The 143,029-nt window shown below is 33.1% G+C and overlaps 16 protein-coding genes, 1 long non-coding RNA gene and 1 other non-coding gene across 21 annotated transcripts; 14 read left to right on the forward strand and 4 right to left on the reverse strand.

Moving 5' to 3' along the window:
• The first annotated feature begins 723 nt into the window (after positions 1–723).
• LOC133671344 (uncharacterized) lies at positions 724–1,560 on the forward strand. Its single transcript, XM_062092114.1, has one exon. The coding sequence runs from the start codon at positions 724–726 to the stop codon at positions 1,558–1,560; it is 837 nt and encodes a 278-aa protein (XP_061948098.1).
• Positions 1,561–3,563: 2,003 nt separating this feature from the next.
• On the forward strand, positions 3,564–8,767 carry LOC133680784 (V-type proton ATPase subunit C-like). Its single transcript, XM_062103774.1, has 11 exons — positions 3,564–3,867; positions 3,948–4,016; positions 4,396–4,523; positions 4,625–4,724; positions 5,165–5,232; positions 5,307–5,448; positions 5,652–5,768; positions 5,927–6,052; positions 7,196–7,279; positions 7,362–7,441; positions 8,211–8,767. The coding sequence occupies exons 1-11, from the start codon at positions 3,754–3,756 to the stop codon at positions 8,311–8,313; spliced, it is 1,131 nt and encodes a 376-aa protein (XP_061959758.1). The 5' UTR covers positions 3,564–3,753; the 3' UTR covers positions 8,314–8,767.
• Positions 8,768–8,859: 92 nt separating this feature from the next.
• LOC133680786 (uncharacterized) lies at positions 8,860–10,123 on the forward strand. 2 transcript variants are annotated; one of them, XM_062103776.1, is made up of 3 exons: positions 8,860–8,971; positions 9,081–9,204; positions 9,299–10,123. In XM_062103776.1, the coding sequence occupies exons 2-3, from the start codon at positions 9,123–9,125 to the stop codon at positions 10,069–10,071; spliced, it is 855 nt and encodes a 284-aa protein (XP_061959760.1). In that variant the 5' UTR covers positions 8,860–8,971; positions 9,081–9,122; the 3' UTR covers positions 10,072–10,123. The 2 variants fall into 2 exon arrangements, with proteins under 2 accessions (XP_061959760.1, XP_061959761.1); XM_062103777.1 differs by lacking the exon at positions 8,860–8,971 and having other exon boundaries at positions 8,978–9,204.
• A 705-nt stretch (positions 10,124–10,828) lies between these two features.
• On the reverse strand, positions 10,829–14,181 carry LOC133680785 (mitochondrial phosphate carrier protein 3, mitochondrial-like). Its single transcript, XM_062103775.1, has 6 exons — positions 13,725–14,181; positions 12,763–13,124; positions 12,638–12,681; positions 11,572–11,786; positions 11,355–11,479; positions 10,829–11,268 (listed from the first exon to the last, which is right to left on the reverse strand). Exons 1-6 carry the CDS (start codon positions 14,028–14,030, stop codon positions 11,220–11,222), a joined length of 1,101 nt encoding a protein of 366 aa, XP_061959759.1. The 5' UTR covers positions 14,031–14,181; the 3' UTR covers positions 10,829–11,219.
• Positions 14,182–19,560: 5,379 nt separating this feature from the next.
• Positions 19,561–21,222, forward strand: LOC133697438 (protein NETWORKED 3C-like). The gene is made up of 2 exons (XM_062119985.1): positions 19,561–19,696; positions 20,118–21,222. The coding sequence occupies exons 1-2, from the start codon at positions 19,606–19,608 to the stop codon at positions 20,918–20,920; spliced, it is 894 nt and encodes a 297-aa protein (XP_061975969.1). The 5' UTR covers positions 19,561–19,605; the 3' UTR covers positions 20,921–21,222.
• A 185-nt stretch (positions 21,223–21,407) lies between these two features.
• LOC133697430 (pentatricopeptide repeat-containing protein At3g26782, mitochondrial) lies at positions 21,408–23,981 on the reverse strand. Its single transcript, XM_062119972.1, has 2 exons — positions 22,874–23,981; positions 21,408–22,642 (listed from the first exon to the last, which is right to left on the reverse strand). The coding sequence occupies exons 1-2, from the start codon at positions 23,828–23,830 to the stop codon at positions 21,599–21,601; spliced, it is 2,001 nt and encodes a 666-aa protein (XP_061975956.1). The 5' UTR covers positions 23,831–23,981; the 3' UTR covers positions 21,408–21,598.
• Positions 23,982–42,423: 18,442 nt separating this feature from the next.
• On the forward strand, positions 42,424–44,182 carry LOC133692127 (probable glucan endo-1,3-beta-glucosidase A6). Its single transcript, XM_062112839.1, has 2 exons — positions 42,424–43,651; positions 44,145–44,182. The coding sequence occupies exons 1-2, from the start codon at positions 42,439–42,441 to the stop codon at positions 44,180–44,182; spliced, it is 1,251 nt and encodes a 416-aa protein (XP_061968823.1). The 5' UTR covers positions 42,424–42,438.
• A 7,508-nt stretch (positions 44,183–51,690) lies between these two features.
• LOC133691650 (probable acyl-activating enzyme 16, chloroplastic) lies at positions 51,691–65,794 on the forward strand. Its single transcript, XM_062112249.1, has 18 exons — positions 51,691–52,056; positions 53,241–53,432; positions 53,951–54,065; positions 54,909–54,996; positions 55,719–55,930; positions 56,899–57,017; positions 58,088–58,237; positions 58,380–58,447; positions 59,561–59,666; positions 60,464–60,622; positions 60,988–61,041; positions 61,116–61,196; positions 61,604–61,741; positions 63,692–63,851; positions 64,380–64,459; positions 64,564–64,709; positions 65,336–65,393; positions 65,476–65,794. The coding sequence occupies exons 1-18, from the start codon at positions 51,817–51,819 to the stop codon at positions 65,566–65,568; spliced, it is 2,259 nt and encodes a 752-aa protein (XP_061968233.1). The 5' UTR covers positions 51,691–51,816; the 3' UTR covers positions 65,569–65,794.
• A 14,515-nt stretch (positions 65,795–80,309) lies between these two features.
• On the forward strand, positions 80,310–82,469 carry LOC133703104 (pentatricopeptide repeat-containing protein At4g14050, mitochondrial). Its single transcript, XM_062127531.1, has one exon. The coding sequence runs from the start codon at positions 80,386–80,388 to the stop codon at positions 82,369–82,371; it is 1,986 nt and encodes a 661-aa protein (XP_061983515.1). The 5' UTR covers positions 80,310–80,385; the 3' UTR covers positions 82,372–82,469.
• Positions 82,470–89,478: 7,009 nt separating this feature from the next.
• LOC133681065 (uncharacterized) lies at positions 89,479–90,667 on the forward strand. The gene is made up of 2 exons (XR_009836416.1): positions 89,479–89,797; positions 90,255–90,667. It is a non-coding gene; the product is annotated as an uncharacterized LOC133681065 (long non-coding RNA).
• A 5,566-nt stretch (positions 90,668–96,233) lies between these two features.
• Positions 96,234–101,570, forward strand: LOC133673997 (selenium-binding protein 1-like). 3 transcript variants are annotated; one of them, XM_062094969.1, is made up of 8 exons: positions 96,234–96,333; positions 96,447–96,595; positions 97,587–97,782; positions 98,301–98,528; positions 98,788–99,019; positions 99,192–99,299; positions 99,422–99,694; positions 100,333–100,797. In XM_062094969.1, exons 2-8 carry the CDS (start codon positions 96,463–96,465, stop codon positions 100,612–100,614), a joined length of 1,452 nt encoding a protein of 483 aa, XP_061950953.1. In that variant the 5' UTR covers positions 96,234–96,333; positions 96,447–96,462; the 3' UTR covers positions 100,615–100,797. The 3 variants fall into 3 exon arrangements, 2 of the variants coding, with proteins under 2 accessions (XP_061950953.1, XP_061950947.1); XR_009835103.1 differs by adding an exon at positions 101,476–101,570 and having other exon boundaries at positions 96,299–96,595; positions 100,333–100,666; XM_062094963.1 differs by having other exon boundaries at positions 96,299–96,595.
• LOC133671420 (protein RALF-like 32) lies at positions 101,397–101,771 on the forward strand. Its single transcript, XM_062092218.1, has one exon. The coding sequence runs from the start codon at positions 101,397–101,399 to the stop codon at positions 101,769–101,771; it is 375 nt and encodes a 124-aa protein (XP_061948202.1).
• Positions 101,772–104,382: 2,611 nt separating this feature from the next.
• Positions 104,383–104,885, forward strand: LOC133681139 (protein RALF-like 32). The gene has a single exon (XM_062104317.1). The coding sequence runs from the start codon at positions 104,451–104,453 to the stop codon at positions 104,787–104,789; it is 339 nt and encodes a 112-aa protein (XP_061960301.1). The 5' UTR covers positions 104,383–104,450; the 3' UTR covers positions 104,790–104,885.
• An 11,999-nt stretch (positions 104,886–116,884) lies between these two features.
• TRNAP-UGG (transfer RNA proline (anticodon UGG)) lies at positions 116,885–116,956 on the forward strand. The gene has a single exon. It is a non-coding gene; the product is annotated as a tRNA-Pro (tRNA).
• A 499-nt stretch (positions 116,957–117,455) lies between these two features.
• Positions 117,456–120,165, reverse strand: LOC133698166 (uncharacterized). Its single transcript, XM_062121015.1, has 8 exons — positions 119,919–120,165; positions 119,769–119,834; positions 119,553–119,619; positions 119,349–119,449; positions 118,769–118,813; positions 118,353–118,673; positions 118,166–118,268; positions 117,456–117,853 (listed from the first exon to the last, which is right to left on the reverse strand). Exons 1-8 carry the CDS (start codon positions 120,039–120,041, stop codon positions 117,774–117,776), a joined length of 906 nt encoding a protein of 301 aa, XP_061976999.1. The 5' UTR covers positions 120,042–120,165; the 3' UTR covers positions 117,456–117,773.
• Positions 120,166–124,240: 4,075 nt separating this feature from the next.
• Positions 124,241–126,502, reverse strand: LOC133688778 (probable xyloglucan galactosyltransferase GT14). Its single transcript, XM_062108391.1, has one exon. It carries the CDS (start codon positions 126,018–126,020, stop codon positions 124,416–124,418), a length of 1,605 nt encoding a protein of 534 aa, XP_061964375.1. The 5' UTR covers positions 126,021–126,502; the 3' UTR covers positions 124,241–124,415.
• Positions 126,503–132,860: 6,358 nt separating this feature from the next.
• On the forward strand, positions 132,861–135,893 carry LOC133669135 (heat stress transcription factor A-5). The gene is made up of 2 exons (XM_062089166.1): positions 132,861–133,189; positions 134,476–135,893. Exons 1-2 carry the CDS (start codon positions 132,950–132,952, stop codon positions 135,703–135,705), a joined length of 1,470 nt encoding a protein of 489 aa, XP_061945150.1. The 5' UTR covers positions 132,861–132,949; the 3' UTR covers positions 135,706–135,893.
• Positions 135,894–136,618: 725 nt separating this feature from the next.
• Positions 136,619–137,623, forward strand: LOC133669142 (fasciclin-like arabinogalactan protein 12). Its single transcript, XM_062089180.1, has one exon. The coding sequence runs from the start codon at positions 136,703–136,705 to the stop codon at positions 137,432–137,434; it is 732 nt and encodes a 243-aa protein (XP_061945164.1). The 5' UTR covers positions 136,619–136,702; the 3' UTR covers positions 137,435–137,623.
• Positions 137,624–143,029: the final 5,406 nt, after the last annotated feature.

Genomic DNA, 143,029 nt, shown 5'->3' on the forward strand with positions numbered 1-143,029 from the left:
TGTTTGTCTAGGGCAGAATAATCATTTCCATGCTCATGTGTCTTGAGTTATTGTGAATGACTCATGTTTTTTAGTTTTTTAATTTGGAGAAATTTGATGACTGCTCATACTTGCTTCTAAATAATAATAGATAAATATAAGGAGAATAGAGGAATAAAAAAGAAAAAAAAAATCAACTTAGATGAAATTATTCTTTATTATTTTTTATGGGTTAAATTTTTTTTTGATTCTTTAAGCTAACCAAGCACGGATTTATAACTATAAAGGGTATTTGTTTTTTACTATATTCATTAAAATCAAGGATTTTTTAAAGTTGTTTTAAGAATATATTCATTATATATATTGATCCAGTGGATTTATAAGACTAGTAATAATGTTTTTATAATTAAATAGTTAATACGTACGTGAATAAATACTTACGATAATTATCAAATCATTAAGGAAACAATAAAATAAAAATCCTACACCAGAAGGGAGAAAAGACTAAACAAGAAAGGGCGTTAATTAGCAAGTAATTATACAAGGAAAACATTCCATAAAAAATAGAGCAGAGAGGTAAAACTAATTCGACTGCGTAAAGTTGCCGCTAAGCAATCCGCTCTGGTTACGGGTAGTTCAGCCACAAGCAGCGGCAGGGTCTTTCTATAAATTAATAATTGAAGAGAGACTAGGAATAGTCATAAAACAAGATTCTTATTGTTTTCTTGTATAGCACAGATCGTCATGTCGATTCCTACTCGCTACCAATTCTGTCTAAGAGGGGAATTTGTTGATGATAGTAGAAGTAAGTTTCATCCAGAACTGCTGCAAGTTTGCAGACGCATCGTTTCTCTGTCTTATCAGAGAACGACGACCGAATTTGGCTACAACAATAACCTGCCGTCAGCAATAGTTGAGTTCAATCTTGTGAATGTTCTCCGCCGTTACATGCTAGCGCCCGGTGTTGGATCGGATTCGCATTACAAGATATATCTTCCAGAAGTCCGAAAGATGGGCACGAGGAGGACTGTTGAAGCTCCTTGTTCTGATGAAGCAAATAGTCTTCTTTGTAAGAAATCGGTGGAGGCTTTGGCGTACATGGGGATCCCAAAAACCAAACATAAAGAGATACTAGCGGCGATTGTATCAGAAAAGCGTCGCTTGATTACAAGGGGAAGTAGAGATGGGAGTGCTGTTTATGTTGTGGTTGACGTTGAGGCTATTGTAGATCGAGAAGACGTCTACGATGAACGTATTGCGTGCGAAGAGAATTTAAAGGCGATGGAGGAAGCAGTGCAACGTCTGAAACATCGGAATCATTATGGCGGAGCTTGTACTGAAGGATTGGAGATGAAAGCAGTAAAAGAAGGGAACATTACGTCTAAATCATATGGAGAATGTGTGGTGTGCAAGGAAGAGTTGAAGTTTGGCAAAGCTGCTCAGATGCCTTGTTCTCATGTTTACCACAGAGATTGCATTAGCCGGTGGTTCAAAACGAGGGATATCTGCCCCCTTTGCCGCTATAGGATACCTACTGTCACTGCTGATGCACACAGTGGAGGGGGGATGTTACACCATTAATGTTACTGCTGTTATACAGAGTAGAGGAGGGATGTTACACACTGTTACTGCTGATGGAGTAGAGGGAAACAGCTCGAGCTTCGGGGAGGGCTAACCTTCTTGTTCAGTAGCCCAAAAGAAAATTCGAATTCAATTTGTGCTTTGTTCTTTAATTCTGATTTTGAAAAAAGAAAGAAAGAAAGAATGATTAATGTTCGGAAATCAGTGAGAAATCTTGGTTTATTTTTTCTCCCTAATTCTGTTTTTTGTTTTGTTTTCTCTCTTAAGTTCTTTAATTTTTTTCACCAGGCTAGCAAGTTATCTGTCGTTTAGGCTATGTTTATTATATAAGTTTGAAATATATATATTGCTAAGAACAAAGAAACATTACTGATCAATGTAAATTACCCCTCAACCCTTGCTAGATCCTTAATCAACCAATTGTTTTTTGCTGACTGTTTTCTAATTCGAATCTGGCTTCATTTATTATAATCTGTTTTCCCACTTCACTTAAATTTCTATAATATTTTTCATCAATAATCAAATCATCTCACACACTATATTATATATTTTTAATTCCCACCTCAAATGTAAAATCGATAATTTATTCCTATTTTATTCATATTCCGGCTAGTTAAAGAGTCAGAAAGATATATTTTTTTTTATTAATTTCATTACTTTTTTTAGTTTTATTTTCATATTTGTTTTACAGGTTGATCAAGTCCACTTTGAACTGATCAAGTCGACGAGGTCATGTCAAGAAAACTTTCACGTAATTTATTTTTAAACTTGAGTTAAGTAAGAAGTTGGGCAAAAAGCTATTTTTATATTAATTTCATTATTTTTTCTCAATTTCTTCCTTTATCTTTTTATCAGCTAGAAAGAATATTCTTGGACCGGCCAAATCAGCAGGGGTCATACTAAATCAACTCTTACATAATTTAGTTTTAAATTTAAATTAGATAAAAAAATTATACCACGAGATTTTAAAGTTGATATAATTAGTTAAATTTAATAAAAATACTAAATAATTCTTAATAATTTAATTTTGTTTGTTATATTAAAAAACATGTGGAGTAGTGTGCGTATAACTAGTTACTGTTACTAAACATTAAGTCTACTTTTTTTTCTTTTAATTTTGTTATTGTTTTTTTTAATCTTATCTTTAAACAATTAATTAATTTTGAATTAATTTTTATAATTTATTTTTTATAAGGTTATTATAGTTTCAAACAAATATTATGATATTTTGTTGGCACTCGATTTTATAAATATTTTTTTTATTATATAATTAAGTAAAAAATAGCTTAAAAACAAAGTTATTAAACCTACTAGAGTCCATGACCCGAGTTATTGATTTGACAGTTTAATCAGAGAGTCTGGGTTAATACAATATATTGTTATTTTAATATTAAAAAAAATATTATCATAATTTTTTTAAAGTCAAATTATGTTTTTACCTGTTATTGAGATTGTCTTTAGATCCATAAAATCAACTAAATCATGTTAAAATGATTTTTATATAGTGTAATTTAAAACTTAAGCTAAAAATAAAAAATCGAGAGATTTAAAGGTTTACTCATGGGTTATATTTAATAATAATATTAAAAAATTCTTTGCAACTTTGTTACATTAATTTTTTTTTAATCCAACACACAGCTTAGTGTGATCCAATAGGCTAAAAATATAATTCAACAATCTTCATGGACAAATTACATGACATTGCTGGTTAAATAAATAATAGAAGAATCTTGTTCTAATTTGACGGATTAATAAAAAAAAAACAAGGTTAAATTCGGGTGATTTGGCATATTGATTTGTAATCCATTTGACCCAATAAAAACCCATCCAAGTAAAAAAAAAAAACTAAAATAATATTATTTTAATTAAAAATAATGAATACAGGTTTACCCAATAATTTTTTTTAATTAACACGGGCGAAGATCGAAATGGTAACAAATAACAATGCTTGATAGTAGAAATTATTTAATCTTTTATGTATTATTTTATCAAGTAAAACATGTCCTAGTTTTACTGGTCAGCAATCATCCTTGCACCGCCAGGAAGGCTCCACCGAAATTAGAACAGAAGAAGAAGAGAAGAAAATCAATGCAACTCTGATCTCTCCCTCTGTTCTCTCTCTAGCTACGAACCAAACTCCTCTTTCTCTCTCTAATCAAAACCGAAAACATCTGATTAAAAAACAAAAAGGAAATGACGAGTAGATACTGGGTAGTTTCTCTTCCGGTTGAAAACTCAGCTTCTTCTGTGTGGAACCGTTTGCAAGAACAAATCTCAAAGCACTCTTTTGATACACCTCTCTACAGGGTTTCTTTCTTTCTCTTTCTTCTTAATCTGATCTGTTTACTTTAACCTTAATTTTCTGTTATTTCCTTTCCGTTTCGCAGTTTAATATCCCTAATCTTCGTGTTGGAACCCTCGATTTACTCCTTTCCCTTAGTGATGATCTCGTCAAGGTAATTTTTTCTTTCTTTTTAATTCTCTATATTTCTGATTTATGATGTCTGTTTGTGTCTCAATTTAATGATAATCATTGTGGAAATGTGAAATTTAACTCTCTGGTAGTTTAAATGTTGGGATTTTTGGCAATTTATGGAAATTTGAAATCAAGATTTCTGTAATTTAGCAGTTTGACTTGATGATGAAATCGTAATTTTACACGTTTTGATAATTTAAATGCTTGAATTTTTAATGTTACTTTTATTTTTTGATCGAGGGGTTGTTATGAATGATTTGATTTTTCCTTTTCTTTTTCATTTTCTTTTACTGCTGAATGTTTTAATAGTGCATGCATTGGTTTTTTGGAATTTTTGGTTGATTGAATTGAATTTGCAGTCGAGTAACTTTATAGAAGGAGTGTCACACAAGACCAGGAGACAGATTGAGGAATTTGAGAGGGTATCAGGTCTGGAGAGCAATGCTTTGACAGTTGATGGTGTGCCAGTTGACTCTTACCTAACCAGGTTAGTTTTGCAGTCCATTGAAATTTTGATGTGAATTTGGGATTTGGGTTTTGGGGTTAGTAGTGATTTTCTCAGATTGTGTTTTGGATTTGTGATTTTAGGTTTGTTTGGGATGAAGCAAAATACCCAACAATGTCTCCTCTAAAAGAGATTGTGGATAGTATCCATAGTCAAGTGGCGAAGATTGAGGATGACCTCAAGGTGATTATTGTTTTTTGGATAATGGAACAGTTGATTGTCAATTGATTTGTTTTTTATGTAAGCATAGGAGAAATACCAGGAGTAACACACCACATTTCTTATGGTAGATAACATTTAGCAAATCACCATGTCATGAGCTGAATTTCAATATCTAACCTAGTTGAAAAGACCTCAAAGGCTTTTAAGTTCATTCATTCGTGTGTTTTATGCTCTTGCATTTTTTATGCTACTATTATATGCCACTGTTAGATGCATTTATTGACTTGTACAAAAGTATGACACACTGCCAGCCTAGTTGCAATTTTTAGCGTTCCTTAATATTAATTGATGAAAAACTTGGGTATTTCGTAACCCAGGCCTAAATATTTAAAACCTGACTATAGCTCTAGTAGCATATTCAGTTGGGAATTTGAACTTTTAAGCCCTGTCCTTTCTGTTAGGTTCGTGTTGCTGAGTATAATAATGTACGTAGTCAGCTCAATGCTATCAATCGGAAGCAGAGTGGAAGGTATTCATATCCTGAGTTTTGATCTATCATTTACATCTCTTATTTCTGGCATGACCCTCCTTTATTTGTTTCAGCTTAGCTGTTCGTGATCTTTCGGATTTGGTGAAAACAGAGGACATTATTATCTCTGAACACCTCATAACCCTCCCCGCAATTGTTCCCAAGTATTCACAGAAGGACTGGTTGGCAAGCTATGAAACATTGACTAACTATGTGGTAAGATGTGTTTCTTTATATATAAATGCTTCAATCAGTGGCTCCAGCTTCGATGGCTATCGTCTCTAACAGTGATATGGATTGTTGCCTGGGAGACCTGTTCACTTAGGCTCACATGAACTGATGGATTTAAGCATGCCATGCTTATATTTTTGTTGCCACTTCTCAATTCCAGCTTGATTTATCCATCTTGTGTCTTTCAGGTTCCCAGGTCCTCCAAGAAGTTATATGAAGATAATGAATATGCTCTTTACACAGTAACACTATTTAAGCGTGTGGCAGACAATTTTAGAACAAATGCACGTGAAAAAGGGTTCCAAGTGAGTAGTACCCAGTTTGACTTACTCTAGCTTTTACTCAAATGATTCTAGGAGTAACTCAATCTTGTGCTTTATAGATATAGAAAATATTCGAGTTTTTAATATTTGACTTGGTCTAGAATCTCTAATGCATTATGTTTCTGTCTCGTGTGATTTAGATTCGCGATTTTGAATACAGTCCAGAAGCACAAGAGAGCAGGAAGCAAGAGTTAGAAAGACTGGTGCGGGACCAAGAAAGTTTGAGAAGTTCTCTTTTGCAGTGGTGCTATACTAGTTATGGAGAGGTAATTTTCTTCCCTTCCTTTACTTTTTCCTACTTTTGGGGCAATATAATGCAGGTCAGATTTGGATAAATCAGCCTTTATGTTTTTTTCGTTGAGTGGGGTTTGACAAGATTTCTAATTATAGGATTAGATAACCAGAACTTAAAGTTTTTGGATTTGTAGTTTGACATCGAGGTCGGTTGTGTTGATGATTGAGAGACAGGATGACTGCTTGATAGCTGGAATTGCATGTTCAATTTCTGGAAAACCTTGACTTGCAACTTAAAGAACCGTAGTTTGGAAGTAGGACTTTGTGGAATTAATTGGGCAGGAATTAATTAGGTTTTTGAAGTTACAGGAATTGACGAGTCTGATGTTGCAAATAAAGCCAAAAGCTGAGAAGTTTGGTGGCGGTCTCTAAATGTACATGAGATACTGTCATGTAGAATTTTAGGGAGGAAGAGAGGAAGTAGGTGGTGGAGGTGAAGGAGGAAAGGAGAAAGCATAAGAGGGCCTAGAAAAAGAGAGAGAACCGAGTGCTCAAATTAGCCTTTCTTGTATTTCAAACTGGAACGAAATACTCATCAACTCTTTGTCAGGGCCTAGGATACTCATCTGCACAATGTATTTTACATTCCATAGGGTTACTTAGCTAAGCATAAAAATTACCCTGGAAAATATACTGGTCTGTCTCTAAAGCGCCCGCCTGGCTTCTGTGATGGAAGCAGATGATCACATGCTAACATTCAACTAGTTGAGATGTGTATCTGCTGGTCTGGTGATTTGCTTGTTGATTGACGGACAATTTCATGTCTTGATTGCTTTGGAATTCGATTCCATGATTTTTTTTCCCCTGCACAGAGCAGTTTCTTTTATTTTGACATGGTTGGAGTCTACTGACTCTAAAACCCTTCTTCCCACCCAACTGAATTAACCTATGTGCCTCAGGGTCTAAATGATTTTCAGAAATGCTGAAGTCTTTGTTAATACTTTTCAGACATACGCTTCCTAAGTACTCTTGTATTTTTTGTTGTTTGTATCTATATTGAATAGTTTCTTGCTAAAAAAAATGTTGAACTGTTCCTTTTTTTTTCTTTTTTTTTTTCTCTGGCTTTGGCTGCGCTGCTAGTTCCCTTGTTAACTAAACAAGTTTATGACCTGCAGGTATTCAGCTCTTGGATGCATTTTTGTGCTGTTCGTGTCTTTGCAGAGAGCATTCTCAGATATGGATTGCCCCCATCATTTTTGGTGAATATTCATCTTATGTTTTTCCATGTCTTTCCCATAAATCATTTTTTTCACCAAGAATTGGCTTTTGGGACCATTTCAGGCTTGTGTTTTATCTCCTACTACAAAAAGCGAGAAGAAAGTACGTTCAATCCTTGAAGGATTTTGTGACAATTCAAACAGGCAAGTTTGTATACCCTTTAGATATAATTACATAACTGGATGAACCACTTTGAAGAATGCCAAAAGCTACTGCTTGATGTTTTAGTGTCTGTTTGAGAGTATGATAAGGGTTGCATTTCAAAGTGTTTTTCACTTGGAAATGCATCAAAATAATGTTTTTTTTTTAAAAAAATATTTTTGATATCAACATATCAAAACGATAAAAAAAACACAAAAAATGGTGAAACAGTGGCTCAACCTCAACGCCAAATTAATCGATTGCAAGCTTGGACAGCATCACCTTGTTTGCACAAAAGATATCGAGGCTGTTTTCACCTCTCTTTTCTTTTTTCCTTTTTCAAGAGGCTTTTTATGCACACAGCTTTATGGTTCTGGTGGGAATAAATCGTATTTCTCTGGATGGTCATGAAAAATTTGGAGGGCTTATGTGTGTCCATAATATCTTGAGCAGTGGTAAGAAATAGTTCAGAAATTGTCTGTAGTGCTTTCTTCTAGAGAGCTCTGGATTTTGTGCTCTTTTATCTTTGAGAAGTAGATGAAATTCTCCAATGTTGTGGCAACCTTGTTTTAAAATCTGAACAGATTTTAAGCTTTTCATAATTCTTTAAAAGAAAAGGAAAAAAAATTGTCGACGATCTAGTGAATCAAAACTTGTAAATTATGTTTTCTTTGACTTTTTTATTGCTTGTATCATGGAATTTTGCACACATTTGTATTGTTGTCTTCTAAAATTCTCTCCCAGCATGGTACTTTGATTGTTCTAATGCAGCATGCACTGGAAATCTGAAGATGAAATGGGAGGAGGGATCTTCGGTTTGGGAGGCGAAGCTGATACTTATCCTTACCCGTCCTTCACAATCAATCTTGTTTGACCTCACAGGTTCCAATTTCTTGTGTGTGGCAAGCTCCAAGTCCTAGGATTCCTTTTGATATCAATAAATGGACGGGAATGATGACACTGTATATTAGCGTTGATATCTCAATTCTTTGGTTTATTTATAATCTGAGCATGCGGATTCCTGTGGAGTTCTCATGGATTACGAGGGTACAATGCTTGAAGGGAAATGTAATGACTACAAATCTGTATTTTAACACCTATATTTTGAGGTTGGTACTAGAGTTCATTGTGTATGTGGTAATTGGAAGATGCTCCTTGTCTACGTATTATGATGACACGATGAAGATCACATGTGTTTCATGTATTGGTTTATTTAGCCAAGTATGGTCTGAGCCTGGCTTAGCCTGACAGGCTTGTGCCTTATTTTGGCCTGCTGAAAAAGCCGGCTAGTCGACCTTAATTTAAAGAACAGTTAATTTCTTTTCCTACTTTCACGGTTTAGCATATTTCTTATCTCGAGCTTCTCCTGTTTATTTCTTATTTGGAGCTTTCCTGTTCTTAACAGTAAGTCCTAAATTCCTTTTCAGCACGGAATGTTATAACATATATATATCTCTAGATTTCTGGTTACTGACTAACCCTGTCAAAGAGGCATAGAGATCCAGGAGAGAATAAATTTGTCCAAAAACAAGGTACATTCTTATTGAGCTAATGAGCTGATTAACGTGGGGATTTAGTTCTTTTCATCAAGAGATTTAATAGTAATCTACATGGTTATGATCTGACACTAAATGTTTATAGAATACCCAATTCCTGCCATCCTCCTTTGGAAGTCTTACGACGATGATGACGTTGAAGTTGAGTGGATTCTGCGACTGTGAAGGATGCTGGCGTAAGGTGAATGATGCTCTCTCCGGTATCAAAGGTACATCATCATCCTAAAGTGAATATGGTACATTGCCTCTTCTTTTGATTCTTAACAACTCTCTTGTGTGGGTTCTTATCAATAAACTTGGCAGGGATTAAAGGGAGATTAATAGACAAAAAGAAGTTCCTTGTCACTGTCAATGTCACTGGCACTGTGGACACTGAAGCCTTGGAAGCAAGATTGGCTAAGATAAGAAAGGGTGTCAAGGTTGAGGTTATATTCCAAGGTGACGGGGAAAAGAAGGAAGAAGAAAAGAAGCCGAAAGAGGAAGCTAATTTTAATGGGCCCTATAATGATCCCCAACCCTATGCTTATTTTAATGGGCCCTATAATGATCCCCAACCGTATGCTTATTTTAATGGGCAGTATAATGATCCCCAACCCCAAGGTCTTGCTGATGGTAGTGGGCTCTATAATGATCCCCAACCCTATGCTTATTTTAATGGGCTCTATAATGATCCCCAACCCTATGCTTATTTTAATGGGTCCTCTAACGATCCCCAACTCTTAGGTCTTGCTAATGGTAGTGGACCCTATAATGACGCCGAAGCTGGTCCATCTAATATAGGGGGATATAGTACTGAGCCCATGGGTGAACAGAACTTAGAACACGAGCTTGCAAGATATCTGTGTGATTATGGGCTTGACTATGGCCCACACTTTCCTTTTGGCGAAGATGTCGTCCCACCCTATGTTTATTTTAATGGGTCCTATAATGATCCCCCACCCCAAGGTCTTGCTGATGGTAGTGGGCCCTATAGTTATCCCCCGGCCCAAGACCTTGCTCATGGTAACGGGCCCTATAATTATCACCCATCGCAAGACCTTGCTGATGAAATTTCCAATGCATGTTCTATTATGTGAGCTATTCATTCAAAAAGAAATAAAAATCGACTACAGTAAGTAGTGGATGGTATCAGAGTTTTTTTTTTTTTTTTTTTTTGACTTGAGAAAAAAGATGATTTAAGTTTTTATATTGAGGTTATTACAAGCTTCATTAAAATTTATTTTGATTTTTTTTGGGTGCTCAATAATTTCAACAAAATTTACTGTGTTTTTTTTACTTTTCAGTGTTCAGGCAAGATATACAGTTTAATCTTTACAATTATTATAAAGTTTAATTTAGTTTCACAATAAAAATTAATTTCATATTAACTCTTGAATTCCATTAAGAGTTTGACGATAACACATAGTTCTTTATATTTACTATAGAAACTTTTCAACTCTCCTAATTAGAGAAATGAAGTACTACAAATCCTTATTATGTATCACATTTAAATACTCTCTCTTGTGTAGCATTACTAGAAGAAATTTACAAGTTAATACAGTAACTCACTCTTTTTTACCACACGTCACAAAGATATATGCTAGCACCATGCATTGAAATAGAATTATAATATATAAAACTTAGATAAACACCAAAACAAATAAAAGGTATTTCTTCACATATTCTCTAATGTTTTTATCATATTGGCGCCTCTCAATATGATAAAAGCTCTGTTCTCTAATCGCATTTCACGAACTCAAACACTAAATACCATGCATACGAGTTTATTTAATTAAGATAAATAAAAAATGTAGAAGGAAAGCTGAAAAAACATATGTGCAATAACAACGAAGATTGCCGTAAAAAGGGGACTACGAATCCCATGCATTCACATGGCCAATAACATGCATGTTCCCACATAAGCACTCAAGAAATTCGGACAGGACAAAACACATCATCTCCCTATCTGTCCATTATTTTGGTTGTCCCGGCGAGGGGATGATGAGATCCTTATATCAAACTGAAATTCCATAAATGATCTAACTAGCAAAAGTTTTCATGATCTGAGAAGGATGGGAACAAAACTATCCCCCGGAAAACCATAATTAGTCAAGATGACAAAAATCGACAATGAGTCTTGAATGTAAAAGAATAATCTCCGTTGGGCTTGGGATTACTCAAGCAGCTCCGATCCTATATTTATTATCCCTATATGATCTCACCAATGCATCAATAGATCGAAACTTTATACCTTTGCAGGGGCAGCAGCAGGGGCAGCACCACCAGTAGTAGGCCTGAAAATTCACATCAAATCCTTTTTAGCAATTCAACACCAGATCAAGTCACAATGAAGCTTTTACCACTCATAGGAAATACTTACAATCCCACAAAAACTTTGAATGCATCATAGATACCCCACTGAGCTCCGGTGAGTGTTCCAATCATGACAATACGGAGAGGCAGCCCGCGAGTGAACAGACCCCACACACCTAGCTTCTTCACAGCCTGCAAAACCAAACATAAATAAAGTTTCAAAAAGGTTAACAAGGGGCGGAAAATAATGTTTTTCAGGGAATTCACTGTGAGAATGTACTCACATCACCAACAGTTGCCCCTTTAGCATTGTTCAGGAAAGAGACAAGATTATCCGCGGGATGTGACACAACAGCACAAAACACACCAGCAACATAACCACCAGCAAAGCTAACACCAAGCTGCAGAGACTTGCTGCACTCGTCCTTTGGCACGGGGATGGAATACTTGTAGATCATCTCTACAATAGTCTCAAAAGATGCAAACTTCATCATTGTATCTGCAAGAAACCAATAAAAAACATGTAGCATTGTCAGCAACAGGTACCACTGATATGACCAATAATGACTCAAACTATGGTATAAACAGCAACTCAATGACACGCCAAAATTAACATTCAATACAGCAAAAGCTCCGTGTAGCTGTTGCCATCCACCAGAAGCTCAGACCAGGCATTTTTTGCAAGAAAAACCATGAACCACAAACTTAAATTGCAGCATGAAAAAAAAAGAGAAACCTCAATGAATAAAACCATAGTTCTTGTGAGCTGTACACTTGAACAAAAGATGAAAAATAGAATGCACACTGTCAAATATTATACAAGTTCTTTTGACCAGCATTTTGGTTCAAGGCTACAGCAATTGTTGAGACGGTCAACTTGGATGCAGACTTCAGCATGCTTCACAATATCAGTTCGAAATTCCAAACTTTTGCACACAAACAAAGCTAATTTTTTACTCTCTTTTAAAACATACAGGATGAAACAGTTCCAAATAAAATGTTGCCAACATAGAATAACTTGGACAAGCATGTATCATGCTTCTACATGCACATGATAACTTAACATGAAATGCTCATTTCAAACAAGAAAGAAGATGAATCATTATATAACCTTGACGTAAACACGTCCTTTAAAGGCTAAAAAGAACATAGTGTCTTAAAAAGCTGTAAAGCTCCAACACTTACAAAATGGCATGCTTGCGTAGTAAGAGTTCAAAAAAAATTAAAATAGAATACAAAATTGAAAATATCAAATGTACTGAACAGATGAAATCATGCAAAATAATACCTGAATTTCTTAGCCCTACTGAGCATCAAATAACTATTAAAAAGTGAAGATGTCAAACTTACATGGTATCTGGCGACCCCAGAGAGGAACGATACCTTTGTACAACCTAAAATAAACAACAAAGTTAGTTACATATAAAACGTAACATAAATCATCAAAACAAATCATGGACATCTTAAAAGCATACCCAAGAGCACCTTCAGCTTTCACAAACTTAGGCATTCCATCAGACAAGCCTCTAGCAAACCCAGGCTGAGTTTGAACTCGAACCTTCACCGCCTCAAAGGGGCAAAGAGCAATATCTGCAATCACCTCAGCAGACGCAGAACCAGCAAGGTAAATCAAGGTCTTGTACTTGGCTGCATACTCAGGCCCAGCAAGATCAGAGTAGTACTTCTTAAAGAACTCATAGAATCCAAATTTGCAGGCCCCCTGAGCACTGTAACCAAGAAGGGTAGGCACCCAACCCCTGAAGAAGCCTCTCACTCCTTGCTCCTTGAGTAGAACTCCAAAACCAGATGAGATGCTCTTGTACTTGGCAGGGTCAATCTAAAAAATCAATCATATAAACATTAATCGATATCCTCAATATTTTAACAAAACATTGCTAACCAATTCATCTCATATTTAATGGCTGTGACAACATGTGGTCTAAGAAAACATCAACCACGGGCAAAGATAAAACCCTAAATTTTCATTGCTTCCTTATTCTCTTAATACATAACACTATATAATGCATTACAAGGAAAGTATGGGCCAACATATGACAGTCTACAACAGATAGAGCACAATAACAACAACGAAACCCTAAAAACATAAAAATCTGTGAAATGCTCAACCAAAATGAATCAAGCAAACACTCTATTTATACCTCAGCTAGCAAAAACAGATCAAATCTAACACTAAAAAAAATAAATTGAAACTGCACATTTGGAAATGTCAAACAGATCTGATCTCTTATAAACCAATTAAAAACACAAAAATCTTTTAAAACGAACACGATCTAACACTAAAAACTACTAAAAGCAAGCAGAAAAAACCTCTAAATCGCTACATCAACAGAAACAGCGACATAGATCTGAACTAAAAACAACAGAGAACAGAGCAAAAACGACGCAAGAGAAGCACAGATCTAGTAAAAAAGGACACCTGCATATTACACTTGACAAGGTCAAGAGGAGTAACAGTCGTATGAGTAAGTCCACAGCTAAGAATACCACCAACAGTACAAGCAGCATAGAAAGCAGGTGAGTACATCTCGATCCTTTTCCCAGGCTCACTCGGTGCCGGGATCACAAATCCGCCACTGCTCTTCCTACCCATAGCCGGGGATAACGACGGAGAAAGAGAAGGTTGATCGGAGTGGAGGAGTGTAGAGAGGGTGAGTGTATTAGCGGAGGAAGAAGAGGAGTAGAGGAAGCTAGGGATCAGTGACTGTTGTCTATGAGAATCCATTTTTGCAAGGGAGCGAGAGAAAATGAAGAGAGCAGCAGAGAGTCGTTTTTGAGGGGTTCTCTTCTCTGCCTGCCTGCGTGCCAAAACTCTCGCTTCCAATTGCGCTGTAAGAAAAGCTGTGGGGATCGGTTCCAATTTTATTGGCTGTTGTCCAACAACTCGCGTGTTTCTCACGAGCCCTGATTTTTTTTTTTTGTTTCAAAAAAAATAGGAGGCGTTTCTTTTTCGTTATTTACATTGGAAAAGGCTAGGGCTGATGCAAAATATATATATATATATATATATATATATATATATATATATTGTTTATGCTAAATTATATGATTTATCTCCTAAATACTGCAAATTGTTTATTCGCTTGATACAATGAATATAGTTTGGTCTGGCTGCGTAAGTTCTGTTCAAGTGCTCCTTTTAAGGCTGGCTGTGATTGTAGTAAATTTTAAAAAACAATTAAAATTAATTTTTTTATATTTTTAAATAATTTTAATATGTTGGTATTAAAAATATTTTTTTAAAAAATAAAAAAATAATAATATTTTAATATATTTTCAAATAAAAAATCATTTTAGTTATTTATAATGTGAAGGGCAAACATGTAATTTTCGAGGTAGGGCGGTGGCATATATTACAGAGGGTTGAAGAAAAGAAGACCAGACAGCGGTGCTGGTGAGGGGCGGCATATTCCTCACAGATGTTGGGGAGCACCAAGACTGGGTCAACTATTTTCTCAACTTGTACCATTTTCCATCAACTCCTTTTACTCTGCGGTTAGGAAACAAGGAATGTAATTTCTAAGTTTGTAGAATATATCGAGGATTGATATGCTCTGCTTTTAAATTAAAGCTATTTTTTTTATTTTTAATTCAAAAACATTGTTTTATTAATATTTGTTTTACTTTAAAATTAAAATAGGTGTCATTTTAAAGAAAAGTGTTTTGTTTTTTAAACGAAATGGAAATGGAAAGTAATTTCAACTTAAAGTATAATTGATTAGTGATGACAACTTTCTCCATTATTTTTTTCAATATTGTGTCTACCATAATTTTATTTCAAGATCTTTTTAGTATTATTGATTTTATTGAAATGATATATATATATATATAAAGACAAACTTGATATTTAGATTTTTTATGATGTTTCAAAATCCAATATACTTGAAAATAAGGTTATTTGATGTTTAGATAGTGGTTAATCATACATTCAAGTTAATATTCTCTTCTCCAGAGTTTAAAAAATATATGATTGGTTGTAGAAGTTCTAGCACTTCAAAAAAAATCATCATCCCATTTGATGGGTTTTAAGGACCCTTTGATAATAGATTCAATGACATTAAACAAGAGAATTAAATAAATAAATAAAAAGACTTTAAATTCTAAGAACAAAAATGTTTGTTTTTGAGCTTGACATTATAAATGTTTTGAAAATTAAAGTGTGAATACTTGAAGAAAAAAAATTATTTAATAAGGGTAACGTTTAATAAAGTAGTATGCATTTTAGGGTAGCTTTTGCATTCCCTAATCAGTCTTTGCTGACTTTTTCTAGGGTTGTTGTCCATAGAAGAATAATCTCATTTGAAATACCTCTCAAATAATTTTCTTTAGAGAAACAAGGAGGATCATGAAACAGGACACTTATCTCTTCCACCCAAATATGGTTCTCAATGGCTTACTTCATTTTTATTAAGCTTTTTTTTGGTGGAGCATATAACTCTTTCCATAAACTATCCCTTTTACTCTACTTATCAAGGCTTTTGAAGCCATATACTCGATTAATTCATTGACCTTGAGTATTTCCTCATTAAATCTCTTTCAGTATACTTACGTGGACTTATCATATGCTTAGATGATCCCAAAAATTCTATGGAACTTCTTTTAGCTAGGATGTTTATGCTGAACCGCGTGTACAAAGATCGTCAAAGCTTGTAATAGATCCCGACACCAAATTATTATACCATTCATATACTGGCCCTTTAAAGGTTGTAGGGAGGGTCTTGCACATGACATAATTGTCCTAGATGACAAATCACAAGTTGCTCTATACATTATGTATATGTTCCCTTAAATATGCAAGATCATCATAATTATCCAATGTCAGCTTAGTAGAGATGTAATCTTTGGGTATATAAGTATACAACACTCGTCTTGATAAGGGAGAGTCTTGAATTTGATAGAGGGTGTAGACATTTTCATGCATATACTCCCTTCCAGGCTGTTTTCCACTCCTATGTTTATAAGGTTCCAAGAGATTAAGATTTCTGGCATGGAATGGTGAGATTGATGGCTAGCCTCCATTCCATGATGGCTAGATGGGTATCTAGAATACTCGTTATGTGCACGAGTACCATGACAATGCGAACCTTCTTTGGAAAGGCTCGGTGACCACTAAGATTGAAAATACCTTATTTCATTCTACCCAAACTCCTTGGGGGTACTATAATTGTCTGTGAATATTGGGTGTAACTTATTATTGTAGGGCTATAAAAAAGGTGCTTCTATGGGTGCCAAGATCTACTAAGGTGGAGAAGTTTGATTTGGCCCTTGAGCTACCAATATAGTCTAGGGGAGGAGTTGCACATAGTTTATGAGCTGTTGAAAATCTGGTTAGGTAGAAATATATGTTGTGGTAAGGTTGTCTATCACATGTCTTATTATTTATCATTGATGGTGATTAGGGATATCAATAAACCAATTATGGAAGGATAATTAATGGCTTTTTGATATAAAAAAACTTTCTCATATATAACGCTAATTGATGATGTTTCAAATATAATATACTAAAAAATAAGGTTATTTGATGTTTTAATAGTGATTAATCACACATTCGGGTTAATATTTCCTTCTCTAAAGCTTAGAAAATGTATGATTGGTGGTAGAAGTTTTAGCATTTGTAAAATAGTTCCTTTTGATGAATTTTAGGGATTATCTAATGATAAAGTCAGTGATTTTAAATAAAAAATTGTAATAAATAAAAGAAAAAACTTTAAATTCTAAAAACAAAAGGATTTATTCTTGTTTTGGTAAGATAAATGTTCTAAAAATTAAAATATAAATGCTTGGAGAAAAGAAATTATGAACCATCTTACCTAAGTGGTTCAACGGGTATTTGTAAACCCTGTACTTTGTCTTTTTGATGGAGTAAAGGGGTTAAAGAGTCATTTTTTCGTGATAGCATTAATGAGGAATAAAAATCTCGTACATATAAGTAATGAGAGACAAATATCCCATATATATCATTAATGAGATAAAAATATGGTATGTCCTTGAGAGACCTTTTATACATATAGATGTAGGGAAACAATTATTCCTAATATGAATAGTTCATGTTATAGGTCTTATGAATAAATAAACGAAGTCTTATAACTTTAACATGAGTCTTTAACAACCCTCAAACCAATTGAGCTTGACGCGTAGCCAGGCCTAGTAGAGATAAGTCTGACAACTTGCTAAACTCATGTTCATTTAGATTCAGCACATGGTTGAAACCAATGATGCTGGGTATGACAGCTTGTCAAACTCATGTTTGCTTGAGCTTATCAAGTGGTTGAATCGAAGAATGTTAGGTCTGTTAGCTTGTGAGACCTACGCTTGGGCTCAGCACGTGATCAAACTCAAGCATATTAGATCTGATAACTCGCCATACTTATTTTTACTTGGGATCAACGCATGGACAAACCTAAGCATGATGAGTCTAACAGCTCGCTAAACCCACATTTACTTAGGCTTATCTCGCGGTTGAAACTAATAATGTTAGCTCAGAATATGGACGAGCCCAAGCATAAGCATGTTGGGTCTAGCAGATTGCTAGACCAACATTTACTTGGGCTCAACTCTGTTATTAAACCCTTTTATATATGGTTTTAGGTTTTTTCATAAAGCATAAAAAATAAAAAATAAACGCATATTGGATTTAGAAGCTCATCAGACTCAGTTGTTACCACATAGATATTAGACCTTTTTATACAAGGTTGCCTTTTCACATAGCATCAAAAGCACTCATCAATATCATTATTAGTTTTTGAGTAAAATGAAAGGATAAATATTCATCGAATTTACTCATATTTGGTACAAGTTTAGGACGAGGAAGTTTTTTCAAGAAGGTTAACGTCTAATGTCGTGTAAAATATGAGTAGAGAAAATGTTAGGGGCAGGGATAGGAAGAAGAATTTTTGGTTGTGTATTTTTCTCTTTTAAAATTTGATACCAAGGAAATCATTTTTTCCCTTTCAAAATTTAAACTATATATATATATATATATATATATATATAGATTGGAATGGAAGTGGTCTAGCAACATTTTTAAAAGTAAAAAGTTGAGATGATACGACTCGTTAAGGTAGATAGGAGCCTTTTGTAATTGTAAAAAAAATAAAATATAGGAGGGTAGAAGATCAATAAGAAATATGGTGCAGTTGAAAGATCATAATTTAAAAAATGTTTGATAAATTAATATATATCTAGGTTTTATACGAGTTTCACTAAAAAAATAAAATTTTAATTAGAAAAAAACTATAATGTATGATTTTTTTTTTTTAAATTACAGTTATAAAAACTATAACAATGTGAAGCACACACCGAAACATGAAGATTGTAAAATGGCTTGATTACAGAGAAATAGATCCTGGGAAACAACCCCTCAATGAAGGAATGACCCTTGCTTTTGGGTCTTTCTCAAAAGTTACAGCTCCTCCCTGGATGAAAAAGCCTCTCCCTCGCTTCCCCATTTTGCAATAAAGCGAAGCTTGGACTCTTCCCATCTCCAGTTCCAATTCAACTCGATAATTGTATTTTTTAACTGAATTTTTTTAAGGATTAGACCAAGCCATGGCTAATGGGAAGAACCCGTCAAAGAGACTCGACGAAAATGGTTCAAAACAAAGAAAGCAGAGGCATTATTTATTTATTTCTAATTATATCATTTTAATCTTATATTAAATTTCATTATCATCTACATTTTTTCGATTTCTATCAAACATTTTAATATTTTATCTCTTAAAACTTCTTCCACCACTCACCACTGTACTTCTATTAGGACTTTCCATGTTAGAATCCACAAATTGTGTTTTCTCATAGTATTTCCTTAATTTTCAAGAACAAATATTAAATGTCCATGGATTATTAACCAATCATGTTTTCATCAAGGCAATTAACATGATACAAGACAACATAAATACAAGGAATCCCATTAATCATTAACAATTGTTCATGTGGCAGAATACCATGATGGTCGGCCAGCATAAAATATAAATTGAACGAGGACTTGTACATGGATGCCTACCCAGAGGAGAACACCAGCAAGCCTCCCAGTGCTAAGTTTCAAACGTTGAAATTAAAGTACTTTTTCAAAACTAGGGCATGAAGAGAGGAGCAAATCAAGCCCGCATTATTGGAATATTATTATTACCTTATTAAAGATGGATTTATATCGGGTGCAAAGAAGATGCGTTTCGTAAGTGAGAATAAATTTACATACAAGGCAAGATTATGTATTTTTCAAGATTCTTAACGTCCATCCTTTGTTTTTTTGCCTGCTCTTAAAGCCCAGAGAGAGAGTAGCTTGAGAACACATCTGTGCAATGGAAATCATCGAGGCTTCTTCATGTTCTGTGGCTCCAGGTGATCGTGATAGCCCCCGACATTCTCAATGGCTTCAGAAAACTCTATCAGGTTTGCCCTCACTTGGCTCAATTTTCACCAGTTATGCTATCTTTGAATTCATTTCTTGTTCTAAACATTGGTAGAAAGCTCAAGTAGGGAACGAGTGGCACATGACAAGTTCAAAACTATAGATATTAACGCAGGAAACCTGAAAGCTTATATGCAAATATATAATGATGTTCATGCCACATTTTTTTTTAATGCTCAAATGAATGCTTCAAATGCTCTGTAACATTTCCTGGCCATGTGGTTTGGAGTTGTAACTAACCACTCAATCAATGTTCTTGCTTTGGTAACACAAATGCACAGCAAAAATGTTACTTCTTGACATTCACTGCTATTTACTTTCCATTAAAAAAAGAAGAAGAAGACGTTTCCTGCTATGGAAAGGTTTTCTGAGCCTCTTGGTATGCTTTTCTCGTTATTGCAGACATGAACGAGAGAATGAAAGCCATGATGACCCTTTTGGAAGAAGATGGCGATTCTTTAGATAGAGTTGTCAGTCATTACAAAAGAAGGCTGGAGCTTGTTCAAATGCTAGAAGAGTTCAACAGATCTTATCGCTATTTAGCTGAAACATGTGACAGGTTGAGGTCTAAATTCCTTGTCAAAGATTCAGGGCCTGCACCTTTGTATTCCACAATTGACAGTAACAAGGATACACCGATAGAAAGCTCTGATAATTCTAACTCGGAGATTTTAGATTCCCATCCTCAATATGTTGTTGAAGATCCTGAGATCAAATGTGACAGCACTAACTTCGACGTTGAATACCTGGACAAACTAGTGGATGACCTGATGTTGACTGAAGAATGCAAGATGAAATTAAAAGCGAAATGTGAAATTGGAGAAAATCAAATGGATAAGAAAGGCAGAGATTTTTTCCGAGTAGAAAGTATCAGTACGAATATGAATGATTATGGCGAAGTTCAAGCTACTGCAAGAGACTTCTCAGAGGGTAGTGGTTACGAGTGGGACAATACATGGTGTGAACTCAAGTTTCAAATCACAAACCTTATGGAGGAAAATCTGCGGCAGCAGGCCGAGTTAGCAAGGAGAAACATTGAAAAGAAACTGGTAATTGATAAGCTCCGGCTACAGCTAGAACATTTGAAGGCTGAGAACAGGTCCCTCCAGGGCTGCATCAGCTGTTCAAAAGATGGAGAGAAGCGCAACTCATTGCAGAGAAGAGGATTACTCTCGGGTAAGTTTTTTGGAGGAGGTTGTACATGAATTGTCATTTGACTCATTTCCCTGCTTAAGCAAATGCTTTAGCATGAAGTTCATGCAAATCCAATCCTCAACATCAAAGCTATAATTACACATCTTGTAGAGCTTAAAGGAGCAAAATTTTCCCAATTACTTGTCATGCTCTTATGTAATTCATAATATGTTCTTGTTCAAAGGGTAATCTTTGTGCTGTAACAGACTGCTTTCTTGTCTCGTAATTCTGTGCCTCAAGGTCCTAGACTGTATCTCTATAAATAAAACATCCTTTCAGCAATAACCACATAAAAGAAATACATTTGGCTTCACCCACCTGGAACCATTTTTTTCTTGGAACTGCTCTCAGATTCGTAGTTAGGAATCAGCTACCTGCTTGGATGCTTGAGTGCCTTTTGATTGAACAATTAGAGGTTATTGCATATCTGACTTACAGAGTCGAATTATCAAAGACTGTTGTCAGAGAAGTTGCGGCACCATGGTAACTACAATCTCCTAATGGCAATAAATTTTTTAAATAAATTTTGTGCCTCAAGGTCCTAGACTGTATCTATATAAATAAAACATCCTTTCAGCTATTATGGAGGAAAATCTCCTAATAGCAATAACCTCATTGTTCAGGTCAAAAGCAACGGTTAGCTTTCCCTTAGCAGTGCCACAGCCTTGTTCGTCTCATGTATGGATCTGTTACCAATAATCTCCACATGAACACAAACCATCCTTGAAGTGATGAAATCTCTTTGCGTCTCTCACTATAATTTCTCTACTAACAATCTTGGAAATCAGCTTTATAACAGTATGGCAGTCACCACAAACCCGAAGATTCTTAATAACATGAATAGTTGAACCAGGAACTGAGTTCATGACTCCAAAAGCAACAGCCAATTTCTCACTATGAACTCGCACAATCATTTCTTTCTCCTCTTCATCAACATCATGAAGAACCGATGCCATATTAGGAACATAGCCAGCTTCTTGCAGCTTCACAGAGAGTTCCTCCAAATACTTGTAGATCTTCTCATGTTGAGGATGCTCTTTATCTCCAACCAAGAATACATGCACCCTACCTTTGAGTTCAACCAAACTGTATCCCGGTGGTTTAACTAGTCCACGATCTTTCACAAGTATTCTCATCCTTTCAACATCTTTCCATCTTCCAGCATCTGCATATATGTTTGCAAGTAAGACATAATACCCACAATTACTTGGGTCTAGTTTAAACAGTTCCCTCGCAGAAATCTCTGCAAGCTCCACATCCTTGTGAATTCTACAAGCTGCAAGAAGAGAGCCCCATAGTACAAAATCACGCCTCACCTTCATACTCTTTATCAAGTTGTACGCCTCTTTGATATAACCAGCACGCCCAAGAAGATCAACCATGCAACCATAGTGCTCAACCCCTGGTTCTAAATTATATTCATGACTCATGGCATTAAACCAACGCCAGCCCTCATCTAAAAAACCAGCATGGCTACAAGCAGCCAGAACTGAAATAAAAGTTATATAATTTGGTTTGACCCCAGCCCATATCATCTGATAAAAAACATCCAAAGCTTCTCTTGCAAAACCATGCATTCCATATCCAGCAATCATAGCAGTCCATGACCTCACATTCTTCTCCTTCATGCCATCAAATGCATTTCTTGCCATTTCAGCTTGCCCACATTTGCAATACATATCTATAATTGAGGTGGCCATAATCACATTATTCACATAACCCATCTTTATAACCTGTTACAAAAGATAAATAAATGATAAATTATGCATTTGAACCAAACAAAGCATCCTTCAAGACAGCCAGACATATCATAAGCAGATGGGATAACTATAATTCGATGCAGAATGCTGACATCACCAGGCATTTACCTCAACTATAATACACCAAGTTGGCTAACGTTAGTCTCACAGCAAAGACCTGATACATGGAACGAACTATTCTAGTAGGAAAAGAAAACCAAGTACCTGATCATGTAAACACATCCCCACACGCAGAGCGCCCTCATGTGCACAAGCTAGCAACAAAGTGGACAAAGTCACCTCATTGTATTTACCACCACCAGCCTTTAACATCCCATGAAAAACTTCAAAAGCATCCGTCGATAACCCATTTTGGGCATACACAGCAATCATAGAATTCCAAGAAACAACATCCTTCTCAGCCATGTCATCGAACACCTTTCTAGACAAATTCACTTCACCACACTTTGCATACGCATCCAACAAAGTATTCTCAACTCCCATCACTTTATCCAACCCGACCTTTATAGCAACCCCATGAACTCCCTCACTGACTGCTTTATTAGAAACACGAGAACAAGCCGATAAAACAGAAATCATAGCAACAGAATCAACAGAAGTTCCAACCTCTTCACCATTTCGTTCACTCTTTTCAAACAAAAACTCCTTAAAAACCATTAACGCTTCATGGGCATCATCATTTTGAACATACCCGGTGATTAAAGAAGTCCAAGTAACAATATTTCTCCGAGGAATTTCATCGAACAGTACTCTTGCATTACTTAACTTCCCACATTTTGAGTACATATCAATCAAAGCTGATGATACAAAAAGGTCCGATTCAAACCCAAAAACAAGAGCTTGTTGGTGAGCTTGTTTTCCGGAGTTAAGATCCAACAAAGCCGAACATGATTTGATTGCGCAAGGGAAAGTTGAACGGTTTGGTTTTATATCGAGCTTTCGCATCCAAGAGAAAGCACGGAGAGACTCGCACGAGTCACCTCCACGAGCCAACTCGGCAATAAGTGAGTTCCAGGAGTAGACATCGGTCCTGTCGAAGTATTTGTTGAACAAGGTAGTTAGGTTAGTGTTGGTTGCTGCTGCTGTTGTTGAAAAGTGTTTTTTATGGATTTTGAATGAGATTGTAAGTAACTGAAGTGAAATGGGATATGGAATCTTCATTCCTTCATTTCTCTGCTTAATCTTTGAGTTCCTTTGCTCTGTTTGCTTTTGCTTCTTGTCTGTTTAAAGCTTCAAGGATTTTGGAGGGAAATGCTTGGCTTGTAGGTTGGAAATGCTAGAGTAGGACCGTTCATATCGAATTAGGTTTGGAGTCAATCTGAATGTAATCATAATGAGAGTTCTTAGATTTTGATACCCGTTTATTTACTTAGAAAATAATTTTTTAAAAAAATAAATTTTAGAACAGCTGAATTATTTTTTTTTTATGTTTGATAATATAATAAAAAATAAATTAAAAAATAATTTTCGGTGTTTGATTATGTTATGAAAACTAAGTTGGAAAATAACTTATTAATGTTTAATTTTTTTCAAGTTTATTAAAATAATAAAAAATAAATCTTACAAATTAAAAATTTGAATGAAAATGAGAATGAAATTAAAAAAAATATAATTTCATAAATTACCTCAAATAAAATAAATAATAATCAAAATAATAGAGATCAAATCTAAAAATTAAAAAAAATTGAAAGATAAAGAAATTAAAATAGTAATAATTAACATTTCATAAATTATTTCAAATAAAATAAGTAATAATCAAAAGAATGAGGATCAAATTTGATAGATAAAAAATTTTAATTAAAAAATGATAAGGGAAAAGCAAATAACAATTGTAAAACTGAGGGCCAAAATTAATATAAAAATTAAATTTTAAGAGATGAAATTAAATTAATATATATATATATATATATTAATTTAATTTCATCTCTTAAAATTTAATATATATATATATATATATATATATATATATATATATATAGCAATCAAAAGTTTGAAGACCAAATTTGATATAATCAGCAAATAATATGACATTTTTAAATTTTTCACCACTTCTAGAAAGTGTTTTCCGCCCAAAATAAAAGGAAAACACTTTCCTAAAAACCAAACCAAATTTTTCTTTGTCTGGAAAGTGTTTTCTGTTGACCAACTTTTCTTATGACAAATAAACATAGGAAAGTCTAGAAAGTAGTTTCCCGAAAACGACTTTTCAGGAAACAAACACACCCTGAATGTAATTATACTAGACTTGAATGTTGTTTAATGAATCATGTATTTTTTTCTTGTCTCAATACTGAAATCATCTTGTTCTCTTTTTTTTTTCTTTTTCTTTTTCTATCTTTTCAAAATAAAAAACAAAGATTTGTCACCTGTTCATTAATCTCTAAAATCAACAACAATAATTTATTACATATTTGGGTTTTCTTACATTTATATGTATACTATTTGTTTTGTGTTTTTTTCTTATTAACTCTCATTCTTTGTGATATCAGAAATAAAAACAGCTTTATATTGTTTTTTATGGCACAATAAGAAGAACAACCTAAAAATTGCTTAGAAATAACATAGAAAGTATTGCCTAGCAGGTAATCTATTTTTTTTTTTTTTATCTTCACAAATCCTTAACTCATAGTTATAATTATACTAAATTGAAACTTGAGGCATTTCTGATTAATTAATTTACTTTATATTTTAGGTTTTCTGAGCTATTTCTTTAACATACCATTCCTACAACAAACTAATAGTCAAAGTGATGTAAAACTGTCTTTTAAATTGCTAATTTGAGGTTTGAAGAAAAGTTTGCAACTTAACTCAACAAAAATCTTGTATTGGAGAACAAAAAATATATGCAATTGATTACCTCCACCCTATGTCTATAATGAGACATGAACGAGAAGTATAAATCACAATAAAGTTGATCCATCTTTCGAAGAGTTTGCAAGTTCAATCAAGAACTTAGTATGAGAACCACTCAACCACACAAAGAGAAACAAATCACACAATATACGACAAGTTTAGAGAAAATTTCATAAGCTAAGAAATAATGTTAACAATTGGTTTATATAGTAGAAAGTTAATCCTAATTTGACTTAATGAACTCAAACTTGATAAATAGACCTTGACACATTAAAAACCCCAAATAACTAAAATAATAAAATAAAACCTAATTCAGATAACCCTTAAATATCACATGCCCTAAAATAAACTAAAAGATAAATAAATAATATCCTAACTAATTAAAACAAGACCAAAGTTGAATTTCATAATCGATTCCAATATCGATATCATTAGTCATCACCACATGAATGACTAATCAGAAGTTTGTTGATACCATTCATCTAGGTATCATTAGCTTCCACTACCTCGGACGACTAATCAAAGTCAAGTGAATGTAAATGCCAATATAATCATATTGGCATCATAAGCCCTCATTACCTGAGATGGCTAATTAAGTTCTAGTTTATGTAGACACCAATGTAACTTCATTGGTATCATTAGCTTCAATACCCGGAGTGTCTAATCAAGTTATCTTTAACATTTCTCTTTTCAAAGTATTGTTGATATCAACATAACCACATTGATGTCATTAACTTTTCAACTTTGAAACAGCTAATCAAATTCAAGTGAATGTCGATGCCAATGTAATCATATTGATATCATTAGCCCGTATTACTTGGAATAGTTAATCATATCCATATATCTTCCTTTTTTTTTCTCCCATTAAATTTTCATATAATTTACACATTTAATGAGATGCGGTTTAAAACAATACAAGTTACTTATAAATAGAGTCAATAAGGTGTTGAATACCTACTTGTTGATCATGACATCCCTGTTCTTATTCCATGCTAGGGCCTAGCTGTAGTGATATCCATTGTTAACACAAGACTAATATATTACTAACATTCTTAATAACTTAGGAACCTTGACTAAGTTCTCACATTATCAATACTTAACACAATAAATTCATTCTAGTTACACAAGTATTTTCCTTTAGTTATCCATAATTTTCCATTTAGTAAAAAAATCTATCTTCATTTAATCATTAATGTCATTATTCACTTCTATTTAATCTCACTTTCCTAGTACCAATTTCCCGTTATCTTATTAAATTCCTCAATTACCCTTTTTTTCTACCAGTTTTTTTTTCTATATCTTCCATATAGGAAGTAAGAATTTCATCCCCAAACCACGTCTAAAGTTTCTCTATCTCCCCCTCCCTAAAAAAAGTTTGGCCGAATTGGCTAATGTCATTACCCATGGCATGTTTTTGTTTTCCTTTCACAAGAATTAATTAAGTTTATCATAGATAAGCTCATTTACTCCAATTTAACACAATCTTATACAAGATTAAAACTAATTTCATCATCCTTTACCAATGACTATTTGGTCGAATCCTCCCTCCAATAAGGGTCGTGAGTTTTCTTTAAATTTTCAAGAAATTTAATCCCTTACTTATAGTTAAACACTTTTATTAATATAAATTAGCATAATTTCCTAGTAAATTTAATTCAAAAATTCCAATCCCCCCTACACTAATAATGGTTGAACTTTATGCTTAAGGCGAGGTATAAAATTTCTTCTAACCTCTATAAATGATAACTTACCCACTAATTTTTTATGTAAATAAACACCATTAAACACTAAGAATATCACTTTAATCCATCCAAGGTGCAAAACCCTAAATCCAATAATATATACTACATCAATGACAAAACCACGATCGATCATGATAAAAATAACTCTTACCTTTAAATCCCAAGAAATTTAAAGGAATTAAGAGAAGGAATTCAAGTTTTTTTTATCTCTTCTTCTTAGTCTCCGGGAACTTTTCCAAACTCTAAAACCCTTTTAATTAACTCAAACTTTATGTTAGATCACTCAAAACCTCCTTTTAACACTTTAATTTATCATTCTCCAAGTGTTTTAATGGGATTCTTCAAGCAAAAAATGGAAAAAAAATCATCCTCCCTTCTCTTCTTACTATGATCGACTGCCTATTTATACTAACCCAATATCCCTTAAATTACCATAATGTCATTGTTATTTATTTTGGGTGTTTTTCGTTTAACCGAGTGTCCTATTTTGATCAACCTTTAAAATTAATCGTACTAAAAAAAAATTTAACTAGGGGTTTACATTTTTATTCATGGGAGGCTATAGTTTTGTAATTTTTGTTTATTAACTCATACTTTTTATATTGTAGTTTCATTGTATGCTAGTGATTGAAACTTTTGGAACAAATACTTTTACAGTAACAGTAGTTGTTATTGTTTTTTCTCTATTCTTATATCTTTTTTCTCCGTTTGTTTTTATCAAGTTAACATGACAATTTCACAATTTGCAAATTGTCGCACATGTTTACTCTTTTAGTTAATGCTTCAGTTACTCTTTCAACATCGTGTCCTTGATTGTTTGTTTTGAAATAGGTTATCAAACAAAGCAGTGAAAGGTTTTAAAAGTCTAGATAAAACTATTTGGATTAAGGAAATGGTGCATACTTTCTATGATATTTGCATCGAAGTTATCGATAAAAGAATAAGATCAAATACTCATTTTGATAAAGTTGGTTGAAAATTTTTGTTGACCATCTTCAAAGAATAAATTGGTAATGCATTCACTAAGGCACAACTAAAGAATAAATAGTATAGCTGCAAAAAAAAAGGAGGATAGAAAGAAGTTGATTTCTAAAACTAGTGTTGGTAGAGTAATGAATTAGCAACTATTTCTTCCAGTGATGAGTGGTGAAAAAGTAAAAATCTAGGTTATTTGTCATAAACCTTATCCTTTCACTTTTATTTGTCTTATTTTAGTAATTGATAAATTTATTAAGTTTCACTAATCACATTCAATTTGTTTTATGTAGGAAATTAGAGAAGTAAGAAAGTTTAGATATGTTGGTATCAAACGACCTTTATGTTTTAAATTTGAAAAAATATTTAGCAACATAATGGCTACTAGACAATATGTTGGGCTCTTTTTTAGAAGTGTTATTTAATGATAATGGTGGGGATGATGGCATTCAAATTGCCAATGATGATGATGAGCCTAATTTGGAGGAAGAAAGTGGTGATTCAGAGGACGATGACATTTCTAATTTTGGAGATGATATTTGTAACATACTTACTGGAATCAATATGTTAAGCAACAATACTACATTATTAGTGGGGGAGGTGGAGGAACATTCTGAAGTTCAAGGTGGAAAAAAAAAGCATATGTTTTGGAATTAAAGCTCAATTTCTTTCATGTTGGGATTAACTAGTAATGGTTTATCTACCAAGAGTGACTCCTCCTCTATTAGTAGGTATAAGAAAAGATGTAGTATTAACAAAGTAATGGCAGAGCTTCATTCCATTGATTGAATTACTGTCAAAGATGACTTTTATTCTTTTATAACCTAATACTTTTATTTAAGAAGCAAGAGAAAGATGTGGGCATCAATGGGAGACCTTGATAAGAATCTTAAATGGCCATAAAGAATGTTTAAGCGAAGTAAAAAGCTTTAGATAGAGAGGTGTGTTTTGTGTTCTTTTTTCATGGTGTTACATCTGTAAAAAAAAAAAAACAATATAACAAGGATAAATTTGATATCTTATTTAATATGTTTTGTTTTTCTCTTGACATTTACTTGTGTTTGCAGCTTGATATAGTGACTGTGTTGAGGAGGTGGTAGCTTGTATTATTTGTCTCTCATGTGGTTGCCATTGTTCGCGGTGGAAGAGGTAATAACTTAAAGATTAGTATGGTTGAGAATGATTGTACAACATTAATTATTCTTTATGTTTCTCTAGATTTCTATAACTGGTCATTTAAATTATGTCTAATATTGGCAGTTGCCTTTAGATCTTATGTTGATTTAGTTTTAGGAATTATTATGTGAACTTATAGCATAAAGGTCACTTTCTAAAAGCCTTAGTGTGTTTTTCATATATTATTAAGGATAATTTGGTTTAGTTGCATATTTAACATGTTTTTCAAATTTAATCTCAATCTTATTAAATTCATCTATGCAAGGCAGGAATTGTTAGTTTATTATGAATTTTGTGTTGTCTATGTGACTTCTTATAATATTTATGTGAGGAAATTTTTATTTGTTAGGAAATTTGTGTGAATAAGTGTTACTAGTTTTTTAAAAGATTATGTTGGTTTCTACCTTTAAATATTATTGAGTGTTGAGGAAATTTGCTCGTGTATATTAGCACAATATATTATAAGTACTACAAGTTACCCTCTTCAATAGGTGCTAGCTTACTTAAGCTTTAGGTATTTATCATATTAGCTGATGATGAAAATGAATGTGGTATTCCTAAAAAATAACTTTAGCTTAGAACAACCTTTTTATTCTATAATGCTTTTGAGTTTTGATTCAACCAATAATACATGTAAATTTATGGAAAAAAAAGTGCATATGATTTCCCTTAACATATTTTTAAAGCAAATATAAGCAAGAAGATTGATTTTATGCTTCTAATGATGGGTTTATAAGCTGTTGTTCTTATCCCTCCATAGTAGTTGGTAAATAAACCCAACATTCATTACTTAAATTAAATTGTGAATACATATGTAATTACACAAAAATATTCATAACTGCTATAAAGTATATGTTAGTGTATGAATATGACAAGAGCTGCATAACAAAAAGAGATATAAAAATTGATATGATTACACTAGTTATCCCATGTGTACCAAAAAGTGAAAGGATATATGTATCGTGAATTCATATAGAGGGAATGACAATGATAAACACAAAGGGATCTACGTGAAAAATAGTTGAAGAGAAACCAAGCTGAAAAAACTTATATAGAAACAACAAAAATAACAGCTTATAAATGGTTCACAATCTTTGAACAAAGAGAAGTGGGAACTTTAAAAACTAAAAAAGAAAGAAAGTGATATTTATAAATCAATGGTTCTTGATCAGATGAAATTATTTCAACAACAAATATGTACTTGGCTAAGGAACACAATACGGTGAAAAACAATAATTTCTTTATTTGTACACAATTATTAACTGAACTTTACACCTAACATTTTATTATCCAAGTCTTAATATTTATCTTTTTATCTATCTTATATAAGGCAAGGACAATTTCAGTATGACATTCAAAATTGTAAACTCTTGATAAACTACTGCAAATATTAGAAATATTTATACTTAAAAGCTTATATAAAAAAACACAAGTAAGTTAAACTTTTCTTGTAACTAATTGTTTAATACTTTTTCATATATGTGTGGTTATTGTTATGGTATTTTATTCAGAATATGGTAATATATTACTTTCTTGTTTATTCATTTATTCTTGTAGATATGTAAACCACATGGTTTGATGTTATATTCGAAGAAAATTTTAATGATGATTATAAAGATTTAATGAATTGTGTTGTTAATCACATTAATTATAATGGTGGTGATGATAATGGTGGCTTAGACGATGTTGGTGATGATGGAGATGACGACGACAACGACGACAATAATAATGATGAGGATGGTAAATTATTTTGAAGGTGACAATTTAATCCTAAAAACTACTTTAATGCACAACCGGAGCTATAAATATGTATTATGTTAATTATATGCATAAGAGATCATGTATGGTTTCATACAACACATACATGATATGGTTGACTAAACTTTTTAAAAGACATTGGAAACAATATGTCCACATGTTTAGGATGAATACAATAACATTGATGAGCATGTGCTAAGATTTAAAAGCACAATATGGGTTAAAACCTTTAAGAATGATAAATGTTATTGAAAAGGTGGTTATGTTCTTCTATATAATAACATTAAGTGCTTCAAAAAAGAAAGTTCAGGAAAGATCTCAAAATTTAGGTAAAACTATTAGTAGATATTCTAATAAAGTTTTAAAGATGATATTTTGTTCATAGTAGATGTTATAAAACCAAAAGATCCTAAATTTAGAAAAATTTCACAGGAAATTATGATAAATCCTAGATATACACCTTGTTTCAATGTAACACAAATGTCATTCTTAATCATTAATGCCTAATATAAATTGTATTCAAAATGTTGGTAATTATTTACAATTTGATTTTTATTGTTTTTCATGTAGAATTGTGTTGGAGCGATTGATGGCACACATGTTCATGCTTATATATCTCAAGAAAATCAAATTTTATTTATCGATAGAAAAAATGTACTGACACATAACATAATGGTTGCATGTGTCTTTGATATACGATTTATATTTGTTTGGACATGAAGAAAAGGTAGTGCACATGATATGTGCATTTTTCTAGATGTTATTGACAATTCCAATATAAAATTTCTCAAACCACCAAAAGGTAGTTACATGAGAGAAATTAAATGTTATCTTAACTATTATTATGGTTAATTTTTATTTATGAAATTAATTAAAAATTAATAACTTGTTATTGTAAGGAAATATTATTTAGTTAATGTTGGATATCCAAATGAATATGGATATTTAGGTCCATATAAAGGTGAGATATATTATTTGCAAGATTTTTGGTGTCGAGGACAACTAAGAAGTTGGAAAAAAGTGTTTAATCCTTCACACTCATCACTACACAATGCAATAGAATATATTTTTGAAGTGTTGAAAAAAACATGAAAATTTTTGCAAAACATGCTCGCTTATTCATACAAAATACAAGTTCATATTATAGTGGCATTAATGGCACCATATGACTATATTAGAAGAAAGTCGTAAGAGGATATGGCCTTTATAGAATTTAATCACCATCCCAATTTTATTCTAGATGATTTTTTAGCCGATGTCATTCCACATTCAGAAAGTCATGGATACTAGAGGCCTTCTCAAATGGATTGTGTGTGTGATGAGATTGCAAATAGTTTAATGAAAAACTAAAAGTAAAACCTTAATGTTGCATTGTTGTTTTTATGATGTATTAATAATTAAATGCATGATAATGTAATTCAAACCATAAAATTACTACATATCTTTTTTAGTCATTTTATTATCAACATCACTTTCAAAAGCATTTTTAACCAACCATCTTTGAACTATTTTTTATTCAAAAACAATTTCAACTATAATTTTAACCAAACAAATATTTTATCCAATCAACTACAACTAAAAATGATTTACCAAAACTAACTTTTTTCAAACCACAACTGCAAAAACTATCATTGAATGTTAAATAAGTGCACATGTCGTACATGGAGAAACAAGGGGCTGAGATGAAGCATATTATGGTGAAAGCCTTTTTTTGGCCATTATAATCAATCGCACGTGCTGCTTAAAGGCGACAAAGCAACTGGCCCACTGACACGTGTTCAACAACTGTTTTTTCCTACTGAAAATACAACATTAACCCTAAAACCAAAACATTATCGTGAAAAAACTATTATGCAATGACCAATTAACCCTTAAAACCAAGCTATTGAAAACTTAAGTTGAAGGGAAAATGAGTAATTGAACTGTGGCTTAGATTGTGAAATATCAAATGAGCCTTTAGACCATAACTTAATGTTTTTTTGCTTATAAGGGCAATCAAGTAATTACACTGTACTAAAAAAATGAAAGACCAAGATGCCCCCTAACAAATATATAATGGCAGGTTAGTTATGTCACAAATATCAAATTTCAATGTGAAATTGTTCTCTATTTTCATTGATTTTAGAAGGAAGAATTCAGTTCTCTAAATACATGTAATAATCCCTAATTTACTGTCTCTAATCCCTGGTTTACAGTCCATAATAAATACAAGATTTTCTGTTATAATTTGGTTGCCATATATTATTGATATTCTTGCCATAATATACATTGTTGCCATATATTGTTGATATTCTTGCCATAATATACACTGACATCCCCCCTCAAATTGATGCTGGTCATTCAAGAAACATCAATTTGTTAATCATGAGTTGATGTTGAGGCCGAGATAAGGCCTTCGTAAAGACATCAGCTGTCTGATGCTCGGTGGAAATATGAGGTAGTGTAAGAATATTATGATCAAGAGCTTCACAAATGTAGTGACAATCAACTTCAATATGTTTGGTGTGTTCATAAAACACATGATTAGTAGCAATCTGAATAGCACTTGTGTTATCAGCATGAAGAGGTGTAGGAGCGTGCTGAGAAAAACCAAGTTCACGTAGCTAACCCTGGAGCCACACAATTTCAAAACATGCGGAGGACATAGCTCCATACTTAGATTCTGTGGAAGATTTTGAGATTCGGTCATGCTTTTGCTTTTCCATGAAATTAAAGCATTTCCAAGAAACATACACCACCCAGTAACATATCGATGTGTATCCATACACCCTGCCCAATCTGCATCATTATAACCTGTTGATTGTAATGAATTATCAACAGGAAAAAATAATCCTCACCTAGATGTGCCTTTAAGATAGAAAAGAATTCTTCGGACAGCAGCTAAATGAGGTTGACGAGGAGCCTGTAAAAACTGACTAACTTGTTGTACTGCAAAAAAAATATATGGCCGAGTAATGGTTAGATAATTCAAACTGCCTACTAATTGCCTATATATGAAGGGATCAGGTAATAGGTCACCATCATTTTGACAAAGTTTTAAATTAATCTCGAGAGGTGTAAGAATGTTATTCCCTAATTCAAGACCACCCAAGAGAAGAATCTCTTGGGTGTATTTGTGTTAATGTAGAGAAATCCCATTGGACATAGAGTGCACATGTAGACCAAGGAAATATTGAAGGTGTCCCAGATCCTTCATATGAAATTCATTGTTAAGAGAACGCTGTAAATCCTCAATGAGTGGAATGTCAGATCCTGTAATGATAATATCATCCACATATACTAGAAGAGCAACAATACCAGTAGTAGTTTATTGAAAAAACATAAAGGAATCATATTGGCTCTGAATAAATTTAAGTTTCAAAAGAGTAGTGTGAAATTTTTCAAACCATGCCCGGGGTGCCTGTTTTAGACCATACAGGGGTCGTTTCAACCAATAGACTTTATCAAATCGGTTAGTAAACATACCAGGAGGAGGAGTCATATAAATATTCTCTTTCAGGTCTCCATGTAAAAATGCATTTTTTACATCCATTTGACGAAGTGGCCATCTCTTGGAAGCAGCAATTGCCATAATGGTTCGTATGGTAGTCATTTTAGCCACAAGTGCAAATGTCTCATAATAATTAATACCATATGCTTGACAATTTCCAAAAGCCACCAACCGTGCTTTATATCGTTCCACAGATCCATCAGGTTGGAATTTAATAATGTATACCCATTTGTAGCCAATAGGTTTAATTCCGGCAGGACAAGAAACAATATCCCATGTGTGATTATCCTGAAGAGCCTGAAGTTCCTCTTTCATGGCCTGTTGCCAACAGTCTTGGGTAGAAGCCTAGGCATAAGTCTTAGGCATAAAAGTACTATCAATAGTAGTTGCTCAGTATCCATACATGTTTGGGGCACGTGAAGCTCGAGTTGGTCGTCTTAGTTGAGGGGAATGATCAGATTTCGGTTCCGTGTCCGGAAAGGGCAAAGTGGATGGTGGATGGTGGATGGTGGATGATGTCTTTGATATACATATCCTGGCTTAAAACGTTCAAAGATATAAGATGGACTATCATCATCAAATGTGGTAAGCTGGATAGGAGTGGATTCTGTAGAGGGACAAAAAGGGAAAAAAATTCTGATTTTCAAAGAAAATCACATTTCGAGAGATACAAATTTTATTAGCATTTGCATCATAACACATAAACCCTTTATGAGAATTACTATATCCTAGAAAAGCACAACGAGCAGTTTGGGCTAAAAGTTTATTACGTTCAGTAAATGGTAAGTGAACAAAACAAACACACCCAAAAACATGGAGAGAATCATACTCAGGAATAACACCAAATAAAATAGAGTATGGAGATGCAAAGTTTAGAACTTGAGAAGGCAAATGATTAATTAAATAATGGTTGTTGACAGAGTTTTTACCCAAAATCAAGTAGGTACTGAAGAATCAATTAATAAGATGCGAACAACATCTAAAAGATGACGATTCTTACGCTCGGCAACTCTATTTTGTTAAGGAGTGTAAGGACAAGATCTTTGAGAGAGAATCCCTTTGTTTTTTAGATAATCCTGAAATTCTTTGGACATATATTCCCCCCGAAGTCCGAACAAAGTTTTTTAATATGAGCAGAAAATTGATTTTCAACAAATACAACGAAAGCCTGAAATGTTGAGAATACATCAGCCTTAGATCGAAGAAAATATATCCAAGTGAAACGACTGAAATCATCAATAAACGTGACAAAATATTTATACTGAGCATAGGAGATAACAGGGCTTATGCCCCATTCATCAGTATGAATAATTTCAAAACATTTAGAAGCACAACTACCATGTGAAGGAAATGATAATTCTTTGCTTTTACCCAATTTGCAAGAACTATAATCCAAAAATTTTGTTGACATTTTTTTTATTCCCTAAATATCCATGTTTCATAAGATGAGTCAATACATTAGAATTGGGATGCCTCAATTTCTTATGCCAAAAATAAGGATTATTAATGACAGTAGAATAAGCACAAGAATTAATACTAGGAATAGAAAATTGTATTGGAAATAAACGTCCCACTTTAGGCCCCTTCACGATCACCTTCCCTGACACTTGATCTTGCACACAACAACCATGATGATCGAAGTGAATTTCACAGTTATTTTCTACCATTTGACCAACAGAGAGTAAACTTGTGGATAATTTTGGTGACATAAAAATATTTTTGAAATAAGACCCCAAATTACCAATAGACAAAATTGACAGATTATCACCATTTGCTACCTGTATATGCTGATTACTCATGTATTTTCGCACATTATACGACCCATTTTCACTGCTGGTCGTGTGATTCGACGCTGCCGAATCCATTATCCATTGTTTATTATGTGCCGAATTCAAGGGAAAGTTAAGTTTATTTTTCTTACCAGAAATCTCGAGTGTAGAGAAGGCAGATATTATCATCTGCTGCACCATCTCGGGAGTGAGAGTGCTCGATGAAGAGCTCACCAACAATAAAGATTCTAGTGTCGACGGTGAGGACACGACTACGGCAGCCATAAAAGCAGCCCCTAATTTTGACTGCACAGTAAACCCTTGTCGATTCTGTGGTTGCAGACGACATTCCTTGATTACATGCCCCTCTTTCTTACAATAATTACATAATTTCTTGCTGTAATTTCTGGTAACGTGCCCTAATTCTTTGGAATTAAAACACTGCACACTCATACCCCTCTGTTGTCCCCTTCCTTGAGCCATGTAAGCCACATTCATCTCTATGATAGTGTCCTGAGTCAACTCATGTTGAGTGGTGAGTCGTTGTTCTTCCCGTAACAGTTCCCCTAAACATTCATCCAAAGTGGGTACTGAACTTCGGTTGATCAAGCTAGCTCTCACGGCCTCAAATTCTGGCCGAAGATTCATCAAAAACTGGTCCCTCTAGCTCTCGGCATGAACAAGGTATAATGCTTCTAAACTCTCCTTTGGTATTTTAGAGTAAATTATGCCAGTATATTCACTCCATAAGTTTAGAAATCCAGCATAGAATTGGTCAATTGAGAGATCACCTTGTTTGTAATTGGCAATACCCATATCGACTTGAAATTTTTTAGCCAAATTGTTCTGGGAATAGATGCGTCTAAAGTAGTCCCAAATCTCCTTCCCTGTTCCAAACGATCAAAGATTGTTGATCATATGGGGTTCAACAGACCCCAGTATCCGAGGGATAATTTTCGCATCCTTTGTAATCCATATACTCAGCTCCTGTGGATCGGTTGGTGCTGGTGAAAATCCATAGAGATGCCCCCATAATTCCTTCCCTTTAACAAACATACGAAACTGAAACTCCCAACTAGCATAGTTTTTGCCATTGAATCGAGTAAGAAAAGCCTCTCCAGACATCTTAGGAACCCAAAAAAATCACCAAATACTGACGAATTCAGTCTGTAGACTGAAGAGAAGAAAAAAGGTCTAGATCAGAATAATTGGCTCTGATACCGTGTCATAAATATCAAATTTCAATGTAAAATTGTTCTTTGTTTTCATTGATTTCAGAAGGAAGAATTCAGTCCTCTAAATACATGTAATAATCCCTAATTTATTGTCTCTAATCCCTGATTTGTAGTCCATAATAAATACAAGATTTTTGTTACAATTTGGTTGCCATATATTGTTGATATTCTTGCTATAATATACATTGTTGCCATATATTGTTGATATTCTTGCCATAATATACACTGACAAGTTAAGTGAAAAAGACTATTATACCCTTAAAAGATAGTTCTATGTGATTTTTTTAAGGGCAATCTTGTTCATTCATTATTGTAATCTATAGTAAAACAAGACTAATATACATTGTGTTTGCCACACTGTTTAGGTTTTGTAACTAGTTTTTTGGTCGAATGGTGACACATTGCATGATATTAAAAAAAAAACAGAAATATTGAGATGGCAACACACTGAATTGACTCGGACCAACTATGGTTATCATTCAAAACTCGTGATATAGGGTATGAGAATGTGATAAAACAATGGAACCCGTCAAAACAAAATAGAAAGCCCAATTATAATTAACCAAATATAGAGGGCTGAAAGTTGGGGGGGTTAAATTTAAAAACAAGACAAAAACAATTGACTCGAGTAACCATTGGTGGGGACAAATTTTCTCGGAAATAAAAAGGAAAAAGTTAAGGTGATGCTAGGATTCCAAAAAAGTAAATGAAATCCAAAACTCTGGTCATTAAGTTAATTTGGTTTAATAAGTTCAGTTAATATATATATATATATATAAAGACAACCCTATTTTAATAACATGAAAAACTAAGAAGCCTGGGTGAATCCTCTAAATCTAGGTTAATATTTCAAAATCATAACCCGTGAAGTCTTAGGCTTGAGCCCAGACAAGAAGCTCAAATCCTGACTAATTTAATTTTGAATGATCAAATAAAAGAAATAAGAATCAAATCTAAAAAAAATAAGGATGAAATCACAAAAAACAAATAAATTTTATAAATTATCTCAAATAAAAAAATAACAATTAAAAAAACTTGGATCAAATTTGAGAGATGAAAATTGAAGGATGATAATTTTTTTTTTAAAAAAAATCTCATTTGAAATGATTTTTTCAAATAAAACAATTGCAATTCAAAGAATATGGACTAAATATAAAGGTAAAAGAAATTAAAAGGATGTTATGAGTTTATTTATGGACAACATGCAAACCAAGGTAGATGAGACAAAAATGATAAGAAAAAAATAAAATCAAAGCAGTATCAAACTGGGCAGATTTGTCATACATGTGATGCCAAGACAGTAAAAGAACATTGAAATGCATCAAATGATATGGCAAAACAAATTTCTTCACCACTAGAGTTAGCCACACACGCCTCCTGAAGGTGGCGGAGTGATTACACATGCATCAACAACTTTTTGGTTTTTATTTTTATTTTATATATCAAAAGACAACATTACCCTCATGATCAAATAGTTATTGCAAAAAAAAACCATTATGAAATGATGAATTAGCTTTTGTAACCATGCTTTGAGATTTTTTTTATGTTAATGGCAATAGAGTCATTACATTGTGTTTTAGAAAGTTGAAAACCAAGAATGCCCCTAACCATAGTTTAGTTTTTTTTTCTTCTAAGAGTAATTAAGTAAATTGACTATGCAAAAAAATTAAGAAATGATTGAGATGTCCCTTAACAATTTTAGAATAACAAATGAATCTCGTGAAAAGACATTTCCACCTTTGTAAGCCAATTTAATGTGATTTTCTTAAAGAAAAAAAATTATAAATCCGCTACTATAATCCACGATAATTGATGGCTTATATACAATGATTTTTCAACACGAAATATGTTCTATTAATAATCTAAAGTAATGATTAACAAGTGCAGACAAGCTCTTTTATGCTTTTACATAAGAGAAATTGATTTCATCTCAGATAAGAATATACTTTTAAGAAACAAAATGTGACCATTGAACTTTACTGGTGATGAATCAAGATTTATCAGTATTTTTCATAACAAAATTTTTGTTAAGCCTGAGCTTAAATTTAACAGGTTCAAAACCCCCGAAGGCCTAAAAACATTGGCTCAGAAAACATGCCTGGGCCCAACCACCTATAGGCTTAGTCCCTAGGATTAAGCCCACAGGATAGGGCCAGGCAATGCCTAAACCTAGTGATGGGCACATGCTCAGCAAAAATCTTGTTGGGAGTGCCCAGCACCTGGCTGGGCATACGCCAAGCTAAGGTGCTAGAAGTGCATCCTAATGCCCTTAGCGCTAGACACTAGCCCCGTGCCCCTTAGGCTCAACCTTCACGCTCGAGACCAACATCCATGGGTCCAGGCAGCACGCTTAGGCCTATTTTGGCCCATAACAGGATCAAGACGTTTGCACGAGCCCAACACTCTGAGTCTGATTTTTTCAAGACCCCACATATTCCTCAAGATTTTTTATTAAACAAATACATATTGGATTCTACTCTTCGTGCACCATTAGGTGTATAAAAAATTTCTCATGGTCTACAACTTCTCCATCTCATTAATGTTTGTGTAAGTAATATTTACTCCTTATTAATGCTATTAGAGCAAAATTACTTTTCAACCACTCCACTCAAACAAAAAGACAAGATTCATAAACTATAAATACTTCATGAATTCCTGAGGTAAATAATTTATAATCTTTTCATTCTCTACATATTTGTATATTTATTTTTAGAGCTTTTCTCTTTAAAATGTTATTGTGCTCTCTGTATAGATATTTATTTAAGTATTTTTAGAATTTTTATATCTATCAAATAACATTTTTTACAAGTAATTGAATTTCCACGTCAAGCTACCACGCCCTTTAGCTTTCTATTTCAAGCTATCATCCACCTTAATTAAAGAAAAAGAATTATACTGCAAGAAGTAAATGATTAATCTATTATTTAACTACATAAGCTTTTTTTCCTGATTACTTTATATTTTGTAACAGTGTTGACGTGAGGAACTCTTCCCTACAAACTCACCTCGGGACTGGAGCCAAATATCCCTCCAGTCTTGGAGGAGCTGCTGGACCTAGATCCGGTTGGTCTCCTTGAGGAGGGAAAAAAATGAAGACATGTTTGGAGGAGTTGCGTGTGGCAAAACAGCTGGAGAAGCTCCTATAGCGGGTTCACTAGATAGGGAAAGTACATTAGCAAAGATCATGATCATTGGTAAGACAACAGACAACTTTGTTATGGCAGCCATGATGTTAGAATTGTATGGTAGCCTTATCTAAAGCAAGATATAGTGAAGGGAATGCAGGCAGTAAAATGTTGAAAACTTGAAAGGTAACTAGATAAAGATGGCTATGACTGCTAGTTCAACATCATGGGATAGACAGTGACTGATTTAATCCTGCCGGCTTGGTTTTGTTGCCCTTATTTATAAGAACCTTTTGTTTTTCTTGACTGTCCTTTTGTGTCCTAGGTGTTCTGCATCATTTATTGATTCTGTAGTCTGCGCTTGGGAAAGCAATGTCTGTGAAGACGGACACAGTGGTAGCAGTGGAGCCATATAATTCTGTAAGGGGAAATAGGCCTTTGCTTGTTAGTTTGTGCTTTCAATGCTGTTTCAACAAGATTTGCGTATTCTTAACACAAAAAAAAAAAAAAAAACCTATATTTCCTGGGCCTTGGTTTTGTCTCCCCATTAAAAAAAAATGTGGGAGGTGGTAGCCTGTTTTTAAGATTGAAGTATCCATCTTTCTATCATCATAAAAAAAAAATCATATGAATCATATATTCTTTTCTTCTATCATTAGGTTACAAATATAGAATTCAAATGGAAGAGATTTTCATGAAACTTCCTCAATTATCATACAACTATAATAAAATATATGATTAACACGTTTATTGAACTTGAAACGGAATAAAAGAGATGGTTCCATCCTCCTATTTTTCTTTTTTGAATAGAGAGATTTATGAACTGGGATTTTAATTCATGTAAATACAGATGGTATAATATAAGCAAGAATTTCCAGGAAGATTTCATTTCTACGCGCTCATGTTTGCACCACAAGCACCCATTGTGTGTCTAATTCTTATAATTTAAGCAGACGTGCGAAAGGCATGTTGTTTCAAAGAAATCCTCTCCATGCCCACACAAGGGCTATGAGTTTTATAAATCATCTCACTCAATAGGAAATTCCCTCACCTTTGCACCTTTGAATTGGCACAAAAACAAGAGAAAACATACAGAATCTAACAGGTCCTGCACCTACTTGCTTTCACTACATTAAAAGATACTATCTTCAACAGTCATGTCTGTTTTTGTTCCTTGTTTATTTGGCTTTCTGAAGACACTAGAATCTTGAAGTTTTCCATACAAAGATTGCTGGTGAGGAAAAGAAAACTTCTTGTAATGGGGATTGAACTAACATCTACCTACACACTTCTTCAGAACCTTTAAAATCATAGCCAGCACTAGCACAATCCATTCAGTTCGAACTTCAAGAGTTCTTATAGAAGTTCCAAAAGGAGCTCTGTAATGGGAAAGCACACTTCAGGAAACAAAATGACAACAAAAATGTGTGGTGTTTCTCTCCTTTTCTTCTCTCTTCTTGTTCTCTCAGGTAAGTTTTCTACCACCAATATGTTACTATCAGTTTTGTAGTTTTTTTTTTTTCCGACTAATTTCACAATCTTTCACTTTGACAGATGCGATTACTTTAAGGAAGATTGGGGTGAACTACGGCCGCTTTGGGAACAACTTGCCATCTGCATATGAATCCATAGAAATTCTTAGATCCATGAAAGCTGGCAGCGTAAAGCTCTATGATGCCAACCCTGAAATCCTGAGACTCTTGGCAAGAACCAATATCCATGTCTCCATTATGGTTAGAAATGATGAGATCATCAACATTGCTGCCAATCAGACCACAGCAAACAAATGGGTTGAAGACAATGTCCTCCGCTACTACCCTGACACCATAATCCGAACCATTCTCGTTGGCAATGAAGTTCTCAGCTATTCTTCAGATGCAGGAAAACAGATTTGGAATCATCTTGTGCCTGCAATGCGCAGAATTAAGATCTCTCTCAGAGCTCAGGATATTCGTAACATCAAAGTAGGTACTCCACTGGCCATGGACGTTCTGCAAACATCATTTCCGCCATCAAATGGGACTTTCCGGTCTGATATCTCAACGTCAGTGATGGTGCCACTGCTAAACTTCTTAAATAGTACCAAGTCATTTTTCTTCATTGATGCCTACCCTTATTTCCCGTGGTCTGCAAATCCCATCAACATAAGCCTCAATTTTGCACTGTTTCAATCAAATATCAAATACACAGACCCTGGTACCGGCTTAGTATACACCAACCTCCTAGACCAAATGCTTGACTCACTTGTTTTTGCCATGACCAAACTTGGATATCCCGATGTCCGGCTCTCAATAGCTGAAACCGGCTGGCCCAATGCAGGCGATATTGATGAAGCTGGAGCTAACATTAAAAATGCAGCTACTTACAATCGGAAACTTGTTAGAAAGATGACTGCTAGTAACCCAACCGGCACCCCAGCTAGACCAGGTGCACTCATACCAACATTTATCTTTGCATTGTACGATGAGAACCGAAAGACCGGCCCTGGGACAGAGCGGCACTGGGGCTTGTTGCATCCGAATGGGACATCAATATATCAAATTGATTTGACAGGGAAGAGAGCATCATCAGACTATGAAACCCTACCTCCAGCACAAAATAACGTGCCTTATAAAGGCAGACTATGGTGCATAGCAGCACCAGAGGTCAATCTGACAGAGTTGGAAAGCGCATTAACTTTTGCATGCAATCAAGGAAATGGGACCTGTGACTCCTTGACCCCAGGGAAGGAATGTTATGAGCCACTGTCTGTAACTTGGCATGCCAGTTACGCATTTAGCTCGTACTGGGCTAAGTTCAGGAGCCAGGGTGCCAATTGCTACTTCAACGGACTTGCTCAGCAGACCACCAGCAATCCAAGTGAGTTGCATGATTTTAAGTGATGGGTTTGAGGACCACGAACAATTCTCAAACACATTAATACCAACATAAATATTAACTGTCCTGTGATTTTGTTTTCATGTGCTATTGATTTATTTACAAAGTAATTTAGTTATTTAAACCAGAGAAAACTAAAGAAAATTTGTTTATTTTTTCGTGACAAAAATTAAATTTTATTTTATTATTTTCTATGCTTCATTTTTTTTTATTTTCATATATATCAGTGCTATGTTAAAAATAAATTTTAAAAAGTAAATCAAAAATATATTATTTTGATATATTTCTAAATAAAAAATATTTAAAAAAACAATCAATACCACAAATTTAAAACAATATCAATTGCAAAATCATGATTCGGATGAACTTGATATCTGTTCTACATTTCTTATTTGCAAAAGCACGATGCAAATTTGCGATATGAAAGGTCCACCTTGTTAATTTCTTCTTTTCTTTCTGATGATTTTTTGAGCAGGTCGAGGATCGTGCCAGTTCCCCAGTGTGACTATTTGAAGACAATTTAAGCTTCTGTAAGCAGTATAAGAACATGAAGCTGATTTAATCAAGTTTTATTTCAGAACTCTCAGTTTTAGCTGATATTTATGACAAAAAAAAGCAAGTAACGCAGAAGAACATGTTTCTGACCTCAAAAGAAAACAGTGAGCTCTATAACATCATTTAAGGAATGGTTTACAGCATGTTTTCTCGTCTCTATCTACTTTATCATGGGAGGGATGATTAGTCATCTACAAAGTGGGTGACTTTTGGACATCAGCTTTAAAATGATTACTTCCAGTGCATTACATCACAATTTTCTCAAGGTACTAAACTGCATGATTGGAGAATATATTGGGACCCTATGAATTCATCCTGTCCATTTGATGAGAACTAGAAAAAAAAAAAAACAAAAAAAATTCAAGAATGAAATAATGCAGGTAACTATATGTTAATTTCAAAACAAAATTTCGATTCATCTAAAGCACAAAACTCAAAAACTAGTAGCCGGCCCTGCATCATAACTATTCATCCATATAACCTCAATTACAAAGTTAGGCAACGTCTTATAAAGAAAAAAAAAATCATGGGTTAGCAGCGGCAATAGCAGAACTGAGAGAGGGCATGGAGCCAAACCGGAAGAAATAAACCTCCCTGCAAAACTAAGAAACCAAAGCCGCCAGCCTAGCACTGGGGATTGGGTGGGCAGCAGCAAAATAACATTCTGAACAACTTTCTAGAGCACTAAACAAGATATACTTCTGGATTGCATTCCAGATAAGAAAAATCCTCGTCTAACACAGACACAGAGACAGTAGCTTTGCCAAAAAGCAGCTACTCCCTCCACCAGCTTTAGAACCACGAAACCAAACTAATGGTGGATAAAAGCTCCTGAAAAGAAAAAAGAAAAAGAAACATAAACTCAACAAAATCTCCACTCTAGCAGCAGCGAAATTATATGTAAAGACAACCACCAACAAGCACTGACCCTACTAGCAGAGAAGTGTAATGAAAAATAGTATCTTCTTCATTTTATTTTTTGAGAGTTATTTTTCTTTTGAATTTCATCTTTCAATAAAAAAAATATATCCTTTTCCTTTTAATTTCTTTGTCTTTTTCTTAATTCTTTTATAAAAGTTTTATTTCTTTTTGATTTAGTTCTTCAATTATAATTTATCATGTATTCTTTTTTTTTTAATTTAATCCTTATTTTTTTAATTTCTATTTTCTTTTTCTTGGACCTTTTATAAAAGTTTTATTAGTTTCAAATATCATCCTTCAATCCAAGTTTATGGTGTGTTATTTTTATTTTAATTTGATCCTCATTCTTTTATTCTTTTTTTGATGGATTTATTTTTCTTTTAAATTGCCCTCTAATTTATTTTTTTATTTTGAATTTCACCCTTATTTTTTTAATTACCATTTTTTTAATCTTTGATCCTTCTGTGTTGTTAATTTTTTTAATATCGTTTCATTCTTCAGCGTTTAATTTGCTAGGGATTGTGCTTTACCATTTTTCCATGTACAATGCTTCTAGTTTAATAACCCGGGTCACGAGTTTGAAAAGTTGGCACGGGTCTATTTCCTCTCTTTCTTACTTTTCTTTCTTTCTTCATTTCATCGTTCAATATTGTTTTTTATTAAAAAAAATTGACTCTATAGTTTTCTTTGATTTTTTTTATCGGGTTATCCTGATCTCATGATCTAGACCATGAGTTTTGCAGGTTATCACAAGTTAACTCGCTTTTTATTACCTATATTATATGTCTATCACACTACTTCAGGTTAACTCAGACCTGTTTTATCATTTCCTTTTTTATCTAATTATGTGCCTCTATGAATTTTTCCTATCGTATTGTTTTTTTATAAAAAATAATTATTTGTTTGCTATTATTGCCTCCATGAACATTATTTTTTACAGGGAAAAATGCAAACCCACGGCGTAGCGTGGGCCTATGCCTTGTATAAACTAAATGAGAAGGGGGTTTTACTGTATTACTTCTTCCATAACACTATTATTCATTGTAATATTGTTTTTCTCATTCTTTTTTTTTCTCATTTGTTTTTTTTTTCAATTTAAATTAAATAATTTAATGTTAAGTTTATTGGAGATTGAATTTCATAATTTTTTTCAATTAACTTTTTATAAGATTATCTCAAATTCATGACCCGGACTGCAAGTTTGACTGGTTGACTCGAGTTTTTTTTCCGTTTTTTCTATTGATTTTGTTTTCAACTTTATCCTTCAACATTAGATTAATCGAGAATTGAGCTTCGTCATTTGTTTCAGTTTACTTTTTATGAGCTTATCCTCATCTTATAACTCGGGTCACGGGTTTAACTAATTAACCCTGGTTCATTCGAGTAGTTTATTTGTGTCCTTTTTAATTGATTTTTTTATTTTTATTTTTCCATACTGGTTTGATTAATAATTGAGCTTCATAATTGTTTTTCAATTTGCTTTCTATTGGGTTATCCCGGTTTCATGATTTGGATCGCGAGTTTAAAAAGTTAACTTGGGTTAAATTGGATTATTTTTTAGGTCATTTCCTAATTGTTTTTGTTTTTTTAGAAATTAAGTTTTATAATTTATTTTGATTTGCTTTTGGGGTTAAATTAATCCAATATATTATTGTCTTAATATTTATTAAAAAACATCTCATTTTAAATACTTAATTAAAGCAAAACTTTATTTTTACTGGTCATTCTATTTGTCTTTGAACCTGTTAAAATAATCATAATAGATTAATTACGATAATTTAATTTTTTTTTACTATAAAAAAAAGTAGCATCTGACCTAGTGGAGCACAGGTAATAATGTAATATTCAACATAAATTGAATCTTTTTATTAAGTGATCCAGGGTGTCGCTTGCCAAGCATTCGATTTTGTTTTACCCAAATTGGATAGAAACCTAATCTTAATTTAAAAAAAAACTCCTCTTAATGTTATCTTCAATTTTACGGAAAAGACAAGGTTATTATAGGATAAAAAAAACGTCATTTCACTATTCATAAATTAAATTAAAAAAAAAACTAAAGGTGAAGAAAAATATATTGTAATCTACTAGATATGTCACTATTAATTAGAATACTAAAATGATATTATTGTTATTGATATGAAAAAATTTTGAACCGGAAATTACAGGCAAGGTCATCTTTTTATTATGATATAATTGTCCTTTACAAATTATATGAGGTTAGATTGATTTTTTTTATATAGTAAAAATACTAATTTAATCCTGTAATAAAAAAAATTTAATGCATGTTACCCAGGGGTGTTTTGATCTTTTTAATTTTTCAAAATTATATCATTACTTTGATATCCTTAAAGACAAAATCAACATAGCTCTCTCATAAGAGTTTTCTTTGTTATTTTACATTGGTTTGGATTTGAAGGTTACTTGCGGGTTTTATTTATTAACATATATTAAATATTATTTAAAAAATAACCTTTTAGTGTGTGTGGACAACCTCCTCGACGTTTATGCAGGGTTATTTGACCACCAAATGTTGTCAGGGCGGTGTTTGAAGGTTTTAATGTCGCCTATGGGATGAGACAATGTGTGTACCAGACACGTCTTTGGTTTGGCGTTGGCGACCATTTCTTTTTTCCTTTTCCTTCTTTGTCTCCTCTTCTAATTTTTTTTCCTTTCTTATTCTTTCTCTTCTCTTCTAATTCAGTGTCAGCCCCTTTAAAATTCCAGACTAGCGCCATCAATTTCTTTTTTATTCACATTTGGTCCATTTCCTTTTGATTATAATTTTTTTTAATAAGCTATAAAATTACAAATATTTTTTAATTTCACCCCTTTGAATTTTTTAACCTCTCAAATTTAATCTTTATTCTTTTGATTATAAATTTTCTTAATTTTTAATAAGATATAAAATTACAATTGTTTTTTAATTTCACCTCCTTTCATTTTTTTAATGTTTTAAATTTGGTTCATATTCTTTTGATTGCTATATGTTTTGTTTGAGATAATTTTTTATATTTTTTTTACAATTTCATCCTCCATGAGTTTTTTTTCTATCAAATTTGATCTCAATTTTTTTTATTGCTATCTTTTTTTCCCTTAACAAGTTTTTTTTTGTATTTTTTTTAGGATTTCATCCTTTAAAAATAAATCGGTTAGAAATTAAGCTTCTTCCTTCTTTTTTTTAGAGTTTTTCTTTACTATTTTTCATGATTCGCCTTCTATGTGATTAATCTCAGGTTTATGACCAAAATTATCACTTTCAAATGTTAACGTGAGTTGACTTTTTTAGGTCCTTTTTTTAAATTGATTTATCTAAATTGGTCTTTCTACTCTTGTTTTTTTACAGGGTTATCTCGATCATATGTTCATGGTCGCAGGGTTTGCATATTAACCGGAGTTGACTTAAAAAGATTTCATGGTATGGGGTTAATCTTGGGTTCGTGACCTAAGTCATCGGTTTCAAAGGTTAATGCGAATTGATTTTTTTGGGTCTTTTTAAAAAAAATATTTATTTATTTCAATTTAATCCTTCAAGATTTGATTTATTGAAAATTAGTTTTTGTAATTTTTTTTCTTTATATTGGGTTATCCCGATGATGTGACCATGGTCACTGGGTTTGTGAGTTAACTCGGGTTAACCCATGTTTTTTTCCGTTGTTTTTTTAAATTAATTTTTTTTTTGTCCTTTAATATTGACTTGTTCGATAATTGAGTTTTATGATTTTATTCAATTTGCTTTCTAATGCAGGTACCCTTATATCTTGATGGGGTAGAGATTTTGCATTTTGATATGGAAGGGCTCATATCGAGTCTTTTTTTATTTTTTTTAATTATATATTTTTAAAATATCCTTGAATATTTTATTTACTAGAAATCGAGCTTTATTTTTTTTTTAATATGAAGCTATCATATTCTCATTTAATTTATTAAGAATTGTTCTTCAAACTTATTTTTTTATATTTTTTTATATGAGATTATTTCAGTCTTTTGTCAATGATCGTAAAGTTTACGAGTTGACATAGTTTAACTGATATTTTTTTTTTCAGTTTGCCTTTTAATATTAAATTATTTGATAATCTGAGTAGAGTCAAGTAATGTTTTTCTTATCTATTTTATTGTTATTATATATTTTTAATTATACTATTTAAATTACCAATAAAAGGAATAACTCATATATTTTTTTATAGTATTTCTCCACCACGCAGGTATCGTGAGCCACAAATCTAAGTTATTAGTTATTTGTTTTTTTATTACAAAGACCGGACCGTGACGAATCTTCTAATCATATCTCGTGTTTATCTAGTAGAAGACCGTGAGGGGCTCTCCATCATCGGGCATGGGGCAGTGCCACCAAGTAAAGCAACTGATTATTTTACTCATTTCTAGAAATCTGACCCTGACCTTTCCACGTCCACGTCATCAGGCTACTAAAGACACAGCATGTAACGCTAATTTGTTTATGGCTTACATTATACTATAAGATAATAGATTCACACATTTTGATTTTGATTTTGATTTCGATTTCTTGTCTCTTCTTGGCTAAACTATATTTTAGTTGTCATCCATTTATCAGCCTTCCACTTCGATCCTTTTTGTTTAATGTTCTCTCTAATACTTATGTTAAATTATAGTTGTTGGACACCTGTTTATTTTATTTGAAACCAATCACATGAATTTGAATTATATTTTTCAGAATACATGTTAAAATAAATTAAACTAGTTATCTTGATTTTTTTTAATTTAAAAATTGTTTTTAATACGAGATTAATTAAATTGGTATATTGGTCCGCGCTTCGCAGTGGTATAATAACAATTTTTATTTCAAATGTAAACAAATATAAAGAGTGTAGAGAATATTTTAAATGTCTTGGAGCCAGACTCAACAGTAATTTTTGACTAAACACAGAAAAAAGACAATGCCTCTCATGACGCTATAGTGTTATTCACAGTGTAATCACTCTATGTCTACAGTTTGGTTCACAGTGCAATGAGTCTATACACACAGTGAAGTAAAAAAAAATTAAATTTTTTTAAAATCATTTTTGAAACGCAAAAACAAACATGTTTTAATAAGAAAATTCAACTCAACCTCAAATGAAAAAAATATCATCACCCAACTTTTGTACAATATAAAAAAGTTACATCAATTTATTTCTTCTTTACAGTATGAAAAAAACTTTCAATAAAAGAAAAAAAAAGAATTTAAAGAGGAAAAAAAATAAAATTAGAAATATCTTAAAAGGAAAAAAAATTAGTTGCCGGTGTATTGAGCGCTGCTCTGCTATGCGCTATTCTTGGTGCTACTGTAGAAAATATTTTTATTTGAAGTTGGTGATGATGCAAATACATTCCGTGCTTTTAACCTAACTCAAACATTTTTACATGTGAAAAAAATTGTTATTGATCCGCTGCGAAGTGCAGGCCAATATGCTAGCTGTTATATTATTACATAATGTTTATTTTTTAAAATATTTTTTTTAAAAAATATTTAGATAACATTTTTTATTTTTTAAAATTGATTTTTTTATATCATCACAACAAAAAAAATACAAAAACATAAAAAAAATATTAATTTAAATTAAAGAAAAAATATTAATTGAATTTTTTTATTGACCTAATTTTCTTGGGTCTGGCTGCCCAGCTAGACCCAACAATAATTTTTAATTAAACATAGAAAAGACAACGCTTCTATGGTACTACAATGTCGCCCATATTGTAAATACTCTATATCTATAATGTGGTCCACAATGCAATGGGTTTATGTTTACAGTAAATACATAGTGTTTATTGTTTTTTTTTTGTTTTTTTATTAACCTAATCTTCTTGGGTTTGGTTGATAGCTAGACTCAGCAGTAATTTTTGACTAAAAATAGAAAAGATAATGCTCCCATAACGCTACAGTTACGTCTACAAGTACAAACACTCTATACCTAGGGTATGATCTATAATACAATAAATCTCCTTACATAATAAATAAGCAATAATTGTTTTCTACATGTATAGCATAATGTGCCGTGGCATCAAGTATCCAGTTGAGTCTCCATTTATGACAATAAAAGTAGGAAACGGAAAAAAGAAGCAAACGAGTTTTAACTACTCAGATACATATGAAATGCATGATCCTTGAACAGTTGAACTGCAACATATCTTCCTGTATTGTGTTGGATTCGAGTTACGCTTGAGCATACCACAACATATCTACGCAAATCCTAAGCCAACGGGGTAAGATTTCTGTCCTGGAAAGACATTTGCTTTCTATACCAAATCAGTTGATTTTAGTACTTTTTTTAAAAAATTCAATTACTTTTTTTCTTTTAATTTTGTTTTTAATATTAAATTAATTAAAAAGTAGTTTTTATAAAGTTATCATTTATATGTATATGAGTGGGTAGACAATTATGATAGAAAGACTTTTTGGAATTAAAATCGAAAAATTCAATAAGGGGCCTAAGTTAAATGTCGATAAATATATAGGGACCACAAATCTTGTATACTCTACCCGTATATTTTCCCTTGGTGGCGTAGAAATATCCCACCTTGCTTGAATATAAAAAGAAGAAGCTATCTCCCTATCTTTCCTCGTGTATTTGTAGTTCTTACAGTGATATAAAACGCTGACCAGACCAACATTTGTCTGTGTCAGTCCAGTGACGGTTTTTGCTTCATTGATTCCGATGACTACTGCTACACCACTTTCTGCTTCTTCTTTTTCATCAAATCGAATGGCAATGGTTTCTTCAACTTTTAGCTCTGATTATTATGGTACTGGCGCCGCTGATATTACTAAAAGGCATGCTGCTTTTCAGTTCTTGGTCTCTCGCTATCATTTCAACAACTCTAAAATGTTCCTTCAGAAACAACGAAATTATGGGTTCTCTGCACGTCGAGGATTTCGAGTTTCTTGCGAAACCAAGGTAATATATGTACCCTTTTGAATTTAGCTTGTGTGGATAGAGATGCAAGCATATCTTGCGATTTTTATATGTTTTTTGGGTTCTTTACGTACTGTTTGATATATGCAAACTCTTTTCTTTTGCTTAAAAATTCTGCTATTATTAGTTGTAGTCATCATGCCTGTTCCTTCTTTAGCTTTTGTTTTTAGCTGTTATAACAGCTGATAATTTTATATCTTTTATCAGTTATGTTCTTTGTGTTTTTGGTATGATTGAGTGTTTGGAAATAACTTTTCTTTTATATCTTTGATTATGGTATTGAATTTGTCTTTCGACGTTTACAATTTGTCAAATTTTGATTTGGACAAGTTTTTGATACCAAATTGAGTAAATGTTCTCTCTCTGACTGGATAAGCTGTCAAGCCGGTTAGAAATTATGAAAAAAAGAGGTCACTGAATGCCTTTTCCGTACAATGATTTTATTTTGAAGACTAATTTAGCATGGTAATAACTGTTCTGGCAAGAAATTCAAAGTAATTGAGACTTTAGGACAGTTGGGATTTGTTGAAGTTGTGGATTAACTTTTGTGGTCCAGGCTCTTGGCTGTTTTCTTGAATTGGGAGGCTTCAGTGTTCATATGCCATTCCATGATTAAATGTATGTTATTACATAACTGTGTAACAAGCACCACCTTCTCATTAATATCATTTTGATTTCTGCGGTTACCTGGCGGAAGTTCAAGTCTGGTGGCTTCGTTGTTGGATCATTTCTTTAATCTCTAAACGTTTGCAGAATAGTATTTGGATATTTATTTTTCAAATGATTAGACACCTACTTTGTTGTTGACAAACTTCTACTTGTGAATGAATTTCCACTTCTTCTAGTTACTGTGACAACAACATAGCATGTTTTCCATGGGTTTACACCTTTTTGTTCATGTGGGCATGGCAGCATTATCTCTTGGCTGGACAATGCAAGTTCTGTAATGGAAAAGTGGGCCTGTGAGTTGTGAAATTAAACAAAGAGAAACATGCTTCGTTAATGCTCTCCCTTAATATCAAGACATGAACATGCTGGTTTATTGACTGAATGAAAAAGCATTAAAAGTTTGCTCTCGTAGATTTTTCAAGTTTAAAATTTGATGAATACATACAGGAAATACGACTAGGATCTCTAAGGTTTATTTTTTATTATTTCTTCTTTAGACAGAGGAGATTAAGATAAGAAGGTGTTCACCTAACCTAGAAAGTGCACTAGTTTCCAGAAATGGTGCCTTGACCTCTGATGACTGGAGAGCAGTTCCTGACATTTGGAGGTCTTCAGCAGAGAAATATGGCGATCAGGTTGCAGTGGTGGATCCGCATCATGATCCACCTACAAGTATGACTTATAAACAGGTAACCTTCCAACACAAATTTAGTTATTTATTTATTTATTATTATGTATCTCCTCGAGAAGCATGTGAAGAGACGATTTGTGCCCTGAGTTTAACTTAGGTTCTGTCCACACACAGAGCTCAGGTGATTAAATGTAGCCAATGATAAATTTTCATCATAGTGCTTGCAGCTATAAGATTATTAACTTAATTGAATTGGTGGCAATAGTTGTCATGTTAGCTATATGATCCATATTATTAGTTCTTTGACTGCATTTATATGCTTCTCTGTATGCTGCTTGATCTATGTGCTCAATATCAATGTTATCTGAAAAAAAGAGTAACTGTTGATTCCATTTGTTGTAATAAATTGTGAATGTTTCTTCCCATTGAAGCTGATTGGTCTTTACCATATTATAGGATCTTTTTTCTATCCATAGACATGGAATGCAAGTTCTTTCAAGTTCTTGGTAAATAAGTTAATTTGTTCTAATTAGCTGCTTTCACATCAAATATTACCTTTTCTCTTCAAAATTGCAGCTGGAGCAGGAAATTTTAGATTTTTCTGAAGGCCTGAGGGTTATTGGAGTTAAGCCAGATGAGAAACTTGCACTTTTTGCTGATAATTCATACCGGTGGCTTGTTGCAGATCAAGGTGCCTGGCAATTTCATTTATGTTTACCTACTTGCTAATTTCTATATATTTTTTCTTTATCTTATAGTTCTCTCCCTTGTGGTTTATGTGTGTGTATCTATGTTATCTAGCATACACGCGTTTCTGCGTTAGCATCTTCACAATGTGCAAGCCTTTCAGTTTAGCCATAGAGGGTTATTGCCTCTAGCAGGATGTTTTTGGCTGGTGTTTGTCCTTGTTCATAATGCTGGAGTGAAGAACTCAAAATGAAATAATTTGACCCTTTTCTTTATTACCACTACAAATCTTTGGCAAGGGAATGGATGATTGTAATTTGCAATTATTGAATACCTAAAACTTTTGGATATCCTCCTTTTGTTATATAATATCTCAATAGCCACTTTGAGCCTTGCCGAAAGGCTTAACCATTCTTGATTTAAACTCTTAGAATGCCATAGTGCTCCTAAACGGTAATGTGACAGATTTAAAACTTTTTTAACATTTTTTTTTATCGAGCTTGTTAACCTGTCTATTCCAGATTTCTTTTTGCCTTGAACAAACCCTGGAATCACTGATGTTTTAGGGCCTAGAGAAACTGGGAAATTTTATTTTAAATGCTCCTTGCCTTCAATTACATATTGACTATCATTCCCCTGTCCACATGGTTGTCAAAGACTCAAAAGGTTTCAGATGCTAGAAGAAAAAAGGATGTTTAGGGTGTTTAATCATGGAAAGGAAGAAGGTGTTCCGTTTTGCAGTGTCCATGTGCTCCTCTTGGAAGAATCATTGTTGACTTTTTATTTCATTTGATGCATGGTAACTGTACCTTTCTTTTGCAATATATCTTATTGATATTTTTCCTAGGTATGATGGCCATGGGAGCAGTTGATGTGGTGAGGGGATCAAGATCATCTGTTGAAGAGCTATTACAAATATACAATCACTCTGAAAGGTTTGCAAAAGAACTTTCCTTTAAATGTATATTATTTCTATATTTTATCTTTACATATGGATAATAATAGAGGATGGTTAATTGTAACCCAGTTTATTTTTAATTAGATGATAAGCAAATATGTATGCAGGATTTTAATACTCTTCCTGACATTTCCTTAATTCTGGGATAAAGCATGTAAGTTAGGGACTTTAGGATTGACAATTATGGGGGAAGACTCGGGCTTATGGGAATGGGAATGAAGGATGTAGAAGATAAAGAAACAAGTGACACATTGATAGGAAAAATAGAGAAAGCGGTGCTAGAAATAGTGCAGAGAATAAAGAAAAGAATAATTTTGTATTTTGGTGAGTACTTGGCTTATGGTACAACTGTTAAGTACTAAGCTGAGAATAAAATAGTGTCGTCATAGCATTATTTTGTTAGTCCCCACCAAGCTACTCAGTTTGTGCTTTTCTACAACTAGCCAGACTCGTCACACCCTGAAAAAAAATTGATGATTTGGGTTTGGTCAGATAAGATTGACTTTGCCTGGCAGTTCTAAATACCCCAACAGACACACTTGTCTAATATGTGTTGAAAGTGTTTGAATCAATGATATTTGGATTGCTGTGATAATGGTATTACAATTGTTTTTGAAGAGTTTCAGGAAGTGGATTCCTTTTGTTTTCAATCTGTAATGGCACTAGTGTTATTGCTGATTTTTTTTATTATTACTACAGTGTTGCAATTGCAGTGGACAATCCTGAACTGTTCAATCGAATTGCAGAAACATTTTCTTCCAAGGCAGCTCCCAGATTTGTCATTCTACTCTGGGGAGAGAAGTCAAGCCTTACTATCAACGTAATGGAGGGGAAACCTATTTTTAATTACAAGGAGATAGTAGATTTGGGGCGAGAGAGCCGTAAGGCTTTCTTTGATTCTGGTGATGCTAGTAAGTTGATCAGTTTGCAAATTAATATAGGAAGTTTATGTATGTATTATGTCATGAATTACCAGCACGCTTCTTTCTATGAGATCTTTGGGTTTATATTTTAAATCCCTGTTTCATATTACACGAAGAGTTTGTCTTGTTGGCTGCTTTTAAAGCTTGAATACATAAAGCAGCCTTTAAGAGGCTAACTTGAAGCTCGGTATTAAAATTTTTGTAACCATGTTGTGGATTATATGCTCTAGGGAGAATGCCAGAGTATTTGAGAAACTCTTCTGAAACAGTTTCCTCTTTATGCCTGGATCAGGATGCAACCCTTAGGAGTTAGGTACACCACTGGTATTAGTTAAATCTTCATATATTTTCCATGGATCCAAGTTTGGTGCAGTTGATGTATTTGTTAGGATGGAACAGAAATCTAATAATTAATTTCAATTGTTGTTACTTAAATTGGCTGCTTAGTGTAGCATGGTCATATTTGAAACATTAGTGATGATTTTTATGCTCAAAGTGGCTTTAATTGCTATTCAGCCAATCATGCGTGTGCAATACATCTGCAGCTTTTGTGTGTGTGCTTGCGCACGCTTGTCTGTGGATCAACTAGGCTAAGACAATTATCGCAGTCATTATTGTTCATCATATTACTTAGTTACAAGGAAGAGATAAACTTTTATATCACTTGTCAAGCAGTGTGATTGTACAGATGTGCTGCTTTTAGTGGAAGGTGCTGTGTTCAATTTATATATATGTAACAGGATTTCCAGTCAGTGCATGTTACCATCAAATGTATACAAAATACAAACTGAAAGTATCAGAATATGTTCCATCAATAATGCTCTATGGTTATATTAATTCTTCTGTGAAATAAAATATTTCTATGCTAGTTGAAAGAAAAGAAGAAAAAAAAAGAACAGCACCTCGCTTTCCTTTTCCGGATTATCTTAAGAATTTTCTATTGATAATGATTGCAGGGCAGCACTACAAATATGAAACAATAAGCTCTGATGATATTGCTACACTTGTTTATACTAGTGGAACCACTGGAAATCCAAAGGGTGTGATGCTTACACATAAGAATCTGCTGCACCAGGTTTGTAGTTATTCCCTATCTTTTTGCCTATTTCCTTTCATTTAACTTTTTGTTGATGTTCCCTGCTCCAATCTTTTTTCTTGCATATCTCTTCCTAATAATAAAAATATCTTTTAATCTGACGAAAAACAAAATTCTCAAGTGTCTAATCTTGTGTGTGCACTAAATATCTGTGATCAATCAGAAAATAGAGCTATTCTTTTTCTTGGATCATGACCTGCTCAGCTTGCCATTTGTAATAACCTTACACTGTATAACTAGCCTCATCAAGCACATTACCATATTTGCTGACACTCAATTGTTTGAAGGCAAATTAATCTAGGAACCCAAAAGGAGTTCCCTATTTTAATCTTATTTTGCTTGTCTTCAAGAGAAATCCTTGTTAATCTTCAATGCTTACTCATTTCTCATAATTCAAAATCAAAATCATTTCTTTAAAAGTCCACCTTCTTCACCAAACCACTTGAAGGAAATCAATGGTTAGATATTCAATCCGGATCTAAATCCAGTTGAACCATTACACTGTTACAATACTATCATTGTGCATATGTTGCTATTTAGTTTTGAAGTTGTACAAGCTCTGTATGAGCTGTCCTGTCCTTTCTGTATAAATCTTTCATGGTATCCAATGAGCAAAGCTCTCTCAATTTCAGTTAAAACAAATGCACACAATTTTCCTTTATTGTCCGCCCTCTCTTTTACTTGGAACATGTACTCCTCCTCCGTTGAATTTGGAAGAATGAGGCAGAAAAAAAAAGCTTTGAGATTCTCATCTGAGGAGAAAAATCATTCCGGGTGAGAATGTTGTATCAACATATAAAAGAAGAATGAGGCAACAACCATAATGTTGATGATCAAGCATGGAAGAATCTGCACAGCTAAAGTGGAACCCTTTATATAAAAAAAATAAAGCAGTGAGGAGACCATCCTTTTGTTGTGGCATGCTCTTCAGATTATGAATTTATAGGGGTCCTCAGGCCTACTAATTGAACTGACTCTTTGGTTACAGTTGAAAGCAAAACTTGGTTAACTTAATGAGGAGGCCATTTACAGTGTCAATTGTTTTCCAGATAAATAATTTTTGGGAAATTGTGCCTGCCCAACCTGCAGACAGATTTCTGAGTATGCTTCCACCTTGGCATGCATATGAGCGAGCTTGTGAGTATTTCATATTTGCAAATGGAGCTGAGCAAGTATACACAACTGTCAGAAATTTTAAGGTATTGGTTTTTTATTGTGGCTTTTGAAATGATCCTTTATAATTTTAATGATGAATCATTTTATCAGTTTCCATCACCCACTGTATAGTCTGTTCACCTGGCACTGTTTATATGGTTTAACTGCAATTACTTTCATTCATAGGTTGATCTGCAGCAATATCAGCCGCATTACGTGATCTCCGTTCCTTTAGTATTTGAGACACTTTACAGGTGGTCCAGTGTATTGCTACTTGGAAGTTTGTGGTTATTTTTTATTTTTATTTTTTTGGCTTGATACTTCACATGGAAATTATCTTATTCATATTAAGGAGCTTGCAAAAAAACAAAAAAAAAAACTAATCCAGTGACTGTAAAAATATCATCTAATCCACTGGTTTGAAAAGTATTAAAAGATTGGTCCAAGTAAGAAAATGGATTTCAGCGACTATTCAATATATTTTGTGGATCTAACTTCCAATCTTATACAATAATCAGAAGGGAGAAGGCAGATCCATCCAAATTAGTTTGGGATTAACACTTAATTTGAGTCGAGTATTCATTTGAACTTGATACAATACGATGCATTGCAAAGCATCATATTTCTATGAACTCAAAAAACTTGTGTTTATATATATGTACTACAAGCATATTGATTTGCTTGTGTTTGTACATGTATTAAAGTATCTGCATATTAAACTCTCTACATGAAGAATTCTTGAGCATTTTAAAAGAGACTCCGTGTTATTAGGGCCTTTGAATAATGCAGCAACACCTGGTCTTTCTTTAGGATCTTGTTTTCGTTTGGTTTGTCATTTTAATTTTTCACTGGAGCTATTATCATTGAATGGTTACTTTGCAATATCTAAGCAGATTTGCTTTTAAATGTTGAAATAATTGCTGACTAGGGATAAAACTGAAATATGACTCACCATCTCCTTTAATTAGCCATGGGTTTAATTGATGATAAGTCCTAAGCCATTCTTGTACTTTGAAAGGCAAGGTTAGGTGGGTGTGGGGGAGGCTAATATACAAAAACTATTTATTTGGAAGTTTTCCTGCCTAGTCCCAAGTAGCCTTTTCAGTAAGTGTTCATGTCTCAGCAAGAAACCCAAATTCTTATTTAACGACCGAGGATGGGTTGTACTAAAGGGCAATCCTTCTAATAAATTTTCACCCTCATGTTTCTTCTGTTTTACCAATAGATTTGCAGTTAGCAGATTATAATTTAATATAACAGTTAATGAATCATGAATTGTCTGTTTAATTTTGTTCTACTATGTGCTCCACTTTGGTCAGTTGATTATTTGTTATCCATGCATTCCTCAAGACTGTTTTTATGTACAGTGGGATACAAAAACAGATTTCTACAAGCTCAACTCTTCGTAAACTTCTTGCATTTACCTTCATAAAGATCAGCTTGGCATACATGGAGATGAAGAAAATTTATGAGGTTTGATGGTTTGAAATTGTATGCAGCATTTATTCTTCACTTTATTTTGCTAATTTTCTTATCATGTAAATAAAAATTTGCTGGGCTCGAATTTATTATGTTTCCATGTGTTTTTGAAGGATGATTATGTCACCTTTTGATTTTGTTATATGCTTTTTGAACATTTTTTTTAATCTTATTATAAGTAGATTTATTTTTTGATAAAAAAAATATATGTTTAGTCACCAACACTCACTGTTTAATCTGTTCACTTATCTTAATTTGTTGTACACTCGCGCCAGTGGAACATATTCAGATATTTCATTGCTGCTACCTGCTTCCAAGTTAGTACCGCTCCTGTGACTCTTAGATCACAAAACTGCTCCTCTTGTTACCTTAGAACTGCTCAAGTACTTTGGCATGCAATGCTTCGTACAGTGAGCATCAGTGAATTTCATGAAACTCAGTAGGAGCCTGCCATTTATTTTTGAACCTGCTCTACACCTATATGCTTCCTAGGATGTGATCTTAAAACATGCTTTGTTTTCGGTACAAAAACTAATCTAGATGTCAATTTCCGGACCTTGTGATGAAAGAGGTTGGCCACCAACCGTTCATGGATCCATGCTGTATACATATTGCATGTTGGAAGTTCTTTTGGCTCTTCTTAATAACATTTCTTTTTCCCCTGCTTCAAATTGATTAACACCTAGTTTCATGCTCAATATATACTTCGCTTCAATTTCAATCAAGCTTGATATTGAAACCTTCCTTCCCTGTCAATTTGCTGATTAATTTAGGTTTATTTTCATTGACAGGGAACTTATCTTACAAGGTCTCAGAATGAACAGTCATATTTTGTTTCAATACTGGGCTGGTTACGGGCAAGAATCTTTGCTGCAATCTTGTTGCCAGTACATATGTTGGCTGAGAAGCTTGTATACAGTAAAATTCAGTCAGCAATTGGAATAAGAAAGGTGTATTTTTTTCTCTCCATAAGTTACCGTTTGACTTAATGCTTCATCATTAGCTCTCCCTTATCTGATAGATCAATTTTTCTGAGACATCTCAGCTTGGTACTTGAAAAAGTGGTTTTGAATCCTTGATGCCAATTCTGAAACAATTTATTCGATAGTTGAAGATTCATTCAACGGCTTTAAACTGATTTCCCTGCTCCCAATAATAAATGATGCCAGCTAGACAATTGATATTTCTTTTGAGGTTGTGATAATGTATTTTTTCTGTCACTGTTCAACAAGAAATATCCATTATCTCGTTGAACCTTCTTTTTGATTAACTACATACATACATCTTTTACTCTGAAATATCTGCTACCTTGCAGGCTGGTGTTAGTGGAGGTGGTAGTTTACCTGCACATGTTGACAAGTTTTTTGAGGTTCGATGCTCTCTTGGCTGGCTAAACAAGATATTTCTGATAGTGTCTCTTATAGAACTGCTATATGTGAACAGGCAATTGGTGTTGTGTTGCTGAATGGATACGGTATGACGGAGTCATCTCCAGTTCTAGCTGCTCGACGACTTAGCAATAATGTAAGATATACATCGATAAGTTTAGATTGTTGAAAATCTTGCATGTTTTCAACAATCCCAGAACTTACCCTATACACTGTCCTAGAAAGGACATCTTTTTCTTCCTTGTCACATCAGTTTGGAGTGGTTATGTACTCCTAGCTGTTCACTCGTGTTAATTTGTTTTCTAACTCCTTGAACATGGTACTGATGGTTAGAGAAGGATTTCTTTCTTTCTTTTTTTCTCTTGTATCGCCGCCAGTCTCTCTGACCTTAAATTTCAAACTCTCAAATGCATTTGCATGTATCTTCTTTTGCAGTTTCCTGAAAGGCTACTTTCTGTCAATTTCCTTAGTTTTGTATCATATAAATTTAATCTACCTTTAGCTTGCATGGCTGTAATGCTGTAGCAAATTTGACTTTTGAAGGTTCTTGGTTCAGTTGGGCATCCAATTCGGCATACAGAATTTAAAATTGTAGATGCTGAAACTGGAAAATCTCTTCCACATGGTTCAAAAGGGATTGTAAGAGTCAGGGGGCCCCAAGTGATGAAAGGTTACTACAAGGTAATAGTTTCTTCAAGAGAATGAATTTTTTTTTCTTGAGCTGTTGGAAGGAACACTTTGATGTTCATTGAAATAGTTCAGTAATAGAGTGTGTGTGTGTGTTTTTTTTTTCTTTCTATCTGTGAGACATAAAATATAAAGCTGACTCATGATAGCATATTGCTCGCAGAATGTTCTCTGAGTTTATAGAATCTATTCTGCTTGATATACGACAGCCTTGACATTGAAATTTTAGGGTTATTGATCAATTCGGTTGCCTTTTACTCAGAAATTTTGGTTGGTGTTTTGATTTTGGATACCAGTAGAGTAATAAGGGGTTCATTTGGGACTGAATTAGGATTTTTCAAAGCTGTCTGATCCATATCCACAATTCCAACTTTTCCATCAACACTATTAAGCTGGCTGATTTGATGCTTCTTTAATTTCAATTCTTAAGTCTCTTAAGGCCTTTTATGATTCTTGTGCATGAGGGTTTCCAATGGAGTATTAACACAAAATATTGCAAACTTGTTAGGAAACATTATCTAACATTGTCTTTTAAATATTAAAGCTCATTTTTTTGTGCGGATATTCTAGACTCTTATCTCTTTATACATGTGCAAGATTTGTAGTAAACTATATCCTAACCTAACCTAATAAGAGATAAGGGATTTTGATATTAAGCAAGAAAAGTGTTGCTAGATTCTTGTAAACAAGACTGTACTTGGTTCAACTAAAGTTAGACAAAGCTCCATCCATCTCTGAAAAATTGCAAAATTGTTCCTAGACACTGACTGTCCTTTTTTTTTTTTTGAAACATTGCACTAAAACATAAATAATTAGCCGAATACTATAAAAGTACTCTTTTGGCATATAGAACCTTTGAAGTGACCTGACTGGCTGACCATGATCGTTTTTGTTTCACCATTAGTAAGAGGCTAAGAGCTGCCTTTGCGTCCTGTCTTTTTTGGCTGGCTTAAAGAATAGGCATGGTTAGTCCATGAAAACACAGTGTATTTCCTAGTACACTCAGCTTGTAAATGTATCTTCCTTGAAAGTGGGTGGGGCTGGAATCGCTTGCCTTAGAACAGTGTCAGTGTGCAAAGAGAAGGAAGAAGTGGTCGTGCACCATGTTGATGAATTAAAAGGGAACTTCAAACACATGTATATGCTTTGCATTTTACCAGGAGCAGCTAAAAATCCTAAAAGAAAAAGGACCCTTGGGGTTTGGGAGTACTTATGTTTCTGATACTCTTCCTGCATGTTTTGTTTTTCATCTAATAATTCTTCCACCACACCTTCCCTGTATGGCATTGTTATTGCCTGTAAGGCATTAGAAGGCTTTTTCTAGAACCTGCGCCTACCGTTTCCTTTTATTGTTTCCAAAGTCATTTTTCTACCATTCACAATCACTCATGAATAAAAATGAGTCTTGTGGGTGTTCAAGGGCAGAGACCAACTATTCTGCTGTCAAAGGCCTTAGATTTGATAATTAATCCGTTTACAACTTGACATGCTATCCATCCTACTTGAGTCCTTTACCTAGTTTTGGTAATAAAGAATCTGTTACTCTTTTCTTCCAGGGTAGTAATAGTTCTTTCTGTTCTTCAGTAAAAATATATTGGATGTTTTCATGTAGTTGCAATCATTAAAAATGTTTCAGTAGCCTATTATGATGGATCCAAAATTTTCTGCGAGTTTAGTTTACTTCACAGTGAAGAAACTGCACAGTATACATCTGAAATGCAGTGGCGATCATCATCATGGTCTGAAGATAAATAGTATAATTTAGGATTGTGAAACTAACAATGCCATTACAGAACACCAAAAAGCACTTTTATTTAAGTCATAAAATTTTGTTTCTTATTCTTTCTACGTGTAGTTTGCATTTAAATTATTGCATCAAGATACTATTTCTTTATCACAATGTTAATTATTGCAAGTGACACATTTGTAATAATCTTTGACTAGAATCCATTGGCCACAAAGCAAGCTGTAGATGAGGATGGTTGGCTAAACACTGGTGATTTAGGTTGGATAGCTCCTTACCATTCAAGAGGGAAAAGCCGTCGCTGTGGAGGGGTTATTGTTCTTGAAGGTCGTGCTAAGGATACTATAGTTCTTACGACAGGTATTATTGGAAAGCATGTGGTTTTCCTTCTATACCACTGCAGTTACTACCACTCCCTTGCTCTCTCTGAAGTAATAAGTTAGACGCACAAAAAAAACATATGAAAATAATTTATGATGCCTTGATAATTGCACGAGATCTGACCCTGTTGTCTACCTTTCTCAGTTTATCTTCTATAAATGTGTCTACAGATGTAAGTAGCGTTAGCAGCATCAAAAAGTTTCAATTTTTCACTAGCATTGCTTATTTCAATCTTCTATTTAAATGCTTTGTTTGTTTTGTTTTTTTTTTTTTTTTTGTGGTGTATCTTTTCCCAATCATTATTGCATAATAATTATTATGCTCATGTCTGTGGTACTGAGTTGCATTTTCTTCTGAATAGAAGTATATTATTGCATGGACAATTTGCCTTTTCCCAAGAACAAAAATGCTCTATCTTCATCAAGTGTAAGTTTTCTTTTCCAGTGCATCATTCTGCCTATCAAGAGTATCATATATTCTACTTTTGAAATTGTTTGGAGCAAATAGGTGAAAATGTTGAGCCCTTGGAGCTTGAGGAAGCTGCAATGAAGAGTAGTCTTATTCAACAGATTGTTGTTATTGGCCAGGTTTGTTTCAATGATCATTTTCCTCAAGTCTTGAGCACCTTCATCTATGGTTTTCCATTTGTAAGTTGGTACTTTATATATTTACTATCATAAATCATGTGTAGGACCAACGTCGTCTTGGAGCTATAGTTGTTCCAAACAAAGAGGAGGTTCTAGAGGTTGCAAAAAAGTTGTCCATTGTAGATGCAGATGCCACTGAGCTGAGTAAGAAACAGATCGCCAGCCTGCTAGACAAAGAATTGAGGAAATGGTAAAACTCTTTTAACTTGAATTAATCTGAAGAATGTGAATTATAAAGACATGTTGTATAGCTTTTACGGTAGTTTAGAACAAATTAAAAGGATACAGTGGATGCAATGGAAAGCCGTGGGAGTTTTGTTCTCAGGGAGGTGGTGGTGCAAAGTGTTGGTAGATGAAATATTTACATGTTGAATATTTTTCTGCACTTGCCAATCTGTGTTGGGTGATCTTGAAGCTAGAGTGGGATCTCCAAAGTACAGGGAGTGGCAAAAGAAAACTTACAGAAATCGACGTCACAGCTAGAGCTTTTTAAAGACTTCGCTTTCCTTCATATTATTCTTTTATCATTCTCCTGCCCTTCTTCACAACAATTAACAACTTAACTAACAAGTCGAAGAAATGTAGTCTACAATCAAACTAGTCTCCTCAAACATTGCTGCAATTTTTGGATTACCCTTTCGTTTTTCTTTTATTTTTTTGCTTCTTTGTTTGTGCATAGCTATGCATTTGTGCTTATTAACAGGCAGTTCTCTGTTCATTTTCATTTGCTGCAATTGTGGTGGCGTATTTGGAAAAAAATTGAATTTCTTTCCATCTTGTACTAATCATTGTTCGATCCAATGCTCTTAAATGCAGGACATCAGAGGCTTCTTTTCAAATTGGACCAGTCCTTGTTATCGATGAGTCTTTTACAGTAAGTTTCACACAAGCAGTCTCTTGGCACTCCATTCAGGCAACACCTGCCATGTGGCTCAGTTACATTCTTTGTATTGCAGATCGACAGTGGCTTGATGACCCCAACAATGAAAATCCGAAGAGACAAAGTTGTAGCGCTATACGAAGAACAGATAGCCAATCTCTACAAGTAGTTGATGTGATCAAATGCATATACGAAGGACAGATAGCAATCTGTACAAGCAGTTGATATGACCAAATGCATATACGAAGATGATAAAATACAGAAAATTATTACAGCCCAGATAGTGAGCATAGAGTTAAAAGGCAAGGCCCCAATTAAGTCCACACAATTTGTATCTGTACATGTCTTGCAATAATTTATGTTAAATGGAGCAATAAAAGTTTAATTTATGATCAGTATACTGTCCACTTCAGTGATGATTGTCACTAAGATCAATTGGAATGAAACATTTACCAGTAATTTACATCAACTTTCTACATCTACTTGTCTATGTTTCATATCCGGTCAAAAATGGTGTTGAAATGAGATAAAAAAAAAAACATAAAAAATTAATCATGACAAACCTGTAACCATGCTAATTAAGGTTGTGTTAAGTTAGGATATCCTATTAAACATGTGATCCAGATCATGTGATTGAAATAACCCGATAAAAAAAATAAAAAAAATCATAAAGTTTTTTTTTTTAAAATAATAATCCGTGTTAACTTTTTAAACCCATGATCTGAGTTATTAGACCTGAAACACCTAATATGAAAAAATCATGAAGTTCAATTCTCAATCAATTAAGTATTGAATGATGAATTTGAAAAAATATATTCAATTATACAAAAAGATTTTAAAAATTGAAAGAATGAGGATCAAAATTAAAATACAAAATAATTTTTTATTTAATTGAAGGGTAAAAATGAAAAAAAAATCAATTTAGTAAAAGAAAAAAAAAGGATCAAAATTAATATGAAAAATAAAAACAATGTTGTAATTAAAGGGTGAAATTGAAAATAATAATTTGTACAAAAAATAAAATAAAATAAAATAAAAATCAAAACAATGAGGATCAAATTGAAAAACATAATACTATCAATTTGAATTGAATGATGAAATTTAAAACCACTAAAACTTTTACAAAAAAAAAACCAAGAAAAAAAATAGAAATCCAAAAAATAAGGACTCATTAGAGAATATAATATTGATAAATTAGAATTGAAAACAAATAAAATTTATATAAAAGGATCAAGACCAAAAATTAGAAATAGAAAAAAATAAAGATTGAAATTAAAATACCATCAACCAAAAGGGTCAAGCTGTAATTTTTGAGGGAGGAAAGAGAGAATAAGAAAAAGTAGTAGAAGAAGAAAGGTCTATTGATGCCAAAGTAGACCACCACCGGTGATATATATGACAACAATAGAAAAAGAATAAGGTGACACTTCTAACGACATGATTAAAGATATTTTTGGACATTATAAGGCATCGCACGTGCCTCTGGGTGTGCCATACGTGCACTTTTTTTTTTATTTAGCCAAATACAGAACTTCTTGTAAGTTGACTTTGTAATTACAAAAAAAAACCATTGTGAAAAGCTAAAAACACCCCTTACCTCAAGGTTTACTTTTTTAATGCAATGCATAGAAAAATCTTTGTTAATAATTTTTTTTAACAAAATTAAGCAATGCGTAGAAATTTTGATAAAATCTCTGTTAATAATTGTTTTCAACAAAAAATCTGTATCAAATTCAGGAGTCTTGTTCTCACTAGATGTAACCAAAAAAAAGACAAGGAATCTTCGAGTTGGTTCTCATCAGGGCTAGCTGGCAGGCTTTCTTTGAGGTGGGCTAGACAATAACTTGTTATGGTCTTAGTCTTAACAAGTAAAAAACTAACAGGGATTGAGAAGAAGGAAAACTTTCATTCATTACTTGCTTCTCACGTTCTCCAACTCCGTCCTATACTATATATAAGAAAATCAATTATTTGTCACTAACAAACAAACTAACTAATTCCAACTTCCAACTAACTACTCATTTATCACATGTTTTATTCTATATTTACACGTGATCATTGTGTTGATTATTGAACCTCTTCTTCAAACTTCCATGCTAAGGCCAACTGTATTTGTTTTTGTTAACGTACTTGCTGAGTTGGCTGAGCTGTAACAATACTCCCCCTTGGAGATTCTTGCCCTCAAGAATTCGTATTAAACTTAGGAAATTGACTGGATAAATCCTTAAAGAGGGAAAGAGTACCCTAATTAATGCATATATGTATTAGGGGATTGTAATCTCGTAATGTCCCTAAGTGGGGTCCGAAGTCTTTTGACTCATCATTTTATCCCTAAAGAAGAATTATGCCATATACTCTCCAGGCTGTTGATCATTGGCAAAAACCACCTCCTTAGTGCTCGAAGTACTAGGAATGCTGTCCTCGGGGGTTTGGGATAACCTTTCTATCCCCTGGGGCTCCCTGAAAGCATCGAGGAAGGGCTTATCTGACAATAAAAACTATCCTCCCCCTGTTAGGGGTGGATGCTACAGTTCTACCTCTTCTAGTCTCGAGGTCCAATCTAATGGCCCTTAATCCCCCATTGCTTCCTCCAATTCCTGGTCGAAACTTGAACTCGTCACTAGAGAAAGCAATGCCTTTATCTGTAGGGAATTTCGACCGGTGATGTACTGATATTTGCTTATAGGAGGTAAAGCACACTGACACAATATTTAACGTGGTTTGGCAAACCGCCTACATCCACGGGAGAAGCCATTGCATTATATAGGGAGAGTACAAGATTTACAACAATAGAGGAGGAGGAATCATCCCCTCTTTGGCAACTCTCAACCTCACTCTATTTCTCTCTTTTCAGTGCTGCAATGGCAGCTACTGCTGGCTGCCTTGGCAGCCCACTCTCTCCTACATCTCTCACATCTTTGGCTCTACTTTCCTTCTCTTTACTCTCTTATTTTGCTCTCTAATGTATGCCTCTATTTATAGGCATCCATGGTAGCCCCTTTTGCTCTTTTGTCAACAATGGTGGCTGCCAAACTTACCAAACTTTGACATTAGACAATGGTTGTTGGCTGCCACCAACAACCCACCATTGCAGCCATCTTCTTTGACAATGGCAGCCACATAATTGGCAATATTCCAACAATCACCCCCTTTGCCATTTATGTGGGCAATTGTTCTCTTGCTTCTTCAGCACACACTTGCATCCTGCAGCTCTTCCAAGCTTACCATTTCGAGAGCGTCTTTGGCCAAGTTTCCAGGTACTTGCCAAACCTTTCAATCACCAGAGTCATCCAAGCACCCCTTTGCTCACTCCAAAGGATCACTTCAACCAGATGGTTTGTCATATCTCATCTGAAGAGTGTTTAACGCTTGTCTCTGGAACAACATCCCCTTCAAGCATATCAACCATGCTTGGCCCGGAATGATTTATCAAGCCTTACACCAAGGTTTACAACACCCCCTCAAACGGATATTTCCAAGTGCGACAGTCATTGAGTATTTTAATGTGATCTCGAGCTCACCACTCTTCCAAGAGTCTACTCATCCCGGAGTTGCGTCTGCCCTCTGTTCCTCCCTAGGAACCACGCCTTACTTCTCCGTGAGTCTCCAGCTCTTAGTCTCAAGAGTCCAGGTAGCTCTTCACCTTTAACCATGGGGACAGCCCATTAAAGGTTGATCCATCTCTATCTTCATACTCTGAGTATTACAATGTCATTACTGAGCTCACCACCTTGACAAGAGTCAACTTGTTCCCGGAACTTGCGCATGCCCTCTGCTTCTTCATAGCAGCCACGTCTTAATGCTCCACAAGTCACCCACTTATTGTCCAAGGCAAATGTCTTCTAGCTCATTGATCTTTAGCATGGGGGCAATATCCATGAAAGTCAATCCTGCATTTGTCTCCATACTCATCATAGCCTCTTCATTGGCTATACACTTGTCCACTTATACCAGCCATCATATTGGCTCTGAGGCATTCTGTAATTGGGCTCCTATTATAGCCCTCACACCTTCTCCTGAGGTGTCTCTGCCTGTCGTCATGAGACGGTCTGAACTTTGACTCATATCATGGTCCTCACACCTTCCATCCGAGGTGTCTCCGCCTGTCGTCATGAGACGGTCTGAACTTGGACTCATATCATGGTCCGCACACCTTCTCCTGAGGTGTCTCCGCTCATCGTCATGTGGCGGTCTGTATTTGGGCTCGTTTCATGGCCCACACACCTTCTGTCTGAGGTGTCTCCATCTGTTGTCATGAGACGGTCTGAATTTGGGCTCGTTTCATGACCCACACACCTCTCTGAGGTGTCTCCGTTTGTTGTCATGCGGCGGTTTGTACTTGGGCTCGTTTCATGGCCTACACACCTTCTTGCCTGAGGTTTCTCCGCCCGTCATGAAGCGGTCACATCCTCCTTCATCGGGGATGTCTCTAGTGATTCTAAGATTCTCTACCACCATGTGGACTTGGGAGAGATCACTGCACTGTTCACATAAAAAGAGAGAGTTGTGGTGCACTCTTCACAATCCTCCATCTCATTTTCTATGTTTGGAGCTTCTGTGCCTCTTTGTTTGATAACTCCACCTACACCAACTCTCTTTGGTGTCTTCGCCTTTCATTATAGGCGGTCGCACCCCCTTCATTTGGTGCTTTTGCAACAGCTCATCTTTCCATCCTTGCATGCATTGGAAAGGTCATTGCTTGTTGCCTTTATCAAGAGCATAAAAGACTTCCTGTTGTACAACTTTTTCACACAGTCTCTGCTCTGAGCTTCATCTAGAAACTCTTCTTCTCCTTGCACCTATCGCCTCATTACAGTACCTCGTTGGATCCTACGGGTACTCCTGCACAATCTCCGTGTGCTCTCGTGCAATTTCGGTTCTCCAGATTTCTTCCTATTCTTTGCTTTTATGTTTGACAGCAGCTCATCTTGTCACAACATTTATCCAAGTCAAAATAGGGTGCCAATCTTTATCCCTTGTTGTATTTCTCTTCCATTATCAGGGTCTTCATTAATTCTCCCTTCGAGAAATTACAGTCACCGAATCTAACTTCTTTGGAGAAATCACCACTCCATCAGATCCTTGAACATAAGGAACCCAACTGTTCCTTTGTGCCGTCATCTTGCTAGTCTTCAACAGTTTCATTACAAACTGTTACATATACAAAAATAGTACTGTGTGGATGATCCTTCAACTAAGCAAGTTCCCAGGAAAGATTTGGAGGGGTTACACTGGTCCCGCTTAAAACCCAATCTCCTAGACAGAACTTCTTAGAATGTATCTATCCACCGTACTGCCTTTTCGTATATACAACCATTTACTAGCTTTGTTGCGGCTTTCCTTTACAAGTGATCTGGGGTATCCCGGTTTTATACCTGATTTCTCAACATCTGGCGAGACTACCAGTTCTTAGATTCGTCAAGATTGGTCTTCATCAATTTCCACTCTCCACCTCAAATCGTCCACATGATCGGGTGTCCAGAGTATCCCAATTTTTCCTTCCTTCAAGGCAATTAAAATTTCTCCGCACTTAGCAGTTCAGCACATGTAATTGGGCAAACATGTGCACTTTCTCCTTCTTCACCTCTATCGACCACCATGATGACCTTCAGATGCCTCCTAATCGGGCAATCTCTTTTCTTAATTCACCACCACTTTTTTGGTCTCAAATCTCAACAATCGGACCGTACCATTACATCCGGAACAATCAAATTAGCTGGAAACAAGTCTGAAATCGTCCAAATCGCATTTCAGACGGCTAAGATTTGATCAAAACAATTCTAGCCTGATGAACGGCTCAGATTCAATCTCAGATCCAGTTGCACATAGGATCAGCTACGCTGGATCCTATCTCTCGGCTCGCGGCTTGGCTCCAACTCGGCTCGGCTCAACTCAGCTCGGCTCGCGACTGATGACGTGGCAGGTGGTCCCACTATGCTGACATGGCTGATGACTGGGCGCTGACATGGCATGCTACTGTACATGCTTATGTCACAATTACATCAGGATGACGTCATCCCTGACATGTCTACTGTACATGCTGACATCATCTTTATCCGGGTCAGTCACATGGGTCGGGTCAACTGGTATTCGGGTCGGGTCAACCCATCCGGGAGAAGAAGACACGTGGCGCAAGTTTTCGATGTCCGATTTCGACGCCGTTTTCACCAGTGGCTTCGTCTCTTCCTCCTCTACACGGTGGTATGGTCAAAACACAATTTTGACAACTTTTATTTTTGAGCAAAAATCAAACACCACTTCAAACCATAAGCTCTGATACCAATTGTAGGGAATTCCGACCGGTGATGTACTGATATTTGCTCATAGGAGGTAAAGCACACTGACACAATATTTAACGTGGTTTGGCAAACCGCCTACATCCACGGGAGAAGCCATTGCATTATATAGGGAGAGTACAAGATTTACAACAATAGAGGAGGAGGAATCATCCCCTCTTTGGCAACTCTCAACCTCACTCTATTTCTCTCTTTTCAGTGCTGCAATGGCAGCTACTGCTGGCTGCCTTGGCAGCCCACTCTCTCCTACATCTCTCACATCTTTGGCTCTACTTTCCTTCTCTTTACTCTCTCATTTTGCTCTCTAATATATGCCTCTATTTATAGGCATCCATGACAGCCCCTCTTGCTCTTTTGTCAACAATGGTGGCTGCTAAACTTACCAAACTTTGACATTAGACAATGGTTGTTGGCTGCTACCAACAACCCACCATTGCAGCCATCTTCTTTGACAATGGCAGCCACATAATTGGCAATATTCCAACATTATCCCTATCAGATCTAACTCTATGATGATCCATTTGGTTTTGTTTAGAAGAAGAGGAAATTATTAAGGGGAAGTACCAAGAATGACAGTTTCTTCTCATGAAAAGGTAGAGCTATTTTTACAGAGATCACAAAGGGTGAAAGTTAAAAAAAAATAACAATTAGGATTATAAAGTAAATAACTTTTCACTATTATCATTGGATGAATGACCTATCATGTCATCTCAGATATCTAGAAATTCACTAAATTACTATGTTAATTGCAAGCCACCATTTTGTTTTTCAAGGGACCTTTTTCAATAAGGACAAACTGTCAAGGCCCTAAAAAAAATTTATTTAAAAGAGTTGAATGATCTTTCTTCAAGTAAATATTTTCTAAAAATTTTGATAGTCTCCTTTGTATTTTCAGTACCAAGTTATCGATTCAAAATCAAAACCTATAAATAATAACCACAAACTCATCCCAATATAATTAAGCATCACAACTCTACTAAACACATTAATTTCCATATCCCCTGTAGTTTTTTTTTAATATATAGTTAACATTGTATGATTTCATACACAATATTTAAAACTAATTTATTTACAATAACATTAATTTCTTAGGACACAAACACATTCAAATATAAATACAACAAAACTATATTACTAGTTAAAGTAAAGGCGTTGTTCTTAATTACATACCCGACAAAATAATAATTTTAACATTTTAAAATTTCTTAACATACAGGCGATATAAAACATAATATCAATACTTCCAATACAAAAATTAACTTAAATAAGGATTTTCATCTATACATCTACTTTCCAGCTTGAAGGTGCGATGTACATAACAATATATTTATATAACATATGAACATTTGGTAAAAATTAGAAAATTTACACTTATTAATAATACACAATTTAAATAAGGGTTATTTGAAGCATACACAATAATATACATATTAGCTCATTAAATGAAGTACTTATCATCAATATATTAATTTAATTTAAATTTTTTTTTTTTGCCAATCCTTTACTAGACATTTTCTTCATTAACCAGGATATGACTTTCTCAAGTCATCCATTAATTAGTACATTATATTTGAAGTTCAGGTAAGAAAAAAAAGGAAATAGTTCAACCAATGTGCTCATTTCAACAAGGCATTATTTCCAGTAACCAAGAAATAATCTTTCAACACTCCTATTTAACAGGGTATTATTTTCATTAACTAGAAAATAATCTTTTGGCATGCTCATTTATTTAACAAGACATTATTTCCATTCTTTTTTATTTCACAATCTCTACACTAAAATTACAATCAAAGAAAATTTCTTCTAAAATACCAAATTTAAACAATTAATTTATTATAATATATTTAACACCTACTTGGTGTTTGTGAGTGTGAAGTGGTATGTTGTTGATTAGGTCCTGCAACCTCTTCTGTACCAACACAAAAATCAACATGTCAATTTTTATTCATAACCAAATGATAAAAATCTCATTTCATTTTAAATTAAGAAGAATAAAATTTCCTTTTTGAACCCTTCATCGAAATTAACTTACTAATTCTCCAACAATCCATCTGATTCATCTAAAATCACTCTTTTACATCAACAAAATCCAAGTTAAAATTCTTTTTTTTCCTTTTTATATGTCATGGCTGAATTCCTTCAAGGAAAAAGGGTGAATATTTATTTTTGTAACATCTTTTATCATTCCATTTATTAACATTTATAAACCTATAAATTCCCACAATTCCTAAATAATTGCATTAAATTCTTCAATCTCCCAAAACTTCTCCTTTTGCCGAGACCAATAACAAAAAGGGGAGAGGAGTTTGTTTCTTCCATTTCCAAATTAAACACTTACCCATTAATAATGTATGCTTCCTAATATAGTTCAATCATAAATTGCATCATTTCAATAATTAACACCATAAATCCCTAAATTCACATAATTAGGGGTGATCATTTTCGGTTCGGTTCGGTTTTTATAAAAAAAAAACCAAACCAAAATTAAAAAAACAAACCAAAACCGGTTTCACTTCAATTCAGTTCAGTTTTTTGGACAAAAACTGATTCAAACCGATTTGGCTTGATTTTTTCAGTTTGGCTCGGGTTTTTTTTGTTTGGATTCGGTTCAGTTTGGTTTTTTCAGTTTCAGACTTATAAAACCAAAATCAAACCGAACTGGTCGGTTTTTTCAAAAATTTAATTGATTTTTTTTCACTGTTCGATTTTTTTGTTATTTTTTTCCAATTTTCTCGTTTTTTTTGCTTACCTCTACACATAATCACAACAATTTAATTTCTTCATCAAAACACAAAATTATAACAATTAATCATTCTAAACATGTTCTTCAACTTACTTGGATAAAGATTCAAGGAATGGATGCAAGAAAAAATCAATTTTTCTTCTTCTCCCTTTTCAAACCCTAGCTTTAGATTTTTGTTCTTCAAAACAAGTTCCAATCACTAAATCACCCCTCTTAATTCTTTATATAAGTGTTAATCACTCTAATTACACTTCTCCTTTTTTTTTTGTTTTTATTTAATTTGCAAGAAAACAACTAAAAAACACACAAATCCTTTCCCTCTCTTATGGCTTATAGCCATCGGCCAAAATAAGAAAAGATGGGCATTTATATAGTCTCATCTTTTAAATTTGCATATTGATCCCTTTTTGTTTAGCATTTTCCAAAATTATCCCCATCCTTTATTTCTCAATAAATTAATGCCTTATAACTTTTTTTTTGTTTAATTTTGCCCCTCCCAATGCTTGCTGATTTATTTATTTATCTATAATAATAATAATAATAATAATAATAATAATTATTATTATTATTATTATTTTAGTCGGGATAGAATATAATCGGCTTTTACACAAATAACCTGGTCACAAGGATCCCAATATCTTTGAGTTCAGAATTATTTCAGACCCAAACATATAGTCAATGGTCTTTATTAGACGTATGTTGAGTCGCAAGGCTATCCCTATGACCCTTAACATGACATGTTAAGAGTTTAGAGTTATCATCTTTCTACATCCATGGGTGTATAAAAGTTCTCTAAGAGCTAGTCATATTTCAATCGAAATTAATGATATATAAGGGTAATTCCCATCAACATTAATATTGTGTATGAAATAAGGTATAAAAGTCTTTTATAGCTCTATTGTTTATTCATCAATAGTAATGATGTGTAAGGGTAATTCTCATCAACATTAATATTGTGTAAGAAGATATTTCATCAACATTAATATTGATGTAAGAGACTTTTTTCTTATTAATATATTCAAAATAAAAAGACTTTCGACCTTTTGAGTAAAACAACAACGTTGAAGGAATAGGGGCTATAAATATCATTTGAACCACTTAGATAAATGATTCACGATCTTTATTCTCTTGTCATATATTTCCAGAGCATTTATTACATAAAAACTGAGAGCAAATATGCTTGTTCTTAGAATTTAATGCTTATTTCTTCATTTGTTATAACCTCTTACTATAAAGTTACTGACTTAATCATCTAAGGGTTTCTAAAACCCATAAAAGAACTATTTTGCAGGAACTCAGACTTTCACCACCAATCCTTTGCTCTTCCAGTTCCTAGAAATGGAATACTTACGTGAACGTGTGATCATCCACCATCCAAACATTCAAACCCTCATTTCCTAAGGAGTAGGTCTCAAAAGTTTCAAAAACTTCTCAATCAAGTGTTTTAGTGTTTTAATGTTCATCAGTATTTCTATCAATTTTTCTTTAAATTGTCATCATTTTAGCACATTAAATATGCATATTAGATATAAACTATTAAGAAAAATTGATAAAAAAGACACTGTTGAGAAATGTAGAAAATATTTGGGATCTAATCAATAAAATTTATAGATTTGAGTTGCAATTGACCATAAATATATAAAATTAAGATTAAATTGAGTTTTTCTCTTCATATTTTAGCTGTTGTTCTACTTATCAAAGGGAAAGGCCATTTTTATCAAATTTTTGCTTTTAGATTCTTGAGATTGCATTAAGTAGGAGACTTTGGGTTTGTTTAAAAGAGAAAAAACCAGAGAGGAGGTAACAGAGTCGATTACTTTTTTTCTTTTGCTTCTTAACGTTGATGAAAGCGTTAAGATGATTGATCAATGTTGGTCCTGCGACATGTTCGTTGATATAGAGGGTTAAGACTTAGACAAAATTCTAAGAATAAAAGAAGAGCATAGAAAAAGCTACAGAGAAAGTGAGTTTAATGACTGTGTGTTTGATTGTTGTTTTTCTTAGAGGGTTGGAATATAAATGTCAATGGAACATCCTCAAATATATATATATATATATATATATATATATATATATATATATATATATGTTATTCGTTCTAGCCATGAAGTCGCTCAAATATATTAGTTCGAGCCACGAAGATGCTCAAAGAGGTTGTGGGGGTTAGTGTTAAGACTAATATAAGAGCTGGATTCAAGCTGCATTATAGAATTCTAACAATTCTTTTTTTTCCTTGCAAACTCGATTACTGTCAATGAAAAATGCAGGACAAAATATACATTGCTAGTTTTTTGTTTTTCATGAAGTTGAAAAGCTTGAAAGAACGCTCTACTTGACTCGGCACTTTTCAACTTCAGCTGTGTCCTGTATTCCTTTCCTCGCATGCTACTGGTGTGTGTTGACAATGTTTTTCGTAAAAAAACTTCAATGAATTCTGTGCTCATTGTCACATGTCTCTTGACTTTTTAGCTACTCTATATTTTGTTGTCTTTAGCTCTTCTGAAACCACAATATCTATTTGTTAGATGTGTGTATTGAAATTCTGTTTCTTTAATTTCTTCTTCTATTATTGCATCTTCCCAATGCAGGTTTACTTTCCAGGTTTATTAATGGTGTGGATTACTCTTCCTTCTAGCAGTAACGCGTAGAGCTGCTATGATAACGATCAGCTCTCTTGCTTTGTCATCTTGCTCATCCAAAACCTGCACTCTCTTTTTGGGTCTGCATTTCATTTTAAATGGAGTTTATTTGTATTTTATTCATCTATCACTTGTTGATTTGATGGTTATGAGTTTTGAAGCATGAGCACATGGTAAAATCAAGTGTGAACAGAGAAAGGAGAAGGAGCAATCAGGGAGGGGGGGAGAGGGCATGTTTTGGAGTAAGCAAGGGGGATAAAGATAGCCATGTAAAATGACAAATCCTTAACACATGTTGGTTACGCCCTGTAAATGATAGCATTTTTCAACCTTGACCTTGCTTGCTTGAACAAATATGTGTTATTTTGATTCAAATTGTGACCAACATGAAAACAAACAAGTGTGTCTGATGCTCACATTAAAAGATAAACATTGTTTATCTCATATATATATATATATATATATATATATATATATATATATATATATATATAAAAGGAACTCTTTTTTTTTCTTTTGTTCTTACCAATACCGTCTTGCGCGCGCATAGCTTGACAACAACGTTGTTACATAGTTTTGCTATCTATTCTCAAAGGTCTTTCTCAAACAAAAACTTAAGCTTTTTCTCGAGCTATTCACTTTGAAAACCTATAAAAACAAAAGGTCATCTCATTGCCAAACACAATAGCAAATAATCTCTTTTCTAAGAAAAAAAATAACTAAGGAGTTGCAAGGTTTCAAAAGCAAATTGTTTTAAACTCATATCGAAATAATTTTTATTTTCAAAATGCAAGATCTAGATTTCAAGATTCATTCTAGACCCATATTCTTTCACCAAAATGAAGAGAAGAGAAATGAGAGAATGGTCTTTTAAAACCATTATTTGTCTAAGTCGTTGACAGTGTAAACTAAGGGGCAATGACCAGTGCAAGGGAGTAACATTGTGTTTAGAAGGATGAGTTCTAATCATTAAATGCATCTGGGTAGTTTTGCTATGCTTCAAACCACAGTTTTAAAACTTGAACCTAAAACTTGACTTGACTTGATAGGTTTACTTGTAACTCGGGTGATTTGAGATTTAGATCAGATCGAGTTTTAACAAAAATATAATAGAATTGATCTAGTATGACTCGATCAGAAACTTGAGCTTACAATTGACTTGATCAAACCTGAGCGACACCGAGTCAACCCGAAACTTGAGTAACCCGGCATAACTTGGCTTTTTTTTTTTACATTCTTTTAATAAACCTAAAAAACTATATAAATAATTTATGAATACTTAGCCTCACATGTTTTTTATATCCTATATCCATATGAATTATTTCTTAACTTTTCGATGTTGGATATATATATAGCCTACATTCATATAAAATATTTCTTAATTTTTTGATGTGAGATAGCTATATATATAGTTTACATCTACATAGAATGTTTTTTAATTTTTCGATGTGAGTTAATTATATATAGTTTATATTCACATGGATTGTTTCTTAACTTTCCTGTGTAGAATATTAAAACCTCAAAAAAAAAAATTTAAATTCTCCCAAGTTAACCTAGGTCAACCTATGTGATCTGGCTCCTTGACCAAGTCAACCATCGAAGCAAGTTTAATAACTATAAGTTAGGTATTTGATAAGCATTTTGAGAAACATACTTTGATCAATACCAGAAACAAATATCTCACTAGATTAAGGAGTAATGCTATGTTGCAGGCCGACTCAATTTTTTTTTAATGTAAAAAAAAGTTGTTAAGGTGATGTAAGCATTCCTAAAAAAGCAAAAATATAAATAAAAAATTAAGACTTAGATTATTGACTTGACTTGGTTTAATAAACTTAACTAATTTAAATAATAAAAATAAAAAATACAACGACAATAAATAAACTTACAAAAAAATTGACAAGGTAAAAAGGTCAAAAGAACCCAACATGAGTCTATCCGAATTGGCATGTCAAATATGTGACCCGATCGTGATATTGGGGTAACCTTGTCGAAAACAAATATAATATAACTAAGAAGTTTAATTATCAAACAATTCAATGTTAAAGGGAAAAATTGATAAAAAAACTAATTAAAAAAGCAACAAAAAAAAAGATCTGAGTCAACCCGAATTAATCTCGCGACCATGATCACAAGATTGTGATAACCTCATAGAAAGGAAGAAAACTATGGAGATTGATTCCTAATAAATCAAATATTGAAAGATAAAATTAAAAATAAATCAATTTTTAAAAAGGAAATTAGAAAAATACAAAAATCAACCCGTGTTAATTTTTAAAACTTGTGACCCTAATCATGAGCCAAAAATTAACTCCATAGAAGACAAACCCTAAAAATAACAAAGTAGAATTATAAATCAATAAAATATTGAGTGATGGAATGGAAAAATAATATAGTAAAAAAAGGATCCAAAACATAATAAATATTAATAAGAAGAATATAAACTAAATTTGATATAAAAATAATTTGAAATTAAATATAGAGGGATGAAATTGAAAACAAAATTCAATTAGGAAAAAGAAAAAAAACCACAAACAAAAAATAACAATAAAAAAAATAAGGACCAAATTTAATATAAAAATTAAATAAAACCAAATGATAAGAGATGAAATTGAAAAAAAAAATCAATAAAAAAAAGATAAAAATACAAAATAAATAGCAATAAGAAATATAAAGATCAAATTTGACACAAAAAATAAATGAAAGTATAACTTTATATTTTAGCAAAGAAAAAAGAGAGAAATGAGTGAAGAAAAACAAGAAATTCATTGAAACTCAATCACGCGACACACTATTATAAAGATCACGGTAAGATGTTTTCAATATAGCCATGTAAGGCAGTATTTAGAGGTAAGACGACGTCTCAAGAGCCGATTAAAAAGAGCGAGCGTGCCTACTCGCTATTAAATGTAATGTACATGCCAATTATTTTTTTAAAAAATATATTTAGATTTATTAAAACATCAAATCAACTTTTAGTCAATTTGATAACTACTAAAAAACCTGCTTGAAAAAGATAAAACCCTAAATACTAGTTTGAGAAATTATGCTTTTAAATATAATTTAGTTAATATACGTTCCTTAAAAAATGAGCCTTTTTTAAGAAAAAAACATATTATTCTCAATAGTAATTTCATATATATATATATATATATATATATATATATATATATATATATATATAGTTGAAAGAGTAAAATGTAATTATACTATCGCGATATGAATAATTTTTTAATCTTAATTTTAATATCAGGTTTGGCTCTCGCTTTCATTTCCTCACCTGATGCATCTCAGCAGCATCTAATAACATGAATCTTCTGCAAGGTCAAATTGACAAGAGAGAGAGAGAGAGATTGATTAAATCTTCCACACAAGATAGTGAACAGACAATGTTACCATCAAACTTCTTAAGGTTGTTGGATTCACAGAGCAAACTCTATTTGGGTTGCCAGGACTTGTCCACACTAATCCCCTCCTATCTTCACCGCCTCAAACTCTGCACCAAACACCAAGCCCCATTAAATGCCAAAAAAATCCATGCCCAGATCGTTAAAAGTGGCCTAAACCAATGCCAACCCTTACCCAACACGCTCTTGGATGCGTATGGCAAATGTAATCTGCTTCAAGATGCACATTACCTGTTCGACGAAATGCCTCAAAGAGACCATGTCTCCTGGGCCTCGATTCTCACTGCATACAATCAAGCAAAGCTCCCCAACAAGACTCTATCTATTTTCCATTATATGTTCACTACTGATAGGCTTCAACCGGACCATTTTGTGTATGCTACTCTCCTTAAGGCGTGCGCTAGCTTATGCGCTTTAAGGCTAGGCAAACAAGTGCATGCTCGCTTTGTTTTATCCCCTTTTGTTGATGATGATGTTGTTAAATCATCTTTGGTTGATATGTATGCAAAATGTGGATTGCCAAGTATTGCGCGTAGTGTATTTGATTCAATTTTGGTGAAAACGTCAGTTTCTTGGACCGCAATGTTATCTGGGTATGCTAGGAGTGGGTTAAAAGATGAGGCTATGGAGTTATTTTTAAGGACTCCAGTAAGGAATTTGTATTCTTGGACTGCTTTGATATCTGGATTGGTGCAGAGTGGATATTGTATTGATGGTTGTTATATGTTTATTGAAATGAGAAGAGAAGGGGTTGATATAGTAGACCCATTAGTCCTTTCAAGTGTAGTTGGTGCCTGTGCTAATTTAGCAGTTTTGGGACTTGGAAAGCAAATTCATGGCCTAGTTATTGGTTCTGGCTATGAATCTTGCTTGTTTATAAGCAATGCACTTGTGGACATGTATGCAAAATGTAGTGATATTTTTGCAGCCAGGAATGTTTTTAATAGAATGCTTCATAGAGATGTTGTCTCGTGGACTTCTATAATAGTTGGGGCAGCTCAGCATGGAAGAGCCCAGGAAGCATTGGATTTATATGATCAAATGGTTTTAGCTGGAATAAAACCAAATGAAGTGACCTTTGTTGGATTGATCTATGCTTGCAGCCATGCTGGGTTAGTTAGCAAGGGCCGAAAACTTTTTAAGGCGATGATTGAGGATTATAGGATTAGTCCCTCCTTGCAACTCTTCACATGCTTCTTGGACCTTCTTAGTCGATCTGGGCACCTCAACGAGGCTGAGGATCTGATTAAAACAATGCCGCATAAGCCTGATGAACCTACATGGGCAGCTTTATTAAGCGCTTGCAAACACCATGGAAATACTGAAATGGGACTGAGGATTGCTGATCGTCTACTGAGCTTGAATATGCATGAGCCTTCAACCTATGTACTGTTATCTAATGTTTATGCAGGTGCTGGTAAGTGGGAACAGATGTCAAGAGTTAGAAAGTTGATGACAGATATGGAAGTTAAGAGGAAGCCTGGTTATAGTTCCATTGACCTTGGAAAGGAAAGCCAAGTATTTTATGCTGGGGAAACATGTCATCCCATGAAGGATGAAATATTTGGTTTGCTTAAAGAATTAGATGCAGAGATGAGGAAAAGGGGTTATATACCTGATACTAGCTATGTTCTACATGACATGGAAGAGCAAGATAAAGAGCGGGAGCTTTTCTGGCATAGTGAGAGATGGGCTGTAGCTTATGGACTGCTTAAGGCTGTTCCAGGAACAGTCATACGGATTGTGAAAAATCTTCGTATTTGTGGAGACTGCCATACCTTTCTCAAACTCACTAGTAGAATTGTGCATAAAGAAATTATTGTCCGAGATGCCACAAGGTATCATCATTTTAAAGATGGAAGATGTTCATGCAATGATTTTTGGTGATTATGATTCAAAAATAGCTCTCGAAGTTGCAGTGGATATAGCAAGAAGGCTCTGAAACATAAAAGTTAATATCTTTAAGAAATTAATTTTCCCCATTATATTCATTTGTTGTAGAGTTAAAATAATATATTTTCATAATACTTTAAAGCCTTAAAATTTATAACAACTTCTACAAGTTTCTTAAGAATTTCTATTTTGTTTCTGATAAATGTAAACAAAAAATTTATAGAAAGAAAAAAAGAAGAGAAAATAATTGTTTTCTAATGATTTTTAATAATATCAAAATGATATTTACAAGGAAAATAATACATTTACAGACCAACGTGTGTATAAAAAATTAAAGACATTCTCTATATATATATAGAATTTAAAATGCAATTTTTCAGTCAAATTAATTAAATAATTTAGTAAAAAATATCATGCATAATGAATTAATTATGATTTTTTCATAATATCAATTACACACCTCCAACATTCAAATCTATTAATTTAATATCTCTCCTCTTTTTTTAACCTAATATTCAAATTTAAAAGCTTTCTTTTTCCTTCATTTTTACTTCCATCTACCTCCTTTAAACTCTCTTTTTTCCAATGTATTTCTCGCATCTGTAGTTTCAGCTTCAACTGCCTGATAGTGTCTGTTGTCCCAAGGACACACGCATTCATACTTTTTAGAATTATCAGGTCCGTCTTTCATTCGCTTCTCTAGACGAAATGGGTTCATGATCAAGAAATTGCTGACATCTGCTCTTCTGCGCTCTTTTCTGCTGTATAGAAGCTATCCAGCATTTGCAAGATCACATGTTGCCTTGAGATTGTGCAGCTGACCTGATTTAGAAGACAGATGGAAAAGACATGCAAGATCACATGTTGCCCTGAGCTTGTGCAGCTGACTTGATTTAGAAGACAGATGGAAAATAGATGCAAGATCACATGTTGCCTTGATATTGTCTTTGTTTAAATTATATATAAAATAGAAGTTATGTTGTCGTCTCAGGTAGAAATAACTCGGAGAAAGAGATAAATTTGGGTTTTTAATTTTATCTGAGGATAATTTTTAACCAATTTTCTTTCAGAAAACTAGGGATTGGGCCCATAATACAAAACTAAAGACCAACAGAGCCCAGCCCATATTCACGAGATTATAACCAAATATGAAGGAAAATAAATAAACCAAAAGTGTGGTCGTGAAATCGTGCCCCCGCGAGGAGGTTAGTGTTGTGCTTGTTTTTTTTTTTTTTTTGGGTTACGGTAATAGTTTGAAGCTATTTTAAATGTTTTAGCTGTAATAAAAATCTTATATTTAAGTTGTTTTTTTAATAAAATAGTATTATTTTAGTTTTTGTTTAACTTAAGCAATATCTATTAAAAGTAGAAGTTTATCATAGGTTTACTAAGTATATTCATGATCAAAATGGGTTTTAAAATGGGTTTAGAAAACCAATTTTAAATCTAAATTACATGAATATGTAGGCTGTTTTAAATTGATAGTTTTTGAATTTGAAATCTCTTGCATGATTTTAATGTTATTTGTTAGTTTTGTTTATTAAAACATGTTCATTTATGGTAGTGTGACTTGTTGGAATAAAGAAAGTATGTATTTAGAGGTTGAAAATGCTAGTTTTGATGGCCTGACAATGTGTTGGGTTCTTAGCATTTTTCTAGGTTGTTAGGCAATGTTTTTAGAAAAAACATTGTCTTGACTCTATAATTTAAACCAATTTTAGTCCATTTCTTTTCACAAGACACTTTGTTAGATTTGATTAGTTAATAATCCAGGTTTGTTTGCATCAATAACAAGTTTTGAAGGGTTTTAATCTTAGAATTTTGGATTTCAATCGAAACCCATTTTGACATAATCGTGTTTATTCTTTAATAATTGAAGTGAATGGATGCTAGATTATTATTCCTTTCATGATTTAAAACATGTTTGTGCATTTGTTTTGACTATATCAGGTTTGATTTGAAACCCATTTTGCTGGGTTTAGGATAAATGTTCTTCGTGTTTGTGTTTGATTCACTTTGTTCAAGAATCTGAGTTTTTTGTGTGTTTTTGGTTTTTAATCTTTTTTCTACCTTTGTTTTTGTTTCGGTTTGTTTTTAGATCAAACTCAAATTTTTGGTTTGGATTATAATCGAACCAAGGATTTTTGGTCAATGTGATCAGGTTAAAATCGGATTAAATAGCTAAGGCCTTGTTTGGCTAGCAATGTTTTCGCTAAAAGGTTTTTTGGTTTAAGGGTGTGTTTGACAAACACCCTTCTTAGACCTGTTTTGACAGTTTTATTACAAAGAAAAATGAGTTTTTGTCAAACAAAGCCTAAAAAATAATAAGAAAATAAAAAATAAAAAATAAAAAAATACTTTCTTTTTTTCTTGAATATGGCCAAAAATCCTTAAAATTATGTGAGATTTTCTTTTAAAAAATCTAAAATACTTCGGCATTTAAAAAAAAAAATATTGCATGGATTTTCCAACAAGTTTGTAAAAATTCAAAGAATTTTGGCCTATATTTCAAAAATATTAAAAATATATTTTTGGCAAGAAGAATATATTATTCACTTGTAATATAAGGATAAAAAAAACTCTTAAAAGGATTAATATCCAAAATATTATTAAGGATAATAATTTATTATTATTCACTTTAATATAAGGATAAAACAACATGTATGAGGTTAATATAAAAAATATTATTGAAAATAATACAACTTATTCACTCATAATATAAGGATAAAAATACTACAAGAAATTTTACCTGAAATATTATTTGAAATGATACAATAGCTAAAAATTTTAATTTCACAAAAAAAAAACTTCAATAATAATTGAGGACATTTCACCGTTTTAAATCAAATCCTTGACTTAGAAAATCAGGCTTTGTTCATTATAGCAAATCCATCATAGTAGACTGATATAAATAGAAACATCATCAGACCATAGCAAACAAAGAGAAAAAAACAATGCAGCCTACCTTAGGTAAAGTGTACTAGGAGTGTTAATACCTTCTATTTACGTAACCAATCCTTTGCTTAGAATCTCTAAAATATCAGTTAGGGTTCCTAGTAACTATAATAATAGTTTATGACTCCTTTATTTTACTAAAGACCATTCTACAACACCACCTGAAAAGTGTCATCGCGACATCGTGCCCCTATAAGGAGGGTGCGACAAAATAAAGCATTTGTTCTCATATTCTTAGGTATGAGTGATACCTAAAATTAATATGTAGGTGCTTGTTAGATGACATGTTTACTAAACTAACCAACATAAGAATTCTATATGAAGAGATCACTTGTGTCTATGAAAAGGCTCACGTGACAGTTGTGTAAATAATCATTAGACTTAAGATCACTAAGTTATCTTATAGAAAGAATGTTATGTTTTAATCTAACTACACGTTGTTCTAATGAAGGGTAAAAAACGAGTAGATATTGAGTATAGCATAAACTATATGACGGTATTTGAGTAATCAAGAGAGGATTCATCACTCAAAGTAAATTAGAAAAAATATCATCTTTGTTCTCAAATGGTATTGATTGTAAATCCTTGCGCAAAGTGGAATGAAATTTGAAAAGAATTTCAGTTCTTATTCAAATAATCAATGACTATGGTGTTGAAAACAATTATGATTTGACAAAGTATACACACTTTATACTATAATGTGTAAATTAGAATGTTGTTCATAAAAGGATAATAATTAAACTAATAAACTAGTACAACTTCTGAATTTTCTAATATTTGAGGGATTATGACAGGTTCTAGACATTATACTTGATCTTCAAATATAAATTAATCAATTGTTAAATTGATAATAAATTAATTTGTTTAATTTATTTAATTATATTTTATTTATGATTGTGATTTATCTTTTGGATAACTTTTCAAAAGACCTAATAGGTTACACACATAAAAACCATTTGTTAGAAATTAAAATGGGATGATTAATCAAGTGTGTCTTGATTGTAGATAAGTTTTAGAAATTGAGAAATTGAGTATAATTTATTTAGTGAATTACAATTCTAGACTTAAAAAAATTAAATAGAGATTTTATTGAATAAATTTCTAAAACTATCATAAAATAATATGTGTGATATTATTCAGGGGACAAATTAATATTTTGCTACTTATAGAGTTTTCAAATTTTCCTATAAATAGAATGTTATGTCTTTTTTTTTCTGTACAAAAACTATGTAAGTTACATAACACTTGAAAAACATACAAAAAAAAGAGAGTAAAAAGAGCTAGCACTTAAAGAGCATATCAATATCTCTCTCCTAAAAGGGTTTAAGAACTTTCTCACTAGTTATTCATATGGTATTGATTGTAAATCCTTGCGCAAAGTGGAATGAAATTTGAAAAGAATTTCAGTTCTTATTCAAATAATCAATGACTATGGTGTTGAAAACAATTATGATTTGACAAAGTATACACACTTTATACTATAATGTGTAAATTAGAATGTTGTTCATAAAAGGATAATAATTAAACTAATAAACTAGTACAACTTCTGAATTTTCTAATATTTGAGGGATTATGACAGGTTCTAGACATTATACTTGATCTTCAAATATAAATTAATCAATTGTTAAATTGATAATAAATTAATTTGTTTAATTTATTTAATTATATTTTATTTATGATTGTGATTTATCTTTTGGATAACTTTTCAAAAGACCTAATAGGTTACACACATAAAAACCATTTGTTAGAAATTAAAATGGGATGATTAATCAAGTGTGTCTTGATTGTAGATAAGTTTTAGAAATTGAGAAATTGAGTATAATTTATTTAGTGAATTACAATTCTAGACTTAAAAAAATTAAATAGAGATTTTATTGAATAAATTTCTAAAACTATCATAAAATAATATGTGTGATATTATTCAGGGGACAAATTAATATTTTGCTACTTATAGAGTTTTCAAATTTTCCTATAAATAGAATGTTATGTCTTTTTTTTTCTGTACAAAAACTATGTAAGTTACATAACACTTGAAAAACATACAAAAAAAAGAGAGTAAAAAGAGCTAGCACTTAAAGAGCATATCAATATCTCTCTCCTAAAAGGGTTTAAGAACTTTCTCACTAGTTATTCATATGGATTACCATTAGAAGCCAGATACTTGAATGATTTATGGTTTGCAATAACCTATCCTTCAAGCAATTATTCTAGATATGTCTAATAAGATCTGATTGTTAGATAATCTTTGTATAAACCCTGAACAACCATAGATCTATCTAATAAGATCTTTAAGGCTCCAGAGAAAATTTAAATTTAACACTATGTATCTCATGTTTTGAATGCATATAAATTCACTCTAAAACTATCATAAAGATAAATTTAATTTTATATCTTTATTTTTACCTCTTCAATTAAACATGTACTAATCTTTATCATTTTCACTCTTCTATTTTAATATCACAAGTAATAATCAAATGCTATCTTCCACTAATATACCTTTCAAATGTCTATTCCTTCGATGACATTTCAGTGGAAAAAAAAAAAACAATTAAAGATTTTTTTTTTGTGTGGTTTAAAAGAGAAATTACACAGGGTTCAATCACTTCACACAATATTCATATCCATGTAGAAATTATGCACCACAGCTAAGAAATTCCAATGTTGAAATTTCAAACAAACAACACTTGTCCTGAGCCCACCGATAGAGATTAGGCGACGTTGCGTGACATGTGAAACAGGAGAATTTGCCTCATCGAACATATATTTTCAATGTCAAAACAAAGACATCACCTCATGTGCAATGGACTCTTTTATCGTAACTCGAAAGAATTTAATATGAAATTATAAATGATTTTTAATGTGTTTACAATAAATCCTTCCTTCTTAATTAAAAAGTTACCTTCATGTATAATGTGAATTGGCTTATATTCAAAGTAATCAACTAATAATTAAGAGCATTCAATTATCATATAATCACACACTATTAAGAGCAATATATATATATATATATATATATATATATATATATATATATAAAGCACTATTTTTATATTTATATAAACAGATAAATTCATATATTTAAAATATACTCAAAACTTTAAATAGGATTATTTAGAATTATGTGCTAGTGATGATATAAATACAAACCTTAATTCAGACAAAATCTAATCAAATTTTTTGTATAAAAAAACATTTTTTTTTGTTGATTTTTCTTTGGAATTTTTACAGGTTTAATAAAATTCTAACTATTTACACTTTAGCCCATGTCCTAACACATTTTACATTGAAAAATACACAAAAAGTTGTTTAAGCATATCTTTTTACACTTTAGCCCATGTCCTAATACATGATATAAAAATCCATTTGAAAATAGGGTTTTTTTTTAATTAACATTGGTGTCTGGCAGTTTACGCGCACCTCGACTAATTCCACAGGCCCTGAAGTTAATGACCATGTAAGCATTTAGTGGCCATCATATTAGCAATTACAAGGCTCGAATCTAAGATCACATGGAGAGCAAACCTCTTAATCCTAAATTTTTACTAATGAGCCGCCTATTAAATGATTAAAATAGAATTATTTAGTATTATGTGCTAGTGATGATATAAATACAAACCTCAATTCAGACAAAACCTAATCTATTTTTTTTATTAAAAAAAATATTTTTATTTGTTGATTTTTCTTTGAAATTTTTATGGGTTTAATAAAATTCTAACTACTTACACTTTAAATAATAGCCCATGTCCTAACCCATTGTACACTGAAAAATACAAAAAAAGTTGTTTAAGGATATCTTTGACTTTTTTAAAAAAAAAATTGCAACTCCTTATTTTGTGGGATTTTGATCTCCCAGCACACATTATATTAGTCAAAGATTTATCTCCATCTTACATTTCTTTTTTCTCTTGAACTAATCTGAAAATTAAATTAGATTTAATTAGTTTTAATAATTATAGTTATGGTTATCAAAAACGCGTTTTGACTCGTAAAATCGTACGATTTTACGAGTTAAAACTTAAAAACGTGTTAAATCGAGTTAAAAACTCGAAAACCAATAAAATCAATTAAACCCGGTCAAACTCGTGTAAAATCAGTTCAACTCGTTAAAACCGCTGAAATCGGACCGATTTCACGATTTCACGCCATTTCCATTCCCCACTCCCCGCTGACTGCTGAGTGCTGAGTCAGCACTCCCCTTTCCATTCCCCACTCCCTGCCCGACACTCCACCCTTCCCCTTTCCCTTTCCCCTTCCCCTTTCGCCAAATCATAGCCGATTAAGAAATCGATTTCACTCTCCACTCTCCACTCTCCACTCACCTGCAGCCACATCCATACTTGTTAGTTGTTACTTAGCAATCAACCCTACATTGCACGAGCAAGGTGATTTGAAGCTTCGAGTTCGAACTCTGGAGGCTGAGAGGGCATTCCAGCGTGTTGCAGCTGTTCATAAGACAGTAGGGAGTGTGAGTTAATCTGTCTTATAACTTTGGGGAAATCATGCTCATCGTATTGTTTTTTATCTTTCATTTAGGTTTCATTGAACGCAATGTTAATATTTCCTCATTTATCACTGAATGCACTATTCATGGTTTGACATATTTGAACTATGCTTCTGTCAAAATTTTGCATGTTAGTTGCTTCAAAACATGAAACATGTTTCCAATCATGTCGAGAACTTGTATAAATTGTGAATGAGTAATTTACCTTGGTTGTGATTTTTTGTCAAGAAGCTTGAACAGGATCGTTATCTTTAATATTTTCACCATCAATGTTGTTTCTGCATTTAGAAAATACTGAATTTGCATGCATAGCAAAAAAAATAAAATCAGTGAACTCGAGCATTTATGGCATTTTAACATGTCTAGAATTATAGTTGGCTTGCCTGCCACTTCATTTGTTTAAATGTGTTATCTTTTCTAGGTACCAGCCACTGCAACATCCATCCTTTGTGCATTTTTCAGTTTCTAAGTTCTCTTTGGCATTATAAAGGTGAAAAGGTTAGATCAACTGGAAAGGTTAATAACAGGAACTGCTTAACCTAAGTAAGTATACTCTTTTGTATTATGCATCTTTCTCAGAAAAAGGAGGAAAGCTTCTGCTAGACAGAGAATGTAAGAAATACACACTAGGTGTTGGCAAGTGTCCTGTTCTGTGTCCTCTTTCATTACCTTTCTGTCTAAGAGCATTTGATGAATGATAATGCCAATTCCTTGCAATTCTTCTACTAAGCTGGGTTTATCCTGGTGTGAGAGTGAGTTGTTCCATTTATGAAAACATTTTGGATGTATGTTGAGACTTGTTTACAATAGGATTTTGTCCTGCGTTTGTTTTTATGCTTTTTCCATATTCTAGCTGTTGTGTTCACATTAATCAAGTCACCGATGTGTTTTATAGCTCTCATCTATCTAATAGCAGCTTACATTGGGAATTGAAGTCTGAATCTGATTCTTGAAAAGTATTGAGATGTTTTGTGTTACTGGTTCTAGTTTCTAGAATTTTGGATTTAATGCATATCCATTAAAATTGAAAGTTTGTTTGATTCATTGATTTTTCTCTGTTCACCTATCTCTATTTTATATGTTCTTCCAAACCATAGTAGAATTTATTACTTTCAGTTTGCTTGATGCAATTTAACTTTGAGTAAGTGCATGCATCTTCCATTATTCAATGAGTGAATTGCACATATATACTGCCTATAAAGTAATTGCTCTAGAAATAAGTAACAAGACTGCCAAACTTTGTATGATTTTTTATTTGTAGCATGAATTTTTTATTTTTTTAATGTATTTTAAAATTTCTTATGTTTTTACGATTTTACGATCCGTTTTTACGATCCGAGTTTATTTTATATTTTTCGTGCCGTGTAAAAAATGTGTTTTTAACATCTTGATTGTAGTCCTCTATCTGATGACTAATAAAAGAGTACATTTTTTCCAACCCACGTCCATGTCCCATCCCTTTCGACCCACTTATCTGTACAGCTCTCACGCTCCAAAGCAAATACGACCGTTGGTTATTTTTAGGCAACCTTAACATAACATAACATAACACATATATATATATATATATATATATATATATATATATATATATATATATATATATATATCCTATTGACCTTAAAACCACCACCGTCTGGTTATCTTAAATGAGTTATTTAATATTTTTCGTCAACTCAAACTAATTTTTTTTCTCTTATAAGGGCTTTGATGATACATCTTCACATCGTGCATTAAAAAATATATTTATTTAGATATTAATCTCAAATTTGAATTCAAAACGTCAAGTAAAAAACAGATCCAAATCTATTTTTTAAGATTAAAGATCCAAATCTATTTTTTAAGATTAAATGTTAGTGTGACACCTGATGAGATATAAAGAGTGAGCCCAACCATCTAGGTGGTGGCCTAGTGGTAAGAGTTTGGGACTAAAGGGTTTGCTCCCTCTTAGGTCTCAGGTTCAAACCTTATGGCTGCTCATATGATGGCCACTGGAGGCTTACATGGTCGTTAACTTCATGGCCCGTGGGATTAGTCGAGGTGCGCGCAAGCTGGCCCGGACACCCACGATAATAAAAAAAAAAAAAAAAGGAAGAAAGAAAGAGTGAGCCCTACAATTAATTAAACAAGAAATAGTAATCATCACATTAATTTGTACATATAATAATATTACTCATTGTTTTTTATATTTTATTAAACATTCCTTCTAATCACCGACACCATTGAATTCTGAGCTGCGTTCGTTTAATAACTGTTTTTGTATTTATGGTACAACAAAATAATAATTAACTTCAAAATAAAAAGATGAAGCGATGGCCAGCAACCTGCTCTTCCAATGGGTCCCACTCTCGAAGTCTTGCTTGTATCAATAAGATATAAGATAAGTCATTTCATTCATTGACTCAAAGAACTCTTATTTTAAATTCTTTTTTTTTTTTAATTCACAAGCACTTTTTTTAAAAAAAACATATAAGGGATAAAATCATTATTTACATACTTAGTATACAAATTGTTCTTCCTCACCATTTATCCAATTTCAGTTAATTTTATTCATAAACCCTTCTTAAAGGTATATTAATAATTTCTCTACTAACAAGTTAAAAAATCATTCTCACCTCATACTTCTTTCCATTACATGCTAACACAATCAATTCATGCAAATTCCTTGTCAATTATGCTAACCTCCTTTAAATTATTATTCCTAAGCACACTAGACATTTAAATTCAATTAAACCAAATAAATAAATTCATTTCAAATCATCTTCAACACATTCCAAGCACACATAAATCAATAACATTTATTTGGCTCTCATCCCTTTTCATTTTCCTCTTAGGTGGCTAACCATTATGCTTAACAAAACACCAAATTTTCTTTATCAAACGTGTCATTTAAAACCATTTACATCCTATTACATCAAAAAAAAAAAAACATCACACTATTACAATTTCTCATTTCCTTAATTTTCTCATCTAAAAAACTTAATTTAAAATTTAAGATTTTTGCATAAACTTCTTTAATCTTCACTTTAACTTGTACAAACGAGTTTATAACATCTTACCCTTCGATAATATATTTTAAATGTTAACTAGTCAAAGTTTTTTTGCTCCTTTTTTTTTTATGTCATGATCCCTCTCTCCATGTTCCTTTTCCTCGCTTTATTTTTTTTCTTAAATCTTATCTTAATTGTGTTTAATCACTCATTCCCTCACAATCTTGCCTCAATTTCTGGTTTCTCTCAAGGTGTTTTAATGGTAGATGTTCTCAACATTTTTTTTCTCTTCTTCCTTTCTTTTCTAGTTCTTGCTTGCAGTTTATAGAAGAATAAGAAGCTGAATTTCAAGTGTTTTTGAGTTTATTTATCAAAATGTCATTAATGAGCCTATATGTTATTTTATGCCTGGCTATTGACATTTTGTATGGCTTTCTCAACTCTGATTGCCCTAAGATCTTAACCTAAGATAGGAAAATGTGTCAGGAGATCCCTCATAATGTTTTTGCTCGATCCGACGATCAAATTAAGAGTTATACTTGATAATTTAGATTTGGTTGGTAAGTGATTTTACACCAAAATCTGATTTTTCTTGTTTCATCCTTCCATGTATCTTATTAATTATTTTTAAATCCTCAAGATCATTTTCTTATTTCAAAATGTGTTATTTTATTTTTTCATTGTTTAGTTTATTTACAGGCTTATTACCGTTTCACAATATCGTTATTGGTTTTTAATCGAGGTTTACACTAACATTTTTTTCATGTCATTCTTTCTTTTTATCACCTATTTATCACATATGTAAATTTGTTTATTTATTTTTTGTTTATTTTATTTTCAGATTTTTTAAGGGTTTGCAATCGGTATTTCCATACACTAGTTTTCAATTATTTAGTCTGGGTTTGCATGCTAAATAAATTATAGAATTTTCACTCTTATCCATGACATTTCCTTCTTATTTTAATTTTTTTTTCAATCAAGTATTACGCTTTTTATTTCAAGTTTAGAATCTTATCATTTCCTTCGAGACTTTTATTACTTTCCTTGTGATAATATTATTTCCCTTACTAATACTTTCTTTACATACATAATCTTAAATTTTAAAAAAAATTACATATTTAATCATGAGGGTTTACATATTTGCTTTTATATATATAAATTGTTTTTTGACTAGGCAACCAATTTAATTTTGAAGGATGAAATCATAAAAAAAAATATCACTTTTAAAAACTTGCAAAAGAAAAAAAAATAGCAATATAAAAATAAGGATAAAATTTAATAGAAAAAAAACCTCATGGAGGATGAAATTATAAAAAAAAAACTAATAAAAGATCACAAACAAAACAAATAACAATAAAAAAATGATGATTGAATTTGAAAGATAAAAAAATAGAAGATGATTAAATTGAAAAATATTTGTAATTTTATAACTCGAACGTGTTTTAATTTATTTATTTTAAATGACTCGAGGCATAAACATCACCAGGAAAAAAATGTTGATATATGGAGAAAAATTAAGGGAAATGACAAGAAATTCAGGGTTAAAATATCATATAAAAGGCAAATAAAAAAACAAAGCCTAATCACTAATAATATAAATGTTGAATGATAAAACTAAAAAAACATTAACTTTAAAAAAGAGAAACGAACTCAAAAAACTAGGAGAACCATCTAAACCTTGGCAAAGGTCTCAAACTCACAACCAATTAAATCCTAGATCCGAGCCGAATCAATAAGCTCAATTCCTAACCAATTTAATATTGATTAGTCAAAGTAAATCCAACAAAAAGCAACAATTAAAAAAAAACCAAGAAAGTTCGGGTCATTATTAAAATAAGTGGAAAATTCTAGAGAAAAAATTAAATTAAAAAATTATATCAAATAAAATAAATAGCATTGAAAAGAATGAGAACAAAATTTAAAAGAAAAACCTAACAAAGAACGATAAACAAAAAGACCTAAGATAATTAGGTATTTTTTAAGACAAGCAAAAAATTCCACATAGAAAGCAAGCTAAAAAAAAAAAAACCCAATCTTCAATTGAATAAACACTATAGGATAAAATAGGGAAAAAATTAGCTTAGAAAAAGAAAAAAAACCAAGCAAATCTGGAAAAACATCCTAAACCTGGTCAAATCTTTAAAACTCGCAATCCATACAACCCTGGATCTAGGTTCAATCAAGAAGTTTATCATGAACCAATTTAAAAATAAAAATTTTAAAAACTTGTCAAAGCAAAAAAAATTGGAAATAAAAAAAATTGGGATTAAATTTGATAAGAAAAAAAAACCAAAAAAGGGTGAAATTGTAAAACAAAATCAATTAAAAAAATAATTTCAAATAAAACAATAAGAATTAAAAAAATAGGGACCAAATTTAAAAGATAAAAAAATTTAAGAGGGATGAAATTGAGAAGACATGCCAATTTTATAAATTATTCAAAATAAAAAATCATAATAAAAAGAAAATAGACCAAACATGAAAAATCAACAAATTAAAGGGCTATTCTTGAATTTTTAAGGGACCATTGCAAAAATCTAGACGGGAAGAGAGAGAAGAAGGGGGAAGAAATATTCGCTGATGCCAAACTGTTATGAATCTCAAAACACGTGCCGTCTCGTCGAGTTAGGAATGCCGAGACCTTTTAAATGCCACCTCAAAAGATGACATTTGATTTTCAGACAACCCCTCGTGTGCTGCCTGAACAAAGTAGGGTTGTCCACATGTTGACATGTGTACAATACACACCAACTATTTTTTTAAAAAAAATTATATTTAATAAATGTAATTTGCAAAAATGCTCATGAGTACTCTTGAAATTTACAATAAAAAACAATGTAAAATGATAAATAAAAAAAATTAGTCTTGGGTGAAAATTTGTTGGTTTTGTTTTTAAAAGCATCAAAGTAATTAAAATATTATAAAAAATTAAAAATACAAAAATATACTTCAATAATAAACATTAAGTTATTTTATTTTAAGGTTAAATACATACTTTTACTATATAAAATAATCAATTTTACCTTGTATAATTTGTAAAAAATAATTGTGTCATATTGAAAAAATCGTTTTACTCCCAGTAACTAGTTCAAAAGATTTTGCAAATGACAATAATAAACTTTCATATAAGAGACAATTTATTTTTGTTTATAATTGTGTTTAAATATGTTTTAAAAATATATTTAGCTTAAAAATATCATATTAAAATATTTTTAATATTTTTTAATTATTTTAAGATATTGATATTAAAAATAAAAAATATTTTAATATATTTTTAAACAAATATATTTTTGAAAAACATACTTCATTAAAATATAAAAAAACACTTCAATTAGGAAAAAAAAAAAAAAACTAGGTAAGGCGAACAGATGCATCCCCCCTGGACACATTCAACAAAGGTATCAATAGGAGGCTAAATTCAATTAAAAAAAAAAAATGGACTGCCACCTCAGTTTCAGCAAAAATAAATAGAAACAGCAACACGTTAGATGGGAGTTCTGTTCCTCTCAAGTAAGATTGCATGACTTAACTATTTTGTGTGATATTACAAAAAAAAAAAACACTATTTTGTGTTATAAACTTGAAACTTCTTGGTTCTTGCTGCTCACCGTCATCATCCACAGAGAGAAAGAGAGAGAGATGGCTACAGGGACAGAAGTGGTGAGTGCTCATGGACATGGATGCTGCAAGAAAGGACCAGGTTATGCTAGCCCACTTGAAGCCATGTCTGGTCCAAGAGAGTCCCTTATTTATGTCACTTGTGTTTACGCTGGTAATTGTTGTTGTTGTTAACTTTATTTATTTTTCTTTCCCATTATTTGTTTTAGTTGTGATCTTTTTGTGCTTGATTCTTTTTCTTTGGAGTTTCTTGAAGTTTCCTTCTTGATGGATGAGAGTGGTTTTCTTGGTTTCTTTTTCTGGGAAAATTTTGTTGTGGCTTCAGATCTTGATAAGCAGTGTATATCTTCAAACTGTCACCAAAATTTATGTTCTTTGTGATTTTTTTCCCCTTTAACTTTCTTGGATATGATCTCTGATCAAGTTAATTTATGGAGCTTTGTGCATATAATTGGTGAAACTTCAATTTTGGTGGGGTCAAAAGAATACTATTGTGAATCTTTCTTGTTCACAGTTGCTTTTGTTTATAGACAGAGAAAGTGAGCTATAGGGATACTGGGAATTTATTTGCCTTTTCATTTCGATCAAAGATTTCCTCCAGTACCTGGGATATGCTGGTCCATCATATGATGTAGAAATACATTTCCTCCAGGGAATGCTCTTCTGCTGCTGCTGCTTTTAAGGAAACATGATTATGGTTTTCGCCTTTTTTTGGACTTAAGTGTTTGGTCTAGGAAAGTAGTATCTCCTATTAATGAAAATGATTTTGTCTAGTGCATGCTTACAACATTTTCTTTACAAGAAATATAGGAACACTTTAATTCTATATGTTAATGGACTTTTATCTCTTCCTTTTGAAAACACCACATGTTTAGTTTTATACAGTAAACCTCAGATTTTAGCAGAATATTGTGAGATGTAAGCCTGTTCTTGATTTGCATGGCTTAACAACTTGATATTTACATTTAAATACTTGCTACAGTTTCTAATGTATGCCTCTTAAAGCTGCTTCCTTTATTGATGGATCAATTTTAAATGAATTAATGTTCCCGAGTTTTATCTTCACTCCTTAATATTATCATTTTTGACAAGCTCATGGAAAATAAGTGATGATAAGGAATTTAATTTTTTAAATATCTATACAGGAACGGGAATAGAGAAGCCTGATTATCTAGCCACAGTGGATGTAGATCCCAACTCACCTAATTATTCGAAAGTTATCCACAGGCTACCTATGCCAAACTTAGGAGATGAACTACATCATTCAGGGTGGAATTCTTGTAGCTCTTGTCATGGAGATCCATCAGCAGCCAGGCGTTATCTGATCCTTCCTTCATTGATGTAAGATACTGCAGTTTATTTTATATTTTCGAATTTTAATCTGGACAAGAAGAGAGTTGCATTGTAGAAAACTAGGAACTATGCACGTAGATTTTGGCATTGAACCAACAAACACAAGTACTAACATTGTTATTGGAGGATGCTTTCATGGTATAAAATCAAAACAAATATAAGAATTAATTCTTAGATTAAAAAATTAACCATGCTGTTTAAGAATTATCAAGCAAGAGTTGGGTCGTGAGCATTCATGAGTGCGTTGAAGTTCTTAAGATTTCATTTCAAAAAATGTCATGCAGTGGTACCAACTGAAATACTCCATTGTTTTTTTATACTCATTACTTGCCACTTGTATCTGAAAGCTGAAGCATGCTTTGAAATCCATGACTTTGAATCAGTTCTTTGAATATCAAGTTTCCTTTTTATTCCAGTCAGATATCTCTGCCATCTAAAGATCATCAATCATTTAACTTTTTAAACCAAACACTCAATAAGTTTCTTATGCTATCTATTTCCAACAGATCTGGTCGCATATATGCAATTGACACACTAAAAGATCCAAGGGCTCCCTCATTGCATAAAGTTGTTGAGCCTGCGGATATTGTAAATAAGACAGGATTAGCTTATCCACACACATCCCATTGCCTTGCTTCTGGAGATATCATGGTATCATGCCTTGGAGATAAAGATGGAAACGCAGAGGGAAATGGATTTCTTCTACTTGATTCAGAATTCAACGTAAAGGGGAGGTATTTGTCCATGCCCCTAACCTAAGCAGCTTCCTCTTTAACTCTTTCGCTTTGGTTAACGCATATGTTTGGTTTGATTCACTTAATTCACTCTACTGGTACTAAATAACTAAAAAAATGTTTTCCAGACACTTGAAATTGGGTTGATTATGTATCAACTTTACCTTTAGTGTTCTTGAAAGTGTGCTGAGATGCAAATTTCACTGAAGAGTATGAAAAATGTGATTTGTAACCTTTAAATCATCTTCATGATCATTAGGTGGGAGAAACCAGGGCACAGTCCGACATTTGGTTATGATTTCTGGTACCAACCTCGACACAACACCATGATTAGCTCCTCATGGGGAGCTCCTGCAGCCTTCACTAAAGGCTTCAATCCGCAACATGTTTCAGATGGTCTTTATGGGAGGCATTTGCATGTCTACAGTTGGCCTAATGGTGAACTGAAACAGACATTAGATCTTGGCAGTACTGGACTCTTGCCCTTGGAGGTGATTTCTTTAGATCAATATGTTGATTACTATGATTTAGATATGGGCAACGTTTCTTTGCTTATGATGCATGCACAAACTCACTTTTGTTTATATATTGTCATCATTGCTGCAAGGCATCGTGACTCTTCAAATAAAATCTCTGATATATCCCTGTTTGACTGATTTGCAGATAAGGTTCCTTCACAATCCTTCTAAAGATACAGGGTTTGTTGGATGTGCCTTAACAAGTAACATGGTACGATTTTTCAAGACCCCTGATGAATCATGGAGCCATGAGGTATGCAAATGGTAGATAAGATGCTTGTTTTCCTTGTGGATAGCATTACTGTTTGTTGGATAATGTCATTCTAAAATGACTCCATTGCCAAAATACTTGGCGATCCCCATTTGTCTTTTCAGTTGGCAATATCAGTGAAACCATTGAAGGTGCAAAACTGGATTCTTCCAGAAATGCCAGGGCTTATAACTGATTTTCTCTTATCTCTTGACGATCGGTTTCTATATTTTGTCAACTGGCTGCATGGAGATGTCAGACAGTACAACATTGAGGACCCCAAAAATCCTGTCCTGAAAGGACAAGTCTGGGTTGGGGGGCTCATCCAAAAAGGAAGCCCAGTAGTTGCTGAGGGTGAAGATGGAAAAACCTGGCAGTATGATGTTCCAGAAATCCAGGTTAGTATGATCATTGTAAAAATCTAAAGTACTAACCTATATCTAAATTGTCTACTAAAAATTCTTAACTGCTTTACTATTATTTTTATATTTCTGTTGACAATACTGTAATGTTGGATTCTAGTTTAAATGCATGTTAATCTGATTATCCTTCCATACTAGAATGCATTTGGCCCATCCCTCACGTGTCACACAGCCTTTCGAATACTTTCCACACCAAGAGCTCATGCCAGATATGCGCATTTGCCAGGAAGCAAATAGTTATATCATCTGGTATGGAAACTTTAGAACCAGCAAAGGCTGATATGCCTTTTAGGCATACTTTCTTGTCAAAGAGAAGGAACTGCTACGTTTCTGGACATCATGACACACCAAGCCTCCAACTACCGTGTTCATGCATTGATGATGCTACATTTTTCCACTGGACCAATTGTGCAGTGGGAGTTAATTAATTGGGAATTTGGAATGAAAAACAAAATTTTTTCTCTCAATTTGTCGTGTATGATTCTGTCTCATAAAAACACTTATGGAATAATGTTTTAGTTTTGGATATCTTCCCTAGAGCTTATTTATGTCTCTGCCAAAGACCTTAACTTGCATTGTGGTACAGATTGATAAACTTCATAATTTCTGTTTAGGGACATCGATTGAGAGGAGGGCCTCAAATGATTCAACTGAGTCTAGACGGGAAGCGGCTTTATGTCACCAACTCACTTTTCAGTACTTGGGATCGTCAGTTTTATCCAGAAGTCGTGGAGAAAGGATCTCATATGTTACAGATAGATGTTGACACTGAGAAAGGTGGTCTTGAAATAAATCCAAACTATTTTGTAGACTTTGCATCTGAACCTGATGGACCTTCCCTAGCGCATGAGATGAGATACCCAGGAGGTGACTGCACATCAGATATATGGATCTAAGCATCCTGAATGGTTTGGCAGTGAGGGGTTACCTGAGAACAGACCTTAGGAGGTAATAATATCAATGTGTAAATTGCAATGGCATGTTGTGGCACTTACTCTTTGATGGATGTGTAACTTCGTTCCTTTTAATGCTTTAATCCATCGTTTAATATCAAATGATAATTGCAGTTTCATAATCAACATGAATCTCATTGGTATTTCTGCCCTTGGCTACTGGCCTCCATCTGCTGTGCCCCTCAATATCGTCTAATAGAACTGTCAATCATTCCTCAGAAAACGGGTTCCATTTTATCTGCTAAGATTGTAAGCAATTCGTTGATTATATACATGACCAATTAAACAGAAATCATAATTTCCATGGCCTTAGAACTTCATAATTTTCACATATTTGAGAGATTGAAATCCTGAAAATAATTTATTGATGATAAAGTTAGGAAATCAAGAATATTTTGATTTCCTGCAAGATTGCACCACTTGCCTACTTGCTAGCATGTGGCTTCAAATCTTCCTTGGCAGATTTCTTGAGTAAAATTATGTTGTTTTCTTTCTTTTATCAAAGTCAAGACTGAAGACATAAGTATCTGTAGGGATTTGAGACAAAACAAAAGAAAGATGACAGAAAGTTATTGGTGGGATCAAAATGCTTTAGGTTCACGTGAATTTGATTATAAACAAGTAGCGAGTACACAATAATTGAAAAATGTCTTGATAGAGACAGCTGAACTAAGTAGCAACTAGATAAAATGGAAGCCTAGTGGAAGAGAACTTGCGATCAAGAAATGGAAACAAAGAGGAACAGATACATTTATTCCTTGCAACTTTTTCTAGCAGCCTTCTTATTAGTTCTAGTCCTTGTAGAACTGAGCTCCCAGTTTAGAGTTGCTGCTATGCAAGCAAGTACTGAACAAGTGCAATACAGTGGTTCCATGGTAGAGTGTAGTGATGAAATGGCAGAGGAAGAATTATCAATGGAGTCAGAGACAAGTCGAAGAATTGTTAGAGCTGTCAAATATATTACTCCTGGAGTTTTGAGGTCCGACTCAGCATTCTGTGGCAAGGTTAAGAGAGGCGAACCCTATCAAGGCAGCTGCCTGCCTCCACCATCAAACAATTACAACAGAGGGTGCAACAAGTACTACAAGTGCAGGTCATGATTAGTATTGTATAGTTTGTGATAACGTGGAGGGTAATTTCCTCTTCAGGAACTTTAATTTCTCAATAATTGCGTGTCATTAAGTTCTATTTTTATGTTCTCAATAATTGCAATCAAAAGAAAATTGATTCGCAGGACTGGATTCCTATGCATCATCACACCACTGTTGAAATCAAATGCATTTTGTTCAACTTTTGCAATCATTGCCAGTGATAAAACTGCATCATTTTTAATTATTTTTTTCCAATTCTCCTGTCCAAGGATATGATCTCTAGTGCTTACTCAATAAATATTATCTGTTTGAGCCGGTCAGGCATGGATTGATGGTGGTTCGTACAGGAGTATACATTCTCCGACGACTCCACCTGGAAAATGACAGCCATTTACGTCAGCAATGAGTCTAACCTGGACCATTACTTCTTGAATACTCTCCTGTTGGTCTTCGACACACACAAGCTGATCTTAGGCCTGTTAGGGAATGTAGTTGTGGTTATTTTTTAAAGTATTTTTTATACTGAATTGTATTAAAATGATTTTTTTTTTATTTTTAAAAAATTATTTTTGAAATCAACACATCAAAACGATTCAAAACATATAAAAAAAATTAATTTTTAGCAAAAACAATTCATTTTTTTGGAAACGCGGGTTGGTTCGCGTTTCCAAACGCTCCCTTAAATAGGCTTTAAACCACTAAATTTGGTGGGGTAATTTTGGTTGCCCTGATTCACGGTTTTGGTGAGGTTTTTATTTTAAAAACCTTTAGGATAGTTTTTAAAATTGATTGTTTTTCCTGCTTTTATCTTCTTTTATTATATTTACATCTTAGATTTTATCTTCATTTTTTTATTGTTTTTTTTATTTGCCTTGACAAATTCTTTAAATTGATATATATTTTTTTAATTTCATCCTTTAATATTAAATTGAACTTCTTGATTGATATCAGGTCTAGGATTTATGAGGTTACAAATTTGAAAATTTAACTTATTTTTAAAAGATTTGTCATTAAGCATTTGATTTGATTAAATATTGAGTTTCATAATTTATTTATTTTGTTTTATATTGGATTTCTCACTGATTTTAAAAATTACCCGGGTTATTCTGGTTCTTTTTATTCGTTGTTCTTTGTTAGATTTATCTTTTTTTTAAAAAAATTAATTAAATTAAATTGATTGTTTAATATATTTTTTATAAAAAAAATATTGTATAGTATGTCACCATCTCCATTTTATTTTTTACTTTTTTAAAAAGGTTAAACAAAAATAGTCGGTCTGCGGCATAGCACAAGGAAATATTTCATTTTCCTTTTCTTTTTTAAGCTCATTTTTTTTTTAATTTTATCATTTGATTTATTTGAAGATTGAGATCCATAAATTTTTTTTCGCTTTCTATAGGATTTTTTACTAATTTTATAAATAAACCAGGTTATCTCGAGTCTTTTTATTTTTCATTCTTTGCTAATTTCTTTAATCATATTCTTAAATTAACCCGATTTAATTGATTCAGCCAGGTTAATGATTGGAATCTCAGATTTTCTTTTCTTCTTTTAATACATTGGCATCACCTAAGCATCTTTTATTTTTTATGTTAGAACCAATTTGGTCCAGGTCGCCGCATAGCACGGGCCGTAAATTTAGGTCCGCTCGAGTTATTTTTTTGGATCTTTTTCTTAATTGATTTTTTTTTATTTTTAGACCTCGAATATTTGGTTATTAGAATTGAACTTCTTAATTTATTTGGATTTCAATTCTATATAGTTATTACAGGTTCATACCCTAGATCATGAGTTAAATATGACTTCTTAATTTTTTTTTAAATGTACCGTCTAATATGTCACCGCGGCAATATTTTAAAAATATTTAATTTATTATATATTAAATTCTTAACGTTCTAACATCTTGATGATTTTTAAATATGACTTCTTTACGTTTTATCATAATATTTGTGTTCATCTCTAATCTTAGAGTAGATCGTTGCTATTGGCTTCTTACCATAATCATAACAACGAATTCTTCCTATAAATGCTTGGGTTGATTGAATTTTCTATATTAGATAATTCTTGATTATCATGTAAAAGTGAGATAAAATCAGTTTGTTTAGTTATATGTCTAATAAAAAAAATCATTTTAGGGTCTTGTATTTAAGAATTAAAAGGGTCCAATTTAGGCCCATTAAAAAACCCAATTAAAAACCCATTAAATTCCTTGTTTGTTAAAAGAAAAAAAAAAACATATCAAACCAAACTAAAACAATTCGAGTTGAATTAATTTTTAATTTAATTCTGATTAAATTTTTCAAAAATTAAAAATTCATTTCAGATGGGTTTTTAGTGCAAACTGAACCGAAACCAGTTTTGAACGCCCCTAAATATAAGCACACTTGACTTCCACTAAGTAAATGTGAAACCAAAATAAGTTCAGATATCTAAATTCAATGACATAGTAAAATATGCATACCAAGTTGAAACTAACACTTGAAAAAATCGAAAAAATGCGACACCATCATAGCTAGGTTTGGTGAAGTGCGGTCCCTCATTCCTTCTGCATATCCCTAATGCGTCCTCCACTAACTAGCTTTACAGGAAGGAAAATTATCCCCATTTCAATCCATCACCCTATATTTAAGTGCTTGGAACTGCAAACGAAGACAAGCACTAACACCAGACCAAAAAAAAACAAAAAAAATGGAACGGAAGTGCTTCCCACATTTCTGTTTCCTTCTGGTGATCTTGAGCCTTGTAATATTGCAGCTCGGCGACAAGGTGGCGTCGAAAACGAATGGATGCAATGGTTCAATAGCAGAATGCGATGAAGAATACGAGTTCTTGATGCCATCTCATGTTAGTAAAAGGTATCTTGAAGAGAAGAGGAAGTATATATCACCTGGTGCTTTAAAGCCAGACCAGCCAGTTTGTAATGAAGGCGCTAGTGGTCAGTCTTATAGTAGCAGTTGTCTTCCACCTCCATCTAATTCTCCTTCTCGCGGTTGTTCCAAGTACTATCGTTGCAGGTCTGATGATTGATGATCCAAAGCTTTTGTTTTCCTTTTCGTTTTTGTTTGATCTATCATAAAGTTTAATGAAAAATTTAGAATCTATTTAAGATCCAATTAAACTTCATGTTTATATTGTTCATTGGGGCAAGAGTACTAGTTAAATGCAACAACTTCCAGTTCTTAGAAAACAAGAAAGATGGCTCTTGATATATTTAATTAAATTTAGGCTATCGGGATTTATCTCTTGTGGCACAACACTAGAATAGCTGTGGGCTCATTTTCAAAGCCCATATCCAACATCTTAACACCCTGCTTAGATGCTAGGGCGCGCCCGGGTGCTGGGTGAACGCCTAACTTTTTTTTTGGGTCCAAACGATGTTCTCGAGTCTAGTTTCAAGGGGTATGATTGGTCCTCTTGAACCCTTGCCTCCCTTGTGAGCCCAAAACTTTTTTGAAAATTTTTTCGAGACTCTATGCAGGTCCTTTAATATTTTACACTGCTTTAATATATATTATTTTGAATAAAAAATAACTTAAAATGTCATAAGAGTTGAATTAGTTTTTAGATCCTTCTCTTCATAAAAAAAAAAAATCTCATGGGTTATAAATATATCATGAATCTTTCAAACTCAAGATTCACAATCTCTTTATAAAATTATTAACTTAAGCATTAGAGAGTCTTCACGTCCATCAAAGATGATTTTTTACATGTATTGTTACCAATCATATTAACTCACTAGACATCACCTGCTACCAGCTATCAATCACCTGATCTTTTTATATCAAGTTATCAAATACCTTGGATAAAAAAAATAGATCAAATTACTTGAATAGATTAATCAATTTTTGAATACATTAATCATATTTCTAAACATCTTGTATTCTGATACTATCATTTGAGTTCAAAATGAAAATAAAAAAATTAGATTGTGTGTCTTCTTCATTTTGAACCCAGAGGATAGGGTGAAACATAATCTATAGTTCAAATTTCACCTGTTTCATAGATATTGTGTTGTGAACTATACATTATATACTTCCTGATGATGAATGGAACACCTTTGCTGTAAGCTTATATGAGTGTTGTATACACAAGCTAGTGATACCCTGAGTTGAATGTCGACGAGATTTATGAAAATTTTCCTTCTTGTTTCTTAGACTTCCAGAGGAAGGCTGATTTTTAATATTGCTATACCATTGACAAAAACAAAAGTACATATATGTAACGGAATTTTAGTTTGGTATTAACAATTTTTTTTTATATTTTTTTCTCTTTCTCCACCTTGATTCTCACGACAAGCTTTCTAATTTTTCAAAGCAACTTTTTAATTTAATTTTCTTCAAATTTAATCCATGTTTTTTTAATTAATATTTGTTTTATATAGGATAATTTATAAAATTGAAATTATTTTTTGATTTCATCCTTCTTCAATTTCTTCATCTATTATATTTAATTTTTATTTTTTTAATTGTTATTTTTTTATTTTTTTATCATTTTTCTTGATTTATGTTGTTTTTCACTTTCATCCCTCATTACTTTATTTAATTTAGTTTTATATCAGATTTTGTTCTTATTAATTTTATTACAAAAGGCTACTATGAGCAGAAAGGGACTATTTGGCTCGATCGAGCAACACCTACACCTTCTCGCGTAACGACTTCTTTGTTTTCTTAATTTTAGATGATTGAAATTTTTTCTTTGTGATTTTTGTTGGTTTGCCTTTTATGGAGTAATATGGTCTCATGATTCAGATTACAAGTTTTAAATATTAGCCTGATTTAACTTCAGTCTTGTTTTAGGTTCTTTTTTTATTTATTTTTTCTAATTTTATCATTCAACATTAGATTAATAGGTCTTCAGCTTCATGATTTTTTATGTTATTTTTTTATGGGGTTATCTCGATCTCATATCTAGGATCGCAAGTTAATCAAGTTAACCCAAGTTGACTTAGGGTTTTTGTTCAATATATTTTTAATTTTTTTTTCAATTTCACCTTTTATTATTTAGTTTTCATGGGACTTGATCTCCATTTTTTATTTATTTTCTTTTGCACGGGTTGTTTTGACTAAAGTCGGGTTTTTTGTTATTTTTTTTAAATTGATTTTTTTCAACCTGTCATTGAACTTTTTATTTGTTAGTAATTGAAATTCAAATTTTATTTTATTTTTCTCTTTACGAGGTTATTTTATTTTTATTTAAATTTTACTTTGTTATAAAATAAAATAGATGAATTTTTTTAGTAATAAAAAACATATTTTTTAATATTGACACGCGTTCTTTTCTTTATTAGTCATTATTGTTTTTTTATATATAATTATATTATTGAATTAACCAATCATATTTAACCTATTCAAATCAATAATACGGGTCCTAATTTTTCTCTTTTAAAAGCACTGAATATTATTTTATATTAGAAGAAATTTAACCTGATGCATCACGTAGCATATATAGGCCACCAGTACAGTGTTTTAGCTGTTATCTATACTGAGTGCTATTATAATTCTTTGTTTTGTAATGGAGCTTTATGTTTATTTCAAGAATGTATTTTTATGTATAAATATTCGATATAAATTAAGCAAAATGATTTATGTACATACATTAAAATCTTGTTTTTTTTTTAAAAAAAAATAAAAACTATATAAATATTATTCATTGATGGAAACAGAGAAATACGTTAATTAACACGAACAGTTAAGCTAGCTTGGAGACAATAGCCTTTGGATGCTTGCATAGAAGCACAAAAGAAAGTGGAATTGAGGATTTTGGTGGTTCCAATGAGCATTTTGGAGGCCATAAATAGAGGTAACTACAATGAAACAATAAGGCTAACCAGCTCTGGCATTGGATCTAGATTTGGAATGCTTCTTCTTCTTCTTCTTCTTCTTCTTTTTTTTTTAATAACCCGGGATATCCCAGCTAGTTTACATGCATTCCGACTAATACCCGGATCCTCTGAACACCCTGGAAGTCCAATGAACAGGTAAGGTACCGCGAAAGTAACAAACATACATAAAAAAAAATCAAATCCAAGTGGAGAGAAAGGAAACAAACTCATGCGCCCGCTAGGCCATTACCTCAAGTGCATTTGGAATACTTCTTGATTTGATAAGAGTGGGGACATTGAAACAAGGGATAACACTGATATAAAACTCACACCCACAGTAAGACCGGTTAATTTAATATCTAAATTAGTTCATGTAACTTAAGCTCTGTCTTATACCAACTTCAAATCAGATTTTAAAACAATATTCTAAAATTAATATTCTTGACCATTTTATTTTATTTATTTATTTTTACATAGATACATCTATAGCTAATACTAGAACCCTTTGCAAGCAATTCTAGCAAACTAAGGCCAATTTATGGTACAGTCTAACTGTTATTATTTATACACTATTAGGTGTTTTGTGCTACACTACGGATTTATCTATTTTTTTTATCATATAAAAAAAAACAATAACGATGAAAGTATTTTTTTTTTAAAAAAAAAAGTCTAAGATGAGTTGAATAAGGTTAATAAATTCAATTAATTTAATAACATGATTGGAAAATAAGATATCAACAACAAATAAAAATGTAAAAGATGAATGTTTTTCAATATTATAAAAATATATTTGTAAAATATTCATGAAATATCTCAATAATCTTATTTGTACAATATTTATAAGACATCTCAGCTTTGATTTTTTAAACCAGAAAGGAAAAAGTTCAGGAGATGCTTATGTTTTTAAATGAGTAAGAGAAATTCAATAACCTGGTTAAATCTTGATTAATTTAATAATATGAAAAAAAAATATGAGGCAATAACAAAAAAAAACTAAAAAACAATGTTGAATGAAAAAAAAAACATACAAAATTTTTTTTAATCCCTATTAACTTTTTAAATTGCATGAATAAAATAAAAAAAAATATTATGTAAGGTTTCACATATTAAAAATATTATAATAAATCAATTTAAAAAAATAAAAACAAATTCAATCTATATAAAAAGACTAAAAACAAAAAACTTATAGATGAATTCTATCAACCTCTTTAAAAATTAAACACACCCTCTATCATAAAAAAAATTTGCAATAAAAAAGGTTAAATAAGCGGAAAAAAATCATAGAGAAGGGATGTTAATTAAATGATATATCAAAAAAAATATTTTAAAAAATTCATATAAAATAGGACATCAATTAAAAAAATCATTTTTTTAAGAAAAGAATTCGATTAGACACTATTGGGCCTCGTAAGCTGTCCAGTGCCTGACCCATGAAGCTACGGCTCACAAGCGGGCCTTTTATTTTTTTAAGTTTAATAGGGTTGATGTAGATGACGCATCATCCGCTGAGCCCAGAATCTGGCCACTGGTGTGGCAAAAAAAAACAGGGGGTTTTTTTACCTGAAAATTTATTTTCAACCTATTTTTATTCCAAAACACCTAGAAAACACTCAAAGAACCTTATTAAACCAATTTATAGCCTCTAAACACATAAAAAAATCAGTCCAAAATCTAAAATCAAACTGAAACCCAAAATTCTTCCCGTGTCCATATTATTTTTCTTATGTGTTTTCAAGGTAAAAAAACACATAATCGTAACCTCATCACGACTGTGAGGTGCGTGTTCGTAGCCATCACACAGAGGAGCCATAACCATGAGTTTTTCCCTCTCTCCTTATTTCCTTTCTCTCTTTGTAGAAATCGTTTGTCCATTACAAAAAAAAAAAAAACAAGGAAGTCCGGCTATTTGTTTGTTAAGTTAAATTAAACCATCATTTTTTTTATTGCAATGTATTTAGTCTTGAATCATTTATTAAGTAAATTTTTTTTTCCAATTTTATTCCTTGGCACTTCATTTTTATATTAGATTGGTTATTATTGTTTTAATTACAATAATTTGATCTTGAATTATTTATTAAGTTAATTGTTTTTCAATTTCATCCATTTATACTTGATTTTTATACTAGATTTATTCCTCATTCTTTTAATTATGATGTATTTGGTCTTGAATCCTTTATTGAATTAATTTGTCTTTGAAATTTATCCCTTGACATTTTATTTTTATATCAAATATGGTTCTCGTTTTTTTTATCGTTATTTTTAGTTGTTCTTATCCATTTCTTAATTAAAATTGTTTTCAATTTCATCCCTTATGATTTGATTTTATTTTCTTTTTGTGTCTAATTTGGTTCTCTTTCCTTTCAAGTCTATATTTTCTAAACCATTTCTTTTTTTAATTTATTGTTTTCAAGTTTATCCTAATTATTTTGGTTAGTTGGGAATTTTACATTGTTATTTTTCGGGTTCGTTTTTTATGTTGTAATTCAGCCTCATGATCTATGTCATAAATTCTAAAGGTCGAATCGGGTTAGCTATAGTCATTTTTAATTATTTTCTTAATGATTTCATCCATTATTATTAAGTTCGTTGGAAATTGGTATTTGTTTTTCTTAGATTCGTTTGTGAATTTGATTTTTCTTTTAAATTTTTCCCTTCAAATCAATATTTGATAATATTTAAGGCTTGGTCCTTAATGTTTTGATTTATTTAGTCTTTTATCAAATTTTAATTTATTTTTAATTCATCTTTAGATCCATAATATTGATTTTTTATTTTTTTTTAAGATTCGATCTTCATTCTCTTGATTTTTATTTTGGATTCATTTGTTAATTTGATTTTTTTTTTTCAATTTTACCCTTCAATTCAAAAAATTTATTTATCCTCTCAAATGTTTTTTCAAATGAGGTCCTTATTCTCTTAATTGATATTTTTATCCTTCATTTATTTATTTATTTATTTCAACATTCAACATTTTATTTATTGAAATTTGGTCTTCTTGGTTTTTCCTATTGTTTCTAAGTCTTATCCAAAAGTCAATCTAGGACAATTATCAAGTCACAGGTCAAGTGGGTTGACTTAAGTGAACCCAAGTCGACTAAATCTTTTGTTTTATAAAAAAGTCAAAATGATACCATTTTGAAAGAAAAAAAAGAAAATAGTCAATAGATTTTGACTCTATTTTGACTGGGTTTTTCCCGGGTTAACTGAAACATGGTTCAACCTGGATTTTTTGTCATCTTACACTTGATCGATTCTCCCCCATTTTTTTTTAAAACTCAGTCCGGTCTAAGCTAAAGGTCACCTGAGTCACGGGTCAACCAGTAAGGTCGAGCCAAGTTTGAAAATAGTTGCTTTCTAGATGCGATGTTTCCAATTTAGTCACTACCTTAGGTCATGAGTTTGAAAAATTAACATGAGCTGACGTTGTTTTCTTTTTCGATTACATCCTTTAAAGTTGTTCATTTTAAAAAAAGAATTTTGTTATTTTCTTCAGTTTTCTTTTCAGTTAGGTTATCCCTATCTCATGATCTAGGTGGGAGGTTTATCCAAGTGGCCCAAGTTTTTTTTATGTTGTTCTTTATCCTTTTTTTTTATTTTGTCCTTTAAAAATTGATTCTTTTTAAAATTAAACTTTTTTTTGTTTTGTCTCATATTGGGTTATCATGTCCACATGATCCTACTCGCGGGTTTTGACAATCTCACTTTATTTTACTAGTGCTTTGTTTTTTAATACTTTTTTTTTCATTTTTTTTCCGAATTTTATCCTTTTATATTTTTATTAATGGGGATTGAAGATCATTATTTTTTTTTATTTCTCTTTCTATTCTATGATGTCGAGCCGTGAATTTGTTCTTCGTTCCTTAAAATACAATGAAAACACTTGATGGGTACCAAGACTAACTCTAATCCACGAAAGCCCCAAGCTAAGGATGTCATCAGCAGGAAAACAGTGGCCTCTTCTAACAGTATGTTGTTGGGAATTCCGACCGGTGATGTACTGATAGTTGCTCATAGGAGGCTTAACACACTGACACAATATTTTACGTGGTTCGGCAAATCCGCCTACATCCACGGGAGAGGTTCATTTTATTAGATATAGAGATACATGGAGGAGGAGGATTACATCCACTCTAACTCAACTCTCAGCTCACTTTGGTGCTCTTGCAGCTGCTGCAATGGCAGCAAGGCTGCTGCCATTGCAGCTCACTCTTCCTCTCTATTCTTACGTTCACTTCACTCTCTCAACCCTCTCAATTTTGCTCTTACATAATGCCTCTATTTATAGGCATTTCATGGTAGCTCTTCTTGCTTTGTTGTCAACATTGGTGGCTGTCAAACTCCAGCTCATTCAACAATGGTGGCTGCCAATAGTCAATGGTTGGTGCCAACCATTTGCTGCACATGCAATGGCAACCAACCTAACAATCATCCCCTTTGTCATTCATGTGGGGCAACTGTCCTCTTGCTTCTTCAGCACAAGCTTGCATCTTGCAGCTCTTCTAAGCTTACCATTCTGAGAGCGTCTCCGGCCAAGTTTACAGGTACTCGCCAAACCTTTCATTCATCAGAGTCACCAAAGCACACCTTTTCTCACACAAAAGGATCACTACAACCAGATGGTCTGCCACTTCACATCTGAAGAGTGTTAACGCTTGTCTCTAGAACACAACATTCCCCTTCGAGCGTATCAACCATGCTCGGTCCGGAATGATTCATCAAGCCTTACACCAAGGCTTATAACACCCCCTCAAACGGAAATTTCTTTTTCCAAGTGCGACAGTCATTATCTGAGTATCTCAATATGATCACGAGCTCACCACTCTTCCAAGAGTCTACTCATCCAGAAGTTGCGCTTGCCCTCTGTTCCACCCTAGGAACCACGCCTTACTTCTCCTTGAGTCTCTCGCTCTTAGTCGTAAGAGTCCAGGTAGCTCTCCACCTTTAACCATGGGGGCAGCCCATTAAAGGTTGATTCATATCTGTCTTCATACTCTGAGTATTACAATGCCATTACCGAGCTCACCACCTTGACAAGAGTCAACTCGTTCCCGGAACCTGCGCATGCCCTTCTGCTTCTTCATAGCAGCCGCGTCTTAGTGCTCCACAAGTCACACACTTATTGTCCAAGGCAAATGTCTTCTAGCTCATTGATCTTTAGCATGGGGGTAATATCCATGAAAGTCAATCCTGCATCTGTCTCCATACTCATCATAGCCACTTCATTGGCTATAGACCTGTCCACTCATATCTAGCCATCACATTGGCTCTGAGGCGTTCTAAACTGGGCTCATAACGTGGCCCACACACCTTCTCCTTAGGTGTCTCTGCTCGTCGTCATGCGACGGTCTGAAATAGGGTTCCTATCATGGCCCTCACACCTTCTCTAAGGTGTCTTCGTCTGTTGTCATGAGGCGGTTTGAACTGGGGCTTCTATCACGGCCCTCACACACCTTCCATCTAAGGTGTCTTCACCTTTCATAGGTGGTCGCATCCTCCTTCAGCTGAGATGCTTCAAAGTGGCTCCAGAATTCTCTACCACCATGTGCACTATGGGAGAGATAGCTGCCACTAACTTGCGGTATACTCCTCGCAATCCTCCACCTTGATTTCTATGTTTGGAGCTTCTATGCCTTTCTGCTTGACAGCTCCACCTACACCAACTCTCTCTGGTGTCTTCACCTTTCATCATAGGCGGTCGCCTTTTATCACAGGCGTGTGCACCCCTTTAATTAAGTACCTCTGCAACAGCTCTCTTTCCATCCTTGCATGCATTGGAAAGGTCTTCGCATGTTGTCTTCATCAAGAGCATAAGAGACTTTCTGTTGTACAAACTTTAACAGTCTCTGCTCTGAGCTTCATCTGGGAACTCTTCTTCTCCTTGCACCTGTTGTCTCATTACACTACCTCGTTGGATCCTATGGGTACTCCAGCACAACTCCGTGTGCACTCGTGCAATTTCTATTCTCCAGGTTTCTCCCTATTCCTTGCTTATGTTTGATAGCAACTCATCCTGTCACAACATCTGTCCAAGTCAAAATAGGGTGCCAATCTTTATCCCCTTGCTGTATTTCTCTTCCATTATTAGGGTCTTCATCAATTCTCCCTCAAGAAATCACAGTCACCGAATCTAACTTCATTGGAGAAATCACCACTTCATCAGATCCTTGAACATACGGAACCCAACTATTCCTTTGTGTCGTCGTCTTGCTAGTCTTCAACCGTTTCATTACAAACTACTATATATACGAAAATAGTACCGTATGGATAATCCTTCCACTAAGCAAGTTCCCAGGAAAGATTGGAGGGGTCACACTGGTCCCGCTTAAAACCCAATCTCCTAGACATAACTTCTTAGGCCATATCTATCCATCGTACTGTCTTTCCGTATATACAACCATTTGCTAGCTTTGTCCCAGCTTTCCTTTACAAGTGATCTGGAATATACTGGTTTAACACATGATTTCTCAACATCTGGCGAGACTACTAGTTCCTAGATTCGTCAAGATTGGTCTTCGTCAATTTCCACTCTTCGCCTCAAATTATCCACATGATCGGGTGTCTAAAGTGTCCCAATTTTGCCTTCCCTCAAGGCAATTAAAATTCTCCCCACTTAGCAGTTTAGCACATGTAATTGGGTAAACATGTGCACCTTCTTCTTCTTCCCTTCAACGACCACCATGATGACCTTCAGATGCCTCCTGATCGGGCAATCTCTCTTTAATAATTCACCACCACCAATTTTGATCTCAAATCTCAACGATCGAACCGTACCATTGCATCCAGAACGATCAAATTAGCTAGAAACAAGTTTGAAATCGTCCAAATCGCATTTCAGACGGCTAAGATTTGATCAAAACAATTCTGGCCTGATCAACGGCTCAGATTCAATCTCAGATCCGGTTGCACGTAGGATCAGCTACACTGGATCCTGTCCCTCGGCTCGCGGCTCGGCTCGGCTCGGCTGGTGACGTGGCAGGTGGGTCCCACTTTGCTGACGTGGCTGCTGATTGGTCGCTGACATGGCATGCTGACTGTGCATGCTGATGTCATAATTACGTCATGCTGACATCATCCTCATCCGGGTGAAGAAGACGCGTGTGACGCGCGGCGCGCGTCTGTGCGCGTGGGCAGTGTCCTCGCCGGCTCGTGCGGCGGATCCCGACGTCTGATTTCGACGCGGTTTTCAACAGTGGCTTCGTCTCTTCCTCCTCTACACAGTGGTATGGTCAAAACACAATTTTGACAACTTTCATTTTTGAGCAAAAATCAAACACCCCTTTAAACCATGTGCTCTGATACCAATTGTTGGGAATTCCGACCGGTGATGTACTGATAGTTGCTCATAGGAGGCTTAGCACACTGACACAATATTTTACGTGGTTCTGCAAATCCGCCTACATCCACGGGAGAGGTTCATTTTATTAGATATAGAGATACATGGAGGAGGAGGATTACATCCACTCTAACTCAACTCTCAGCTCACTTTGGTGCTCTTGCAGCTCACTCTTCCTCTCTATTCTTACGTTCACTTCACTCTCTCAACCCTCTCAATTTTGCTCTCACATAATGCCTCTATTTATAGGTATTTCATGGTAGCTTTTCTTGCTTTGTTGTCAATATTGGTGGCTGCCAAACTCTAGCTCATTCAACAATGGTGGCTGCCAATAGTCAATGGTTGGTGCCAAACATGTGCTGCACATGTAATGGCAACCAACCTAACATATGTTTATGACAACATCTCTTAGACATGAATCTATGGCCCAGGATCAACCCTAGATTGGAATGGATTTCATAAACTGGCATAGCATTATCTCGATGTGCTTCAACCTAAATACTCAGCCAAAAAATTCAACATGCTCTAAAGATTCTGCACCGATAACATTTAATGCTTTAAGAAATTGTAGGAATAAACTACTACTTAGTCTAAAAAACCTAGATGGATGATAACAGATAAATTTATTCTCATATCCACATGATCATGGCATCTCGATTGTTTGTAAATTCAATAATCTTTGTATGTGGAATATTTTTAACACATTTATATGGATGCTTCATCGTGAATTCCACAACTAGATCATTTCCACCCCAAGAGAAAGAGGATCTTTTACCTCTAGCTATAAGGTCAAATCTGAGACCTCTAGGAACAATACTCAGGCTATCATTTTTTGAATAACAATCAGGCTATCATTTGGAGGAACAATGCCCTTATTAATCCTCCATGACAAGTTTTTCACTTTAAGAAGGATTAATAATTCCCAAATTTACTCCATTGGAAATCCTTGGGATCATAATGGTTTTGGATCCTTTTCGTTGAAGTTCTTCAAAAAATTATGTGAAAACCACTTCGAGCCAAGCACATAATTTGTTGCCATCCCATGCAAGGTGATCTACTATTCTTTTAAGACTCGAGTGGGATTCTAGCTCGCATCAAATGGTGTAACAAGTAGTTAAGTAAAGGAACATCTCATGCATGCAATATCCAATGCAACATAATATATATCTATTGCATTGCATGTAATTAACGAGAAAAAATTCATGAATGAATTGAAAGATATATATCTTATGGGATAAATGCAACACGAGAAGAAAAAACCATTTATTGATGAAACAGATAATCGATTGATGATCATCCTTTTATTAGCATGAAAGGTTTTAAAAGAAAGAATTTATACAAGGAGGCTGGCCTTGAGTTGGCATTGCCTTATTATTCCAAGCGCTAGCTTATAATATTATTCACTAGCTAGCTAGCTCCTGATCTCCCTAGCCTTCCCTGCATCGATTTTCTGCTTTGCAACCTCTTCCTGGAGCGACTGGATGGAGGCAATGGGGATTCTTTTCTGGGTCACAACGTGGAAGCCCTTCGTAACTTATGTATTTTGGTTCTTTTGTAATGGTATCTGCTACATCTCCTGCAACAAACGTAGTCATCAAGAGCATTAAAACACCAAAAGCCATCAATCCTTTGGACACTGACATTGTTAAATTATGATGAGAGCAGACAATACACAAATGCTGTTCTTTTAAGAATATTGATTCGGTGACAATAAAAAAGCAAGGTCTGGCATTTATATATAGCATATGCATGGAGTGCTTGCCATTTATGGCACAATTTCTTGCGGATACTAAAAATAGTTAGTTCTCTTTGCCTTTTCAGATACTGTTATCCCTGTCCCTGATATTATGGAGAATCGAACAATATGAGGCAAACTTTCCTTAACTATCACACAAATCAGTTTGACCAAATCGGCCATGTGATGAATATGTTAGTTTTATAAAATAAATATGAGCGAGTTAATAAAACGGGCATTTGGTCTAGTGGTATGATTCTCGCTTTGGGTGCGAGAGGTCCCGAATTCGATTCTCGGAATGCCCCCAGCTCTACGTTTTCCATTTTTATCCAAAAGGCAGTGAGGTTTTCGATATAGTTACCATCGCACGCTCGTTGAGAGTTTTGGCAAATTGCTATCTTTGGGTCTCAACTCGACCAATCTGCTCCCAGTCCCAGCAGTAAAGAATATATTTAAAATATTAACACATTAAAATAATTATAAAACATTAAAGAAAAATTAATTTGAAGCTAAAACAAATTAAAAAAAATTTTCAAAACATAATTAAACCGCAATATCAAATAAAAGTGAGCCCTAATATTAACTTCCTGGCCAGGGATCGGGAAAGATAACTACTTATATCCAAAATGTGAGAAGTTCATTCAAAACGTCCAGTTTTAAACACTTGTATACAACCTCAAGATTTATCAGTATCATATTATAGCACAAAGAACTCATCAATAAACCAGCAAGTAATACCAAGCTGGAATACAAATGCTAAATTATAAGAGCAGCCCAAATATTGACAACCATGAAACAAAGATGTCCAGCCAGAATCCCAGTTCGTTAAATTTTAAGCAAAACAACTGCAATTCTTGGACAAAGTTCAGTAAAATTTCATTGCAACTATCTATGGTCAGCTATGCGAGACTTGACATACAATCTCAGAAGATTTAAATAAAAAGTTTATGCAGTACAGAGAGCAAATGAGATGGCAGCCCTCTGATCTCATCAATAAATATCTCCAGCCATGTTCTTAGCATATCAGGTATCATTTATTGAATTTGATACCCCCACGTCTAGGAGCTCAAATCGCCACATCTTGCATTAGACATTGAGAGCTTAATTGGAGGTCTTGGTCTGCTAAATTGAGAGCTTCCACACTTCGCGGACATTAGACGATCCATCTGCAACTTCAGCAACAAGACTTGCAGCCATAGCACCTAATCAAAAAAGAATGGCTATCTACTGAGATATTGCCATATACAGAAACCTCCATGGGTGTATCTTTACGATAAAACATGAGAGAACATGAGGGGACAAGAATGACAGACAACAAAGGTAACATGCATTTACATAATTCAATCTTAGGTTAACTTTTATGTAGAAATAGTTTAAAACAAGCATGGTAGTACATGAAACAGCTAGAAAGGAGATACTGCATGAGCACATAAATGCAGAATAGAGGGGGGGAGAATCAATCACAACTGTACGTACTAAACTATTGTACAATCATCTCAAAAGGACTAGCTCACCATCTTTTTCTACCATAGACAGAAATTGTCGTGTTCCTCCACCTACTCCAAAATAGTGCTTTTTGGCTGCCATATATACAACTCCACCAGGATGGCTCAAGCACTGCAAATCAACACTTTCAGAGCTCAAAACTATTAAGTTCATGACAGAAAAGACAGAGTAACCACTAACGCAATCAAGCAATACCTTCTTTATAAGGCTGTAGAGATTGTGTTGAGCAGAGATTGAATAGATTGTCTCTGCCATCAAAACAATATCATAACCAGAATGTGGACTATGCCCTAAGCTGCAACTAAGGTCCTTCTCTTTTTTGTTAGCATGAGGAAGACATTGATGGACTTGGCTCCAGTCACCAGCAAAGAAACGTAGTTCTCTTTCAGTATCAGAACTTGCGTCTTCTGATGTAGAAGGGCTCAATTTTTCTGAAAGATTGGCATTTACATTGGGAATGGTGAGACATTGAAGGACTTCAGCATTGAAATCCTGGAAATGTACAGCACTAGCACCCTGATTCAGCAGAACAAGAAGATCAAGAACGATGTAGATTTTCCAGGATCAGGAACTTCATCTAAAATAGTGATGTCAAAGATGCAAAAACTTACCTCAAGGAACGCGAAGATCCCAGGAAGTCCATGGCCACACCCAAGCTGAAACAAGTGCAAAGACTCAGGAAGAACAAACAAGTAAAGAGAGATGATGCAATAAAAGAAATATGTCACATAATATTTCACAATCTTCATTTATGATGACCAAAAAGTTCTCCCTGCATAATATTCTTAGCTAAATCTTGACAAGAACTACAGTAAATTCCCTTAAAATTACAAGCTTACAGACTAAAACCTATAGTTTGAGGCGAAGTTCTGTAGCTCCCTGGCTTTGCATAGCTTTACAGTTCACATTTTATATATATAAAAAAAGCCCTGGAACCACACTAAGTTTGTAACCCTTATCTCACTATTATATTGATAGAATAGATGACACAAAAGATCAACAGCTAAAATCTGCTGAGAGGAACCCAAAATACATAAAGTTCCAACAATAAAAGTAGCAGCAATTAGACTCATGCAGCGACAAGGGTTAGATTTAAAGTAGTCAACAACAACGAACTCTAGCCAAACCATAGTATCAGCATATTGAAGCAACGCAAAATAGCATAGAATCACCTGAAAATTATGTTCCCACCTCTAAAACTCGCTTTCCACTAAACGATAAATGGCCATTTCGAACCTCTGCTTGAAGAGCATTAATAAGGTCTAGTGAACCCTCCCAAAGCTTTAACCCCCCTGCATCCCAAAAAACAAAACGTATCATAAAAGCAGAAAGCATAAAAACAAAAATAAAATAAATCAAGTAAATGCATCAAAAAAAAAATCAATCTTTGCACACCTTCATATACACCAGGTACTAAATCTGAGTTAGGCAACCCAAAAACCTCTTTAGTACTAACCCTTCCCTACAAAAAAAAAAACCCAAAAATTAATTTGCTCACAACTCACTTTAATCAAACCAAAATCCAAACTTTCATTCTCTATCAAGCACGCCTAACAATAAGCAGGTTTCGAAAAATAATAGAAGCTTTACAACACGAGCAAAAAAACTGACCTTGAGTAAAGTAAGACCATCTTCTAAGTTAACCGGCTCCACAGAGCATTTAACATTCAAAGAAACCTGTAAAAATCATACCCAAGTCAATCAGTATGTATTAATGTATTGATGGATGGAAGGATGTACTTATGGATAGATGGGTGATACCTCAGAGGAGAGAACTTCAACTGGAGGAGGAGGGGGAGGGAGAGGAGGCTCTGTAGAAGAATCAAAGAACCCTGACGCTGCGGATGATGAAGAGAATAACTGAAAGGTTGAGTTCGTGGCCATTTTTTCTTGGGGTCTTCCTGCTTTTTGAGCTCTCCCTCACTTGTGGTTGCAGAGACAGGGAAAGTGCAAGTGTTGGGGTTTATGGTTTTGGACTTGCAGGCTGTTGCTAAGCTCGTTTAATGGTTTGGGTAGTGGGCAAATCGTTGTTGCGGTCCATTGACTATAGTACGCCATTAAGGTTAAAAGGCTAGACATGGATTTAGATTGAAGTGTGAATTATTAAATTGCCTAAATCTACTATTTATATTTATATAGAAATATGTTTTTTGAATTATTTAAAAATAAATTTAATATCTAAATTGGTTTGAGAAAACTTTTAAATCAAAAGTGGATTTACTCTTATGATTTTTATTGCCATGAATTTACTTTCATCTTATTATTTCATTTTTAAAATTGAAAAATATATTATAAAAAATAACATAATATTCCAAATGGCCGGGATAGAGAATTTAAGTGTATCAAATTTTATACAAGAATACCTTGATATATATAAATATGATTGTCCTAGATTCATATAAGGTATGTTTCTAACGTTTAATTTTTCTTTAAAACAAGATTTATGTTGTTTAAAATCAATGAATTTGGGAAATTGACTCCTTCTCCTTGTCAAATTGAAGTCTTCCATTGTCAGATTTTCTTAGTTTTAGCATTATTAAGAGGTAAAGAATTCTAATCTAAGCTAATTTAATAGTTTTGCTATGTATTTGTGAGAATTTGGTATTGATGTTCATTATGGAAAACTTGAATTCTAAAAAGAATTGTTTGAATTGGTTGTTTGATGTTTAAAACATGTTAACATGTGTGGAATTATAAGTGTTGATTAAAAAATATTGAAGAGTAAACATGCATTCCTCATGTAATGAAGTTTTGGCTAGGGTTTAGAATAGGGCTTTGAATTTGTTTGATTTAATTGCTATGAAATTTGGATAGAATCATGTTAGGATAGGTAAAAAATAATTAGGCAATGCTTGGATTGTGGCAAAATGTGTTTTCTCTTTGTACCTTTGTTTGGCCAAGAAGGATTATATAGGAATTTGAATTGGTTGCTTAAATTGACCTTTTAATTCATGTTGAAATGTGTTATTTAGATAGATGAATAATGTATTAATTGCAAAGAAATTGAGAAAAAATACATGCATTTTTTAGGAAAGGAGGTTTCGGCCACACGCTATGAAAAAAAATGGAATATAATTTTTTTTTATTAATGTGGGTGTCTGGGTCAACTTGCGCATACCTTGACTAATCTCACAGGCCCTGAAGTTAACGACCATGTAAGTTTTTTATTTAATTGATGGTTGAATTATGTTTAGATATATTAAAAATTAAAGTAGAAATGAAGCGTTAATTATGATAAATTTAAATGAAGCCATGTATCTTTCTCCTCTCTTTTTTCATGATAAGTTCGGCCAAGACTCTAAAGAAAAAAACAATAATAGATTGGAGGAATAAATTGTTGTGGAAATTAGATAGTAATGTGTGTGATTGATCAATTGATAATTTAGGATGATGTGCGAGGAATTTTAAGAAACTTGAAAGAATTTGTTTGTCTTTCTTATGTATGTTCGGTTTTTGGAAGGGTAAAAAGAATAATGGATGGAATTCTTTTAGTCGGTGTAAAAAGAAAATTGTATTAAATGTGTAAATTGATGAGTTTGTTTAGGAGTAAGGGATTTTATTGTAAAGAAAACTCATACCTCTTTTACATGGTGGGATGTCTGGTCATCTTTTAATAAAAGAAAAGAGAGGGAAAAGGAAAAGGGTTTTGACTTACTTGAAGAAAATGCATGTAATGTTGTCTACATAAAGTAAAATAGTATATTGAAAGATATGTTATGCTAATGAAGGTAAACTATGTGAATTTGAATTTGAATTGAATTTCCATAATAATTAAATTGTATATAATGTGTTACTCTTGTTGAAATAGGAGAGGCTTCAAAGATTCAGTTAACAATGGAGAATTTCTGCTTGAGCACAAGCACTGGGTAGATGCTCTATATTACGATCATTTATTATGCTTAAACTTATAGTGCTGAATAACTGTAATTTATTTAATTAAGTTATGCTATTATATTAATTGTAACATGAATATTGAAAAGCTACAAATCGACTAGATACTTGGAATGAAACTAGTGATGTTAGTAAGTCTGGCAACCGGATTAATAATTGACTAGATTTTTAGAATAAGACTAGTGATGTTAGTATATATGACGATCATGATTGATGTTTGACTAATTATCTAAAATGAGACTGGTAGTATCAGTATGTCTGATGATCGAGATTAATATTTAACTAGTTTTGGATAGAATTGTGGGTATCTAAGACATTTCATATTGATACTTTAACTATAGTATGGGATGGTTAAATCATGTGGATATAATGATAGTAAAGTCTTATTGATTATGTTGTCTAACTTGATATTGATACTTTAGGGGAAACTTTGCTAGAATTGGGTTAGAATAAAAAAAAGTTTTGGATTTCCCATCTCATTGAAATGTTAATTATGTTGAAATCATGTTTAAAATTTAGGGTTGTTATAAAAACTATATTTTACCTAACAAGCAAAGTTATAAAACTTAACTAACTTGGTGGGTCAATTTAAAATCAAATCCGAGTTGAATTTCAAAAAAATTGAATAGAAATTAACTCAATTTATCTTTAGTGACCTAACATATCTATTTGTAACTTGATCGATCCAATTAAAACTCAAAACTCGGGTTTGATTTAAAAAAAAAATACAAAATAATATTTTTTACTATTAAAAAAAAATAGTGAAATGACTTTATTTTGAACCCATCTAACCAATAACCTTAACTTTGAAACGAGTGAAGAGTCATAGCCGGGTTTAATTACTTTGCTGACAGTAGATAGTGAAAAGGAATCAGTGCAACTTCATCGTCGGATGTTTACAGTGGTTGGAAGTTGGGACTTCAAATCCAGCCGTAGATTGGTGGTCGTAGTAGAATGTGCAGTCTCCTTACCAAGGACTCCTTGGTCCAAAAGGATTATAATGTTTGCAACAATCAGATTATTTAAATCTGAAGCAGTGAATTATACCTCAATTACATGTGGATACATGAAGAAAAGTAGTTTGAAAATGGCCGATTAACCTTAAAAAACATGAACGGCAGGAAGAGTCAGTCTTTGCGGATAGATCTTTGTCTGGGATAGGTCTCGCAGAGCAGGGCTGGGCTCGTGTCCTTACTTTAGCTTTTAGCTGCTGGGTTTAATGCCTCTTGCTCTACACCTATAAGCTTCCTGGGCCAGTAGCATCGGCCTGTGTCCGAATTAGATAAATCAATTTCATAAATTTTCTTAAAACATGCAAAAGGAGAATAATCCGCCTCAAATTACGGGAAGATGAAGGAAGAAAGACAAAGTCTCTTTCAATACACAAGTGGTCCGTTGGGAGAAAGTTCTTGTCCCAAAAACACCATGGTTTCCCCCAAATCTGCCATGTTACATGCTTCCAAGTTTAAGTCTAAGGAGGGTCTCGATAACAACAATAAATCACTGATTCGGCAAAACTTGTTTAACCCATCAAGCTTTGAAAGTTTACGATCCAAAATAACAATCACGCCAATTTCAAAGGAATTATAATAGCGTTTATTTTTTAAAATAATAACTATAATTACACGGCAGCAAGCCATGGAGTCGACCGGTGATAGACTATAATTACGATGCCTACCATTCTATTTTATTTATTTTTGGTCAGGCTATTCAGGACCAGCTTTCACCGACACTATTAAATTTGGATTTTAGACCGATCACCTACTCTGTATTTACGGAGCAACGTATCTGGGAAAATTCTCACATGCACGGTTGAATTTTTTTTCCGGTTGATTTACAACCCGCGGACGGACTCGTGTATTTGGGAAAATTCTCACGCGGGCGTACAATATTTACTTTGACCACACCATGACATTATTGAGTGGAGTAGGGTCTTGTGTACCAGACAATGGTCATTTTTTTATTTTATTTTTCTGGGCCAATTCATTGCCTTAGTCGATGGAGATATCACATGACATGACATGACATATCATGGGTCCCTCACCTGGCGTCGGCAAGCCTTCATAAAAGAGACAAGAGAAAGTAGCATAAATAATGATCAGTGATAAAGAAGATCAAGTCTGATCTGCTCAAGAGGGCAAAAAAGATCGTTCAATGACAAGGGGGGGGGGGGGGGGGGGGGGAATGCAAAGTTGCAAACAGTTCAATGACATTAAATAATGATTAATTATCATACCATAGGCAACAAACAGTGAAGAACTATATGGAATTTTGAGTAAATGAGTATGTATGTAAGCATGCTTGCTTGCTAGCCATTGCCAAAGAACATGGACTAATAAATTCATATTACAATGAATTGAAACTCCTTCAAGTTTCTCCTCGATACCCAGAAAATGTATACTTGAAATCATCCCCATCTGCAAAACCAGAACTAGGATCACCCCCATCTCTAATTACCTTCCTAACTCCATCTATTCTATCAAGAATTCCCTTAACTGCTAAATCAAATGCATCTTCAAAGGTCTCCAATCTTGACCTTGGATCTGCATATATTATGCTTGGAATGAGCCTTATAACCTCCTCCCTCATAGACATCACTCTTTCCTCGGGAATTCGGAGCAGTGTCTCATTGATACCAGCTTTCCAATCTTTAACATCTTTCACTGGTATAAACACGGAGTATTTGCTGTAATTCTGTGGTAAATGCCATTTATATTGGGCATAGGCAGTACCCGGATGGAAAAAAACTGGAATGCAACCTGCTAAAATAGCATCAAATATCGATCGCCTAGTGTATGAATCCCCTGCAGGTTGCAAGCAATAAACTGAATTTTGAAACAACCTCATCACATTGCCTGGATTATCACAAGTGATGGCACCATTAACACCGTAACTACACTCTAGCAATTTGCACAAATTCTTTGAAGCTTGGCATTCCTCAATGATCCTGCCCCGGACCGAATCTTGTAGATCAGGCCTTGGAGCACCAGCAAATGAGAATAAGTAAGGCCTTTTTTGCCTTCTCATTTTGTCTTGCCATTGAAGTACCTCACTGTCTTTTGAGGGATGAAAACAAGTTGGATATGGTATAGCATAATCATTGTTCCAGGAACTAGACTCAATTGACAACATTGACATGTTGTTTGATTCCGGTAAGAACCTAAGCTTGCTGCCCCAGTCAGATTCGTTATCAGTTTGTCTCCTAAAATCCCATGAAATCCTCCCAACAACCAAGAAATGGTCTCTACCCCACATTTTTTTCCACTCAGGTTGTGAAACCATCCACTTGACAAAATCAAAAGAAGATTGATCTCTTATTGATGCTTTAACACCCCAAAGATATCTACCAACATCAAGACCAGCATAAAACGGTACATAAATAGCTGATGCAAGTGAAGAATCATTGGTTAAGCACTTGTACTGCTTCATTTTGTTGTGGAAAATAACTGCTAACGAGAACTGATTTGTTGCGTACCAACTTTTGTTTAACAAAACCCCTTCAAAATTCTCTACCTCGTGACCAAGACCAGAGTTAACCAGGTAAGGACACATATTACGCTCAGTCCCAACAGTGATTGACTCGCAACTCTCAATCAATTCTTGGTTGAACCGCCTAGGAAGATCATGAATATAAATGTACTCACCTGAACAAGAATCTGCAACTGGCTTCTCTTTCACACTTTGCTGATCTTTACTAGGTTGTCTGGTAATAAAATCTGTTCTGTTCGGTCTAATGAGGGTTTCATTGAGACTAGTAGTGAACTGAAGGGATTCTGATTTATGGGTGGTGATTGGATTTTCATAATTACTGACCAAAACAGCAGTGACCCCATCTTGGTTTCCAGTTAAAGCTGAATAATCAAAGCAGAGCAAAACAAAGCATAAAACAAAGGAGATGAGAATGACCAACCAGAGTTGATTGTTGCAGCACTTTCTGATTATTGGTTTCTCCATCATCTTCACATAATGCATCAAACAATAGCAGAAAAACTAGGTGGGAATCTAAGAAACTGGTGAAGAAAGTAGCCCTTCTGTCAATCAAAGTGCATAATTTAAGCTAGTGAAGTGGACGAGAAGGCAAGAGCATTCAGGTTAAAAGAAAGATCTCAGCTTGCGCGATGGCTGGTGGGTATTCTCTTTGGATTTGTGCTTAACTCTTTTGATGGAGGGAGCAAACGTCCGTTACTTTGTACGTGAATTAAAGACAAGAAATGGGGCACCGTTATATTTTATTTTATTGCCAAGAAATAACTTTTGAAGCATCAAATTCAAGGCAGTGAATCAGAGGAGCTTCAAGTTCTTGGTTAACTGTTCTCCCAGAACTTTGTTCAAAGAATCAAGACAAAAACTCTGGTTTGCTCCTTTTCTTTTAAAGTAATCAATGGTAATTGGTAGGTCTGCTACATGAATCTTGTGATTGGAGAGGAGAAGAAGGGAAAGTGAACAGGGGATTCAACTTTGAGTTGTGACTAGCAATGCTTTGGCTTTTAATTTATTTCTTTTTTTTTTTTTTAGTTTAATGTAGGTGATGAACCAGCTTGCATGTATCTCAACTAATAGATATATTAATTTTACAAGCTCTAAAATTAACGATGATGTATCTAAATATATCTAAATGGTTACTTTTTATTTATTTCTTTATCAAGGGTTGTTGAGTTAATCAAATAGGACTCAAATCTATTTTATTTAATGTGCTTTGATTGGTGGCACATGTAATCAGTTTTTTTTTTTTAATTTGACGGTGGCATATTAGAATGTATTCCTGCCTACATTAAAATTAAATACACATGTATATTCCCACAAATATAAAGTGGAGAAAATTCTAAAATTAAATTAAATATCGATGTTATAAAAAAACAAAATATAAAGCCAGTAGAAAACTTCATTCTTAAGTTTTAATTTATGCACTTATTTGGTCATCTAAAGTTTTAGGATTTTACATTTTGATTCTAGATTTTAATTTCTTTACATTTTAATCCTTGAATGTTAAAATGAAATATGGATGGAGAGAGAAAAAGATCGGTCGAGTACATTCCAACTATAAAAATGATCAATTTTGATGTCAATAGGTTTGTTTTGCAAAGAGAAATTTCACAGAGATGGTTTGAGTTTTTTTATATCTTGTCATAAAAATAGATAGAGGATCGTAAATGTATTTTTATTTGATTTAATTTTGAGGTTAGACCGATTGAAGGGTTTTTTGAGTTTAAAATAGGTCTAATAAATTTTTTAAGTGTTTAGAAGTGAGAACGAGTTGAAAGTAAGTTTTTGAGATACAATAACTTGCACCTCGACTTTTTAGCTACGGGAAATGGTCAAAATTTAAATTGAAAGATGACATATAATGTGCCTAGACAGACAACAAGCTGTTCGTACTAATACAAAATTCATGCAAATAAAGTGTTTTCCACCTATTAATAATAATAATAATAAAAAGTCAGACACATGAGTCTCGAAATCCAAACTTATGCACATGCATACCTTTTTTAGGCCAATCATGTGGGCATGTCTTTTCGTACCTAAGTGAACATGACTTGTTTGTTAAACAATCTTTAACCATTTTATTTCTTTTATTTTTTTTAAATAGAATAAAATTAGTTTTGAATACATTTATTAAAATAATATTTAAACAATTATGCCATAGTTTTTAAGGATATTAAAAAAAATTATGGTAATATTAATAATTATTTTGGAATTGTTATATATCAACTTAATATGCATAGTTTTTTTTTTAATTTAAAAAACTATACATTAATATTCAATAAGAATAGAATATCAAAATTAAGAGAGAGAGAGAGAGAGAGAGAGAGTTCCAAGTTTATAAGGATTTGATTTCTTCTTTTTTCTGGTATAGTGGAAAGAAAAAAGAAAAACTATAATCCTCAAAGGTAAACAAAAACTAGAGAATCATATAACAATAAAGGACAAACTCTCGTAGGAGGGTTCTCCCAAATACATAAATCAAAGTTACTTTTAGCTGCAAGCTTAGCCATATAGTCAGCACATGAATTAGCTTTGCGTAAAGTATGAAACAGACGAACTTCTCAATTTCGTGTCAGGAGTTCTTTGATATAAAAAATAACAGCTCCAAATAAGTGATACTTGTTAAAATCATATTGAATCAATCAAATAGCATCTGTAGAATTAGAGTTGCATATGACCTTTCTGAAACCTCTATCTCATGCCATTAATAAACCATATTTAATTCCTAGTAGTTCTGGAAGTAGATTATAACCAAAACCTCCATAACCCGTAAAACCCATCAATCATCTCTCTTCAGAATTTCTTAAAAGACCCCTAAATCCAATCATCTACGGGTTCTTAAGAGAGTTTCCATCCACATCCAGTTTAATAAATCCTTCTTCGTGCCTAAGCCATGAAACGGTAATGGGGTGCCTACTTACCATATTTGGATTATTCCAAGCATAGCAACACACATCTTTTAGAAAGTGAATTTGATGTAACAACCAATTATCCCCCAAAGACTCCTCCCCAAAAGCTAAAATATTTCTCCTCCTTCAAAACCACTAAAGACCAGACAAAAATAACAAGGAAATGTCCGATGCGGCAAATCTTTAAACACACTCTATCACATTAGAACACTAGAACCCTTGCCGGTTTGTGAGACCTAATCCAAGCCAAATACTCCTGGCAAACACATAATTTCTAATACAATGTAAAATGTCCTCGTCCTCCTGGTTACAACCATCATAGATTGGAGATGAGGAAATATTATGTTTAAACTGCAATAAATTAGTGGGAAGGCTATTATGAAATAATTGTCAAATGAACATCTTGATTTTTTCTAGAGCCTTCAATTTCCAAATCCAAGTCCACCTTGTATCTGGAAGAAGATGAACATCTTGATTTTTTCTAGAGCCTTCAATTTCCAAATCCAAGTCCACCTTGTATCTGGAAGAAGATTTCTAGCTTTGGACAAAAGCCAAGAATAAGTTGAGTTAGGAGTATACATACAATTCATATTGGCAGACCATACAATACAATCCTTTGGATTTGGACAAGATGGAATTGGTACCGCTTTGATTTTCTATTTTACTAAATCTAGAATATATGTAGCTAGTACACAGAAGTTTTACGTTCCACCACACCACAAATCTGAAACTTTAAAATCTAAATTAATAATGTGTATCACGTCCACTTCTGACCTCAATATATCATCTTGTAGCCAAGGGTCAAACCATAAAGATAAATCCCCATTGCCTACTCTGTAAATAAACCCACCACGAAGAAAATTAAATGTTTTGTACAAAACTGCCATGTAATATAAACATTTCGGGACACAGTGTGAGTATTTAGCAAACTGGAATGTTGAAGATACTTATGCCTCGGTATTGATATCCACGGTTTACTTCATTCATTTATGATCTACCAAGCTAACTTATCAAAAAGAGCCACATTAGCCAATCTTGTCTCCTTAATACCCAATCTGCTATAATTTCCTGGTGAGGATAAAATATTCCAATTCACTAAATGAATTCCCCGACCTGAAGTATGTCCTTCCCATATAAAATTTCATACCATTTTTTCAATTCCCAAGCAAACCAATTCTGGAAACTAGATTTGTTGCATAAAGTAGGGATTGCCACCAGAACTGATTTTGACAATGTAAACCTTCCAGTCTTATTTAGTAAATGAATTTTCTAAGCTGCAAACTTAGATTGAATCCTCTTTATAATGAAATTTAGATCTGACTTCTTAACCCTACCCTGAATTAAAGGGAAGCCAAGGTACTTACCAAGATTGCTAGTAACTTAATATTAGATATTTGTGAAAGGTCATGCTTCACCCTTCTGCTAACATTGTTGGAGCACATTACTCTTGATTTGTTGTATAGAGCAAAAAATTTATTTTATTGAAATCTCAAATTAGTCTTCTTTGGTTTAACATTCTTTACCATTTTAGTCTTCCTTCTTTTATTAACCATGAGCTAGTCCCCATGAATTTTGAGGTGGTTATGAGAACATGTTGAATTAATTGCATGAACGTTATCCATAACCTTAGCTCCTCCTTCCATCGCCATACTGGTTTCATCACCATTTACTATCGTCGTCAAGTGTTCTTTAGATTCTGTTCTAGGCAAATCGTCTTGCGTTGAACCCTTCGCTGGACATTCCTTGCCAAAATGGCCATAACAACCACACTTGCTACAAATAATATGAAGCCCCTCGTACTCCACTTTATACCAGTGTTCTTTGATCCATATCCTACCTACCACAGGTTGATTTAGGTCTATCTCTATACAAATATGAGCAAATCTTTCTCTTTCAACATTGAGAGTATTCATATCCACCTTAATTGGAGTCCCTAATGTCGAAGCCACAATTAGCAAGAAATTTTCATCATAGAATACCAAATTAAGGCTTGGAATTCTTACCCAAACCATAGTGTGATTAATAATAGTAGGGGAGGCAACAAAATCAGCCGTCCATTTTCGCACTGTCAGATAGTGGTCAACGATCATCCATGGACCCTCATTAATGACCCTCTCCCGGTCCTCCACAATATCAAACTTGACCATGAAGTAGCCATTCCTATTATCCATAAGCTCAAACCCTCATGACAATATCCAAGTAGATTTCAATCAACTCTGCATTTAAAAGTAACCAACATCCTTTTTCCCAGCAATTTGATTACTAAAGAATCATGCCAAGGATAACAAAGATTGTTGAAGATAAAATCATCTATCAAAATCTTAGGCAGCAATATGTTCTCATTCTCATGCTCAATCCGCACCAACTTTTTATCTATCAAATTCCCTTTTCTCTTATAAGAGGTGGAATCTTGTTACCTCAAACTTTATTTTGAAAGAGGCTTTTTTAAGATTATGAGGTTTTTGTGGAATGGAGTCCACCGAAATAGTACCCTAAGCAAACTCAGCGTTCATGTTTGGTCAATTGTCTTAAGAATTTGATTTCGGGCATGCTTAATATCATACAATCTAAAAAAATTGAGTTTATAATTTTAATTTTCTACCAATTAATTATTTTTTCTATATAAATTTTTATATTTTTAAGTATGTAACAATTAATTTAAAAAATCAAATCCTAAAATAAAAACATCTCAATCTATCATTTTTTACTATTTATTCATTCTTTACGATGCTTTTCCGGTTAGGTTCAAATGCATTTTTTTTTAAAAAATAGTTTTTTATATATTAACTTTTTTATGATACATAATGAGTAATCAATGATATCCTATTAATTATTATTTTAGACTTATTTTGAAAAGAAATATACAAAAGAGAGAAAATAAAATGTAGAACCAAAAAATATATATATCTATATCTAAACTTTTTCTCTTATTGGATTTTTTTTAAGAATGGTTTTTTTTTTTAAATTGATACAATATAATTAGTTAATTCCCAAGCATTATAATATAATATTATTCGATGATTTTATAACTATGTATGATTTCAATTTTTTTTAATGACTATTTATGATTTCAACTTTAGATATTGACGTGGAAAGCAGATTCATTTAACCAAACTAAACTGGAAAGTAATTTCCTTTTAGAAAGTGAATTTCAGAAAAGTGAATTATTTTTCGATGTTTGGTATTGTAATGAAAAACAAGTTAGAAAACACTTTCCAATGTTTGGTTATGTCATGAAAAATAAGTTGGAAAATAACTTATTAATGTTTTATTTTTTCAAGTTTATTAAAATAATGAGAAACAAATCTTACAAATTAAAAAGTTGAATGGGAATGAAATTGAAAAAAAAATATAATTTCATAAATGATCTCAAATAAAATAAATAATGATCAAAATAATAAAGATCAAATCTAAAAAATAAAAAAAATTGAAAGATGATGAAATTAAAATAATAATAATTAACATTTCATAAATTATTTCAAATAAAATAAGTAACAATCAAAAGAATGATGACCAATTTGATAGATAAAAAATTTCAATTAAAAAATAATAAAGGAAAAGCAAATAAAAATTATAAAAATAAGAACCAAAATTAATATAAAAATTAAATTCTAAGGGATGAAATTGAAAAACAAATATTCAAAACAAAATATATATAGCAATCAAAAGTTTGAGGACCAAATTTGATATAATCAGCAAATAATGACATTTCTAAATTTTTCTTAACTTCCGGAAAATGTTTTCCGCCCAAAATAAAAGGAAAACACTTTCCTGGAAACCAAGCCAAATTTTTCTTTGACTAGAAAGTGTTTTTTGTTGACTGAAAAATGTTTTCCGTTGATCAACTTTCCTAATGACAAATAAATACAAGAATGTTTGGAAAGTAATTTTCTAGAAAGCAGTTTTCAGAAAACAAACACAGCAAAAGAAGATTACTTTCTTTTTTCTCTCTTTTATCATTTTTTATAAATTGTTCATTGCTTTTCATTTTTATTAAACTTGACCATAGGTTTTTTTAAAAAAAAACATTAATTAACATGGGTTGACTCACATGAATTTTTTATATATATAATCATCATTTTTTCTTTGTTTTTTTTAAGGAAAAAAAATCATTTTATAATTTAGTGGGGAGATGCTATTTAGAGAAGAAAAATTGATAATATAGTTTATTAAACTAGTGAAAAAAATTTGATATTCTTACAAGAAATATAGGAATTGTATTTTTATAAAAAAAATAATAATAAAATAACATTTTGTTTAGTAAAATGCTTGAAATATATAAAATAAACATTAAAAAATTAAAATAATATATTTTTTTAATTTTTAATTTTCCATTTAGCATCTTCAAAACAAAAATGCTAAAATAAGTCCTTAAAAAAACTGACGTGTCACATTAAAAACATGTACTAACGAACTGGACAACAACAAGAATAACATAGGCTCCAATTTCTCCAAATACATTCCCAAAATTCAACACGTACTCGTCTTTTCTTCGACAGAACAATCAAAATGGAAGCAGGACCATCGTCAGCGACCTCAGGAGGTGGTGGTGGAGGAGGAGGACCGGCGCCGTTCTTGGTAAAGACATATGACATGGTGGATGATTCATCGACCGACGAGATCGTGTCTTGGAGTTCGAATAAAAACAGCTTTGTTGTTTGGAACCCTCCAGAATTCGCCAGATTGTTGCTCCCTACCTTTTTCAAGCACAATAATTTTTCTAGCTTTATCAGACAATTAAATACCTATGTGAGTGCTCTAAATTTTGTTTCCTTTTTGGTTTTGTTATTACAAGTTTGAATCTTTGTGGCAAATGAGTCGTCGAAGGGTTTTTTCTAAATTGAAATTCTTGATATCATGGTAGATTGAATATTGGTAGTGAAGAAATTTTTTTCTTTAGAGCCTTTTAAGTGTAGAAATGGTTGATCATTTCGTTGGGGAGTTGATCATTTTTAAGTGCAGGGTTTGGGTTTAGAGGCTGGCCGCGGATTGAGGAAATGGTTTGATGGGATGGGGAGATTTAGAAATGGAAGAATCAATAATCCTTATTGGAAGATAGATTAGTGAATACTTGTAATCTGAGTATAGATTAGTGACTACTTGTAGTCTGAGTATCTATTTTAGATGCAGGAGCCCTTGGCATAATCAAAGCGTGTCTCTGATCTGGTTGAATATTGAATGAATGAATGTATAACGACGGAATCAGCTCGTTTATCAGATGCTAAAATACTAGTTTGCTGTATTGGCTCATTCATTCCCAACATGGCTGGGTTTTGGTACAGAACATGTATTTGGAAAGAATGGTTGTGAATTGTTTGATAAAAATAAGTAAATGATGGGCAGGAAATATTGGTGGGTAATGGATTAACTTAACGATGTTTGATTTTATTGAAATTTGCAAATTTCTTCATGTTATGCATTTTATAATTGTCAGTAATGAAGGAAGAGCCTTTATATTCAAAGATGGAATGCAACTTTGTTCTTGTAGGCAATGATGGTTGGGTCTCAAATGGATTGTCATAGAAAAGAATTCGTATTGTTTTCATGCTCTCTCTTTTACCTATGGATTTGAAAGTTTAACGATGTTTGATTTTAGCGAAATTTGCAAATTTCTAGATGTTATGCATGTTCTAATTGTCAGCTATGAAGGAAGAGCCTCAATATTCAAAGATGGAATGCAACTTTGTCCTTGTAAGCAATGATAGTTGGGTCTCAAATGGATTGTCATAGTGAAGAATTCGTATTGTTTTCATGCTCTCTCTTTTACCTTTGGATTTAAAAGTGTCTCGTCACATTTTGCTTCACAAAACACATATCGGACTGTGTGCAAACTGCCATGTACATTGTTAACAGCTCTTCAGTTGGAATAACATCAATCGTGTATGCTTTTTGGTAAGATAAATTTCCCATTTTCTAAGGTATTATCTAAATTAGAGGGGAGACTGTATTGGGTTTAATTAGCTTATTGTCTACATGTAGAGGATTTTGTTTTTTAAAGCCAACTTAACTTAGCATGGCATAATTTCTGTTGACAGGGATTTAGAAAGATTGATCCTGAGAGATGGGAATTTGCCAACGAAGATTTTGTGAAAGATCAAAAGCACCTGCTTAAGAATATCTACCGAAGAAAACCAATCCACAGTCATAGTCAACCTCAAGGTTCTTTAGTGGATCCAGAAAGAGCAGCATATGAGGAAGAAATAGAAAAGCTTGCACGTGATAAAGCTAAACTCGAGGCAAGTATTCTAGGGTTTGAACAGCAGCGGTCATCTGCAAAGCTACAGGTGGAAGATCTAACACAGAAGATAGATACTATGCAGCAGAGGCAGGAAAAGCTGCTGTCGTTCTTAGAGAAGGCTGTTCAAAACCCTACTTTTGTTGAACACCTTGCTCGTAAGATTGAAGCTATGGATTTTTCAGCCTATAGCAAGAAGAGACGATTGCCCCAAGTTGATCACCCAATGCCAATTGCAGAAAATAGTCTTGTGGAAAATCACAGTAGTTCTAGACCTGAGTCGAATGTCATCCATCAAGATTTCCCAGATAAGTTGAGACTGGAATTGTCACCAGCTGTTTCAGATATTAATTTGGTTTCACACAGCACACAGAGCTCCAATGAAGATGGGGGAAGCCCACAAAGAAAAATATCTGAGGGGAATCCAAAAGATGCACTGACTAGGACATCAGGTTTACTATTGGCACCTGAAACATTGGAACTTTCAGACACAGGGGCATCGTATGCATTTAAAGTGAATCCAGCTGTCCCAAGAGACATACCAGCAAATGGGAGCCCAGCACTACATTCACTGCAGTCGAATTTGACTTCTAATGAAGAAGTTGATGGTCACATTTCCTGTCAGCTAAATCTTAGTCTGGCATCTTCTCCTTTGCAAGCCAACAAAAATCCTTATTTAACTAGGATACCTCAACTAGGCCAGGAAATTGGCAAATCTCCAGAATCAAGGTTTAATGAGAGTAACAAAGATTCTGATATCCGAGTTAGTCAGAACAACATAAATCTGGGTAACGAGGGCAGAGCTTTATCCAATTCCCAGGAGACCCCAAATATCAATCAAGCACCTGCATCAGCTCCAGTTAGAGTGAATGATGTTTTCTGGGAACAGTTCCTAACTGAAAGGCCCGGCTATTCTGATAATGAAGAGGCAAGTTCTAGTTACAGAGCAAACCCATATGATGAGCGAGAAAGAAGGATAGGTTTTGGAGAGCCACGAAATGCTAAAAACATGGAGCAGCTCTCTCTGTGAGTATCACAGTTGTCTTGGAGCTTAGCGTAAGGTTTGCAGAGGTTTCTCCCAGTACCTTTGGTGCTCTCAAAAAATTACCATTGGCAACATCTAGAATATAACTTGACATGAAACCATCTATTTGGTTTGAATAATATAATGTTGACACTTGACATGCCACTAGTAATCGTAGTTGCTATTACTGTTCATACCGCTCCACCCTTCTAATAGATTGCATTCATTTGGCGTGTTGATGTGGGAAATTGAATTTTATTGGTGTAGTATGGTGCAGATTTAAATGGTGGGATAGAAATAGGCAGTGGCTGATCCTTATTGTTGGTTTGGAATTGTCTTCTACTTCCATTAACCAATAGCACATTCCCGCATGTTCTTTCCCTTTTTCCTGCTTGATGCCCTGAAGTTATAATGACAATAACACGCTTGTTCTATAGTACTCTGGCGCATGTGTAAATTTTAAAAGAGATTTGGTATTTTACACTGTGTTGGTGGTCAAAACCTTACACTTTCAGTCACATGTTTTAAATTCTGCTGCTGTTTACATCCTTCATGAAACAAAACTTTCTGAAATACAAGTGTTGGTGGTCAAATTCCATGAAAACTAACCATAATACCTGAAAAATTAACTTAGTCCATCCTTCCCTCCCTATATTGACTTCTAAAAACAGTGATACTCTGGTATTTACAATCTCACATATGCTTACAAATACTCTTTTATAGATTTGACAAAACCCTATTTCCCTTCAACTCTAAGCAAACAAGTAGCTGTTATATCCCTCTCCATCGATTTTTTTTCCCCTTTTTCGTGAAAGGTGAGGCACCAAACACCTAATTTTTATTACTAATATCACATTGCAGGTTACACCTAACTTCGTTTTCTCCTCGGTCCTCTCCATTATAAAAGGCCTCTCTTTGTGAATCTAACACTTGTGCAGAGAAGCACTCCCACATTTACATTTTGCAAACAAAACAGGTCACCACTACAAACAACATTGAAAAGATGGAACGATTACAACACCTCTTGATCTCATTATATCTGCTTATTCTGTCCATCAATTTAACCACAACCACAGCTCAATCACCTGCGCCCGCTCCTGCACCACCCGGCCCCACTAATGTCATCAAAATACTCAAAAAGGCTGGCCACTTCAAGACCTTCATCCGCCTTTTGAAATCCACTCAATTGGATAGCAATCTAAACTCCCAGCTTGGCAACACAAACAATGGCTTGACCATCTTTGCTCCAAGTGATAGTGCTTTTTCAGCCCTTAAAACAGGCACTCTCCGCACCTTAACTGATCAAGAAAAGGTCGAGTTGATGCAGTTTCACATTGTGCCTATGTTCATCTCATCTTCCCAATTTGATACCGTGAGTAGCCCTTTAAAAACACACGCTGGTTCTGGTACTAGGTTTCAGCTTAACGTTACCGCCAGTGGGAACTCCTTGAACATATCTACAGGACTTACCAACACCACCATTTCCGACACTGTATACACGGACACCCATCTTGCTATATATCAGGTTGACAAGGTGCTACTTCCTTTGGATATATTTACCCCTAAACCTCCACCACCGGCACCTGCACCGGCACCAAAGCTTAAAGCAGAGTCAGAGAGCCCTGATGATGCTGTTTCTAAGAAGGATATTTCTAGCGCTGTAAGTTTTGTCATGCATCATGATACGGTGTTCTTTATAGTTGGTACTGTTGTTGCAATATCGTTTTGTGTATAGTTGGTCCTCGTAGTTGACAGAAAAACTTGTTGCGTGAAAAGGAGTGAAAAAAAAAAAGAGAGGGAATTCTCTATATGTTATTACAGGAAACCTTCGAAAGCTAGATGCCTCAAATTGCTGCTTGTCATAAAGAAAGCTGGCATCTCTTCTACAAGTTCATTGATTTATTCAAAATCTCTTTGTCTAGTACTTTCGTTGGTGGTGTGAACTTGGGTGCTGCAATTGCAATCTTCTGAACTTTTCTACAAATGTGATGATGTTACACGCTGAAAGATAAGTTCCATATACTCTGTTAGGCATGTGTTCAATCCCCCAGCTGGGAATCCTTAATGGTATGCAATGATAGCCTCCCCAATGCAATTGCCCACCTAGAGAAACTAAATTTAGTGGGTTGTTGATCCTTGTGTTAAAGGTAGTGTCATGGCATCACATGCACACGCAAAAAAAAAAACAAGAAAACCCTAATAAGGACAGCAAGTATTGAGGATATCGTTGAAGAAAAAGGCCCAAATTATATAATGCAATCATGCCACTTTAACAATTGCATTACAACTGTTTTGGATATTGTTCAGTTTTTAACTTCAACCTCTACATAGAACCATCTATACCTCCTCTGTGCAGAATTCTTGGCAAGGAGCAATCATATGAAGAAAAATAAAACAAAAGGGGGCCAATGAATTTGAGTTGCCTCAATCCTATAAAGTGGGGCAGTTAACACATAATGCACATATATGGAAGCCCTAGAAACCATAGAATTTCTATATTGAATGTGGTTTGTCACGACGATAGAATGTCGATCCATGGCAAGAAGCTAGTCCTATTCGTAAAATCCTGCATTGCCATAATCAATCCTATATATAACATACAAAGCTTGAGTGTTCTCCTATCCAAGTTGAAAGAACCAAAAGCATGTCTTCCTGTCTGGGCTTTGGACTCTTCGAATGTACCTTTTGTTGGCTTTTGTTAAACCTTGCAGAGTGTACTTACTTACAAACCTAAGAAAATCAGAACTAACTTCAACATGGTCGGGTTTCTAGTTAAACCGATCAAGATTTGTAGTGATTTAGTTAAATCTAAATCAAAGTTAGTTATCTGGACACCTATGAAAAAAAAGGGAATGGAAAAAAATGATGATTTTTAATACAATAACTTAATAACTCATGCTTTTTTTTCAAATTAGTTGTCATGTATTATGGTACATGATATTTTTTAAAAAATATTTTTTAATTAAAAATAAATTAAAATAATATATTTTTAAAAAATTATTTTATTTTTTACATGAGAACATCAAAACTATAAAAAATAAATAACTTAAAAAATATTAATTTAATATTTTTAAAATAAAAAAACCCTGTAGAAACTGCGAATCCAAATATAGTGTTCTAGAAATGAGATGTGCTGAGGCCCAAGCAAACATTTGACTGTACACCAGTGCAAGTGCAGCCCCAGGCACGAAAGTCAAAACTTGTTCCTCGAGAGGCAGAAAAGCAAAAGTACACACTAGCTAGCTCCTAGCTAGCTAGAATAATTATGGCAGCTGAGAGGGTTCAATGTATTGACGACAAAACCTTACAATAAAGTTTACTCAAGGGGTGACGGTGGCTTGGTCCCTCATATACCCACAAACTAAATAATGGCCAAGTAGCTTTATTAGATGATTTTTGAAGTTTTTTAAAGTATTTTTTATTTAAAATAATATTTATTTATTTTATAATAATTATTTTTAATATTAGTATATTAAAATGATTTGAAAATATTTAAAAAATAAAAATATTTGAAATTTTTTTAATATACTTTTGTAAAAAAAAAAATAGTTGTATGTCTGTGACCCCTGAGTCATTGGCTCATGTCTTTAAGCAATCAAATCATCTTCTCAGTGGAATTTAGTGGGTTTAATTGTCTTATTAGAGCTTTCAACAAATTAATTAAGTTATTTTATTTTTGTATTTTAAAAATATTTTTATAATAATTTAAATTTTTTATTTATTTTATTTTAAATTAATATTTTTTTAGTATTTTTAAATCATTTTGATATGTTAATGTTAAAAATAATTTTTTAAAAATAAAAAAATATATTATTTTGATGTATTTCCAAATAAAAAATATTTTGAAAAGTAATCACAATTACATTTTTAAACATACAATAAATTTTAGAAAAAAAATTATTTTAAAAAATAACAGTTTAATATTTATAACTCGCTAGCGGCATGTGCAATTTCATTAAATTGTTAAATGACCTAAAAATATTACAATGAGAAAGAAAGTTAAAGGAAAGGGAAAAAAATTGATGAAATAAATTTAACAGCATTAATAAAAGTTATCAATAGTAACCTTCGTGTAACAATACACAAAGGTAATGAGGCTTATTAAATTCAATATTTGTATATTAATGGTGGTATTTTTTTTTTAGTTTAACGTGGGTGTTCGGGTCAGTTTGCGCGCACCTCAACTAATCTCACAGGTCCTGAAGTTAACGACCATGTAAGCCTCTAGTGGTCATTATATGAGCAACCACATGACTCGAACTTGAGACCAAAAAGAGAACAAATCTCTTGGTCCCAAGCTCTTACCACTAGGCCATCACCTAGATGATATTTTCTTCTTCTTACATTGTATTGCTATAATTTTTCTACTTGCAATTCTGAGCTCCTATTTGTTTCAAAATAAAGAGTTAGTCCAAGCATGTGGTTGTTAGTTTGATGCTCATCAGGGGATCTCGTCTGCTATGAATTCTTTCATTTGATTTTAACGTTAAAACTTTCATAGGTTATCTTTGTGCATGTTTATAAGTTGCAATGGTTTGACTCGATTTGAAGTTAGGTTTGTAGACCAATCTAATTTTTTAACCAAAATAATATCATTTTAATTTTTAAAAAATTAATCAGCACTATTTCTGTTTTTTTTTTTTCTAAAAGACAAACAACATTGTTTTCACAAAGAAAAAAATCAAATTGAAATGAAACTTGGTTTAGACTAACCTCTAAATCGGTGAGTAACTGGATTGACTAGCAATGCTGAATTTTATCATTATTATATTTTGTGTATCAATATTATTTTTCCCCATCAATATCTGAAATAGATATCCATCCTTAGATATCAACTAACTTTTTAACCCACGCAACGCCGCTGGTTTTTTTTTTTTCCAGCCTAAAAATCATTAAGACATTATAAATTCAAAAATTTGATGTATAATGGTCGAAATACTTTTAGAATACTTAAATTGTAACATATTGGATGACATATTTTTTGAAGAAAATATTGAGATGATAACACATTGGATCGATCCAAGGTAATAATGATTAACCTATGAAAATCACAATCAAAGTGTGAACACATTGGATCGATCCAAGGTAATAATGATTAACCTATGAAAATCACAATCAAAGTGTGAGATCATGATAAAATTATAGAACCCACATCGAAACAAATTAAAAGGTCTAATTATAATAAATCAAATATTGAAGGTTGAAAGTAAAAAAAAAAATTTAAAAATGACAAAAAGTGCCCTGGGTAAATTTATATAGATGATCGGTATAACACTGCACGCAAACCCAAATTGTTTTGGACTTAAGAAGAAAAAAGTTAAGATGACGCTAGGATTTCTAAAGAAGTGAAAAAAATCCAGTTGATTGAGTTCAATAAGTTAAAATAACTTAATAACATAAAAAAGAAACCCTAATTTAATATTTCCAAATCGAAACCTATGAAATCTGAAATCCAAGTTCAATCAAGAAGCTAAATTCTCAACCCGAATAATAATAATAATAAAAAACGATGACAACTCATGTTAACCTATTAAGTTCGTGACCTAAGTTATTTGACTAGAAGCACTAAATTTAAAAACCCTTGAAACCTAATTTTCAACTAATCAAATGTTGAACGATGAAATTGAAAAAAAAAATTCATACAAAAGGATAAATTTTTAGCAATTATAAGCCAAAAAAAGCTTGAGTCCACTCAGGTCAACATGCAAAACTCGCAGGTTAGTTTATGAGATCAGACAACCTGATAGAAAGGAAAATGAAGAAAACCACGAAGCTTACTTTGTAAAAAAAAAAAATCAATGCTAAGTAATGAGATAAAAAAAAGAAAATAAGTAAAAAAAATCGATATCAACCCATGCTAGTATATAAAACTTGTGACTCAAGCTATTTGATCGACTTAAAAAATTACAAAGCCCAATCTTCAATAAATCAAATGTTAAATGATAAAATTGAAATATATATATATATACACACACAAAATGATAAAAAAAAGAAAGAATAGCAATTAAATGAACGATGATGAATTTTGAAGAAAAAAAAACAAATGAGAGGGTGGATAATTTCAAATTGAAGGGTTGAATTGAGAAGAAAAACCAAATTCACAAAATAATTAAAAGAAGAAATCACTAAAAGAATGAGAACTAAGTTAAAACAAAATAAAAATTAGTTTTTTTTTAATCAAAAGATGAGATTGAAAGCAATTGAATGTTCACTAACAAAAAAAATTATGAAATAAAAAGAATTATGACCAAAATTGAAGAAAAAAATAATAATAAATATATATTGAATAGAGAATTTTTTTTAAATAAAAACCTACAGGAGGGCCAAGGAAAAAAAATACAAATAAAAAAAATAAGTATCAACACTTAAATACATGCAACTAAGGAAACTACCTTGAAATTTTAAATAATCATCGCAAATTTCAAGGAATGAGAGAGAAAGGGAAAAAAAGAAAAACATTATCGGCAACAACTTGCCAAAAAACAGCATACACGCATCATCGCATGAATAAGAGGATGTCATGGGGTTGACATGGCGAACAGCAGTATTTTAACCGTCAGAATTAGTTGTACGCATCGTTAGAAGGCAGTGGAGCGACTAATGCATGTCTCAACAACTTTTTTTTTTTTTTAGTTATCAAATTAACACATTACCCCTAACACCAAATAATTACTATGAAAAAACCTTTATGAAATGATGTAAAAGCCACTGAAACCTTTAAGAATTTTGATTTTAAGATCAATTGGATCATTATATTAAGCTTCAAAAAATCAAGAAATCGAGATGCTCGTAGGGCACACGCCAGTGTTATTTGTTTTTTTTTTTTTTGCTTTTAAGGCTATCAAGTAATTTACTGTGCAAAAAAAATAAGAGAAGATAGAGATGTCCCTTAACAAATATAGAATTACAAATAAACCCTATGAAATATTATTTTACCTTCCAAGGCCAGTTTTATTGATTCTTTTATCAAGGGAAAAATTATCAATTCACTATTATAATCCATAGTAAATTTAAGCATATATACAAAGATTTCCTCACATCTTTTAGTTTCTTGTAATTAACATGAAACTTTTAGCCTATTTTCTTTTCTTGAATTCAAAAAATCTAAAATACCAAGACTAGGAATAAACAAATTCACCACATAGGAAAGTAGTTTTTTTTTAAGTGTTTTTTTATAGAAAGTAAATTATTTTTTTATATCTGGTAGTTTAATGAAAAATAAGTTGAAAAATACTTTCTAGTATTTGAATATGTCATGAAAAATAACTTATTAATTTTTTATTTTTTTGAAGTTTATTAAAAGAATAGAGATCAAATCTGACAGATAAAA

This window comes from Populus nigra, chromosome 1 (genome assembly GCF_951802175.1).
Source record: "Populus nigra chromosome 1, ddPopNigr1.1, whole genome shotgun sequence".
In the NCBI taxonomy this organism is placed as follows: domain Eukaryota; kingdom Viridiplantae; phylum Streptophyta; class Magnoliopsida; order Malpighiales; family Salicaceae; genus Populus; species Populus nigra.

What these genes read in the sequence shown, in the direction of transcription:
- LOC133671344 (XM_062092114.1), top strand. Translation starts at nt 724, where the DNA reads ATGTCGATTCCTACTCGCTACCAATTCTGTCTAAGAGGGGAATTTGTT.
- LOC133680784 (XM_062103774.1), top strand. Translation starts at nt 3,754, where the DNA reads ATGACGAGTAGATACTGGGTAGTTTCTCTTCCGGTTGAAAACTCAGCT. An exon ending in GTTGACTCTTACCTAACCAG is followed by an intron (nt 4,524 to 4,624) that starts GTTAGTTTTGCA and finishes TTGTGATTTTAG; the next exon opens with GTTTGTTTGGGATGAAGCAA. An exon ending in AAACATTGACTAACTATGTG is followed by an intron (nt 5,449 to 5,651) that starts GTAAGATGTGTT and finishes TGTGTCTTTCAG; the next exon opens with GTTCCCAGGTCCTCCAAGAA.
- LOC133680786 (XM_062103776.1), top strand. Translation starts at nt 9,123, where the DNA reads ATGATGACGTTGAAGTTGAGTGGATTCTGCGACTGTGAAGGATGCTGG. An exon ending in TGCTCTCTCCGGTATCAAAG is followed by an intron (nt 9,205 to 9,298) that starts GTACATCATCAT and finishes TAAACTTGGCAG; the next exon opens with GGATTAAAGGGAGATTAATA.
- LOC133680785 (XM_062103775.1), bottom strand. Translation starts at nt 14,030, where the DNA reads ATGGATTCTCATAGACAACAGTCACTGATCCCTAGCTTCCTCTACTCC. An exon ending in CTGGGGTCGCCAGATACCAT is followed by an intron (nt 11,787 to 12,637) that starts GTAAGTTTGACA and finishes GGTTTCTTGCAG; the next exon opens with ATACAATGATGAAGTTTGCA. An exon ending in TTCAAAGTTTTTGTGGGATT is followed by an intron (nt 11,269 to 11,354) that starts GTAAGTATTTCC and finishes GTGAATTTTCAG; the next exon opens with GCCTACTACTGGTGGTGCTG.
- LOC133697438 (XM_062119985.1), top strand. Translation starts at nt 19,606, where the DNA reads ATGGAAATCATCGAGGCTTCTTCATGTTCTGTGGCTCCAGGTGATCGT. An exon ending in GCTTCAGAAAACTCTATCAG is followed by an intron (nt 19,697 to 20,117) that starts GTTTGCCCTCAC and finishes TCGTTATTGCAG; the next exon opens with ACATGAACGAGAGAATGAAA.
- LOC133697430 (XM_062119972.1), bottom strand. Translation starts at nt 23,830, where the DNA reads ATGAAGATTCCATATCCCATTTCACTTCAGTTACTTACAATCTCATTC. An exon ending in GGATGTGTTTACATGATCAG is followed by an intron (nt 22,643 to 22,873) that starts GTACTTGGTTTT and finishes CTTTTGTAACAG; the next exon opens with GTTATAAAGATGGGTTATGT.
- LOC133692127 (XM_062112839.1), top strand. Translation starts at nt 42,439, where the DNA reads ATGAAAGCTGGCAGCGTAAAGCTCTATGATGCCAACCCTGAAATCCTG. An exon ending in GCAGACCACCAGCAATCCAA is followed by an intron (nt 43,652 to 44,144) that starts GTGAGTTGCATG and finishes TTTTTTGAGCAG; the next exon opens with GTCGAGGATCGTGCCAGTTC.
- LOC133691650 (XM_062112249.1), top strand. Translation starts at nt 51,817, where the DNA reads ATGACTACTGCTACACCACTTTCTGCTTCTTCTTTTTCATCAAATCGA. An exon ending in AGATGAAGAAAATTTATGAG is followed by an intron (nt 59,667 to 60,463) that starts GTTTGATGGTTT and finishes TTTCATTGACAG; the next exon opens with GGAACTTATCTTACAAGGTC. An exon ending in TGATGAAAGGTTACTACAAG is followed by an intron (nt 61,742 to 63,691) that starts GTAATAGTTTCT and finishes ATCTTTGACTAG; the next exon opens with AATCCATTGGCCACAAAGCA.
- LOC133703104 (XM_062127531.1), top strand. Translation starts at nt 80,386, where the DNA reads ATGAATCTTCTGCAAGGTCAAATTGACAAGAGAGAGAGAGAGAGATTG.
- LOC133673997 (XM_062094969.1), top strand. Translation starts at nt 96,463, where the DNA reads ATGGCTACAGGGACAGAAGTGGTGAGTGCTCATGGACATGGATGCTGC. An exon ending in GAATTCAACGTAAAGGGGAG is followed by an intron (nt 98,529 to 98,787) that starts GTATTTGTCCAT and finishes CATGATCATTAG; the next exon opens with GTGGGAGAAACCAGGGCACA. An exon ending in CTGGACTCTTGCCCTTGGAG is followed by an intron (nt 99,020 to 99,191) that starts GTGATTTCTTTA and finishes ACTGATTTGCAG; the next exon opens with ATAAGGTTCCTTCACAATCC.
- LOC133671420 (XM_062092218.1), top strand. Translation starts at nt 101,397, where the DNA reads ATGGAAACAAAGAGGAACAGATACATTTATTCCTTGCAACTTTTTCTA.
- LOC133681139 (XM_062104317.1), top strand. Translation starts at nt 104,451, where the DNA reads ATGGAACGGAAGTGCTTCCCACATTTCTGTTTCCTTCTGGTGATCTTG.
- LOC133698166 (XM_062121015.1), bottom strand. Translation starts at nt 120,041, where the DNA reads ATGGCCACGAACTCAACCTTTCAGTTATTCTCTTCATCATCCGCAGCG. An exon ending in GTGGAAAGCGAGTTTTAGAG is followed by an intron (nt 118,814 to 119,348) that starts GTGGGAACATAA and finishes CACTTGTTTCAG; the next exon opens with CTTGGGTGTGGCCATGGACT. An exon ending in GTCTATGGTAGAAAAAGATG is followed by an intron (nt 117,854 to 118,165) that starts GTGAGCTAGTCC and finishes TTTTTTGATTAG; the next exon opens with GTGCTATGGCTGCAAGTCTT.
- LOC133688778 (XM_062108391.1), bottom strand. Translation starts at nt 126,020, where the DNA reads ATGCATTATGTGAAGATGATGGAGAAACCAATAATCAGAAAGTGCTGC.
- LOC133669135 (XM_062089166.1), top strand. Translation starts at nt 132,950, where the DNA reads ATGGAAGCAGGACCATCGTCAGCGACCTCAGGAGGTGGTGGTGGAGGA. An exon ending in TCAGACAATTAAATACCTAT is followed by an intron (nt 133,190 to 134,475) that starts GTGAGTGCTCTA and finishes TTCTGTTGACAG; the next exon opens with GGATTTAGAAAGATTGATCC.
- LOC133669142 (XM_062089180.1), top strand. Translation starts at nt 136,703, where the DNA reads ATGGAACGATTACAACACCTCTTGATCTCATTATATCTGCTTATTCTG.